General features: G+C 50.6%; 10 protein-coding genes across 26 annotated transcripts; 6 read left to right on the forward strand and 4 right to left on the reverse strand.

Moving 5' to 3' along the window:
* The first annotated feature begins 631 nt into the window (after positions 1–631).
* Positions 632–8,410, forward strand: LOC122385943 (nucleolar protein dao-5-like). The gene is made up of 4 exons (XM_043374650.1): positions 632–807; positions 4,920–6,912; positions 7,255–8,322; positions 8,391–8,410. The coding sequence occupies exons 2-4, from the start codon at positions 4,923–4,925 to the stop codon at positions 8,408–8,410; spliced, it is 3,078 nt and encodes a 1,025-aa protein (XP_043230585.1). The 5' UTR covers positions 632–807; positions 4,920–4,922.
* A 48-nt stretch (positions 8,411–8,458) lies between these two features.
* On the forward strand, positions 8,459–11,066 carry LOC122385953. Its single transcript, XM_043374678.1, has 2 exons — positions 8,459–8,701; positions 8,753–11,066. Exons 1-2 carry the CDS (start codon positions 8,478–8,480, stop codon positions 10,011–10,013), a joined length of 1,485 nt encoding a protein of 494 aa, XP_043230613.1. The 5' UTR covers positions 8,459–8,477; the 3' UTR covers positions 10,014–11,066.
* A 1,254-nt stretch (positions 11,067–12,320) lies between these two features.
* On the forward strand, positions 12,321–17,794 carry LOC122385944 (leucine-rich repeat-containing protein 49-like). Its single transcript, XM_043374651.1, has 9 exons — positions 12,321–12,343; positions 13,242–13,409; positions 13,690–13,947; positions 14,215–14,608; positions 14,739–14,870; positions 16,076–16,131; positions 16,315–16,757; positions 17,187–17,302; positions 17,594–17,794. The coding sequence occupies exons 1-9, from the start codon at positions 12,321–12,323 to the stop codon at positions 17,792–17,794; spliced, it is 1,791 nt and encodes a 596-aa protein (XP_043230586.1).
* A 417-nt stretch (positions 17,795–18,211) lies between these two features.
* On the reverse strand, positions 18,212–32,627 carry LOC122385946 (GPN-loop GTPase 2-like). Of its 11 annotated transcripts, none has more exons than XM_043374661.1 (10): positions 32,584–32,627; positions 26,711–26,826; positions 24,735–24,933; positions 23,942–24,086; positions 23,479–23,589; positions 22,813–22,991; positions 21,163–21,501; positions 20,746–20,860; positions 19,493–19,629; positions 18,212–19,162 (listed from the first exon to the last, which is right to left on the reverse strand). In XM_043374661.1, the coding sequence occupies exons 7-10, from the start codon at positions 21,499–21,501 to the stop codon at positions 18,839–18,841; spliced, it is 915 nt and encodes a 304-aa protein (XP_043230596.1). In that variant the 5' UTR covers positions 22,813–22,991; positions 23,479–23,589; positions 23,942–24,086; positions 24,735–24,933; positions 26,711–26,826; positions 32,584–32,627; the 3' UTR covers positions 18,212–18,838. The 11 variants fall into 11 exon arrangements, with proteins under 11 accessions (XP_043230596.1, XP_043230590.1, XP_043230595.1 ...); XM_043374655.1 differs by lacking the exon at positions 32,584–32,627 and adding an exon at positions 30,454–30,504; XM_043374660.1 differs by lacking the exon at positions 32,584–32,627 and adding an exon at positions 30,464–30,494.
* On the forward strand, positions 30,523–37,882 carry LOC122385948 (methyltransferase-like 26). Of its 5 annotated transcripts, none has more exons than XM_043374665.1 (2): positions 30,523–30,597; positions 36,580–37,882. In XM_043374665.1, exon 2 carries the CDS (start codon positions 36,595–36,597, stop codon positions 37,201–37,203), a length of 609 nt encoding a protein of 202 aa, XP_043230600.1. In that variant the 5' UTR covers positions 30,523–30,597; positions 36,580–36,594; the 3' UTR covers positions 37,204–37,882. The 5 variants fall into 5 exon arrangements, with proteins under 5 accessions (XP_043230600.1, XP_043230605.1, XP_043230601.1 ...); XM_043374670.1 differs by lacking the exon at positions 30,523–30,597 and adding an exon at positions 31,057–31,152; XM_043374666.1 differs by lacking the exon at positions 30,523–30,597 and adding an exon at positions 31,723–31,805.
* A 743-nt stretch (positions 37,883–38,625) lies between these two features.
* LOC122385937 (8-oxo-dGDP phosphatase NUDT18-like) lies at positions 38,626–45,206 on the forward strand. 2 transcript variants are annotated; one of them, XR_006257304.1, is made up of 8 exons: positions 38,626–38,760; positions 39,091–39,228; positions 40,732–40,861; positions 41,170–41,351; positions 41,966–42,197; positions 42,406–42,511; positions 42,934–43,835; positions 44,362–45,206. XR_006257304.1 is itself a non-coding variant. In XM_043374637.1 (7 exons), the coding sequence occupies exons 2-7, from the start codon at positions 39,132–39,134 to the stop codon at positions 43,174–43,176; spliced, it is 990 nt and encodes a 329-aa protein (XP_043230572.1). In that variant the 5' UTR covers positions 38,631–38,760; positions 39,091–39,131; the 3' UTR covers positions 43,177–45,206. The 2 variants fall into 2 exon arrangements, 1 of the variants encoding a protein (XP_043230572.1); XM_043374637.1 differs by having other exon boundaries at positions 38,631–38,760; positions 42,934–45,206.
* Positions 45,207–45,314: 108 nt separating this feature from the next.
* LOC122385935 (proteasomal ATPase-associated factor 1-like) lies at positions 45,315–49,672 on the reverse strand. The gene is made up of 7 exons (XM_043374636.1): positions 49,451–49,672; positions 48,533–48,570; positions 47,994–48,187; positions 47,516–47,611; positions 47,072–47,277; positions 46,685–46,824; positions 45,315–46,036 (listed from the first exon to the last, which is right to left on the reverse strand). The coding sequence occupies exons 1-7, from the start codon at positions 49,486–49,488 to the stop codon at positions 45,573–45,575; spliced, it is 1,176 nt and encodes a 391-aa protein (XP_043230571.1). The 5' UTR covers positions 49,489–49,672; the 3' UTR covers positions 45,315–45,572.
* Positions 49,673–49,989: 317 nt separating this feature from the next.
* Positions 49,990–62,049, forward strand: LOC122385934 (flocculation protein FLO11-like). The gene is made up of 7 exons (XM_043374635.1): positions 49,990–50,341; positions 50,804–50,944; positions 54,569–54,733; positions 58,261–60,262; positions 60,639–60,828; positions 61,041–61,386; positions 61,747–62,049. Exons 2-7 carry the CDS (start codon positions 50,815–50,817, stop codon positions 61,794–61,796), a joined length of 2,883 nt encoding a protein of 960 aa, XP_043230570.1. The 5' UTR covers positions 49,990–50,341; positions 50,804–50,814; the 3' UTR covers positions 61,797–62,049.
* A 10,689-nt stretch (positions 62,050–72,738) lies between these two features.
* LOC122385950 (nuclear receptor subfamily 2 group E member 1-like) lies at positions 72,739–85,311 on the reverse strand. Of its 2 annotated transcripts, XM_043374676.1 has the most exons (8): positions 85,218–85,311; positions 77,572–77,672; positions 76,256–76,391; positions 74,808–74,958; positions 74,690–74,762; positions 74,310–74,447; positions 73,722–73,965; positions 72,739–73,525 (listed from the first exon to the last, which is right to left on the reverse strand). In XM_043374676.1, exons 1-8 carry the CDS (start codon positions 85,258–85,260, stop codon positions 73,257–73,259), a joined length of 1,155 nt encoding a protein of 384 aa, XP_043230611.1. In that variant the 5' UTR covers positions 85,261–85,311; the 3' UTR covers positions 72,739–73,256. The 2 variants fall into 2 exon arrangements, with proteins under 2 accessions (XP_043230611.1, XP_043230610.1); XM_043374675.1 differs by having other exon boundaries at positions 74,690–74,958.
* Positions 85,312–97,621: 12,310 nt separating this feature from the next.
* On the reverse strand, positions 97,622–103,244 carry LOC122385903 (the record flags this gene model as incomplete). The annotated part of the gene is made up of 1 exon (XM_043374530.1): positions 97,622–103,244. A coding segment is annotated over one exon (5,223 nt), but the record flags the coding sequence as incomplete, so codon positions are not given.
* Positions 103,245–122,284: the final 19,040 nt, after the last annotated feature.

Raw genomic sequence — 122,284 nt, forward strand, 5'->3', positions numbered from 1 at the left:
CCATTATTTTGGCGATCAGACGAAGCCTTGGGGCACTTTTGACGCGCCCCGTCCTTTAAGGGACGATTAAGGGATGAGGGATAGGAGCCACAGGTCTGGAACCTTCGACTGAGGTTAGATATTGACCCGAGGAATCGATTGCGACCATTATTTTGGCGATCAGACGAAGCCTTGGGGCACTTTTGACGCGCCCCGTCCTTTAAGGGACGATTAAGGGATGAAGGAAGGGAGCTAGGGCAAAATAAATGTCATATTCGTGTTCCCCGTCCCGCAATTGACCTAATGGCACTTTATGAAGCGATTCTGAATCCGACGCTGTATTCGTTGCTGTTGCTGACGCTAGCTTCACGGACATTAAAGTTTTTGAGGAGCTCAGGAATTTGGACCAAGCGTTTTACTGCAAATGACGTAATTATTTATAACCTTACTTTTATTGCATCGATTTCTTTGAGTTGTACCACAACACCCCAATAATTATAATAAATAATAAATTTTAAATGAAAAACTATCCATATTTGGTATATAAAACAAACAAAATTAAATTGACACAATTTTTGAAAATGTCCAATCGTCTGAAACCATGCGGAGGCAATCGCGACTTATTTGGGTTATTGATCACTACAAACAAAATTCGAATTTCATTTCAATTTGATTTTGGTTTGGATTCCAATTCGGTTTGAATTTCGAGCGCGTGTTTCTCGTGGTAGTTTTGCAGTTTTGTGCATTTTCTTATGTGCAATTAGTGCCCTGATGTGCAAGATGGTGGATAAATGGAACAATGAAGTGAATGTAATTCAAATTGCTTAGGTGGGTATGTTGATGTTTGCACTTTGCACCATTTCAATTTGTTAACTGTTGGCAAAGAAATAAAAACAACTCAAAATAAGCAAGAAATGGAGCGGACTCATAGCTAAATTGGACCCATCTTATTTATCCCTGTGAAATGCTAATATGTGTCAAGATTGTGTTTGATCATTAATCGTTAGTCTTAAAGCAGGTGTCACACTTCAACTTGTTTTTTGCAACCAAGGAGAGGTGCTATAGGTACACAGAGATGCTTTCTTATCAAACCAACCCAAACCTAACCGAGCCTGATGGTTTATCTAGCCTTGACCTGACCTAACCTTACCTACCACCTACAAAACCTGCCACCTAGGTACCACCTAAAACTTAAACCTACCAGCCAACATCTAAAACCTACAATCCAACCTAAAGTGCCTCTCCTTGGTTGCAAAAACAAGTGTGATGCCTGTTTAACTTATACCCATTAATCAATATAATTCAGTAGGTACATTCTTACTAATGACAATTACTGATGTCTGGCAATGTAGTGAGGTAGGTACAGCCCACCGCTAAAGTAATGTAGGGTTTTACCAATCTCAATGGTTGGCTTTGACTGGCGATTGTTTAATGCGGAGTGATCGAAAAGAAGATGTCAATAGCTAAAGTTGCAGCTGCAAGGGTGACGATACATATAAGCTACATTCAAAGTTTCATTGTAGTCTGGCTAATCGTTCCTAAGCTTCAGAAGCAGAACATACCCATGACTGAAACCCCACATTACTTCTGCTGTGGACTGTACTTACCTACCCAGGCAACTACCTATTTAAACTACCTAACTACCTACCTATTTTAATCTCTTGGAAGTTTAGCTTTTGGGCACAATCATTCAAGAGCAGCTGATTCTAAGAACTCACTTGCTGGCTGTTGTCTCTTGATGTTCACCTTGGTTAAATATTGCACAAATAACCTTTTTCATAATTTGATCAAGTATTAATTTGCCCTTCATCAATAAACTAATTTCTTGATTATTGCATTTAAATTTTAAGTGATAATCCTTAACAATGGTAGACAAGACAATTTACATTACAACATAGGTACTTTCTCATCCTGCATCTTATCTAAGAGGAATTAGTTCAATCTGGCTTCCCAATAAGGACAGTGAAGTCGGTAATTTTAGGCAGCAAACTCACTCTTTATTCACAATAGTATGGTGTAGGAAGCCCTCTGGTCTACTGAATATTTAGATTCTGAATTGAAATATTAAGTATTCTAGTTTATATATTGCATGATTAAATTTGAATTCCTTGAACTGTGTCCCCAGTAAACATGCCGACGTCGGCCCGACGTCGGCCGACGTCGGGGTGACGTCGGCATCTCGGCATCGGCATGCCGACGTCGGCCCAATGTCGGTCCAACCTCGGCACGACGTCGGCTGGATGTCGGGTATGCCCGCATGTTCCGACGTCCAGCCGAGGTCCAGCCGACGTCGGGCCGACGTCGGACCGAGATCAATTGCTGAGGTCCAGCCGACGTCGGGGCGACGTCGGACCGACATCGGCCGCTGTTTTGACCGTTAAAATAATATAAAATGCATGTTTCACGTTTCATAAAGAGCTGCTGTATCCAAAATATCCTCAAGAAACTCAAATCTTCCTCTACGCCGCAACCCCCTGATCCGGACTGGACGGGAAACTTCATGCCATTTGGGATTGCCCGTAAGCCGAGCTCGCCCGTAGCGGGGTGCGATGAGTGCTTGGGGGCTGCTCGGCCTATCCTTTGGTCAGGCTCAGCCCCGGCAACTCACCAGGGTCGGGCCCCCGTCCCAGTTCATATAGAAAGGCCAGTCGGCAAGTGTCACTTTGCCAAAGTGCCACTTATCAAAGGGACACTTTGGGAAACGTTGGTGCAGGTGTGTAAGGGTGGCTATCTATAGTACTATTTGAGGTGGGTGCGTCTGTCCGTTACCGAGGTCCCGACTTGGCCGTGCTTTGCGTGGACTACAGGCCAGACCGTTGCACCTAGCGCGGTGAAATTTGCACAACTTATAGATCAAGGATGCGCGACGTGCCTTTGAGGGGTCTCAGCTCGATCGGGTCGATAGGGAGCGCGTGGCGCGTGCTCAAAAAGTGCAAATTCGCGTCATAGACTTTACATGTATAAATCGGCGTGCGAAATCGGGCGAAAACGGCCAAATTTGCCCGACACGGGTCCGGTCCCCGTGCAATATCTTGGTGACCAGGGGTCCGATCGGCACGGGGAAAACAGCATCGTGTAGATAATTGAATGGGCAATGGAATCGTGTGCGATACAGAGGATAGCACGCGCCACGTGCACCGGGGAGGGCACTTTTGTTGAATAATTGCGGTTTTTGGCGGATTTTGGAATTTATATTATTTTCAGGTGACCGTCAGACGGAGCGAGCCGAAAGAACGCCTATTAGCAATAAAAATGTACCGCCTCACATGGAAAAATTGTGAAAAGCTGATTGATCCAATTCAAGGTGGTACAAATCTTGGGAGAAAATTGTGTTTGTCAATGATGTGCCACTTTATTAATTACACGCGTTTTGCTGCATAACCTGATACCTTTGGCATTTGAATATGGTACCATTGGATAGAGCATTTAATTCTGTCCAATATTCACTCTTCATTTTTGCATGATGAGCAGCAGTATTCTTAAAGATGTAAATGTTCCAAACCATTACATTGTCATTTTTAGCGAAATTCATCGATGGCCATCAAAAGACTTCACGCCAGTTTTCGAATCATTCTAAAGTAGAACGCATGATAATACGACACGGGCACCTCGATGCGATGTATCTTTTTTGGTTTTATTACAGAATGCTTGGCCGTCAAAAAGCAATCGAACGAAATGGATACCAACCAAATCGACACAGACCAACCCAATACCCACGGGTCAAAACTAACCCTTCTTCGCGTTGCGGAGCACGCGGGTAACCCTAGTATGAATCCATTTGTGGGGTCGCCCTTTCCAATAAGTGTCACGTAACAGCAATGGGACTCTATATGAACTGGACCCAGGGTGCTCGCCAAGAAGACCAATGTCTCTATCCGATCATCCTTCCGGCTCTGAAATGGTCTTGTCAGACCGAAAGGGCATAACCCAACAAAACAAACTAAGTCCACTATCTGGCTGTGGGTGTAGTGGTTAGCGCACTAACCTCGCGTTCAAATGACACGGGGTTCGAATCCCATCGCCAGCTGATGATTTTGGCGCGTTGTCCCAGTAAACATGCCGACGTCGGCGACTGGGGGGCTCGAATCCCGCCGCCGGTCTTATATTTTTGGCGCGCTGTCCCAATAAACATGCCGACGTCGGCCCCGTCGGTCCAACGACAAACGATCTCGTCAACCTCGGCAGACGACCTCGGCCCGACGCCCCGACGTCGGCTGGACGTCGGTACATGCGGGCGTACCCGACGTCCAGCCGATGTCGGGCCGAGGTTGAACCGACTTCGGGCCGACATCGGCATGTTTACTGGGTCCTTTACCATGCATAATATAAATGAAATAACTGAAAAATGTCACATTTATTAAGGTCACTGTCAGTGCTTTCCATTGTTCTTTAACTGAAATTTTTTCATGAATCATGATGAGGTATCACTTGTCAGACATGTTTAAGTATTGAAAATGACCTTGGTAGCCCACTGCCAAGCCAAGTGGACCTTTTTTGTCTTATGCTTTTTATCTTTTTATGTAGAAGGGCCCAAGTAAAAGCATTAAAAGCAGTTCCTGCCATTTTGTGTTAGACATGGATTACTGCTAGGTATGGTGCCATTTGAGAAGGCAAAACTAAAAAGTGGACAGAATTAGATCAAGAACTGTCTTGAAATCGAAAATTGATTTCCCTCAACCAATATATACACTGAACAAATATATTTTCAACTCAGAAGTCTATTGTATTTAATTTTTACCTCTGTGGTGTGTGCCAAAAAATGTTTTATCAATGTATTGTTATCACCCCATACCATACTAACCAAATTACTGACCTGAAGTTCCCAAAAAGACATAGGAAAAGGCATTGGGGTTCTTTAGGTTGTGGGGTGAACTGGCTGATGTTTTGAAAGGGAAATGGTTTAGTTACACTCTACTCCAATGTCCTGTTCATGTTGGCAGGTGATGGACGGCGCGGACGGCGGGCCGCCTGCCGCTCCGTCTCTCGGAGACGGGCTGTCCAAGGCGGCCGAGCTGACCGCAGATGTCAACCAGAACGTGGTGGGCGAGCTGCGGCGGCTCCAGCTGGCGTTCTGCCGCCTGGCGCCGCGGCCCGGCGTGGAGGCCTTCTACCGGGACGGACTGGACTGCGACTTCTGGGCAGAGGAGCCGGCTCCGCCAGTTTCCGCCGACTCGAGTCCGTCTGCTCCGCCAGTTCCCGCCGACTCGAGTCCGTCTGCTCCGCCAGTTCCCGCCGACTCGAGTCCGTCTGCTCCGCCAGTTCCCGCCGACTCGAGTCCGTCTGCTCCGCCAGTTCCCGCCGACTCGAGTCCGTCTGCTCCGTCAGCTGCAGACGTCTCGAGTCCGTCTGCTCCGCCAGTTCCCGCCGACTCGAGTCCGTCTGTTCCGTCAGCTGCAGACGTCTCGAGTCCGTCTGCCCTGCCAGTTGCAGACGTCTCGAGTCCGGCTGTCCCGCCAGCTGACTCCGCCTACCCGGGTGAGCCGGCGCCGCGACAGCTGCCAGGCCAGAGCCGTCCCCCGGGCAGCAGCTCTAGTCCCGCCCGAGACACCGCCCGGCAGCCGGGCGATGGCTCGGGTGGGACGGCGGCGGCGCCGGACGCCGCTGACCTCACCGGGGACTGGCCGGCGGCACCGGCCGGTCCCAGTGAGGTGGTGGCCTCCGCCTCCGCGGGGCGTGCTGCAGCTGTCAGCGGCGGCGGCGCGGCGGCTGTGGCTGAAGCCGACACTCAGGGCGAGCCGTACTGGGGACGACATTACCGTCTGATCGCCGTGGAGCGCTGCGACCGGACGACGGACGACGACGATGATGACATAGAGGTGCTGTACGTGCGCAGTCCGCGCGAGCCGCTGCGGACTCCGAAGCCGGAGCCGGGCCTGTCGCTGGCGGTGGGCGCCATGGCGCCGCCGGACGCCGAGGGACGACGGCCGGGCGAGCTGACGCCGGAGCCAGGCACGCGGCGCGCCGTGGGCTGGGCCGGCGACAGCGACGGAGAGGTCCTCGACCTGAGTCCCGGCTCCTCGATCGACCGACTGAGCCTGCCGGAGCTCCGCACACCGGGCAACCATCTACAGCTGAAAGGCGACCCAGAGACCAAAGAAGCCGCTGCGAATGTGGCTGACTCAGGACAGGAAACCCGATCTCAACCGGCCACTTCTACCGCAGGCGAGTGGCATGATGGCCAGATCTCACAATCGGAAGATGGAGTGGCCAGCATTCATATCTGTGATCCGTTACCTCAGGAGGTCACCTTTAACCCCCTAAGCCTGGGGGTCGGTGACCAATCTCCGATTGAGGAGGGAGAAATCACTGATATCGCCTCCGATGGTGACTGCAGAACCACTGAGCCGACTTCCTCAGTCGGCAAGAAGCCCGCCGTCAAGACCATGGATGGAGACGACAGCAGTCAAGAGTCCATTCTGACAGGCGGGGCTTTGTCTTCTATCGACGAGCATGCCTTTGAGTATCTGCTCGGCAGTCAGGATTCGGACTCAAGCAGCCAAATGGCGTGCGCTAGCCAGTTGGATTTGTTGAAGGAGAGCTCCCAGTCAGGCAATGACTCGTCTGCGGGGTCGGCGGTCTGTGGCGCCGCCGTACCCGACTCTGCCTCGTCCTACCGCAGGGGCAGGGGCCGCAACAAGGGTATGCGGGGCCGCAACAAGGGTATGCGGGGCCGCGGCGGCGCTGGCCGCGGCGGCGCCAGTCGCGTTCCGCCCTCTCCTCTGGCCTCCTCTGACCAGTCGAGCCCCGGCTGCCGCAGAGGCCGACCCAGGAAGGCGGCCGCCACGCCTCTTGTCGAGAGGGTGATCAGTGGCGACCAGGAGGCGCCCGTGGTGCCGACCATCGCCGAGCGGTTGTTCCTGCGTAAGCGCACGCAGAAGGAGCGTCGCTCTCCGTCCCAGGAGCTGCCGGCGGGCTCGGCGGGGCGGCCGGCCAGTCCGGCGGGGCGGCCGGCCAGCCCGGCGGGGCGGTCGGCCAGTCCGGCGGGGCGGTCGGCCAGTCCGGCGGGGCGGCCGGCCGGTCCGGCGGGGCGGTCGGCCAGTCCGGCGGGGCGGCCGGCCAGCCCGGCACCGTCCGCGGCCGTGACGCCGTGCCGGGTGAAGGTCGAGATGCTCACACGAGACTCGGCCAAAAAGCTGTGTCGCCAACATGGTCTCAAGGTTGGTAAATCCGTAAAAAGGTGCCTAAAGCTACGCAAGATGATAAGTCGTGCTAAAGACCGTGTAAAGTCGCTGATGACGTCGAAGTTGACCCACTCGGAGCCCGGTGTCGCGGCAGATGGAGGGGAGCCTCCTGGTGAGAAAGCAGGTACATCCGAGAGCAAGACAAAGGTACCGGAAAACAAGACAAATGATTCCGAGCCAACAGTCAAGACACCTGAAGGAAAAGCAAAGGCGTTGAAAGATGAACTATTGCTGAAAGGTGAAAAACTGTTGGCCGAAATTAAGGTGACACCTGACGACGAGACTGACGCGTTGGAAGGAAAGACAAAGACGACAAAAGAGAAAAAGATTATTAGAGATACGAGAAAAACGTCAGATGGAAAAATAATATCGACTAAGAAGTTCGAGACGGAACAGAACATCTCTGTCCACAATGGCGATGGCGACGCCAAAATGAAGCCGCCAGGAGTCACTTCAACCCAAAAAGGTGACAAGGGCAAGGGGCAGAGCTCTGCTGCTGCCAAAGTGGAGCGTTCTTCATCATCCACCGCACTGAAACCTTCGTTCGGTGAGCAGCTTGCAGCGGCTGACCAGAGCGCAGATTCACGATCGAACAAAGCCACTAGAAAACGGATCGAGGCTCCGTCCCCTGAGGCCTCTGCGGCCTCCAAGCGGACCAAAGCAACGTCGCCAAAACTCCTCTCGAAGTCATCAAAATCTTCCAAACTGACGGATCATCTGAAGATCAGACCGCTGGACAAGAAGGATGGTGTACGGAATCTGAGGATCTCAATGTCGCGGTCGGGCAGGGACGGTCGGCAGGTGAAGCTGGCGGGAGGACGCGGCGGCAGCTCCAGGGAGCTGTCCGAGCTCTGTGACGACGAGCTGAGCGACGCTTCCACCACCGGAACCCCCAGCGCCGACGAGGCCGACAAGTCCACCGACATGATGTCCATCCTCAAACGGCTGACGGCGCGCACACTGCGCGGCGACTTCAAAATCCCCAAACGCCGTCTGGCGGACAAGCCCGCGGAGCCGGAACGACCGGCGTTTGAAAACTTCACCATCACTGTACCGGACAGCGGCGGCGGCGCCAGCTCTGAGGATTCGGCGGCGGCCGATCAACGTCCGCGCCAGCCGAGTCCGGCTCCGGCGGCGACCTCTGACGGGCCGGAGACCGACAGTCAGCCTCTGCTGCCTCCGCCGCCGCCTCCCCCACCCCTACCGGAGCTGCCGCCGTCGTTACCGGAGCTGCCGCCGCCTCCGCCTGAGCTGCCGGACTTGCCTCCTCCGCCGCCACCGGAAGAGCCAGTTCCGCCGCCGCCTCCACCACCGGAAATGCCACTTCCGCCGCCGCCGCCGCCTCTGATGCTGCCGCTGCCGCCACCGGTATTGCTGCATGAGTTGCCGCTGCGGCGACCGGTCGGAGAGGGCTGCAGCGACACGACAGTGCCCGTTTGGGAGCCGTGGCAAGACCCGCCCCCAGACCCGTGGCCAGTGACCGGGGCCGAGGCGTGTGTGTCGAGCACACGGTATCCTTCATCGACAGCCACGTCAGTGGGGTACTCAGGGACGTCAGCGCCGTACCCCGCGGCGTCAGCCACGTCAGTGGGTTACTCTGGGGCGTCAGCCACGTCAGTAGGGTACTCAGGGACGTCAGCGCCGTACCCCGCGGCGTCAGCCACGTCAGTGGGTTACTCTGGGGCGTCAGCCACGTCAATGGGGTACTCTGCGACTTCAGTCACCTCTATGAGACCGCCGGCGGCCGCCGCTCCTGCCAGCGACCGTCCGAATGCGACCATGGCGAGCCGTCTGGGACACCCGGCCGGGCCACCCAGCGGTCGACTCGACCACGGGTCGCGCGCCGGCACACCGGCAGTCTGGCTCCGAGAGCCGCAGGAGGCGGCGGCGGCCGCGTCCGGTCCCGAGAACGGCGCGCCGTCCACGAGCTCCCACGGCTCCGAGGAGCAGGACGAGCTCGTGGTGCTGGATGATGACGGGGAGGGCATTCCTGCAGAGCTGGAGGTGCTCAACTGCAGCGGCCTCGGCGAGGTGGTGCTCATCCCCGAGGACGTGGAGCCGCCCCCGCCGGCCGAGCGGCCCGCCTACGAGTTCCGCGAGTTTGTCAGCGACGACCCGGCCGAAAATGCCGACAACGGCGCCGCCGAGTGGGAGGTGATGCGCCGACTCTGCACGGACAGCGACCGGTACAAGTTCGTCCGGCAGCGCTGGCGCAACACCGAGATCCCCGACCCGCACCGGTGCCTGACGTACCACGGCTACCGGCGCCTGCTGGTGCGAGCCAACTTGCTGCGCATGGGTCTGGCGGGCGGCCGGTCCCGGGACCCGAGCCAGGCGCACCGTGGCCGCGGCCTGAAGCGCACCCTCTCCTCGACCAGCATCGACAGTCGGCCGGCCGGGAAGCGGCAGCGGCTGGCGGCCGGCTGTGCATTCGTAGCCGACTGGCTGCTGGAGCAGGGCCGCACGCTGCGCACGGCCGGCCGCGTGGTGCCCTCCCTGCAGGTGGCGCGCCGGCGCATGGAGCAGGAGGCGCTCCGGTTCTGCCGGCAGCTGGCCTTCAACATGCAGCTGACGCCGTCACAGCGCCAGTGGGAGATGGACATGCTGCACGAGCGGCAGCGGCGCGAGCTGCAGCTCGAGTTCGGGCCGCGCACGCGCCGCGCCGCCCACCGGCTCAACGCCGCTAAGGCCGAGACGGAGACGTTCTTCCGGTTCTACACGGGCCTGAACAACACGGACGCGGAGAACGCCTCGTGGCTGACGGAGCCGCAGCGCCGCGAGGTGCAGGAATTCGAGGAGTTTCTCGTCGGCCAGGACCGCGTGTACGGCGAGTGTCTCGACGAGGACTTTTGATATCGAGTCCGCTACTTTGTGTTCATATACTCGGCAGCTCCAGTGCCTGTGCTAATGAGGACGACATTCGTACTAGTCTTGCGAAAATGACAGGGAAAGTGGCCTTAAAACAAAGGAATGCGAGCTTGGTAAAGAATTGCTTACTTCTGTTGCAGCATGAATTGCAGTACGTTCGGTATTTTTTTCTCAGGTTAAGTGTAATGTACCAAACTAGGAGTGTACGAGTATGTGTACTGTAAGACAATGCACAAGCCAGTTCATCTATCATATGTATTTGAAATGCAGTTGCATTGCAGAGTGATTGCGCTGCTCAGTTGGCATTTGCCTCTGTATCCACATCCAGCGCAGCCTCTCACCACTCTCCCCGTAAACATCGGCGGATTGCCAGGACGATACTCACGGCTTATGACTCAGCCGAAGTGCCTGTGTTTGGAGTGTTTACTGGCCATTGTGATCCATGTTTCCATGCGTAACTGACGTCGCCCGATGGTGGAGCGACTGGTCTATGCCATGTTGCGGCGGTGTGCAGCGCTAAAAATGCGGTCGGACGCCAGCCTGACATCGGGCACACAGCGGAACGTGCCTTCTGACCCGCCGCAGGCTGTGTATATAGTGTACCTGTCTACTGAATCATCTAGTGTAACAGTCTACCGAATCGTCTAGCGTACCTGTAACCAAGTGCAAAGAAGCCGGAACCGAGAACGGAGCGGGGCTATTCGAGAGCTTACCGCTGTGATGGGTTAACCACCCGGCTGTGACTGCCGCGCCCCGAGCGGCGGCTGTGTGTGGGACGAGAGGTGCCGCCAGGGAGGGGCGGCGGCGATAGGCCCGCCCTGCCGCGGGGGCTAATGTTACGCGCGGGCGCTCAGCGTCACCGGCTGTCCGCCCGCGGAGCTGTGCGATGTGCACCGACCTGAAAAATGCCCGTCGTATTGAAACCGTGAGTTCCTACTGTACTTATGGCATTCCTAGTGTTGTGCAAAAGCCGCAGCGGTCTGAGGTCTGCGCGTTTGTGAGCCTTTATTATCCCAGCAATACATACATGTTTTCGAAGGCCGTTTTCCGATAACTAGAGCGCGTTTGTTCGGTGTTACGTAGAAACGAATCCAGAACAAAACTGTGGGTCATAAGATTATCGTTCCGTTTCCTGTATTTGTCACGGTCACGGTATCACGCATTACGCGATAATCAACATTCAGTCTCGCTTATCAGCATTTACAAACACCTTTTATCTAGTGTTGCGGTGGGACAAAGACACCGATAGTCTGCCCGGCCCGGGTCAGTCGTCGGTCTGGTCTGACGCCGCTGGTGACACAGGACGTTGAGCTGCGGCCGGTAGGGTCGGCGGTTTTCTCGTTTGGTCTGCGACCGATGTGAAGGTTTGGCTGGTCTGGAAACTGTGTGAAGATACGATTGCTCTGCCGTGGAGAACAGGTGCGGTTGGGACAACCACACTGGGATAGGTTGTCCGGCCTTGGGACATTTGACATGGGACTGACACAGATGGCGTGGATCACTGAATGTAGGGATCACCCGGCCTGCTCTGGGGCCAGTGAGGTTCCCATTCGTCTAGTCCGTCTGAGATTTGTACCCTGGTCTAGTTTTGGTCTGGTCTGGGAACGAAGGGATAGTCGGACCAAGTCTGGGATCGGCGACGGTAACGATCACCTTCTCTGGGACTAGCGGCCGGCGGGGGTACGGCTACTGACCGTCAGATCTAGTGTGAGGCCCGTAGGATTAGAACTCTGGGTAGCCGGGGTCTGGGACTGGTGAGGTAACCCTGATGCCGGTGGCGGGTTTCTTATAGTCTGGGATAGAAAGGGTTACGAGTCGGTTGGTCTGGGATGGGAGCGGTAGGAGTGCGAGTCGTTTGGTCTGGGACTGGTGGGGTTACGACTCGTTTGGTCCGGAGTAGTTACGAGTCGTTTGGTCTCGGATATATGGATTCTGGTTGGTCTCGGATCGGTAGGGTTACGACTTACGGGTCGTCTGGTCTGGTCTGGTATGTAATCGGTAGGGTTACGAGTCGTTTGGTCTGTAGTAATCGCGGTCTGACGGCGGAGGCCGGCGTTAATCGACCAAACTGTGGTCGGCCGACCTCTGCCGGCTCCGACTGTACTGTACGAGAGCCGGCACGGCCGGCCGCCGGCGGGCCTGTTAAATCGATGTGCCGCGCTGTCCGGAAGTGGCCCAGCGCCGCCGGCCGGCCCAGTCAGACGGGCCATGGTGACGGCCGGGACAGGAATGCGGCGGACGGCACCCAGGTCAGTCAGTGGGACAGGAGTGTGTGTGGACGGGTCAGTCAGCATGGCAGGAGCGACTGTGGACGGGTCAGTCGGCGTGACAAGAGCGTGTGTGGACGGGTGACAACTGACAGGTCAGTCAGCGTGACAGGAGCGTGTGTGGACAGCACCCAGGTCAGTCAGCATGACAGGAGCGAGTGTGGACGGGTCAGTCGGCGTGACAAGAGCGTGTGTTGACGGGTCAGTCAGCGTGTCAGGAGCGTGTGTGGACGGGTGACAACTGACAGATCAGTCAGCGTGACAGTAGCGTGTGTGAACGGCACCCATGTCAGTCGGTGGGACAGGAGCGTGTGTGGACGGGTGACAAATGACAGGTCAGTCACTAGTCAGCGTGACAGTAGCGTGTGTGGACACTGGACAGCACCCAGGTCAGTCAGCATGACAGGAGCGAGTGTGGACGGGTCAGTCAGTGGGACAGGAGCGTGTGTGGACGGGTCAGTCGGCGTGACAAGAGCGTGTGTTGACGGGTCAGTCGGCGTGACGGGAGCGTGTGTGGACACTGGACAACTGACAAGTCAGTCAGTGTGACAGGGGCGAGTGTGGACGGGTGACAAATGACAGGTCAGTCAGTGACCAGTGTGCCAGGTATGTCGTGACACAAGAGTGTCGGAAGGTCAGCCGTTGTGACAAGTGTGGACGGGTCAGCTGAGTCATGTAAGTGGGGCCAAAATTGACGGGCGACGAGCTATCTTCATCATACACATCTGTCTTACGACAGGTCAGCGCTGCCCAGAACCCTTTTGAGTATCGGATTTAGGTCCGCACATAGAAACGTTCTTTTCGAACCACTAAAGAACACATTGTACCGTCACACAGAGTCACATATCTACCACGTCGCACAGGCACATGCATGTATGGCATATGCATGGTAGCAGTGTTCACTTTCGTGTTAACCCGGGCACTGGTGCACTGCGTGGCCGGGCAGGCGGGGCGGCGGCGCCCGCGGCCGGCCCATCGCTCTGGTGGGAGCCGTGGACTCCAGCGAGACAGGCTCCTCGTCAGACGCCGCCGGCCAGCGGGGACCCGCTGACCAGCCGGACTCTGCTGCTGCCGCTGCCGAGAAACAGAAACGGATCAAAATCTCCTTCGATGGGTACGTCTGCCATAGCAGCTGAGGGAACCTGAGGGGAGGGACGGGGAGAGACTCGAGAGAGGGAGAGAGAGAGAGAGAGAGAGAGAGAGAGAGAGAGAGAGAGAGAGAGAGAGAGAGAGAGAGAGAGAGAGAGAGAGAGAGAGAGAGAGAGAGAGAGAGAGAGAGAGAGAGAGGGAGGGAGAAGAGAGAAAGCACGCTCACTAATCACTCACTCAACAAAAGTCGATGACGATATTCATGTCCGAGATGCGATGTCAATCAATGATCTCACCTGTAACAGGCTTACTGACCGTACTTCCCCGCTCCTCGGCCGTCCATTTCCCTCTGCGCTGCTCAGCCAGGGCCTATTCGCCTGGCCGGAGTCGGTGGACAAGGCGGTCAACCTGCTCACGCTGCAGAGCAACTTCATCAGCCGGCTGCCGGACGGTCTCTACCTGCCGGCACTGGTGCTGCTCGACCTCTACGATAACCAGCTGGAGAGACTCGGCGGCCTCCGGCACCTCGAGACGCTGCGCGTCCTCGTCGTCGCCAGAAATAGGTGAGTTACGGGCGCACCAGGGAGAGGGGAGGGGGAGCACCAACACACAGCATCGCTCGGTGCCAGCACACTGCACCGGGCGATACCCTAACACACAGCATTGGGCGAGCCGACACTCGTAACTGAAGTCTGAGAACAAACAATGACAATGAAACGACATTTTGCTTTGATTTTGGCCAATTTGTTTGCCAAATTTGAACTAGGAGTTGAGGGACTGCAAATTACTCCTATTTTGCAGCCCCTAAACGTCTCTTCTGTGGCCGGCAGGCTGCGCAAGATCGAGGGTCTGGAGCAGCTGGTGCACCTGGAGATTCTGGACCTTCACAGTAACTACATCACGCGCACCACCGGCCTGGAGACGCTCAGTCGGCTGCGCGTGCTGAACCTGGCCAACAACTGCGTGCGCACGGTGGGCGGCCTGGCCTCTCTGGGCAGCCTGCAGCAGCTGAACCTGCGCGGCAACTCACTGCGCCGGCTGGTCGGCCTCGAGCAGCTGCCGCGACTTGTCAAACTCAACCTGGCGCACAACGACATACGCAGGTCGGTGAAAGAACCGGACAGCAGGCACGTGATACAAAAATACAAGACACAGAAAGACCCCGGGCACCGGATAAAGACAAGGACACACAGACAGACCGACCCGGGGCATGGGAAAATGGCAGTCACCTGACACATGATGCAAACCGACAATGACAATGAACGTATAGTTGGTCACCTGTCTGTCGCACTGTTTGTCACTTGACTGGTGCACCATTTGCTTCTTTTCTGATGTGCTCTTCGTCAGGCCGGAGGACGTCGAGTGTCTGGTGAACTGCCACCAGCTGGAGGAGCTCTCGCTGAACAGCGCACCAGTAGCCGCCCACCCCGGCTACCACCCGCTCCTCTACCGACTGAAGCGGCTCAAACTGCTCGACGGGATGCACGTGAGTGGTGGGATACGGTACCTACGCCAAGTGGTGCCTCCCTGCTCTGATACCAGGCTGCCAACATAAGAGCTCCGCATGTCTGCTGACTTTCCATTCCCATTCTGATCATTGCAATTTCAAGATGAGCGATGCCAAAAACCTGTGGCTCTTCCTACCGTTGCCATTTAGCGGCCCGCTGCCGTGCGGCACAGTCTAGCCACCAGGCGCATACTACTCGTGCCATCTAGCGACCGTAACTGTAACTCGATGTCTTGCGGTACAGTCTAGAGCTTCAGGCGCCTATTACTAACGCCATCTAGCGACCGTGGCTGCAACTCGGTGTTTTGCGGTACAGTCTAACTTCAGGCGTCTATTACTAGTGCCACCTACATAGCTGCGATTTGGTGTTTTGCGGTACAGTCTAACCTCAGGCGCTTCATTAGTGCCATGTAGCGGCCGCAGCGGCAGCCCTGTGCCTTGCGTTGCAGCCTAATTTCCGGCGCCTTCTCTTGGAGTCATCTAGCGAAAGCAGATGTAGCTGTGCGCAGCGGAACTCGGGCGCACAATAAATGGACAAAGACAGGTGTTGCGGTAAAGCTGCGAAAGTATGCAGCGGATGCACTGTGCACACTGTGCAGGTAATATTGCATCTGGAAACAATTGGTGAAGCGCCGAGCACAACGGCATTAGCCATCACGAGCAGGACTCGGCGAGGGAATGGCAGTTGTGAACGTTGCAATGACCGGGGTGTCCCATCTCTAACCAAACAGGTGGAGCGGGGCCCTGAGGAGCCGGCAGTCGGGCCGGCCGGGGCGTCCGAGCCGGCGCCGTCGCTGGCCCGGACCGCCGTCGCTCCGGCCGGCCTACAGCGGAGCAGCACCGAGGGCTCGCTGAGGGGCGGCCGGCGGCCGGCGCGGCCCCGCTCGCTGGACCGGCCGGCCGGCGGCGCGGCGCCGATTGTGGCGCGCGGCCGCTCCCTGTCCGCGGTCCGTCCGAGCACCGAGCGGCCGGCGGCGGTCCGGCGCCCGGCGCGCGCCCGCCGCCCCTCCAGCCGCGCCGTCCGGCCGGCCCGGCTGCCGGACCTGGTGCCGGCCTGTGAGCGGTCCGTGAGCGCCAGCGCCAGCTCCGTCAGCTCGCTGAGCGAGGAGGCGGCAGCGGCGCCAGGCTGCCGCTGCGGCCGGCCGGCGCCGCTCGACTCGGCCGACACGCTGCGCACCGGCGAGACAGAGCTGGAGATCAAAGACGGCTGTCTGATCGTCTCCGGAGACCGGGCACTCAGGTGAGACATACACGAAATTTGACAAATTGGGCATATTATAGTTGGCAACAAGAGTTGGGAGTTTCTCGGTCTCTAATTCACCTATGGTTGGAAACTTTTGACGGGGTTCAGACAGGAGTTATGCCTAGGGTAGTGTCCACTGTCTAGTCTCAAATAACATCAGTGGTTTGCCTCCGTTTTCAGGCTGCTAGCCACCTGGGAGCCGCGGGACGCCGGTCAGGTGCGCTGTCTGGCCTTCAGCCGGCTCGAGTTTGACCAGCTGGCGCCGCTGCTGGTCACGCTGCGGGACCGGTTCCCGCAGGCGGCCGCGCTGCGGCTGGGCGCGGTGCGTCTCAGCACGCTGTCGCAGCTGAACGCCGTCAGCCGGCTGGGTGAGCTGCGTCAGCTGACGGTGGAGCCGGCCGGGAACCCGGTGACGCAGCAGCGCCTGTGGCGGCCGTACGCCGTCTACCGACTGCACCACCGCGGCCTGAGGCGGATCAACGACACGGCCGTCAGCGGCGAGGAGGCGGCCGCGGCCGCCGCTCAGTTCGGACCGCTCGGCCGACTCGCCTTCTGCTGCCTGCCAGAGAGCCGGCTGGTCGAGATCGCCGAGCGGCTCTGGTTCAGCGACGTCAAAACCAAAAGTGAGCAGGGGCAACCACCGGCCTGACAGCCCTGGCCACTCAAACCGTTGCTGATTCAGACCTCGTGTCCAAGTGCTTTTTCAAATAATGGTGCATACTGCTTAGCCTCTTCAATTTGCTCTACACTTCCAGCCTAGCACTCAAATTTGGAGGAAACCCAGCTGAGGACTGTTCTGCTCAACTTGCTCTGCGTAATCCAAGATCCCATGCCCATCATTATCATTCCACATTCCCACCACTGTCTGGTGACTTTCCACATCCCCTCTAGTCCAAAAAGCCTCAGCCCCAGCCATAGTCCCGGGCGCGCCCCACAGTTCACGCCGCACGCCCTCATAGCCGGAGTTCGTACAGCCTCCGCTGTGCATGTCTCCACTGCTCACAATCCCCTACAGCCGTTCGTCGGTGGCCATTGAACCGCTCTGTTGGCAGACGGTGACACCAGGCCGACCGTGGAGCAGGTCCGCAGCCGGCTGGCCGACCCTCGTCTCCAGGGCGTCATGGAGCGGGAGGCGCTGCTCTACAGCCCGCGGCGCACCGCCGGCCCGGTACGTCACAACGAACGGCCATGTCTCATTGCGTGCTATGTTGCATGCAGTACTCCTTCAAAGCAAGCTTTCTGAGCAGCCAGCAGAGTGCAGGACGGATTCCCAATTAGTTTTGTTGGCCTTTTTTTACTTTCTCTCTATGGAGCTGTTCCATTGGAACGCCAGTGGAGCAACGCCCTTCCCCTCCCACCAGCATGTGTGGCAGCGGGTCTCCGGTTCAACTCCTGGCCCAATCGGTCCGCTCTATCACTGCTGCATCACTATGACTTCCCGCCCCCTGTCCGCCGGCAGTGTTCGCCGCTGGAGGCCCCTCTGCGGGAGGCGCAGCGCTCGGTGGCGGCGCTGCGCACCTTCCACGGCCTGCTGCCCAGCCTGCTGCGCGAGCTGAGTGGCTCCGCGCACCAGCGGCGAGCCGGCTCGGCGGCGGCCGGCCACGAGACGCGCGCCCTGCTGGACCAGCTGGCCGCTTCCATCGACGGTCCCAGCTCGTGACGCTGAGCCAATCGGCGGGCCCGCCGTCCCAGCCCTGCCCTCAAACGGAGCGGGCGTTGCGTGCTCCAGCGATAACAGGCCAGCGCCCCGTCCCCTTAGGTGGCTCACGAGACCCGTCACCGGCCCATGCCGTGCTCCACGCCACACGCGCGGCCCTGAGGTGATTGGAAACCAACTGGGTCACTGCGACCGCCCCCTGATGTCATCGAGCGGGAGAGCTGCCGACTCCGCCCGCCGCCAGGCAGAGTTTGGGGTGAGGGGAGAGAGCGAGGGAGGGAAGGACGCCATAGACTGCCATCCAAACCAGCTGTGATCATCCTTGCAAATCTATGTCAATGAATTGAATACATGTATTTTACTTAAAGCTGAGTTTTGCTTGAAGATGCCGGCTGATCGTAACGAAAATTAAACAAAAAATGGCGAAATGATCAATGTATTTTGAGCACACCTGAACGTAACATCGCTGAGGATTTGCGGACTCCGGTAGTGAGATCCCATGTGTTTACAACGCCGACTGGTGGACGTAAGTATGCAGTACAAGAGCAAAACGTGTTGAGATAATTGCATCGATCACTTTTCACAAGGCGGGTTCCATGTTTAAAGAGCATACAAAACGGCGTCAAAGAATCACATTATCACCAATTCGTCTCCACCATCACAACAGCCCGTAATCGTGTCGTCTTTGACAGACAATGCAACACTGTAGTTAATCCACACGGCCTTCGTTACGAGATAACCCTAGCTGGCTGGTGGATCACCTTATCGACCTGACCTCAGCATCACTAGTCACTACCCGACCGACCGAGTATGATCGGCGGGTCCGGCACCCGGCACCCAGCACCACCGGCGGCCGGCCGGTGCCGTCACTCTGTCTCCATGTCTCTATCAGTCTCCTGGCAGCCGCCGGATGCAGTCTGTCAGCGTCTGCCGTCACTCTGCCTTCATGTCTCTGTCTCCCGGCGGCCATCACTCTGCCTCCATGTCTCTGTCTCACTGCGGCTGCCGTCACTCTGACTCCATGTCTCTGTCTCACTGCGGCTGCCATCACCCTGCCTCCATGTCCCCACCGGCCGGCACGTACTGCTCGGCGGCGGCGCCCACCACGTCGTCCTGAAACTCGGCGCCCACCGCGCACGCCAGCAGCGTCTGTATGGAGCGCTCCTCGCCGGCACCGAATACGTAGCCGTTGGCCTTGTCGACAGAGCGCAGCACACGCGCCATGGTCGCCTTGTCGGACACGTTGAGCGGCACGAACGACACGAGGCCGTAGTCCTCGACCAGGCCGGTCAGCTTGGCCGTCAGCCGGCGGTAGCGGCGTGTGAACGGGTCGTCGTCGAGCAGCTCGGCCAGCCGCTCCAGGTCCATCACCTGAAGAACACGCCGACCCGCGCCGAGTCAGGGATCGCCGGAGGAGCATGGGGGACAACGCCGGCCGCTCAGTCTGACTACAAATTTCCACAGCGGTGCGACGGAAGAAACAGCTTACTAAAGGCCGACACGCAGATAATAGCGCCAAACGACTCTCCTAATGGGTACATGGACCAAAAGACAAAACAAATTATCAGTAGAAAATAGCTTATCGCTGGATAAGGAACGAAAATTTTAAGCCACAATTCAAATATGCACTTAATGATTAATTCTTGCCGATGCCTGATAATAAAAACAGGGGAAGTATAGATCAAAATTGATTACCCTTACCTCCGTATAAAAATCCAGGCCGAAGTGCAGCTTCCCGAATTTCTCAGCCAAATCGATTTTCGACAATACGTTGATGTGCGGCAGAGCCAGGTGAAGCATCATGGCCAGGGTCGAAAGGAGCACCGAGACAAACTTCCCTGCACACAGCCGCATACACCGTCATCAGAACAATGGCAGAGCTGCCACATTACTTGGCTGGGCTAGACTGAGCCTGGCCGGCCAAGGCGTAATGACAGGATACATTCAGTTTCACCTGGCTGGGCTCCGTCGCACCCGTCCCATGGGTTACCGTTGTGGGAAAGCCCCTGGTCACGTGCATCCCACGCCCCGGGTCGCCGGTGCGTCACATTGCAGCCGACGGTAGGGCACAGTCAGTCGGTCAGGATCGACTGATTACAGGCCACTTTGAGCCGCCTGCCTCAGGCGGAGCGACGGTGAGACGGAGGGACGAGAGGCTATAGTGTAACCGTCCCATGTCATGTGACAATTAAGGTTTGGCCATATCGTTATAGTTTTATGCGTTAAGTTTGTCGTGTTCTCTTCACTCCAGCTATCGATTTCTCGACGAACTTTAGCAATAAATTGGTGGAATTCACATGACAAAAAAAAAAACGTCAGATAGGATCAGTAGGTACGCATTATCTAGCGACACACAGGCTGCCGTTAGAATACGCACTTACGTCTTAAATGGCCTTAGTAACACTTTCACATAATGCAGCATAGAAATATCTCGAAAAAATAACATCAAAATGCTCTAAAACGGTGCATTATAATCAGATCCCTAGAGTTCCGTAGCTAATATACAGGCGGTTACATCTAAATTCGAGTAAGTTATCTAAGTCAGCCCTCAAATTGTCTCTCCACCTATCTTACATGCCTGACAGAGTTGTTCTCGCATTGACTGTCAAAATGTCGTTCGAAATGTTGACGCCGAAATGTCGTTCATTGACTTCTGTAATCAAATATGCGCCCCCTTTGATATCGCCACCGATCGACCTGGATCGTTGCACTAATGAGAGTCCAGCCCTTTCGATGACCCCGTCCCCCGGGCCAGCGGAGCCGGGCGATCGACCTGGGTCGCTGCCGTAGTGTGAGTCTACCACCACCCTTCAACGATCCCCCTCGACCGATCTGGGTCGCTGCAGTAGTGCGAGTCCCACCCATGACCCCCTGGGCCAGCAGAGCCAGCCAACTGACCTGGGTCGCTGCAGTAGTGCGAGTCCACCCCCTTCCAATGAGTCCCCTCAACCGACCTGGGTCGCTGCAGTAGTGCGAGTCCACCAGGTTGACGGCCGTCAGACGGAAGTTGGCCTTCTCCAGCCGGCGGAGAATGCGCGGTACCGCCGCGTTGTGGGTGTACAGCTCCACCTGGCGGGCCAGTGGAACGGCGTCAATGCAGAGGCCGGTAACCTAGCGTTGCCATAGACCGAAGCCTTCAAGCATGGTTCTGAGGTAAACGATGCCCAGCGTTGGCAGCAGCCGCCCAAGTAGGTATCGTAGCACGCGTCCTGGCTTGACACCATGACCGTCGGCGCTACTGCCAGGATCACCGCTGTTGCTTAACACTGTCGTGACACAATCCTCCCTCTGACCCCAGTACATGGCTCTCGCTGACGCCGAAGCAGCTAAGATTATTACAAATCGCGCCCTGCCGCGAAGCTCCTACCCACCTGTCCGGGGAAGTCGAACAGGATGTACTTGTCTCCTAGGGCGGCGAGTCGCTGCAGCAGCCAGTCCATGTTCTTCTCCAGGTACTCGAGGCAGTAGAGCAGGGCGCCGTTGGGGCCCAGCCGCAGCTCGCGCATCACATCCTCCACGGTAACCAGCTCGGCCAGGTCGAGGTCGGCCGCGAACGGCAGCGTCTCGTTGGCCGGGTCCAGGTTGACGAGCGCCACGGGCCGACCGGTGCCGCGCAGCAGCTCGGCCATGCCGGCGCAGTAGGTAGTCTTCCCGGAGCCGGGCGGGCCGACCACCACCTGACCGAACCGCACCGGCGACACGGCCGCCATCTGCCGGGAACGCGGGGGTCAGGGAATGACACGGAGGCTACATGACAGATATGGGGCCTCACACGGCCGCCATCTGACGGGGACGTGGGGGTCAGGGATGCTAACACGGAGGCTACATGACAGGTATGGGGCCTCACACGGCCGACATCTGCCATGGACGCGGGGGTCAGGGATGCTGACACGGAGGCTACATGACAGGTATGGGGCCAGTGCTGGAAATGAGGCCGCTTTCTGGTCCCGGCATTTTATTCTCCGGGTGAGTTAGCCCCGTCTAGCGCTTAGCCTTTCGGGACCCTCTCAGAGCCGCGGTTGTTTTCGCCGCTCGGCCCATTCGAGATGCAAAGTTGATAGTCGCACGAAGTTTATTTGGGGCCTCTGAATATACGACTTCGAAATTAATCGATTCTACAAAACCTTTTACTTTCATCTATATGCATACATTTAACAGTAACTCCAGACTAGACTGGTTTGGCTGACCCTAAATAAGCTTCGTGTGACTATTAACTTTACATCTCGACTAGGGCGAGCGGCGAAAACAACCGCGACCCTGAGTGGGTCCCGAAAGGCTAAACGCTGGACGGGATTAACCCGCGAGGAGAATAAAACGCCGGGACCAGAAAGCGGCCTCATTTCCAGCACTGTATGGGGCCTCACACGGCCGACATCTGCCGGGGACGCGGGGTCAGGGCACTGAGGGGCTCAGCTGGCTACTGGGGCACTTAACACACCATAGTGGGACGCAGGCATCAGGGAACCGACACACTGTCTGAAGGGCTAAGAGGGAGGGCCTGACACAATGTTGAGGGGGACACGGCTCAGGGACCTGACGCACAACTGTCAGAGGCTCACGTGTAAACTGTAAGGCAAGACACACTACCGCAGGGGACTACCAGCTGGGCGTCTATAAGGGATGCATAACGGGCTGCCAGAGGTGCTGACGGCTGAAGAGCATAACGTACACTATTTGCCGCATAAGCTAAACACGTCATAGTCCGATCTATATATATTTAGATTATATAGGGAATTATATTAGGAATTATTTTTTATAATCCCCAACATTTCGCGGTGCATTATGATGCTTCATCCCTGGCTTGTTTTACCAGCCAGTGCATGTTCCAGATTCCGTGGCTTTTCAAAAAATAACTCCGTAAGGGACTGACCGGAGTAAACTAGTAAAAATTGCATTTTCTTTCTAAACTCCCCGGCGAAAAAGTGGTGTTGAAACTATCAACCATAACCTAAATAAGTTGAACGTTCCCCTCTTGGCTCTTCACTACACAAATGCGCGCTGGCGTCGTTCCCGGGTCGTACCTTGCTACCGACCAGTCTCCTGACTGTTCTCCTTCACCACGGGAACGATCTTCTTCAGCAGCGCCGGCGTGAGCTGCCGCAGCGCCAGTGTCACGATCAGCTGTTTGCGCGTGGCCAGCCGTTCGGCGAGGAAGCGGGCGGCGGCTCGGACCGACTCCGAGTCCTCTCCGAGTAGTACTCTGGGGAGCGAGGGTGGGAGTCAGACGACAAGGGCCACGCCCTCTACAGCGTCGGCGTCAGGGTAGCAGACAGATTCGGGTTCACGAACCCACAGCGTCATCAGGTCACTGGGACCAGTATTTGATAGCTGTGGCCTCAGACATTCGTAAATCAAGGCGCGTTAGTGCTGTCAGAGCCATACGGCAAGCCACACCAATCTAATATTGAGCGGTCACTCACCATTCACAGTCACAGTGGTAATAGGCCGGAACAGAATGGCACGCGAATCACACGGCACAAAACATTTGATAATGATCGCCAGCGGATAAAATGGCGGGGCCTTCAGTTGGTTTGTCAAACATCAGATAAAGAGAGGAAAGAAAACACTTTGAAACGTTAAAAAAACAATTACGTTTCACAGTTGTACAGCGTTGACATGCATACTAGAACCCGACGCAATGGTATGCTTTCAAATAAAAGAAGTACTTATTTTGCGTGAATAATTACCGTGTGTTGTAAATCTTGTTGGGGCCTTCCACGACCTTCGATGACTCGATCTCCACCTGAACGATAGTGCCCAGTTTCTGGTACTCGGTGATGCACAGAAAGTCCGTCTCGCTGGAAATTCGTTACAAACGTTGAAACAGACATTGACTGTACAACGCATACCACGCATGCGTTGCACTATGCGTAGCAGTGCACCTTACATATAAGCAAAATGTCTACTTCAGGCTCTATCAAACGCAAACACTACCGTAACGGGTGCTTTTTGCAATGAAGCCGAACTATTATTGCGATAAACGCACAATCGAGACCTTTACCATACAAAGACTGTTTCAGACAGACATTCAGACTGTTTCCAGTCTTCATGACAACATCATTTTACCAGGTAGATTGTGCAAAGTGCACAGGTACCGTTGTCAGCGTTGCTATCCCCCGTGCACCCGGCGGTGCCCCGCACCACACTCACCCAAACACAGCGGCGGCAAAGTCGATGTGCTGGCCGTCAACGAGCGCGGCGAACACCTTAGACGAGCACGGAGCGGATACGACAGGAGCGGATCGCACTGCGTCCCGATCCTCCAGCAGGGACATGGCGCGTTGGCACGCCGGACCTGAGGGCGGCGGCAGAGCACGTGACGTCAGTGTCACACGGGGCGGGCTCCAGGGCACTTCACAACACCCGCAGCGTTGTAAAACAGCGTTTTCTTTAGCGTTACCTTCCTAATCCACCTACCCAGGCGCTGTCCGACCTCGGTCAACATTAGCTGACCCGGCATACCGTCAGTTGGGCTCTCTAAAACCTGGTCATCCCGTCTCACAGCCCACTGACCTGGCCGTCCATCTCACAGCCCGGTGACCCGTCCGTCCTTTAAAAGTCCACTGACCTATTAGTCCGTCTCGCAGCCCACTGACTGAGCTCACAGTCCGTCTTACACCCCACCCGCCCGTCTCACAGCCCACTGACCTATCAGTCCATCTCGCAGCCCGCTGACCTGGCTCAGACTTGGCCGTCTGTCTCACAGCCCGGTGACCCGTCCGTCCTTTAAAAGTCCACTGACGTATTAGTCCGTCTCGCAGCCCACTGACTGAGCTCACAGTCCGTCTCACACCCCACCCGCCCGTCTCACAGCCCACTGACCTATCAGTCCATCTCGCAGCCCGCTGACCTGGCTCAGACCTGGCCGTCTGTCTCACAGCCCGGTGACCCGTCCGTCCTTTAAAAGTCTTTGACCTATTAGTCCGTCTCGCCGCCCACTGACCTGGCTCAGAGCTGACTGTCGCCGGCCGCCAGCCGGACTCGCATGCTGATCACGTCGCCGGTACGCAGCGTGGCGTGCTCGTGGTGTGCCAGCGGCGTGCGCAGCTCGGCCACGTGCAGGTGCAGTCCGTCTCGGTCGCAGGCCGCCAGACGACCATGCACCACGCCGCCCTCCTGCAGTCCGAACTCTGCCTCACGGCCTGCCCACAGCAGCGCCGGGCGCCAGTGACGGTGGTGAGCCCGGACACACACAAAACACCCACAAAACCAACGAGGGCGATCAGCTCAGCCACAAAACTGCCCATGAACTATATTATAGCTGCTGCTGCTTGTAGCTGCTGGGTAGCTTTACCGCTGCCATAAGCTGCTATATGGTTACAATAAACACATTTCCTTAAACACTTACTGTAGCACTCCAACACTGACACGCTGTGAATTTAAATAAAAATGATAAAAATAAGCTATAAGCCTATAAGGTGAAGCTGCTTAATGCTTTGTAATGACAGCAACATTGTATGACCTCAAACAGAAGAAGTGCTCATAGTCACATACAGGGTGTCCCAGAATTACCCGGACATTTATTTTCTGGCTAAAAGTACGACTGCGCTCGCTTCTAATGACATACAAGCATCATACTTTTATAAGATATCCCTTAGCTATCAAGATTGGGGACTGTGTGCTTTTGGTGGCCGGTAACGACTCGAATCAATTATTATCCAGAGTCAAGTAAGAGTAGTCCTTTTCCGTTTTCAGCTTAAGCCACTAATAGGCAACCATGGTGAATCAACTCCCGTTCTCAACTTTGTAAACGGACTTTCGGCATGGTTTTTGCTGGAGAGCTTCAGCAGCTCATCTGCAAGCAGTTAGGATTGAGCAAAGCGCAATTATATCAGCTAACGAAGCCAGAGAGAGCAAGAGATAAGCCTGATTGACAAGCTTGGGCTCGGCCAAAAAGGGCCATGCACCAGTTGTCAAACAAGTGGTTGCTTGTCATAGACAACAAACGTCACCGATCTAGCTAAAAACTAGCTAAACAATAGATCAGGATTATCTACAAAACATGAGTCTACTTTGCACCACTATCTTCGACAAAATTTTGGAATTTGGGGTCCTTCGCCAGAAAAATATGCGAAAACTACGGGAAAAGCAGCGCAAATCACTACAATTCATCCCAAAAACATAACATATACAACAAAACAGTATATTGAGGCACACTTTGTGGTCTAACGAAGGTATTATGTCATTTGAACCGCCCGAAAAAGGCTTGTGTGAATGTCAGATGGCTACAACTCCCCAACAGCAGAGACGGCCAGGCACCCGTCGAAAATCAAATTGTGAGACATTTTGAGCCACCGTGCACTCATTGGCTTGATATGATGGCCCAAAGACAACCGATAGCACAGGGTACTACTGCGGTAATATTCTACCAGTGCGAAAACTGGATGCCGTGAACCAAATTGCCATGAACGGGTTTGTTTTGGAAACCAAATCTATTGGAAGCCAAAGGTTGCGCAATGTTCAGACATGGAGCTTCTCCACTCCAGATGTAAAAAAACGCAGCAAAAGTGGCGTAGGCAGAAATTTTTGTTTTGGGGAATAATACCTTATGGCCTGGGAACACTTTGATGTCAAGTTTATCTTATATGATCGTATTATCCTCCGGCAAGAGGTCAAAGAAAACAGGCCTACACCCAGTTTCGGGAGACCCGTAAAACAACTGAGACCAGCAATGGCTGGCATTTTCCATCATTGTCGGCTGATCTTGTAACAAGCGTATCTATTGCATGTGCTATTTCACAGCCACCCTAGTTGACTATATAGGACGGTAAAAAGAAAAAAGCGCAATCATGTTTGCCTTATTTTATACGCTAATTAACAATGTCCGGGTAATTATGGGACACCCTGTAGGTATCGATTCTAAAGATTCGAAAAATATTTGTTTTGCACAGAAACATCCTGATCCCACAAAATACTAACCTTTCAGAGAAGATATGACCTCTAGGAATGATAGGCGAAGCTTAGCCCTTGCTTCTTGAACCAATGATTCACAATATGTGCTGTCTTGAGTCTTGTTCATCAGAAAAACAACAGACCTGTGATAAATGAGAATGCTGTAAGTATTAAGTGACATCACATGTTCAGTCCAGGAATGCAAACAGTGGGTGATAACCTAACCCTCACTTTTATGAGGGGAAGCAGATGCCTGATGCAGTGTTCACTGTTCAACATTGGATTTTGGTGAAGTGTTAATGAAGAAATCTGAAAGATATGACAGGAAGATATGACAGGATCTGAAAGAACAGGCTGTGAATGCATCAAATACCAAGTAATACAAGGCCGAATAACTTATGTAACCTGGCTGTTTGAATGCATGTACCATCTTTTTGAAGAAGACGATTTACCTGGCTGCGTCGAGAGCACATGCAAGCTCTTCGCTGATGATGCGTAACGAAGGTGTATGTCGGAGCCGGTACCGAGATTGGCCGCAGGAAGCTCCAGCAGCATTTGGACGCCCTGGCGGCCTGGTCTCGCAGGTGGAATCTTCCATTCAACCCATCCAAGTGTACAGTGCTTCACCTGAGCAGCCAAAACGTGCGGGCGGAGTACACAATCGAGGGCGCTGCATTGACGACTGTTGACATAGAAAGAGACCTGGGAGTCCAGATGGACAGACTACTTAAATTCAAGGAGCAGGCGGCGACCGCCGTTGGCAAGGCCAACAGAATCCTCGGCCTTATCAAGCACAGCTTCGTCCACATCGAATCCAGGACACTTCCCCTGCTGTACAAGACGATAATTCGCCCGCACCTCGAGTACTGCAACCAAGTCTCGGGCCCGTTCAACGCGGCCGACATGAGGCTGGTGGAGCGGGTCCAACGATGGGCTACGCGCTTTGTCCCTGAACGTCGGCAGCTGCCCTTCGAGAAACGGCTGAAGAGCCTGAAACTTCCCTCCCTCCAGCACCGCCGTCGACGTGGAGACATGATAACCATGTTCAACATCATGCATGGACGCTCCGACCTGGACAAGGACGACTTTTTCTCGCCCGCCCCGAGTACACGCCACCGACTGAAGGTCGCCAAAGCCAGCGGTCAGCCGCGTCCAGCGTAACCATTTTGCCACCCGGGTCGTGTCGGACTGGAACGCCCTACCAGAAGAAATTGTCTGCTCGCCATCGACAAATGTTTTTAAGAACCGACTGGACAAGCACTGGACAAACTATGCCTTCATCGCTCCACAATAGAGAAGACTGCTGATGCTACCCAAGCTCTCTATGACGGATCCACCAGGCAATCCTAGTGCCTTCAATGACCCCCAAATATCAGGCATCAGGCATGAAATAAGGCCACTTTTCTGATTTTGGGGATGAATTTTTTGTATCCATATACAAAAGGTCTGATCACCTAGATAACTGATTATAAAAAGCAAATCAGATGTTAGATTTTGACCTCCAGATTTCATATCTGAAAGTAGTTCATGCCATGCTGCAATCAAGTATCCTGTAATTCCTGTATCAAAGCACCTGCACTCCATATGCCATTAGCCATAGGTATTGAATGGACAAACTCCAAGGTTAAATGAAAACGCATTACAGATGTTATTCCATTGTGTTATGAAAGTGAGGTCACAAGAATAAACAGGAAAACACATTATATACACATATATGATACACATAATAATACACATGATACAAATAATAAATGACAAATCACATCAGACATACTAATGCGAACTGTATGGCAATGTAATGCCCCATGGCCCATGCCTGAAAAAGTACATAGCAATAAGCATTGCAATATCCTAGGAGAGATTACAGATTAACCCACGCCCTGATGGGGTCTGCCGAGCAACGCGGTCTGATGGGGGGGATTTTGCCCCCCCCCTAAGATCTCGAGAACCACGCAACATAGCGACAAGCGGCAAACGGCGTTGGATAGCCCCAACAGGGAACTACCTTGTGACCCAATTTCATTGACCTCGGTCTAACCAATGACGTCACAGGTCAGGTCAAAGGTCGAATTTTCACCGTTTATAGGCATTTCAAGAAATGCGTTGTAAAATCGAGTAAAATGCATTTCATTGAAAATCTTCGGTGGGAAAATGTTCGTCAAACACACATTTTGCTATTTGAGGTCACTGATACCAGGTCAGGTCACAACGGTCAGGTCAATGAGGGTCACAATATATAAATATCATGTGATGCATGTTTTATGGTCCATTTTATCTGCCCAATGAGATTATGTGGGACAGGCAGCCTTTGGAGTTTGGGGTCAGTTGAGATTATGTTTTGGTGAAGGTCAGGTCAAGGTCAGGTCAAGGTTAGGTCAAATTAGGTCAAATTTCAAAGTTGATATTTTTGCATAAAATGGGTATCGATTCCATGCACCTCGTCACGGGGAGTTCAATGGTGGTCTTTGTTTTGCGCTACGTGGTCTAGAATTGCTAAAAATTAAGTTAAAAAATTGCAGTCATCAATTTTGAAGGTTTTATCACTATAGCTTGGCAAAAAAATATCTATCTAAAATTTGTTATGTATATCGAAGAGCGCAGGGACTACCACATGTATTCCTTTTTTTATTCGAAAAAAATGGAAATTCTGTGAGTTTTTCTTTAAAAAATCGTCTTTTATTTTTGGGGGTGAAAGAGATAGCAGTTTTGTAGCGTTGTCTTTTCTCTACCAACGACAAAAAGAACTTTAAAATTGCTTGTTAATTGTAGATTTGGTGAGCGTTTCAAGATGTCATGTTTTTTGCTTATTTTTAGTCAACATGACCTCAGTTTGATGTCAATAACTCCTGACCCAAGGTGACCTGTGGCTCAAAATTTTGTGTGAAGGTGTCAAATTGATGCCCGAGAAGGTATTGAAAATTTGAAAAAGGTACTGAAAACGGCGGCACTGCACGCCACCGTTTTCTTGCTATTTAAGAAAATCCACAGGGAAGGCAAAATGGCCCCCCATCAGGGCGCGGGTTAAGACCACTTAACCTAAAATATTTGATTGGCTGTTGCCTGCAATGTACTCCTTAAAGTGACTATTTTGTTATCCCCAGTAAGTAAACAGTAAACACCAGGTTAGCTTGGGTTAGATCAAGTTAGGTAATAGGTTAGGCTCTAACTTCTGGCTTTCTACTTCTTAAGTCAGTCCTATTCAGACTAGATGGTATTTCTAACCATTCCTCTTGTTTTTTGCAAAGATTTAGGTAATGATTCATATTTCTTTTAAATGTCAAAATAATAAAATTCAGTGATTTTCACTTTTCAAATAGGCCTTAAGCCCAAACAGAACTTGCACAAGATTATTTTTTATCACTGGAAATGTCAGGAAGTGGGTATGTTTCCTCAATGGCAATTGGCAGTGCTGCAAGTAATGTTTTTCTAGTGTCATATTCTGATTCACTCATCCATCACTGCAGAGTGCAGTGTGCTGTGATATTAAGGGGGATTATAGCTTGGTGTTTTCATTTTTTTCAAACATTTCCGCCACATGTTAGTATAATAATTGGATTCAGGATGTCAAATAGTGTAAGAATATGCAAAATTTTTGTTTGAGAATGGATCACGCTCTTTATAAGCATTGCCGCTAAATCCTCACACTTGAAAGAATACCATAAAATTCATACATCAATCGAAAGAGGATTTCATTGCGAACATCTGACAATGGTACAAAAGCAAGTTAATTGAACAAAACTCGCCAAAAATCCTTAAGAGTAGGTACCGACACTGACACACTCGTTCATCCAGCCTACTGCGCCGTTTTCGCAAATATTCCTACTACAAACGTCTACTGACCTGCTGCCCCTCTGACCATCGCCGGCAAGATTTAATATGACGTCATTGATATTAGGTATCTCGGCTATCGGCAGGTAAATCAGATTAGTTAGGTAACTGTGTGATAGCTTACTACCTTCAAATTAGGAGTAACAGGTAGCTTCGGTTGGTTTTTGTTAGTATTAGGCCAAGTGAGATAAGTTTGGCTAGAAAATCAGAACATTCGTTCGTCTTTTTGTGGTTCTTTAATGACGTCAGTTTGTGAGTATCAAAAATATATATTCTATACTAGGTTTCTTTTGCTCACTGTTTATTTTATTAGCAATCTACCGATTTTGCCATATATGGAAACTGAGTGCCCACATATATCGGCATCTCATTGGTTGCGAGCCTAGACTTCGGAAGTTCCACCAATGAGAAGCCGAAAAACTGCAGCATGCTGATGAAAGAAAATTGCAAGCGAACAGCGTTCGGTGAATTATTTACAGCGCGGCATAATTCAATCATGGATGAAGTATTCCTGGATAGGACACTCCCTATTCCCCAACACTAGCGCCGGCGACCAAGCGGCCGCCCTGGTGGCGGAGCTCCGAAACATCGGCGGCGAGTGCGTCGGCGGCCGCCGCACCGGCTTGCGTGCTAAAAACGCGGTAATGGAGGGCGAAATTAGCGAACTTTAGCTCATAAGACACAATTTCAAACACTTTAAACATAATTTCTAGTCCTTTCTTATCATTATTATGGCTCCATTTAGTCACTATCACATACGGAATCATTACCTGATGCCCATAAACTAAGCCGGTATTCTTGACTTGCCGATGCAATTTATCATCAAATATCATCGTTCCTCGGCAGTCGAACAAGCTCCTATTGATGATTTAATACAAATATTAACTTATTTTCATGTTATCGCATAAAACTTAACTTTATTCCAACATTGGCTCTTCGGCTGTAATCACGAACCCTCACTTGTCAGCAGAATTTAAGCAACTTCTTAAATCAAAACTGGGAAAAGAATATATCCATGACATTCCTCAATACCTGTTCTACCTGGTTCACAAAAATTTTCATCAAAATCGGTTATAGGTAAGTAATAAACGACAAAAGTATACAAAAAGACACGCTCCGCCCATAGCCCGCAATGCTAAAATGACGCCAGCGCCCTCGCCGTCGGGAAATCCGCCGCCGTCGCCGGGTGGTCGGAAAATCGGCGGAGTGTCCGATCCAGGAATACCTAATCCATGATTCAATTTCAGTTTTTACAGAGTTCAAGTTAGGTGGGTGAAGTCCATCCAGTCCATCGGTATATTATGAATAAACGATGGTTCTTGTGGTGTTTGAACTTCTGAATCAGTTTGCAATGTTTCTGCTGTAATTTGGTCGTATGAGCCCTTCTTGAAGCATCTTGAATCTTGGTATTAGGTACCCAAGATTCTTACCAGTTCTCTATATACCGTGATTCTTACAGATATCAATATTACCTGGTTTTACCTGGGTATTACACCAGTGTACCTTGTACAAGATTAGCCATAGTTTTGAGCACGAGTTGTTGCCTGTTTCAAATCCTATAAGGAGTCGTAATCATAATAACGCTTGTAGGTACGTCATGTCCGATCTGGGTTTTCAGGGTTCTGATTTCGATTTTTGGTGAGCGTTCTGGTCTAGGGGTAAGTTACTTACCTCAGGATTCATTGATTCAGGTTCAATTCCCGGGCAATGCATGTGGCATTGCTGCTGCTTAGCTGCTTGGAACAGTATGGGAGCTTCAGTTAGCACCTTGTCCACTGGTGCTTAACCCAAATCAACTAACCAACCATTTCATTTTTGATATCAATATTTGTTTTTATTAAAGATGATTTATTTATGCATTTGGGGCAGTGCAGGTCAGGTCAATCAGAAAGCATCCTGCCAGCTATCCTTTGTAGGTGTAAACAGTTACTGACATCTTCATAGCATGTTTGCACCAAGACTCAAAATGTTCAAATATTTTACAAGCATGAAGCGTTAAAATGTCACCTGAGGGCTGAGGTCACCAAAGGTCAGTGACCTTGACCTCTTTTTCAAGTGACCTTGTCACCTACCATGGTGCAGGGAGCAAACATAATTTCCCATGTTAGCACATTTTTAATCACAGAAGTCTTGAAACATGCAGATATATTTTATATTATTACCTACAGCAAGGTAAGGCAAGGTTATTATGAGCACTGACATAAATGGCGATTCTGGCCTGACATGGTCTTGGGAAGCAGGTCACAGGCCAAAGGTCATTTGGGTGAGGTTATTGAAATTTTTAGGGCATGTGTAAAATTGATTAGGTCGAGTAATGGAAGCTTTGTCGCTATCCACAGCATTTCTTCTTGATTCATTCGCGAAAAAGCGCAGGGGCAGTCCATCCGCCACCGCCCCCGCCCCCGCCCCCGCCCCCTATAAGTGTGAGGGTTAATTATTCCGCCCGCTGTCGGGCCGATCCATGGCTAGAGGGGAGAGGGCTAATGTTCGCGTTCTCTGCCTAGTTCGACCAGGGGCGTAGGCAGGGGGGGGGGCCACTGGGCCATGACCCCCCCCCTTGGGCGCCGAAGGCGCCCTTTGCGATTGGAGGGCGCCGAAGGCGCCCTCCAATCGCAAATGCAATTGTGATATAATCGAATCGAAAAACAATCGCGACTGGAGGGCGCCCTCCAATCGCGAATGTGTTTACAGGGAAAATACGGATGGAGGGCGCCCTCGGAGGACGTCCATTCCAAATACGCCCTCCAAATACGGTTGGAGGGCTCCCTCGGGCGCCCTCCAACCACATTTGTAGGCTGTAGCTCTCTAAGCGTAACGGTGGTCGCCTATGTAAGCCGCTGTCCTGTAAATAAGCGCCCTCTCACCCGAAGGCGCCCTCCTGTAGGTCGCCACCCTGCTACACATTGCCGCCCTTCTGCTGATCGGCGTCCTCATAATTATTGGCGCTCTTCTACCTATTGCGCCATCATGTGAAATTTTGAAGGCCGCCTTTCTCCCTTTTGGCACCCTCTTGTTCAGTGCCGCCCTCCTACCTATTGGTTCCCTAGTCCTTCCTGTTGAATGCTAATCGGGGCCCTTCTCCTATTGGCGCCCTCGTGTTGATCGCCGCCCTCCTAACCACTGGCACCCTCCTGTTGATCACCGCCCTCCTATCTACTGGCACCTTCCTGTTGACCAGCGCCCTCCGCACAGACGCCGTCCTGTTCGTGTCATCCTCTTGAGCAAAGGCGCCCTCCTCACCATTGCCACCCCCATTTTAATCGTCACCCTTCCGCTCATTGGCGACTTGCAGTTGATGACCGCCCTCCCACCTATTGGCGACCTCTTGTTGATCGCCACCCTCCTATTGGTGCTCTCCTGTTCCTCGCCACCCTCTTTCCTGGTGGCGCCCTCCTGTTGATTGTTGATCGGGGCCCTCCTACCTATTGGTGCCCTCCTGTTGATCGCTGCCCTTCTATCCATTGGCGCCCTCCTGCTGCTCGCCAACTTCCTACCTATCGGTGCCCTACTGTCGAAACTCGGGATGTTGATCGGGGCTCTTCTACCTATTAGCGCCCTCCTGTGGATCGCAGCCCTTCTACCTATTGGCAACATCCGTTGATCGCTGCCCTCCTATCATTTATTTACTCCTTTGGCATGTTCTTCAACTTAGTCGTTCTATTGCACATAGTTGATGTCTTGCCTGTGAAAACTGCCACAAATGAACGTGCATTCAGCACAATGAATGAAGTACCTATACCTACCAAAACTATCTACGCTCTACGATGCATAAAACACGTCTTTGGTCTTAACGGATTGATCCTACTTTACGTGCATCATGGCATCTATATGTATTACGATTAAGTATTGTCAACAGGTTCGGCCGCAACAGCAGGCATCTGAAGTTTCGGTGATTGAAACTGGTTATGTGGGTACACTGTATGCACCTGTGAGAAGGCTATGAAGGCTGGTCTGAGGTAATTTGGATGATGTTTACGCATCTCGCGCTCCGGTATCAATCCGATACGGTGATCTGGTGCGTAGATATGCCACCGCCAATAAACTTTTATACATCGACACCCATGAGCCAAGCTTTCTATACAGTTTGTGTGGCAGCGGCCCGACCAAACCTTAGGTATTTTTATACCTTCAAATTTGGTAAAAGAGCGAGAGGAGCTTTGAACAGTGATCGTATAAAAGGCGTGCCTAAAAAGCGGAGGAAAAGGTTGTTTTCAAAAATTTCGCGCGCCTTCGGCGCAGCATTTCAAGACCACTTGACCTTTTGTGACCTGGAGTATAAAGAATACACACGATGCAAAATCAATGCAGCACGACCTATACGAGGTTACGCAAAAAAAAAACTGGTGGCATGGTAAAAAACGCCTCCCAACCCCCCCCCCCCCCGTTGAGTGATTTTTTATCTCGCGACCGTATGGCGCCCTCCTTGGGTGAGGTGGCGCCCTCCAAACCCTTGGCCCCCCCCTTCGCGATTTTCTAAATACGCCGCTGAGTTCGACGTCTGACAGAACAAACATTCAGTAGACGCTGAACTGAAGCCGAGATGCCGACACGTTTCATGCCGGCGCGATATCGCCTATCAGCTAATGTTTCTTGGGGAGTGCATTCTTAGCTTCTTGGGGGTTGGTGGGGGGGGGGGGGGTCTGCTCAAGGCAGTCTGCATTAGGGCGGTGGGAGCGGTCCACCGGTATTTTTCCTGGCGATAATTGATACGGGCGCCGGGCGTGGTTGGTAGGAGTTTTGAGGAATGAGGAGCTTACTTGGTCCTGGTGTGGTGGGTTGAACGGACGTTATTTATGACGAAGAAAGACTTGCGCAGATGTAGCTTATCTTATACAGAAATTTGCTTACGAAGATTCGCTGACGAACATTGCGTAGGGGAAGATTTGACGATAGATATTTGACGATACAGTGGATGACGCAATTTGTGTCCTATTCGATCCTAGGGACAAATCAATTTTAACCCTCGCCCGTAAACGGCGATCTGCCACCTTCGCCCATGCAGGGGGGGGGTTGGTGCGACCCCCCCCTTGGCGTTTGAAAACGGAGCGTCGTAGAGCTTAGCGGAAAAAACCAACGGATTGCTCTCAACGAGATCTCGCGATTGGTGGTATATTTTTTGGTCCTAGGTCAACATTTGACCTACTTTTGACCGGTCAAAGGTCAAATTTTCGGAAAAATAGACTTTTTTCAATTTTCCGCGGCGATTGCGGCAAAACGGTGGGAGATATCGACTTGAAACCTTCACTATCGTGTTCCTTGATCAATTCTCTATCGTTTGGTATGTATTTCGTTTCCCTAGCTCTAAAAATGGCGCGTTGGGAGCGCCGGAAGTCGGCAAGGTCACAGTCGGCGGCAGAAATTCGAAAAATCAAAATTTAAATTTTTGAAATCTGATTGTATTTTTGGATTTGGAAGGTCCATTTGCTCCCTATAGCAGCTAATATTGCTGCATATTCCCATTGAGGTGACAAGAATTAGCGAAATAGTGGTTCGGGCGCTTTTCAAAAATAGTACCGGACGCTGTTCCTCTTCTGACGTCATAGCTCCGTGACCTGACCTGACCCGGTCAAGTTTCTTATACCACATGATAGCCAATACTTGCCCCAACATGCATGGGAAGTTTCATCACGATCCATCAACCGATGTCCGTACCACTGGCAGGAAACCTCGGGCGTTGGCACTCAGTTTGTGAAAATCCGGCCGGAGGCTGTTCCCTTTGTGACGTCATAACTCCGTGACCTGACATGACCCGGTCAAATTTTTTTTATCAAAAGATGCGCAAGGTTTGCCCCATAAGGTACCCAAAATTTGGCGGCGCTGCGCGCCGCCGTTTTTGCACTATTTCCGAAAAACCTCAGGGGGGGGGTTGCACCAACCCCCCCCCCTACATGGGCGAGGGTTAAGGACCAAGAAATACTGAGGCTAAGGTGTGAGAGTGTAAATAAAGGCGGACAAAGCTTTGCGCGAAGAAGACATGTGAGACGTGGATCGGTTACGAGATTGTGGATGTCTGTGTTGTTGTGTGGGAGAATGTTTGACAATAACATATGGATGATGGTTTTCTCCAGGCTCATCTTACCATCATGTTGAACTATCCAGCTGCACAAAGGAACACGGTACCGATCCTGGAGGCTCTGCTCCAGCATGTGTCCCGCACGGCCACCGGTGTGGCGCTTGAGGTGAGCTCTGGCTCTGGGCAGCACGTGGCGGCGCTGGCACGCCAGTACCCTTCTCTGCAGTGGCAGCCTACTGAGCTGGAATCCCGCCTGCTGGACAGCATTGGCCAGCACACAGCCGGACTGCCGAATGTGCGGCCGGCACGTCTGCTGGACGCTGCCGGCGACTGGGCCACCCAGCTGCCCGACATGGAGGCCCACTCTCTGTCGCTTGTTGTCAACATCAACATGGTGCACATCGCGCCGTGGCGGTGCGCGCTGGGTCTGATGGCGGGTGCCGGTCGGCTGCTGCGGTCCGGGGCATTGCTGATCACCTACGGACCGTACGCCAAGGACGGTTTGCTCACGCCTCAGAGCAACGTTGAATTTGACGCTCACCTTCGGGCCAAGAACGCCGAGTTCGGTGTTCGCGACATCCGGGAGCTAGAGAAGGCTGCGGCGCCGCACGGCCTTCGTCTGCACGCGGAGATCGATATGCCCGCCAACAATAAGACGCTTGTTTGGAAAAAGGACTAGTTGGCAGCTCACAGCTGCCGCATCGGTCTACAGCTAGAGGAGCGTTCGTCAGTGGAAATGTTGACTTGACGCATGTAAACGTCCAGTCGTCCAGTCTGGGAATGCTGTAGAACTGTTGTATCAGGGACCAGTGAGGGGAGCAACGGTTTTAACGCATATTTTTAGCCCAGCCTGTGGTTGTTTCGTGTTTGGAGTTAATTTTGATATCAGATATGCCTCGATTAGTGATTTTATTGTTAACTTTCAGGGAGTATTTTATATGTAGGTATGCTGTAATGAATGAAAACCTCTGAACTATGCGCGCTCGTAATTGTGTGCTAACCAGGTTGTGTCAAGTACCTACCAATGCCCACTAATGTCTGATCAGCTGTAACCACACGCTCGCAACCTACCCCATGTAAGCTCAAATAACGAATGTCCGTTCCTTTTTTCTGTTTGGTCACTGAAACAGGTCTGTTGCATCGAAACGGTTGACCTTTTGCCAAACAGCATGCCCCACTCCATAGTCCAACATCCAACTTTTGCTTCTTCTGGATAATGGTCAAGCGGTGGGTGCGTGGTAGGAAATGGCTTCCGCCGCGGATGTCCGCCAAACTCACGTACCTATGCTGTTTCTTGTAGGTGGAGGAAGTGTGCCTTTGAACTCGCCCAATACAGTTTACTCACTTTACTGGTCACAGCTCGTCTTTGACGGGGTCGGCAGGGCGGAATCGCCGACGACGTACCACGACACAGGGCGTGATGCAAGACCGTATAAGCCTGATGGAGGCATAGATGGATCCAGAAAGGTAGTATACCTATTGGCGCTCCGATGCCAGTGTTTCCTTGACGTGGCTGGTTGAAAGGCCCTGTTTCACGACATGCTGCTGCATTACGCGACCAGGTATTGGCACTCAGTTTCCATGAAAGGGTAAGCAGTATCGCCAATTTTTGCTTACATTTTTATAGGAACCGAGCGCCAATACCTGGTAGCATCAGGCATCGTCATACGCTGAAACGGCAATTAGGGCACCATAGGTATGCGAAATTCGGCTGACAAAATATAATAGTTGCGTTTTAGTCTCGATTGTTCCGGTAGTTGCCAAGCTATATCAAAGCTGCAATAGGCGAAAACGAAGTTGACCTCTTGATGTCATTAAGTGACATCTCCATTCTTCGGAGTGGCGGAAAAAAATCGCAGACAGCGAATCCAATGGTGGCGATTCGTTTCGATCGGCATTCGGCCCCTTGGATGACTAGTTGAAGAGGGAACGATTCATTGACCTCTCAATTTCACAGAGGGTACCTGAAATAACCATATTCAAAATGAACCATAAAATCGCGTATGGTGGTGTGATTCAAGTCATCTTTGTTTCCGTCGGCGTAATAGCCCCAACAAAATTAGACGGATGCGAAGGCTGGCAGTAGAATAGCGAACTCCTCATGCCCCTGCGAGTCAATAACACATACCTTGAAACTTTCAGAAACGTAATCATGCATGCGGTGGATACGTAAATGAGTTTACGCAGGATTATATATTGACTTGTTGTAGCTCCACGTGTTAACGACCAATTCCTGGTAAGAGCAATATGAATAAAATATTTAAAAAGTTTGTGGAAAGCCTGCTAATGACTTCTTTCTCTGCGTTTCAAATGTCACAACCGCGTCATACGGCTCGCCTACCGCGCCTACCCACTCTAAGCGATTTATTCAACTACCTAAAGCTTGTTAGTGATTGATATTTACTGTAGATTGTTTTGCAGGATGGATTGGTGATAACAAAGACAAATTAGACAATAGGGACAGTTCATCTTGAGTCTTATAACAAAAGATGGTTGTTTGCGATGTGGCGTCGTACTGTCCCCATGTCAATGTTTTCACGCTCTGGCCTCCACCCACCTTTTGCAGATATCAAGGCTGTATAAGAGGGTAACCACTGTCTGTCAGCTATGGCTGAAGAAATGGTGCAGAAGCTGCTGGATGGTCAAGCACTAGATACAGAAGAGTTTTGTGATTTTTCCCTTGAAGACCAAAATGAAGCAACAGGTAGGTACTTTCAGGGTGTGTCTGTTTGCCAGATTTATGCTCCTTAGTATACCTCGCCTGTTCAACAGCTTCATCTTCCTTGACCCGGGCTTAACTAATCCTGCTTTCTTTGTCCTGAAACATGATTATCGAGTCTGTTGTTGATCTACAAATGTACCCTCTCTGAACATTCATGAATAAATTACATGAACAGGGAGAGATTGCAACAACATTTATAATACCCTGCAGTCAATCAATTTCACATCTTCTCTGGAAATGTCATGACCCTGACCCAAATGCCCTTTGACTAATGACCTTTTGCTTGAGTCTGATAAATGTTGGCACACATTGCTGTGTGCTTCCTGGCTTTTCTCATTTTTTGCCAACATCTCATTTTTTGACATATGAAGTGCTCTTTGTCTTGTATATTATGGTGGGTTTTATGGTACATAAAGCTCAGGTTTATGACAATGACCTAGGTCAAAGTCCTTTACCTTATATCACTTTGGTTGACTTCTTTTAAGCTTTATGAGTTATTGGTATTTTATTTTTAGTTGACTTCAAATTAAGCACCTATTTGAACATAGTTTTGGTGCCTATGCAACATGTGAGACTTGGTGTTGATTTACACCCACTGATAATGGCTGGAAGGATGCCCATGGGTTGATCTTACCTAACCTGACCCATCTTAATGACCCATTTGGGTCATTGACTTGCCCTGGAAGGTAAATTAATGACCTAGAACCTTTATGTAGATTGGCTATCATTGCCTTCCTTTTGTCATGGGCAGCCCACGTGTCATTGTTGTGATGCTCTAGCCCAATCAGGGGCCAGGGGCAGGGCCAGCCTAGGCATCCCTCCCCCTGTGTGTTAGGTGTTGCTAAAAGGCCAATACAATACAGTCGACTATTGGGGGTAAAACATGCCATGAGATCAGATTCATTCATCAATAGATCCAGGCTAGATTGAGTTAGCAAGTCAAGGCAGGCTGGAAAAAATGTCCTGACCTGAATATACATCTGTTTAACATTAGGTCAGGAGGTGATGTCAAGAGACCTCACGCAAATAAAATATAAGTTTTTTAACTTTGCTCATTAATGCTAGGTGGGGTGGTGAGGAACTGAGGTATAGGGGACACAGCGCAGTTTGCCACTATGTGGTTGACAAGGGCCACTGCCTCGATTTTCCATAATAACCATTGACATTGTTTTACTTGATTTATTGTTTCAGGCTACAGCTGATTACAATAAATTTTCATTTGATTCTCTCCACAATGCTGATTTTTTGCTGCTGATTATTGTAAAGCAAGTGATATTCTTAACAGAGGAGCAATATTTAGGTCTCTGAGAGTAGTTTGTGTTAAAAAAAATAGAGAGAATCTTGTTTGTTTTTATTTTAACCATTCAGCATGTCTCATAAATGTAAATGCCTGTCATTTTTATTTGTTTGCGAGACAAAATGTCATTTGTGCTTTGGACATGCTGGAATATGTTCACAACTTAACTCATTGTTTCCTTCTTACAGCCGCAAAGGGCGTCGCTCCATCATCACCTTCCTCATTTACCCCTGAATTAAAGAAGAACATCTGCTATGTCGTAGCTGCGGCCATTGTCAACGATAAGGGAGAGGTGCTGATGATTCAGGAAGCCAAAAGGTAAGCATACTTTTGCTTGAGCTTATTGTGCTAAAAAAAATCAACTGGACATGATGTTTCAGATAAGTGAAAGTGAGATTGTGTCCTGACTCCTGAATATAATCTCCTACATCAGTATCGTGGCTAACGTCTCGAAGCGTAATGAAAGTGTGCCGTGTAACGAACCACGTGGCTCTGTACCGTATACAGCTCGTGCGCCGGCCAGTGGTACCTGCCGGCTGCCGCGTAGTAACTCTGTACCGCATACCACAGCTCGTGCGCCGGCCAGAGGTACCTGCCGTGTAGTAACTCTGTACCGTATACCACAGCTCGTGCGCCGGCCAGTGGTACCTGCCGGCCGGCCGGATGGAGGCCGGAGAGACGATCGCCGAGGCGGCGCGTCGCGAGGTGCTCGAGGAGACGGGTCTGGAGCTGGAGCCGACCACCCTGCTGATGGTGGAGACGGCCGGCGGCGCCTGGTACCGCTTCGTTGTCACCGGCACCGTCACAGGCGAGTCGTGGACTAAACAGCACAGGCTAGACTCACGGGTTAAACGGTACAGGCGAGTTGTGGGTTCAACGGCACGGGCTAAGTCACGGGTTTAACGGTACAGGCTAGTCAGGGGTTTAACGGTACAGGCTAGTCACGGGTCAAACGGTACAGGCTAGTCACGGGTTTAACGGTACAGGCTAGTCACGGGTTTAACGGTGCGGTCTAGTCACGGGTTAAACGGTACAGGCTAGTCATGGAGATTAAGCATCACGGTCTGTCACAGAGGCCAGTCACAGTTCGGGTCACTGGTCAAACGTCACGGGCCAGTCGCAGGCTAAACGTTACAGATTACTGGTCAGGTCAGTTACAGGTCAGTGATCATGTGACCGATCAGCTGTTGTCACGGGTTGTTGTCGGTCCAGTGTTGTTTAGTGTTCTGTCTGAAGTGCTATGTTCTATGTAACGGTCAGTTATCTCATATCTGATTCGGTGAGAGGTTCAGACGTACCATTCAGTTATCTGATGCTTTATGGTCCAGTACCAATCTGTTATAATCTGTCTCGCTGTACGGTCACTGTGCTGTGTATCGCTGCGGCCGTGCCGTGGTGTGACCGCCGCCTCCTTACCCACAGGCGGTCGGCTGAAGACGCCGGCCGACGCCGACCCGGAGTCGCTGCAGGCCCAGTGGGTGGCCGACCTGAGCGCCTACGAACTGCGCGCCAGGGACATCGAGCCGCTGGTGGAGCTGGCGCGCGCGTACCATGCGCGCGGCGCGGCCGCCTGGCACCCGGAGCGGCTGCCGGCGGCGCGAGCCCACCGCCGCCTACTGCTCCGACTGGTCGTCTGCGTCCGAAAACGCGCCAAGTGAGGACGGGGGCGGGAGCGAATCGGGTACTGCTTGTACTACAGCTTTTTACACAGCGTGATATTGCTGGTTACCTGATTCTTACATAGTTTGTTGTTCCATGAATTGGAATGGACGTTCTTTTTTATATAGCGAGTTTTCTGAATGACACAATTACCTTGGTGACGTCTGAATGGCTTTGTTCACCGAGCGTTCTGTCTGTTTCAGTAACCGGGTCAGTGTCCTGATGTCGGAGAAGACGTCTCTACACCTGCCCACATGCGAAATATCGCCGCCCCGTAGCATCCACTCAACGCTCAAAAAGTATATGACGGTAAGTTGTTGTTGCTTCACTGACCGTTGGCTGTGCCGGGGGCCCGGGTGCCGTCAGTTGACCTGTGTCTCGTGCTCTCAGTGCTGATTTTTTTCAGCGTTGACGCACGCTCACAGCGCCGTTTGCTTTGAAACATGGCCTGTGCTGCGTCTTGTGAGGTATAGTCTGTATTGTGTCCCCGAGGTCTAACTTTGACTAGTATCATGCGCCGACGGCCGAGGGTACTGACCTTTGCTGTTTGCCATGGATATCAGTATGTGTGTGTGTGTTTTTTTTTTTTTTTTGCTGCTTGGTACGACTTACTCTGCTACCTCTTTTTGCCCCGTCGGTGTTCTGACCCGTGCGGTGTATCGTGTTTCGTGACATCTGATCCATGTCACACACCTTGGTCCTTGGTCTGACCCGCCCGTCTCATTCCGCAGGAGATGTTTGGCGCCGACCTGCCGCCGCACCGGCCGGCCGGCGTGCTCTCGGTCGAGTACAGCCACCAGCCCGACCAGCCGGCCGGCCTCTGCCTCACGCTGCTCGTGCCCGTCCGAAAACCGCTGGAGGAGGTGCACCTGATCGACAAGTACCAGTGGTGCGAGCTGAACCGCGAGCTGGGTCACGCGCTGCTCGACCGGCTCGGCAAAAATCAGCTGGTGTCGCTGAACGTCATCAGGTAAGGCGCGGCGGCCGGACGGCGGCGGCGGCGGCCGACCACCCGCACTGCCGGCCGGTGTCGGGCACCTGCACAGCGAACACACCGACTGGCACGTGACCGCCGCCGCTTCAACGGAGACTGCCGGACGCCGAGGAACGAGAGGTGCATGCTGCTGTGGTGGTTGTCTTCCAGCCTGGAGCACAGAGCACCGCTGCCGGCCCGGGGTCGGAGGTGGCGACGCCCCCGGCCCCGCGGCCTCTCGCCGGGCGCCCGCCGGTGGCTCAGGCCAGCCACCGATCGGCGGGCAGTGCAACAGATTGGTGGTAGCTCTGGCAAACACGGGCCGACGCAATTATATTCCCAGGTGTACAACGACTTGCGAGCTTGCTTTGGCTTTATTTACGAAGGGACGAGGTTTGAGACTGAAGTAGGGAATTTAAGGATATTCCGACCTGGGATAGTTAAATTATTTGTTTTAGCAAATGAAATAGAACAGATTGAAGCCGTATATTTTAAAAATGTCAACGTTGCCAGTAACGTTAATCGTTTACGTGTTTGTGAACCGTGACCAATTTGTGCGTTCCCTGCGGGCCAAATGGCATGACTGATGAAAACTGGCTTTAGGTGGTAGCTACTATGCACTCTTCTTTCATCAGACATAAGAAAAGATATATCCGTGTGTTAAGGCCGCCGTCCACTGCGACGGAATTCCGTCCGGAGTCCGTCCGGAATGTCGCCGCACGCTGGCCGCATCCGGTCCGGATGCGGTCCGGATGCGATCCGGATGCGGAGAGCTAATAAATGTTTCCTATCACTTATTACCAAATAAAATATTGCAAGTAACCAGCAGCGAATACTCTTGCCATTCTAAGGAAATAATTTTTACTTACTTCATGATGATCGAGTTCCAATTATTCGTACAATTCACAATGTTTGCCTCCGATACGGCCCCAAACCACGTCTGTTCCGGACGTTCCGGATGCGTTTTCCGCAGAAAAGTTCAACGCGTCGGACATCACTCTTCCGTCTCCGTAGCAACCGCATCCGAAACGCATGCGGAGAGCTGACGGAAAATCAACAGCTGATTGCCGTTCGGATGCGGTCCGGACGGAGCGCACACGATTTCCGTACGGACCGGATGCGCCCATAGGGTTCTGTGTTAAATTCCGTACGGACCGCACGCGTTCCGCACAGTGGACGGCGGCCTTTACAGTTACCACATACATATATCTATTTGGTGGATGATTATCTGCACTGCTGCTGGATTCAGCTCGCTTCGTCGTTGTATATTCGTTAGCCGACGGGTTTCAGTGGTAGCCGACCCAGTCTGTCTGCCTTACATGCCAGTAGGTTTTAGTGTCGGGATCGTCTGCCTGCTCAGTCGCTATGCACTCCGATGGGGTTTCATGCCCCCCAAGTGGCGGCCTGCACAGTGCCCACTTGTGTTGTTTCCTGCCAGTAGAGTACTGTGTCGTCGGCAGACTGTCCCGTCCGTGTATATTTGTTTGTCTGACGGCGATGTTAGTTTCCGGACTGAGACTGTCTGTTCGGTCCCTATTCGCACCATGTCTGCTGATGGGTTTCAGCGCCAGGGCCAGCGAATCGGTGGCGTGATGCTGGATCGGTCTCCAGCTCCGCGGTCGCCGTTCGTTCGTGGCCCGTATGGGATTCTGCCGCCGCTGCTCTCAGTGTACTCTCAGCACCGCTCACCAGCGGTGACGGCTGTACTGTCCGTCTCTGCCGCCCGCGAGTGTCCTGCTATCCCTGCGGTAATGTTGTTACGTTTCCGTCCATCTGCTGTGCTGCGCCCTTCGGCCCGTATGTATATGATTGTAAAGTGTATGCTGTATATTTCTGTGTGTGCGGGCCCGTGCCTTCTGCGGCGCGCGCTGGACGCTGGCCCGTCGCGTGGCGCCCGCGGTCGGGTCCCGCGCCGCCAGACGGCCCGTCGCCGCTCGCTCTTTGGTGGTAGGTGTCGCTACTAATTGGACGGTGTGCCGGCGGCCGGCCGTTTTCGCCTCGCTCAAGTCGCTAATATATTTTTACTTTCTATATGACTTTTGTTTTGATTGTGGGAATGGTGCATCCGCCCATGGTCCGGATGTTGGGTCACTGTCACTGAAAGACAGTGACCCAACACAACATCACTGAAAGACAAAACAAAGTAAGTTAATTCATTTATCACAAATTAATGACGAGCACAATGCGAGCAGGGTTAAACCCCCGAATCTGTCGGAGATAGTGACCTGCTCAGACGACCTGGAGGATGGGCACTGAGCGCACAACTGTGGGAGGCGGCAGTGGCACATCACGGCAATGCAGCGGAGGCGTGACCCCCATGCCCTGCGGACTTGTCTCTCTTCCCCGACCGGTTACACGCACAGTTGACGGAGACGCAGATTACGTTTCGTGGGCAGGTCACAGAGGCAGTTTGTAGCGGCGCACGCAGCAGTCCCGGCCGGCCGTGAACAGCTGCCGTCCGTTGTCGCTCAGACCGTACACGGGCTCACAGTCTGGTCCGCAGAGTACCACGGTGTGCGGAGGGTCCGCCCGGTCACCGTCCGGCGGCTCCTCGGTGTGCACGGTGCCGTCAGCGCGCGCCACCAGCAGCCGGCTGGAGACGGGCCGCAGCGCCATCACGGGCGAGCACGAGCGGCGGCCGGCACCCAGCTGTCGGCCGGAGCGCACCTCCAGCCAGCAGACGGAGCCGTCCCGGCAGCCGGCCGCCAGTCGGCCCGGCGCCGGGCAGCTGAGCGCCGTGACGGCGGCCGGCAGCTGCCAGCTGGTCAGCTGCCGTCGGCTGTGCGCGGCCACCAGCCGAACGCAGCCGTCCTCCGAGCCGACGGCCACCAGCCGGCCCTCCGTGCCCACCTCCCGCTCATCTGCCGAGGCACGAAGGGATACCGTCAACCAACTGAATGACATAGTCAGCTCCAGGACAGACAGAAGGACGCTGTCAGCTCCAGCAGCCGGACGGAGAGACGGAGGAACGCCACAGTCAATCCACGGAGGGACAGCGTGACATCGTCAACTCACGGGACACGGAGGGACGGAGACTGACCGTTAACCCACTAAGGGACGGAGGGGTGCCGTCATTTGTGGAGGGGCAGAGGAGCACCGTCAACCCTTTGAGGGGGAGGGAAACCCACAGGACAGTCGGACACTGGCATTTCAAGGATGAGACACAGACAACTCAGAGGTACGGAGGGACAGCCAACGGGCCGCAGTTGAGGTGGCCCGTTGGCAGTTCTTTCGCGACGTCAAAAAATCTAGCACGTTAGGCGGGTGCAACTAGACATAAACATTAAACAGCTTACAGGCGAACTATGACATCATGATATCCGAAGGGTGCACTACGGCTTCATGGCTTAGGCACCTGTTTCATCACATCGACATTAATTTGGGTTCAGTGGGCAGCTACCGACATCCGCAATCCCTCATCAGCAAGGCTAACCGCATCACTTTACGTTGGACCCCACGTCGGACCGTCCCGTTCTCCGGCTAGGCCGCATTGTAGCTGGGACACTCACTGGGCGGTTCGTCGCGCGATCCGGGGTCCAGGCCGTCGGGCAGGTCCGTCAGCAGCACGCAGTTGATCACAGAGTCGATCTCACACAAATCGGCCAGACACCGCTGCTCGCCGACGTCCCAGAGCTTACAGCGGCCGTCCCTGTCGGACCAGACCGCATGTCATACGCCAGAGTCAGAGGACCAGGCTCGCTTCACACGCAGAGAGCAACACGGGGCGAGATCAGCACACACTTGGACAGACTCGAATAGGAAGAGATGCTGAGACCGCTGACTAGACTATCTCACACAGGTCGAGGCGAGGGACACCAATTCCGTTCACACAGCAGAGTGCGGGAGCAGAGCAGCAGAGCAGAGTGGGCCAGCTGTCCCATGGTTCACTGACTGACCTGCCTGCCGAGATGATGTTCCTGCCGCGATCGACGATGGCCGTGGCCAGCACCGCGCCCGTGTGCCCGCGCAGAGTGGCCGCGCACTGGCCCGTCTCAGCCGACCAGATCTTGAGCTGCATGTCCGCGCCGCCGCTGAGTATCACGACCCCGGAGGGAAAGAACCGGCAGGTGTAGACCTCGCCCAGGTGTCCGGACAGCTCCCGCTGCCGGCGGGTACGGGGGTCAGAGATCAACGAGATCACCGACGGGAGGGGAGGAAACAGACCAGGAGATAACGGAAAGGTCAGGGGAGGTATTGAGACACCGGGGATGCCAGAAGACAGACCATGAAATACCGGAACAAGTTGAACTAAGTTGCACAATTGCACAACAGTCACGGATTGACCGTCAGTGATCAGTTTGTGATCAATACAGTCCTCTAACGGTTACTGGTTCACGTACCCGAACCTCTCCGGTGGCCGACTCCCACACACGCAGGGTCTCGTCAGCGGAGCAGGAGACGCCCAGACCGCTGGCCGACACATCCACACCGGTCACCTGAGGGTGTCAAATCCACACCGGTCACTAGAGGGTGTCACATCCACACCCGTCACCGAGGATGTCAAATCCACTCTCGTCGCCTAAGGGCATCATATACACCGGTCACCTGGGGGCACCACATATATACACCAGTCACCTGAGGTATCATCCAGTCCCCACAGGTCACCTAATGGTTTTGCATATCAGGCGACAGGGGGCACTGTATGTTGGCTGTCAGAAGGAGAAGCCAAATCGGCCGCCAGAGGACACCCTACGTCAGTAGATAGACGCCACGGCATGTCGGCTGTACGTCGACTAGTAGAGTCACAATACATCGGCAGCCGGTGATCTTTTGATGACATGAACATCACTGAACGGCCCTGACCCGTGCCCGACTCACGGCCTTGAAGTGCAGGGCGCGCAGCTCGGCGGCCGGCAGCAGGTGCCGGTACACGGCCGGGCTCGACTGGTGGCCCACCTCGAGCGCGTCGGCGCCGCAGCGGCGCGCCCAGAACCCGTCCGAGCCGTGCACGGCCGGCTCCTGGTCGGGCCCCGGCGGCGCCGCCTGCAGCCGGCCGTGCACGCTGGCCTCGCCTGCAAATTCGGCACACGCAGTACGCACTGTCAGTAACTTTGACAGCTGCTATTCCACAGACTGCAATGGCAATGCAACAACTGCTGTGCACCCAATGGTGCAGCAAAATTTTGCTGGTATTCCCTGTGAGTGGCATCCTGACTTAAAATCCTGGTTTCTTGTTTCACAATACCATTGCCAAAATAGCTTAAAAGTCTGATATTGTTGGTAGGTAGCATTTTCTACCATCCAGGCCCCACAATACCTTCATAGCAGTTCATGGTAAAATTGAAACTCCTTAGAACAGAGGTAATAGATACTGAAAAAGCAAATCATATCCTCCTTAACATTAACACATGACTTACCAGGCTGCTTCAGAGTAACCCAAGCTGTTTCACCATTTCTGAAAAACAAGTTGCTGGTCAGCTCAGCCTGCTGAGAAAAGGAGCAGGGTAACATGAGCATGTCTAGTTGGATTTACACAGCAAGCTCAGCTTTGCATGATGAAGACTAAAACTGCACACAAACAAAGCAACAACTAGTCTGTTCACAAAAAAATAACAGGGAGCAGTATTGTAATGCAAGCTTTGACCTTTCAGCTGTTCTTTGCAATTGAATGAAATGCAGGGAAGCTATTTCCACCAATTTGTGATATTTTAACTTGTGTACATATTAACACAAAAAGCCTTCCTCATACAGTGCGGTAATAGCAGCTTGCCATATGACCTAAGCCAGTATCAAGTAGGAAAGCAGGCATCTTTGGCAACCAATGAGAGGCACTATACTCAGAGATGCTTCTGTAGGCAGTAGGTTTGTAGGTTTGTAGGTTGTTTGTAGCCTGTAGGTGCTAGGTTATGGGTTATAGGTTAGGTTAGGTCAAGTTAGGTTTGTTTTGCTTTGGTTTGGGTAGGAGTAAGCATCTTCAGGTATAGCACCTCTCCTTGCTTGCAAAAACAAGTATGATGCCTGCTTTACTACTACCCCTAAAAAACCATAAAACCACATGATCGACATGTTTAATAGCATGACATGCTTGTGTACTAGTCTTGAAGGTTACTGGCTGTTGAAAAATGTTGACACAATCTAAATTTACTCTGAAATACATTTCAGAGTCCTTTACCTGTGCATGACAATTCCAACATATAAAAAGTCAATTAAGAATAATAGGGACTATAAAATTTTGGCACTCAATAGTTACTGCCCAAATTTCACAATTTAATTTGATATTTATTGCATCAATCAAATTCACTGTCCCAGCATTGTCATCTTTCTTAGGCACTGACCTGAAAGCATCATTCCAATTCTCCTGGAGCAGTATCATTTCAACCCAATTCGTTTCAGATAAGCGCGATGCTTGTAATGAAAAACTAAAAAGGTGAACGAACTTGATGTATTGTCGAGTTTGAGCAGTATTTACTTGCTAAATAGCCAGGGGCTTGCAAGAAAATCGCTCGAACAACTCATCACATCACTCTGCACAAATTCATCGTGCGTGCGCCATGCTTGGCATATTTTGTAGCGAATGCGTCAGGTATGTGTGTTTCTTACTGGCATTTTTTGGCAAATTGCTGCCATATTAAAACATTTTCGAGGAAAGAGGAACTGAGAGGAGATTAACTTTCTAATGATGCCTGTATTTATTGTATTTTCTTACCTTTTCTATCTTTTACCTTATTTTTGTGGTATTAGTAAGGTACTCTATTTTATTTAGAAACAAAAAATGAAGGAAAATTTCATGTCTGCTTGTATCAAGGGATTTGGTAGCCTAAATCTACTACCCAGCATACTTGCTTGCTTATGTTGCCATGGAGACAGGCCTACAACCGTAAACAAATGTGAGTCGATTGAAGGAACGATTTCAATTTGGTGCCGGTTCGGGTTGGAAAGCTGTGTGCAGTGCCCGTAAAATTAATTAACATGTCACGAGTTGACCATAGCTGTTGGCGTTGAATACTCCGTGGCTGGTAAGGAGGCGTGCAGCTGCTGATCAATTGACCGGTTGACTTGTTCACGTAACCTGTAGAACCGTTTCCATGGATGCCACCGTGGACCCGGACCTTAGCCGGAAGTTAATCGATTTATCCATCAACTAAAGCGACGCAGAATCGAGGAAATCTGTCGTTCCATGCAAGCTTCTACAGGCGCTCTCTGCCTGTGCGTCTGGATACAATGAGGTAGGTTAATCGGCATCAAAACAGAGTAGTTTGTATCTATTTTGTAAGTAGTTTCAGTTGTTTCAGTAGTTCAGTAGTTTCGTAAGTATTACAGTTGGGGCTGTTGGGGCTTGCTTGAACAGGATATGAGTGGACAGTCGCACATTGTGATTCTATTGCGACTTGCAATGAATACCCGGTTTTCGCAATTCGTAACCTGAACTTCTTTTGATAATTATCGCACGATATTCAATATTTTATCACTAAAACCTCCATTTCGTAATGCTTAGGTTAGTGTGCGTTATCTATCGGTTTCTTCCCCCAACATCATCCCCCCGACATTGCAGCGAATCGAGCGAACCGTTGCAAGGACAACGTATACCGAAAGCCCATGCCGAAATTATGTCGATATTTGCATTTCTTGGCGGCTGATTCGGTAGAAATGAACGTCTGTCGAACGCATTTTTTGCTCTGATCCGACAGGCTAGCCGGGCATGGCCAATGACGACGATTACGACTTCTCCGGCGTGTCACAGCCCGGCCCCTTCGACATCGAATCTGCCGTGCTCTCACAATGGAGGGCACAAAACGACGACGAAGAGGACGACGATTATTCCTATTTTTGTGAGCATTTTGTTACATCATATTGCTAAGCAGAGGCCTCTTGCACCAAAATCCTCTGGCACCAATCCTTTGATTCTCTTACACCTCACACCCTTAACCCGCGCACCGACGGGGGGGGGGCGGATATCCGCCCCCCCTGAGGTTTTTCGCGGATAGCGGAAAAACCGCGGCGCGTAGCGCCGCGAAATTTGGTATGACTATTCTCTCATCAATTTTACACATGGTGTGCAAGTTTGAACCTCCTAACTTTTAAGGTCAGGTCACCAGGTCACTTTGAATGACCCAACCTCAAGTCACTTTTTTGCAACTTTGTCACCGTGCCAGAGCTACAGTAGATGTCGGAGGCCTTTGAAAGTCGCAGGATGTTATTAGGTCATTAGAAGCTACAATTTGTATATCTCGGAATTTTGATGTCGGTGACCTAAGGTCAGGTCAATTTCGCGACCTCCCCATTATAAGTCAATGGGGGAAAAATCAACTCCCTGTTTTTACCACTAAAACGGGTCGGAATGGCCCCATATACCATACATGACTTCACATACGATCAACCTTCACTACCTTGAGGTCTGTTTTGCTGTTGGGCAGCTGTAAGGTCATGTGACGTCATCAAAGGTCACCAAAGGTTTTTTGCCAATAACTCCTTACAGGAACAAGATACAGCCGCGCGGATGGTCTCATTGTGTTCAGCTCGTCAAGACGCATCGAATGATATACATGATGACCTCGAGGTCACGTGACCTGAGGTCAACCTTTGACCTTGACCTTTCGAGGTCAACATATACATCATTCGATGCGGATTGACGAGAGGATCACGATGATGCCCTTAGTTTGTTCCTATCTTGACTACTTCGAAAGTTATTCGAGAAAAACCCTCTCCATATCTAGCGCCGCCATTTTGACTTTTTCGACCCCTGTGACGTCATCTTTGACCTGACCTGAAAATGACCTTTGTAAAAATTGTAGACCTTGTCCGTGCGTATCCGATGCCGTTTACCGCTTGTCGCTATCTTGCTTCGTTCTCGAGATCTCAGGGGGGGGGGGCGGTCATCCGCCCCCCCCCGTCGGTACTAAGTTGGCGCAGACCCCCGTCGGTGCGCGGGTTAAAGACTACCGTGACAGTTTCCCGATAAATTCTACCGGGCTTCTGTAGGATTACGTTATGAACTGGTGCAAAAGAATTTACCAGCGTAGGTTAGTTAATTGTGATTTTAGTCGATTCTTCCTACTCAAGCAGAGGCCTCGCGCACCAAAATACTAGGAAGTTCCTAGTATTTTGGGGCGCGAGGCCTCTGCTTGAGTTTCTCTTATGCCTACAGCTGCATCCACCCCGCTTTCACGTGCCTTTACACGGTCTTTGGAAATCGAGTAACGAAGACCATCTGCATTGATTTCCGTACTACTTGTATGAACTCAAGGTAGCTTGTTGCTAATAAATCATTAAAATGAAGGACAGGAAAGAATGAAAATATTGACAGCGACACAGGTTTTCCGTCACTTCTCCCCTTTCCACGGCAAGTTGAAGGGGAGCGTGGCCATTGTCTGATCTGTTTGTTATTACGCTCAGTGGGGTCAATCCACAGGGAAGGAGAAGGGCAATTATCCAGTCCCCGATTTTCTGAACTACCGAATTACTAAAACAAAACAGTTTATCGCGATAAATGAATTCAAACCCTTGCGGATGCCCCCTCGGTTTATCGGTGAATATCTAAAAACTAAGCGCCGTAGCGCCGCCAGTTTTTTGAACACATTTAATTATTTTTTCGCAGTGACTTCCTCAAACCAAGTCAGGTGAGGTCCTGTGTCACGGTAAGAGACCTCACTTATCACTACGATGGTCGATGAAAATTACATGTTCGTACTCGTTCTTACTCGTTACACCAATTGAAGATTGGTAATGGTATTATATGTAGGTGGTACTATCAACAATTTGATAATGGCGACATATTATATGAACTTACGTACAATGGCCTTGTGTACATCTTGGACTTTGTATGCCAATGTCATAAGATCAGGTAAATTTTGTGACATTTTTTATTATAGGTGAATGGAAGCAATGGAATGAAACGAAACTACGCTGTTTATGACGGATGTCATTTTTACACCAAAACATCGAGTTTTAGGTATAGGTTTTTATTGAAAACTGAATCGGGAAATTGCGCATTTGACCATTCAGAATACCTTTGAGGTCATGAATAGCTCACTACCAGTTCTTTTCAATGTGTTCTGAAGCTCCTTCAGCAGTCAGCTGCCTAACTAGATAACATTAAATGATGAAAATGCTACTGAAGGAGATAACATCATGTTATGCCGCTAGCACCTATACGGCTAGTGATACTCAATAAAGGCCGGGAGGATCAGAATCGTGAGGCTCTTTACTGATCAGTGATCACTCTCCTGGTCTCTCCGTTCACCCTAGTCGACTCAGATAGTGCCTCGGCGCAGTTCAGGCAGTGGAACGGGTCGACCAGCTGGACGGTCGTGGGATTTCAAACCGAGACAGCAACGATTAGCAGTCTGGTCAACCACTTCATTGAACAAGGGCCTAAGTCTGCCTGTCTGTCTGAGTCTTACTGGGTCAACCACTTTCGAATAAATACTCGCCAATTTATTCGTAGTCGTATTCGGTAACATCGGTAGAAATCATGCTTGGAATGCTGGTTCCATAATAGCCGTTTTCAGGACGGGCTATCCGGCGAATGCACCTGATTTGACCAAATCTGCACCTAATTTCTTTTATAGTAAATATCTTCATTTTATAAATTTAGTTCAGTGTTTTAATCGATGATTCTCTCTGATAATATGACAAAGCAGGCATATAAACAATTACTGCAACCCTAGCTGATAGCTGCTAAGAGACACACTGAACCTGATTTGACCAAATCTGCGCCTAATCTCAGATTAGTAATCTGTACCAGATGTGCACCAAATGTGTACCAGATGGCCGTCGTGAAAACGGCTAATAGCCGTTTTTACTACGGGTTATCTGGCGAGTGGCAAATGCACCAAACTTGACCAAAATCTGCACAAAACCTCTTTTTCAACTAATATCTTAATATTAGGAGTTTTTTTTTCCAATGTGTTAACCGAAAATAATGTCTGATAATGTGAAAAATCAGATTTCCCCCATCCCGATCCCCGATCGAAAAATCTCGATTTTCCCGACTTTTGAGTCATTGACTAACCTCAGAGGTCACCATTTGACCTATGACCTTGAAACCAGGTACCGTTGGCTTCGCCTCGTGACTATCTACACGATGTTTTTTTCCTCGAGGCTCTAGCTCAATTAGGGGCCAAACGCGAGGGGGGAGGGTCGCACCCCCCTTGTGCCGTCGAAGGACGCAAAATGGCCTGTGCCGGCGAGGGTTAAACTTACGCAGTTTCAATGGTAAACATAATTATCAGATATTTAAATTCAAAACGCCGTTTTATTTGATTAATTCGTATTTTGAGAAGATGCACCATGTAAATAGCTGTAACGGTGAGGTAACTGTGTGTGATAAATATTAAAAAGTACGTCCGTACTCGAGAGACACTCTTGATTTTTACATGAATTGACTGATTCTTCTTATGGTCAAGACGTGGTCTATTTCTGAATTACATGATTTGATCAATATGCTTTTTCAGGGCCGGACCAGCTCCCATATGACATCGAGGAAAAGCTGCGCGAAATCAACAAGGTTCACCAAGAAGACGAGACCCCCATAGAAAGCGACCGACCACGAAAGATAACGTTCAACTCGCGTGTGCAGATGCGGGCGATTTCAATGCGACGCATCCCGCCGCCAGCCGGTGAGCCCAGTATTGAGTGCGCACAGTGCGCTATGCAGCCAGCCGTGGTGTTCGTAGGAACTAGGAAGTGCAGTTCAAAAAAGTGTTCAGGTCGTTTATATCGGAAAAAAACTAGCTTTTAATTTTTGATCATTTTTTTATAAGTTAATAAGTTTTTTTATAGTTAGAAAGATAAAGACATTGAACAAGTTATCTCACTTACTCGTACACGAGATAAAACGTGCCTGCATGCCTCGGTATTGAAAACAGCATTTTGTTCTAAATATCCATTGAACTGGCCGCTTATTTCATAACAGCTTTATCTGTTCCCTGTCTTACTTTTTCATTGTCATCCATTTACTATGAAACTGTGTAACTTCCATGTGAGTCAGCATCTTTCTCAGCCTCGCTTCTTTTTCGGCGTGGGTACAATGAGCACCATGTCTTTGTTTACCGTACCGTGTATCACAGTAATCGCCTCCGGGTTCAACTTGTCTTTCAGCTTGACGAAGTCGCTGCTGACCTCGATCTCGGACAAGTCCACCAGGTTGACGCTGGCCTTGGGCAGGGCCCTGATCAGCGCCAGGGCGCCGACCGGCGTCACGGGGTTGTGTCCGATCCAGAGCTTCTCCAGCGTCTGGTTCTTGGTCAGGCCGAGGCCGATCGGCTTCATGTTGTTGTCGCTCAGCCGGTTGTGCGACACGTCCAGCTCGATGATGGCCGAGTTCTTCTTGAGCAGGTCGCGCAGGGCGACGGCCGTGTCGGGTCCGAGACTGTTCCAGGCCAGCTCCAGGCGGCGCAGTCGGGTGTTTTTGCGCAGCCCGAGCAGCAACTCCTTGGCCGACTTGGAGCGGAAGGTGTTCCAGGAGAGGTCGAGCGCCTCCAGGCCCTCGCTGTCGGCCAGCACGCCGCCCAACAGTTTGCCGCACTCGGACAGCTCGTTGTGCGCCAGGCTGAGCGAGCGCAGGTTCAGACTGATCTCTATGACGGCGGCCAGCGCCGGCGCGTCCGAGTCCAGCAGCCGGCAGTGAGACAGGTTCAGAGAGGTCAGCGTGTAGTTGTTGCTGAGCATCACCTGCAGGCTCTTCAGGCCCGGCCCGGTCAGGTTGTTGCGGCTGAGGTCGATGCTGCCGATGAAGCTGTTGTCGTTCATCATGGCCTGGATGTTGGGCAGCACGTTCTCCAGCAGTCGGTTCTGACTGAGATCCAGGCTGGTCGCCGTCGTGTTGTACGCCAGGGAGTGACACAGAGGCAGCATGTCCAGTCGCGCCAGCCCGTAACTCTGCATCCGCAAATCTTCCGCGTTAGTTTCGAGCGACCGCAAATACTGACTGATGGGCACAACGCCCAGCTGTTTGCATGCCAGCTCGTACGTTACTTTGGGATTCGATATTGCTGGTCGAGGAAACAGCTTCTCTCTGTCGGATAGATCGCTGTAGTCTGGCTCCGGAATGGGTTCCAGCAATAGAGACCTGAGTGGCACCTGTCCAAAGGCGTCAGCGATTTCCTGCGACTCTATTTCGACAGTTGGGTCGTCGGTGTCCTGGAGAGCCTGCGTCGTATCGGTATCGATTGTCTCATTTTCACTGTGTTTTGTCTCAAGTTCAGTGTGAGTTGTTTCAATTTCAGTGTGTGAACCGACCTCCGACTCAGAAACTTCACTAAGCTCTGTGTCGGCCTGGGATCCGCCATCGTTCCTCCCGTCAAATGAGATTCTTCGGGCGGCTGGGTCGGTCTCCGCCGTTTTACCAGAATCGCCATTTTCGTTCCTAATCGAAGCGTCTTGAACACTTTTAACTTTTGTGTTGCTCTGGGTAGGTTTTTGTTTGAGATCCGGGTTCGTCACTTGAATGTTTGGTAATTCCGATTCCTCGTGCACCGTTTCCATCGTTAGACTTTGCGGTCATGTGTTTATATTTATCTTTCACTGTTTTTTTTTTAACATTTATGACCTGCTACATGAAGCGTTTAGTATAAGTTTATTTGAATATTGACTTCAATTTTATCATTGTGCATCAGTTACGCCACATTTGTATTCATTGCATTGGTGCAATGCTCGCTCAGAAACCGAAAAGCGCAGACACGTGTGCTGGGTCACTGAAGAACCTCTGTTTTCGTTAGATCGGAGGCCTCTTGCACCAAACTACCTAGCTAGGTAAAATCGAAAAACCGGTTTCAGAATAAGCTAATCTAACGGTGGTAAATTTGTTTGCAATAGCTCAATACATAATCCTACATGTGCTTGCTAAATTTTGCACGCAAATTGTTACATTTGAGACTTGGACAGGAAGTTGGACTGGGTATACGATGCAAAATAATCCAAGCATTGGTGCAAGAGGATTTTGGTGCAAGAGGCCTCAGATCTAGGGACCATCAATGCCCAGTCACTCATCATATTCGATTTTCTTCATAGGTTCTCGGAAAGGCTTGGATGGTTCTCACTCGGTAAAATAGGCGTTTTGGGCATTTCCCTTTGAGTATGGTGAACACTGGGCCCAGTAGACAGGTTGCCTAACGGGCGTTAATTCGGGTGACCGCAATAAGCCATGAGAGACGCCGTGCGTAATACGTATTAAAGGGACCCTCCCACCTTCAAAAAAGTTTATGAATTGGCATGAAAGTGATGTCGCTCGGTTCAGAAAAAGCGAAAACGAATATCTACCAAATTTCACCGAAAAATATTCACCGGTTTTCAAGATATTAGACTTTTACTTTTGTTTACTTTTTGGGATCTCCGCTGTTCCTAGCGACTTTAGTTTATAAGCAATAGTTTGGCAGCTGAAAGTGCGGCACTTGTTGCGCGCAAAGCAGCATATACCACCGCGTGCTACAAAACGTTTTAGTCAAACATTTAAAAATCGTTAGATATCTGCGCTGACGTCACACATTCAGAGGGGTATTCCTATGCATTAGCCCCTCTGAATCAAAATGCTGCAATTTTGAAATTCAATATTTCCGATTTAAGGCATTTCTCGATGTTGTGAGTGCCGATACCGGTAATTGTGAGCCAGGGACCCCATTTTGGCTATCTCAACTCAAATCTAATGTTAAGGTGGGAGGGTCCCTTTAAAACGAAAACGCCTTGATTTGATTTCATCAATGTGGCGTAGCTGTCATATGTACTTACTATATAGAGGCCTTTTCAGCTTATACCAAAGTGATCGGCATGTGTCGACTTTGGTCTGTTGTGTGCGAAAATTTAGATTGTGTATTATTTGTATTTCAAACGATTGATGGCGGCCTTTAAAAAGGTACTCGAGCATTCAATGATGAACTATGTAGGCCTTATCCGACGCTACCTGATGAGCAAAGTCGTTAAATGCAGCAAATGTCCTTTTTGCTTTTTCGTGCTCTGTTCCTATCGACATGCCAATGTAAAACTGAAGATTTAAAACAAGTGATCGATCGAGAGACGATACGAGGGTGCCTTTCCCTTTAAACAGTGCTAGCTTTTAAATACATTCCTGTCCTGTCTGACTTATATGTAACTGCTTTGTTTTGACATTTGCAAATACCCGTGTTTACCCCATGACGTGTGCCCTTTTCAGAAAACACTAGTGACGAGCCGTTCGATTTGAGCAAGTACGATACTGATGAAAGTGTCGATGATGTGGAGACGTCGATCACGACGCCTCGCGAGTCGGCCAAGGCGGCCGTGACGGTGCCGCAGAGCCCGGCGCGACCGCTGCCGGTGCCGACGCCGTCCTCCTCGCGCGGCCCGGCCGCCGCCGCCGCCGGACCGGCCGCCCAGCAGCGGCAGCGCTTCGCCAACAAGACGGCTGTGTCGCGAGTCGGCCAGGGTCCGCCCAAGTCGGCCGGCGGCCTGGCCACCAGCGGTTTCACAGCCAAGGGAGAGTCCGGGTCGGCCGGCCCGGCCAGGCGGGGTTTTAGCGAGTCACAAAATTTCCAGTTGTCTGACGGCCTGGCCTCCGATAGGCTGTCTGTTCTGTCACTGACGGACGATGATGATGACTGCGTGGTCGGTGTGGTGAGCTCGGATACGGGATACAGTAGCGGTGGGACGCCAGCCGGGGACGCTCCGCCGCAGCGGCCAGAGTCCGCGGCAGGGCGGCAGCAGGCGCCGCCGGCCGCAACGAGCTGCGTAAAGGCAGCAACGAGCGTAGCACTGCCCAGCGTAACGGCCGGAGGTGCAGCGACCAAATCAGTGTCTGCATCAGCGCCCCAGCCAGTATCTCCACCGGCCGCAACGCCAACAACATGCACGGCGGCATCTGTGTCGGCACCGGTCTCCCGGCCAGTATCCCTCGCCGTCACTAGGCCGGCAGCGGCAGTGACCACAGCGTCCAGGTCGGCTACCACAGCTGTGTCTTCTGGTAAGGTGGCGGCTTCTGTGTCACCTCCCAGCACGGCATCGGTATCAACAACTTTGTCCCGGTCGGCGCCGTGCCTGGTGTCACCGTCTCAGCCTTCAGTGGCCACGGTGACTGCCTCGGTGTCTAAGAGTGTGCCGCACACGGAGTCAAATCCTGGGCCGGCGCCAGTCCGTGTATCGCCGGCGCCGGTCCGTGAATCGCCGCCGCCGGTCCACACGTCGCCGGCGCCGGTCCGTGTATCGCCGGCTCCGGCCCGTGTATCGCCGGCTCCGGCCCGTGTATCGCCGGCGCTGGCCCATGTATCGCCGGCGCCGGTCCGTGTGACGATGCCGTCGTCCCGCTCTGCGACCCAGAGCCGCGAGCCCTCTGCTGAACAGCCTTCGCGCCCGGCTGAGGAACCCGCGGATGACGACCTGCCCGAGACCATCAGGAAGATCTGGCCTCAGGTGGCCACCCCAACGGAAGCGTACCGGCCGTCTTGGAACGAACCCGCAAAGAAATCGCTAGCCAACGGCAAAACTCCTACTATGCATACCTCCAGCAGTCAAACCTCTAACCTGAACGAAAGTCCTAGTGGGAAAATGAGTGATGCTGCTCAAGTAAATGGCTGTGAGGACGATGAATCGAAGAAAACAACGAAAGCATGTGTGTGCAAGACTCGGACTGATAAGCTATGTCACTGTAAGGGCGATCCGTCTACACCCAGCTGTGGGACCTGTGGTGGTGTGAGGACGGCGCTGTCGAATGGCGGTAGATCCGAGGACAGCGCAGTGGACTCGATGACCGAGCCGACCAGCTCCAGCACAGACGGCTCGGTGGGCGGCGCCGCCGAGCCGAGCCGGTCGGCACCGGAGCAGTCGTACGCCGCCATACACCTGCCGGCGCAGGTGGACAGGCGCGCCGCCCAGCCGCCACAGCCGCCGCAGCCGCCGCCGCTGCGCAGGCACGACTTCACCATAACCAGGAGCCCCCAGTCTGCAGTGGGACGGCCGCGCCTGTCGCGCTCGTCGAGTGCCGGCCGTCCGGCCAGCAGTGCCGGCTGCCCGCCGCGGCCGCGCGCCTCAGCCAGCGCTGACCGTCCGGCGACCAGCGGCGCTCACCAGCGGCCGGCCGGCGGCTCACCTGACCGGGCCGCCGCTGCCCGACCCCGCTCCGCCCCAGTCAGAGGCACCGTGTCGGCACCGACCCTGCCGCGGCGCCAGCCGGCGGCGCAGAGGTCAGTGCATTCCGTTAACCCTTTCATAGCGTTTTCATGTTGAATTACGAGATGCGAGGAAAGGTGCAGTTTCTTTTGGGGGGGGGGGGGCTTTCCATGGTGTGATGATGCACATCCGCAAATGAACCACCATTCGTACTTGGCTAATAATGATTGACAATCTTTAACATATTTTCGGAACGTTTTCCGATAGGAACATTGTACGTTCCATATCTCCTCTGGGTATTTTGAATGGAATAATCTTCTAAACATTCTAGGAAAATGCTGGCGTTTCTCCGTATCACCGAAGGTCGATCCGTGTGACCAGTGGGCTGGGGGGTCGCCGCACGCCCCGGCCTGGGGCGGTTGTGACCGGCCGACCGCTGCATGTCGGCAGGACGGGCCGGCAGACGGCAGTACCGCCGGCCGGCACCAGCCCTCCGCCGCGCCGACGCCGAGCCCGCTCCCAGGATCCGACGCTCACCTTCCAGGAGTGGCTGCAGCAGCACGAGCGGGAGCGGGCCAAGGCCATCCAGGACAGGAAGAACAACGCCAGAAAACGCAAACAGGAGGCCAACATCAAACAGGTGCTTGTCTTCGTTAACTCATTCTACGTAGGCCCTCAGCCTTCGTGCTTAGCACTCGGACCTCCGTCAGTTTTGCAAACCACGCATTAAAATACTTTCTTCGCCAGTAATAAACGTCTTTATAGAATGATTCATGCATATTTCCATACACGCGAACTGTATTTGTCAATGTCTGCTCTAATTTTGATGCCTTGCTGGGTTTGTGTGTACAGGAGAAGGCACCGCAGGCGTTCCGCGTGTGGCTGCGTAAGAAGCGCCAGCAGCAGCTGATGGAGCAGCGCGTGCAGCAGCTGCGGCAGCACGAGATGCTGGCGGCGGCCGCCGCGGCGCCTCCGGGCCGCCACCAGCAGGACGCGTTCCGACAGTGGCTGGCTCGCAAACAGCGCGAGCGGCTGGCGGCGGGCCTGGGCCCGTCGCAGGCCACTCTGCGCTCCCTGTCGGCCCTGTACCGGGTGGGCCGCCCGCGCCCGCCCAGCGGCGCCCGGCCTCCGACCGCCCCCGCTGTCGCCGGCGACCGAGCCACGCCGCACACTCACCTACAGCACATCTACGGGCCGAGTGAGTGAGCCGACTACCTGCGCGGCCTGTCGGCGGCGTTGTAAATTGCACCACGGCGCGCCACCCATCCCCAAACGTAAAAAAATGTCCCGAACTCCCAGACGAATATCATTAGATGGTGCCCTATCCCGTTGTCACCTTTTCCAACACTCACGGTCTTCTTAGCTCGATACACTTATGTCGCGTATGTCTTGAACGTGCATTTATTTGAAAACGGTCGTAAATGACGTCCTCTGAGCGGAGTGTGACTAAGCTTTTCCCAATGGCAGGTTGTTGAGTTGGGTGGTGGTGGTGCATGTTGAGTGGTGAAGGCCGATATCGGTGCCGTTCTCTGACCGAACTGGGTCCGTTTTTCGGCAGACGTGGGGCGCGGCCACCGGTGCCGGCCGGCCTGTCTGCCCGGCACCTGAGGGCCGGCTGTGCTGCCGGCTGTGATCCTACCACCACGCGGCACCGCGCCTCTGGCTGCCCGCGCTGCCCCGACCGTGACCCATCTCTCGGACCCGGAGCACCCGCCGTCCAACGGTAAACCTATCCACCCGCGGCGGAACGAACCTGGCCGTGCCCGCCGCCGAGCGGTGCGCTGGGGAACAGACACAGCGGCTCTGTGTGACCACACGAATCGTGCAATCAAATACACCGGAGTGAACGATACCCGAAAAAGCTTTACAGAAACCGACTGAAATGCAGAATTAATGGATTGCTTTTGCTTATGAACAATAATCTACACCTTTTTAGGCGCAATTTCAAAAAGTTCAAGACCAAATTCAAAACGTTGACGTGCATTTCGAACCAAAACTTTTTGAATTTGGCCTTTAACTTTTTGAACTTTCGCCTAAAAAGGTGTAGATTGGGTCTATTTTATCAATTATGCCGTTTTGAATGGACGGATTGACACTAAATAGACAACTACGGGGAATCTGGCCTCGACGTCCAATATGGAAATTCCATAGAATCCAAAGTCAAGATTGTTTACCTAAGCCGGACACGCTCAGCTGACTCACTGCGGCTTTTCTAGAAACCGCAAACCCGAATTCGCCCAATTTATCTGGGAGTTTGATGATTTGCCAACTGAACAACGAAATGGACTCATGAAATATATGCGTCATTTCCACATGCTTATTATCTAAATACGTAAGTGCTAGTGTTAAACGGGAAACATGAGAGCAAAATTGGCCGGTATGATCCGTGTATTATGCGTTTCCAAGACGTTGCGGCATAGCTGAAAAACAATGTCATGAACTAGATGGCGACAATCATATTTTAGGGGAACCTAAAGCGGTGTGGACAATGTGTGTTGACAGTGGCCGTCGCTCGGCCTGTCGTTGGCTGGACGGGGGTCCTGGTAAATAGGTGAGACCCCTGCTGACAGAGCCCGAACAGCTCCCGTTCCGACGGTACTGGCATGGCCTCGGTGCCCCGCTGAGACCCACTGATACACCTGCGTGCGTCTCACAATGGATACTGGGCCATCAGACGACTCTCACTCCCCACTCTCGGGCCACGAACACGCAGCTCAGTTCATTGGGATGGGTGGACAATAAGGGATTTCAGGGGGTGCTCAGGCATCCTCTTACAGTGGAAAGACTCAAACAAAAGCAAAACCCTGAATAGTCAGAATATACAATGGCCTAAATGAAACCAATTGACCTAGTAATAAATCATATCCCTGTAGTTTTTACTACCCTATGTCCAACCCGTTAAGGACATGGGCTAGGAGTTAGGCCCGTATCTCTGTTAACCCGCGCCCCGTAGGGCTACCGGCGGACCCTACCACGTTTTTGTGAAGGTCAGGTCAAGGTCAGGTCAAATTAGGTCAAATTTCAAAGTTGATATTTCTGCATAAAATGGGTATCCATTCGATGCAGCTCGTCACGGGGAGTCTAATGGTGGTCTTCGTTTTGCTCTACGAGTTCTAGAATTGCCAAAAATTGAGTTTGAAAATTTGACGTCATCATTTTTGAACAGTTTTTTCGCTATAACTTGGCCAAAAAACGAGTTATCGATCTGAAATTTGGTATGTAGATAGAAGACGGTAGGCACTATCACATATATTCCGGTTTTTTCGAAACTCAAAAAACTTTTTGGATTTTTTGGCGAATATATCCAAAAAAATGCTTTTTTGATTTTGGGGGGTCAAAACTCAAAAATTTCAAAAATTCGAGATAGCAGTTTTGTAGCCCTGTCAATTCTACACCTTTTATGTCCTGATCATTTTCCTGTATCTTCAAAGCTGTAGTCCTGACAGGTCTTCTCGCGAAGGTCTTTTTTCGGTCGAAAATGACAGAACATGACGTCACTCTGACGTCATTTGTGGCCAACCTATCATAGCCTCTGGAAAAAATTTTTGGTCACAATGTGTAAAATTGATGCCCAGAGGGGTCCTGAAAGTTTGGTGGCGATATCTCCAGCCGTTTAGGAGATATCGACCGAAAAGGACAGGGGGGTCCGTTTCGGCCCCCCCCTACGGGGCGCGGGTTTTAAGCCGGGTTCACTTCGGCTTTCCGGCCCGGAAAAAAAAATCCGTCTGCCGGGCCGGTTTCAAAATGTTAAAATTGTCGCTAGAAGTTGAACAAGTATCGACGAGCGAATAAGTGGCATTCGACATATCTTTAAGATGCTGGCAAAAGTTCTTTTGTCTTGCGGTCATTCCCCGTTCTTTGATATTTAAATATTTCATTCAAGAATGAAATATTTTATATAGACGCTCTCTCTCTCTCTAAGAATGGGTCGGAAGAAATGTCACTCGTTTTCCTTTAGTCAGAACGTTTAAAGTTAAGAAGGTATATCGTTCCTAGTCCTACCAACTTTGCTTATCATAGCATCATAACATTTAGAAAATAGAGGAACCGTCCTTTCCTTTTTATTGTTGCGTACTAATAATGTTCTTGCGTGGGTGTTAAGGCCGTGTTACATTGCCGAATTTTGGCCACGATCCTGTCGCCGAATCACGTCGTGTAGGAAATCGGCGAACAGTTCGCCGACAGAGCCCGATTTACAGAAAACGGGTGGGGGGCCCCCCTAATCGTGCGCGGGTCGAAGCTGATCCATGATTCGGCGAACATCGCGAATGAATGGCGAATCTGTTGCGAATAGTCGGCGATACCTTGGCAACAAGTCGGCGCACGCAGCGACATCTCGGCGGCGACTCGGCGACTGTTTGGCGATCATGTTCGTTTATTATAAGTTCGGCGAACGGCCACGAAATTTTCATTTTTCATGAAATATTCGTGGCGGTCGTGACGAACCGTAAAAGTCGCGCGGTGGACAACGACTGGTCTGCGAAATGCCAAGACCGTGGAAGAAAGATCCCGAATCGGTCCGCGACATAGGATGACTTGTATATTCGTGCACATTCGTGTACCAAAATTCGGCAGTGTAACAAGGGCTTTAGCCCCCCCCCCCCGCCCGAAATAGGGTTAAAATGGATCTATGCATTCTTAGCCATGCTTGTTTGACTACATACACGTCCAAGCCCGTGAGGCACGGTCAAATGAAACCACTCTAGTAGTGATTGATGCAGCCAAAAGTACTTACTCAAAACATGCATTCGCACAAAACCATTGCAACCTGACCTGGGCTATCCCTGGTCTCGAGAAACTGCAGTTTTGAAACGATAGTGCCATCGTATTTTGCCATTGTAATGGACTCGGCGCTTGCTCTTTCTTCCAAACTTTTCGGGTCAGCTAGAACCTTACCCCTCCCGCTCTGGTGCTTCTATTTTGTACTGTTTGTATAAGCACATGTTCCGCTGAGTGTGGCTGGACGGACTCGTCCCTACGCGCCGCGCCGCGCTCCGCCGGAGGGGCCGCCGGCGACCGGACGCAGTGAGCGGCACATCCGTCTGCCGCGGCTGACCGGGCCGCCGGCTCTATACTGCCGACAATGGGCCGCACCGCCCGGCTATCTGCGCCGCTTTGGTGGTGAACTCAGGCCGGCATAATGTGCGCCCGGCCATGAATGGAGCCAGCCGTCCGTCCGTCATACAGCGCTTCCTCGCGACAAATCAGCGGCAAACAAACAAAGATGTTGCGAGCCCAATTAGCCGTGAAATGGTGCGTGATGGCTCGGCGCGGCCGACGGGACGGGCCGGACGGCTCGGCCGAGCGGCGGCGGCCAGCCAGCCTGGCTCCCCGCTCCTCCACCGGCCGGCCCGTGGGAACGACATGGCTAATTTGTCACAGGCATGTCACGGCCGGCTGACCCGGAATAACCTTAAACCCACGAGACCGGCCGGAGAAACACGCCGATAACATCAGCCGACAGCGCTTTAGCGTACCGCGGCTTCACTAGCTAAAAAAAGATACCAATTCTGCTTACCACTATAAGTTGTTGAAAACCATATCTATATACATTATCAATGATGACCCTGAAAGTGCAAACCCTTGGTTTTATTTTTATGTTTTCAGCACGGCCGATAAATGTGAAAACAATTTCAACTTAATGTCATTTGTTATGTTCCGAAGGAACTAATATTGTCCATTATGTTGCCTATTTAGAGCCCCATTCCAACATACCCAGATTGCTTTCTTTCTGTCCTTTTCTTTCGTGCTTCTTGTAATTTCATGTGGGATCCAAGTCGTACGTAAACCATATCAACTCTTACCCTGGCTAATGCCATATGCATTTATGAGTAATGCCTTTTTGAACATCAATATTTTGTAAAACATTGTTACGATTTGCTGACAATTTGTTCACTGATGCGCATTGTTGAATAACGCCACCAAATTTGCTGTTGAGTCGCGGCCGGGCGGTTGGATGGGGCGGCATAAGCCGCGATCGGCGGCGGCGGCGTCAGCGTCACAGCACCAATGGTGCCGCCATCATCAGCCGCCGCCTTGCCGCTATTTGCCACCTTACCCCGCCAAACACACAGCTTTATTCCGGCCGGCTATTAGCGGCCTGAATGGGCCTCATTTCATGGGTATCGGACGCGCCGAGCCGCTCAGCGTAATCCGCCGGCGGCCCGCCTGCGATTCCCTATCGCCGCAAACGCGCTCTCGGTCGCCGCCTATTTGTCGGCCTGATCCCGGTAAGAATGTCCGACTTTTGTCGCCGCTAATCCCCATTGTCGGGAAGTCCATTGGGCCTTTGTGGCCGGTTCATATTCGGCCGGTTTCAATGGGTGGCGCGGTGTCGGCGCTCCCCGCGGCGGGCGGACGGCGCCGAGAGGGGAGGGGAGGCGGCCCGCGACCCGCCAACTCGTCTGTCACCGGCCGGCGGCCAAATGGCTGCCTGCAGCTGGGCCCGTCTGCTGCCGGTGACGGCGCCGCAGCTGCTCACCGCGCCATCCAGCCGCCACGTACCGGCCCCCAACATCAGCCGGCAATGACAGACAACGCGCCGAGCAGCGAGCGCAGCCCATGGATCCGGCTAAAAGCATGCACCCACTTGGTGGAGACAAATTGATGAAAATCGTCTTCCGATCAGCGTAATGTTGAAACACCCTACGACCTACGTTCACCCCATGTGTTCATTTGCTAAATGATTCATAAAATATTTTGCTTTTGTAATGATCTTTGAGAAATAACTCGGTGTCAAACCGAGTTAAATGTTACATCAATTCAAGACTTAGAATCCATAGTAGGGTAGACCGGGGCAAGTCGCCCCGCCGAGGTAAAACGCCTCACCGATGTTTCTCGGAACTGGCAAGGTTCTCGGGAAACATCCTATTCCTCTCTTCTATAAAACGTGCACTATACGATCATTATATGAGCAGACTGGAAATAAATTGTGATGACTCTTTAGGGAGATATAGCCAAAAATGTGTTTTTGGAGTGATTTTTATGTTTTGTTGTCAGATTATGCATCATGGCGTTCTTTTATCGTCCACATCAGGTTAACGACTTTAATGTATTTTGAACAACTATTGTCTAACGCTTATAATGCCGGGTTGGTTCGTGTTAAATTATGTCTTCCTGGAGTGCAAGGCGTTGTTCTCTGACCGAACTACGTGATGGGGTAAAACGCCTCAGTAGGTCGCGGGGCAAAAAGCCCCATGGGGCGTTTTACCCCATGTGTTGTTCGGACTACCCACTTCCTAATGTTCGGTAGCTGGCGAACGGTATGTTTCTATGCATTTATATGTACTTTTCTCAGCAACTGGATGGCAAAGGAAGTATTTTGTTAACATTTGCATTGCAATAATTCATTATTTGGCCTTATGAGGCAGGTGAAAAACCTGCTCATACAATAGTGTCGTAGCTGAACACCTGATAGGATGGAAGGTGCTAACTTCAGTGCCATGCCTCCCAAGGTCTAACGGACCTTTCATATAAGATTTAGTCAACTAGCATGTTTAATCTTTAATCTAGAGTATGGGGCTTCTTGCCCCAGGCCGTGGGGCGTTTTGCCCTGGGGTTGGGGCAAAACGCCCTATTTGCAGTTGCTTCACAAACCACTTCCTAGCTGGGAGTCCGATCATAAGTGAATGAATTTGAGGGGTGGAATTTAAAGTAAAATGTCCAAAGAACGCATTGAGCACAAATTTGGCCTTCCAGGTTATGTGGGACAAAAGTTAGGGGAAGTTGGGGGAACGCCGAATACTTTTTTCTGACGCCCGTAGCACGCAAGGTAGACAACATAAGCTATTCTTGTTGGCGTCATTCGAGAGGCCAGTCTTTTGCCTTTCAAACATACCAGGCGCATTTTATGAATTATCATACCGATAAGCGCACAAACTAAAAATATCAAAGAAGTGACTTTTTCGGCGTTGCCCCGGACTGCGGGGAAAGCCGAAAATGGGAGAAATGATCTACGGGGAATGCTGACATTGATGTTTTGCCACTTTATCTCAAACTTTATCCAGAATTTATCAAAGCTGACACGCGTTTTAAGAGCTTGAGGACGCTTGGTGCACACTGGAAGTTATAATTGTGTGATATAATAAGAAAATGCCAGGTAAATAATTCCTTATAGGTAACAGGCCGTTGTGTCGGTTGAAAGTGTAATTTGTGTGACTAAAAATTCGCGTTGCTATTCTACAGCAGTAAAGTCCACGTAGCGTGCTTTAACGTGCGTAATTGCACGTTTTCGGCATTACCCCAGCCAGCCATACTTTCATTTGCAGGCCCATAACTTTTCAACGTGCCGTATAAATTTCAAATAGGCAGCACACTTATGCAAAGACATGCTGAAGATTACTTGACCGAATTGGCCAGACAAATGGTAGCATAATGAGTAAGAAATGTAGCTTCAAAGGCGCATGTAGTACAAGGAACGCGTACCTTGAAAACGCTCTTGGCGCCCTCACAGCCGAAGTATTCCGAATGACGACTCGTAACAAACATGCGATAATTGTAGTCACTTAAGCTTCAGAGCATCACTGACAGGTGGCATCCATGTCTTACGGTTTCCGAAATATCTCGAATTTCGGCTTTGCCCAAACTCCGGCATTGCCCCAACTTCCCCTATGTAGCAAACTAAATTATCTGGGGCGTCTTGCCCCAGGCTACCCTACATACGTTCACCAAATATTTCCGAGACATTCAGTCACTTTCAAAATAAGTATCGAGTTGATACTAAATTTGGAAGTGAATTATAAAGTCCGACTGCACGCCCCCCCCCCCCCCCCCCCCCCAGTACGAGGGCATTCACACCCAGGGACATGTGTCTTCTTCCTGAGTTGACATTTACATGCGTACCAGTACGGGGACCCGCAGTTGCTACTGTACAGCGACCCTGAGTAAATTGTCCCAGCACCCTCACAGGGAACAACGATAAGCTGTCAGAGGGCACGCACAGAAAACCTCAGCTGCTCTTGTACAGGGACCGGCAGTCGATATCAATGTTATCGGTTGTTTCTGGACAGGACAGACGGCTAGAGTTGGGGTTCGTGTACAGTAGCAACTGCGGGTCCCCGTACCTGGGGCATTCCACGATAGATCGTACCAGGCCCGTCACCCTCATCTCTCAAATTTGAATGAAAATTGGTACTAGGGGTAATCATAGGCTACAAAAACGCCTGTCAAAGTTTCAGACTTCTCAGATGAAAACTTTTTGAGCTACATTGCATAATATTTTATAAACTTCAGATTGTAAGGGTGAGTTTGATGAGCTATAACTCAAAAACGAGCTAAGCAAGCAACAAACGGTAAACAGCTTTGAACTAACGATGAATCAAAGATTAATACAACTTTTTCTTTAAATTTAAAAGAAAAGCTGTACATATTGAAAAAAAGTCGTAATACTTTTTTAAATTGTCTATAACGGCCCTTGGGACCAAAATTTTTGCCATCATTTTTATTTCTTCAAAATAAAGTTCAGGTCATTTAAAATCGACATGCAAAAAAATAGAAAGGTGTTCTTTCCATAAGTTCCTCATTCTAATGCATACAAAATGGGTTTCCGGGGGTCGGTACGACCCCAGCTCGCCGTTTCGCCTCTAATGGAGCTAGAACCTTGCGGAAAAACGAACATGTGCGCCGTTACAAGATGCATCGAATGATACCACATTTTAAGGTCTGGGGTCCATTGGTGACCCCTGAGGTCATTTCAAGTGACCCAAATTACGGGTCCGGTTTTTGGTAGATAACTTCGCAACAAATGGTCTCATAGCCCCGATTTTAGCATATTTGTGTTTGCCTAGCTCCGGCGCGTCGAATGGTATACTGTTTGTTCTGGTGAGGTCAGCTTAAGTCGCTGACCTCGGGTCAGCACACTGCCGTGTATATTTGGCTCCGCTCCCCGACCGGGCGGCCCAGCCGGCAGCCAGCCCCCGGGCATCACGTGACCGCCCCGAGTCCGCGGCAAAGCCAACCAGCGCGGCGCTGGACAAACAGCGCCGCCACAGAGATGGTTAACAGTCGGGTTAGGCCACGAAGCTGGGTGAATGAGATCATATTGCACATCATTCGATTCGCAAGGTCTTCCCGAGTCCATTGGTAGCTTTCCCGTCTCTCTAGCTCAATTTGATCGAGAGTTATTGACGAAAAACTCTTATGACCCTAGTGACGTACGAATGACGTCACGCAAGGTCAACAATGGAAACGTGAGGCAAAAATGACTTCAATTGGACTTTCAGTAACCAGTGATGTCACTAGGCAGCTTTACCACGCCATTTGTAGGCTCTCTTCCCGAAATCACAATTCGAGACCATTAGGTACGGTAACGCAAAATAAGTACATTTATAGAAAGAACACCTTCCTAATTTTTTTGCATACTACTTAATAATGATCCAAAAATGTTTTTAAGTAAATAAAAATTCAAAAAAATTTGGTCCCAAAGGCATAAAAATGCAAATGAAAGGAAACTCGATGTGTTATATATCAATTATCAAAAATAGTTTTTATTTCAAAATTTTAAAAATGCATATTATTCTTTGTTTCAATGCAAGTTCAATGCCGTATAGCATTTGGCATTTGGATTATCCGTCTTAGAGTTACAGCCCGCCAAACTTGGCGCTGCAACGCAAGATCCAAAACATGTTATACCTTATAACTCAAAAACTGCTCTTCGGATTAGTCTGAAATTGTCACAGGAGGATTCCGAGCCCCTGATTACCCCTTAGACCAATTATCGTTAAAATCCGAGAGATGAGGGTGTCAAATTGGAAAAAAGTGGTACGATCTATCGTGGAATGCCCCACCTGTAAAATTTTTGTTTATTTACTGATTTTAGTTTTTATTTATTGACTTTTTAACCTACTTTTGACTTGATCCTCGCCAGGGAGGTCATTGAGTGGCCTGATATAAAAGGTAGGTACATCGAGTAGGGGGGAGTAGGAGCGATTTTTGTGCTCCCTTTAGGCTTTCATGCCTCCTGGGGCACGTAGCGAGTACGTGCCCCAGGAGGGTCGTTTACCACTAAGGCCCTTAGTGGTAAACGACGTTCGAAAGGGCATACAAATTATGAAATTGATAGGTGCTTTGACCATTTCTATGGTCAGGTCAAAGTTCAGATCACCAAAGGTTAGGTCATCGAATGTCATTTGTTAGTTTCTCGATTTTGACGTCCTTCGACAAGATGACTCAACTCGTGAACGTAATTGCATTCAAAATCATCAAAAACAGCCTATAGCTTTATGAAGTCCATTCACCATTCTTCCTTAGATATTGCCTAACTATGCCTGTATCTTATATGTAGTTGACGCTTGTCTCCCAGAGGGGAAAAACGGTCAAAGTTGACGCATTTGATGAAATTGTTTTTCTGTAATAATTTTTGACAACACTGACAACAACACAACACGTCATTAATTTCATCAATTTTATTTTACCAGTAATTTAATTCTATCAGCGTCATCAATTTTAACAGGATTCTGTTTCTCTCGTCTATTTATATTGAAGTTTTATGTTGAAAGGTCAACTTGACAGTAAACTCAAACCTTAGGTCACCGATATAGAAAATTGGAGATGTGCTTCATACAACTTGTCATCCTTATCAACGTGTCGATCCTTTGGCGTTGCAAAGGCAATCGTTCAGTCGGTGACCGGTGTAGTTGGGGAAGCATTGAGATGCGGTCACTTGACATAGGCGGCGGAACGGGGAGGGCACCGGGGCACCGTGCCCCCTTTGATTTGGGCATTTGATACATTAGGCCTATGGGCGTTGCATGGAAAGAATGGGACCAAAAGTCGGCAGTGCCCCCCCCCCCTTAATTGAAGGTTTTCCGCCGCTACTGTCACTTGAGGTGACCGGATGGCGAATCCAGAAAGGCGGTCTTGGACGCTGTTGTGGGTGCATACTCCCAAAACAGTTTCTTCAAATTCCAAAGCTCGTCAGATTTTGAATTCTTCAACGCACTTCTGTGCAGTTTATAACAAACTCTCCCTGATAAAAATTGTTAAGTTTTCGTTTTATTCTCGAAAAAAAAAAAATCGATTTAGGGCGCTGTGGGGGAGGGTTTTGCCCCAAATACCCCCCCTGGATTCTCCAGTGCCTGACCTATGACCCGGAAGAAATCAATAAGACAGAACCAAGTGGTTTTACGAGTCTTTGGAACAGGGTCGCGCAGAACTCGTCTTTTATCCACAGACATAGTAAATGTTTATGCAATGTGCAGATGTGCTTATGTGAAGTTTACGTTTATATATGACCTGCTAACACAATACGCATTCACTGTTATATTTTCCGTGTTTAAAAATTGGTACGCTAACGCTAAAATGCATGATGCATTGCATATACATAGTGCCGTATGCATTCATATTGTTTTTATTACGTCCATGTTTTGACCGATAGTGTGCTTTGATATTCATTCATTCCAAACATTGGAACCTCCTGTTCGTACGAAATCAATCGGCTACAAAAGTATGACTTAGATCGTACCATTTATGTGGCGACCGATAGGCAACTTTTTAGACGGACACATTTGGCACTGTGTGATCTCTGATTACACGGAAACTCAAAGTACTTTTAAAGCATGTATTTTCCGCCGGTTCTGCACCCCAGTATGTTTGTGAAAGAGGTAAGTAAGTATTTACTCGTACATGGTAACAGGTTTCAGTGCACACAAAGACAAACTGTTCAGAGACGCTCTGCAGTCTGCACTATAAGTAGGTACTGACGCCGCTTTAGCTGACCTCCGCTGGGCCAGAACAGAAAGTGCGTAAACGCAAACACAACAGTTACAGTGGGGCACTACAACCCGAGTGGCGTCCTTTGCCAAGGATGCCCACGACTGTTCGAACTACAAATTAAACACGTTGCAAACACGCTACATATGCAAGCCGTCCTTAACAATTGTCCAGGTGATTATTAAAAATCAGCCGAGAACACGCACACGCATACGGCGCACCACCTACGCAATACAAAAACATAACGCACACCGACGCACATGCACACATATATCCGGACAAAAATACCAATAAAATAGTCTACAATATATTCCAAACAACCACCTATTTTTACCATCAGTCCTTTCACCGTTTCTAATTTCAGAGTTCGTTCTTTTTGAACATGTCGGTGATGAGCCTCTCGATGGGGATGTCTCGGATGGTTTTCTTGAAGAAGAGCTGCTCGATGAGCGCGGCGGGCACGTCCCGTAGTGTGGCGGTGACGAGCAGCAGCTTGGCCAGCCGGGTGGGCTGCGTGGGGTAGGCGGCTGCGCTATAGCGGGTCAGCGTGAGCTGCGCCTGGTCCTGCAGCACGCTCACGGCCGCCGCCTGCTGCAGCTCCCGCAACGGAGAGCCGCCGCGCGGGAACTCTGCAAATGCACGGGCAGAGAGACGCTATCAGATGGTTGCATCTGGGGGCCTGCCGTATACCTCAGCATAATGTGAGCATTATCGTCCGAAGCAAGAGCCGTTTTGATACAATCGGTCATTGCGTTCTCAACAAGAAAAGTAAAACACCAGGATGTAAGCAGCAGACTGCAAGCTATCCCGCTGGTGGTCACTGACCTGTTTTGAAGAGGACGATCCACTTGAGGCACATGTACTCGGTGGGGTCGACACGGAGGGCGCGCAGGCGAGCCACCACCTCTCTGAGCTGGCCGACCTCCTTGAGCAGAGGCAGCACGTGCTCGGCGGACTGGTGGACGGCGGCTCCGGCGAGCGCCAGCAGCGGCTCCACCTCCACGGGCAGCACGGTCTGCGCCAGGCTGAGCACAAACAGCTCCCGCCAGCTCTCCTGCAGCAGCACCACCTGCAAATACAGGGGACACGGGTCACCAACTGCAGATAGGAGACACGGGTCACTAGCTGTACTGACCGACGGGGGAGGGGGACACAGGTCACCAGCTGCACACAGGGTGACAAGGATCAGCACCTGCAGACAGAGGGACATGGGCTACTAACTGCATACTGGGGACACGGGTCACTAGCTGTGCCGACGGCGGACACAGGTCACTGTTCGACCTTCTCGTTCTCAAAGACAGGACACAACGAGCCAGCCATCTTCCCCACAGACCAGGTCACAGGTGCACGAACGGGGCACATAGGACAACCCACCATTCTGCAGCGAGTGAGAGCCGAGACTAGCCAACTGACCTGGTCCCGGTAGGGCAGCGCGGTGAAGGCCGGCAGGTGTTTGGACCAGTCCACGTTTCCGAACAGGATACGGGCGGCTGACTCGCAGAGCGTCTCCGGCGAGCTGACCAGCGGCAGCAGGAACTCGCCGCGACCGTACTGCAACAGCGACGGACCCATCTCGGTCAGAGCGGCGGATTGAATCCGGTCAGAGCGAAGGGCGTCACCGCGGTCAGAGCACTCGGTGGACACGCTAATAAAACACGAGGTAATTGGGCTAAATGAAGCGCTCATTGAAGTGGATGAAGTGGATGTGCTCAATGCACATTGAAGCACTCACTACATTTTCAATATCCGCTTTTCTGCAATGTGCTCTCAGCAGTGCGCCCTGCAGTGCTCACCTTTGGTATGGGCAGGTAGGGGAGCGCGGCGCTGGTGGGCGGCGCCGGCAGCGGCAGCGGCGGCTCGCCGGCCGGCTGGGGGCTGCTGGAGTTGGCCCGGCCGGCCGGCTCCCCGGCCCGCTCCGCCGCCGGACGGCTCAGCTCGGCCGCCGCTGACGAGGGCGGGGGCGGGGGCGGCGAGCAGCCCGGAGAGTGGCCGCCATCGCCGTACAGCAGCGACATCTGGCGCCGCAGCGTCGAGTTCCGCGGGCCCCGCTCGTGCTGAACCGCTGTGAAGACACCAGGGGATCGGCAAGGTCAAGAACACTCTCCTGTCATGCTCTTCCACATCGATAACCCTCCGCCTAATAAATTTGAACACAGTGCGTGCTTCCTTATGAATTAACAGTTTCTAGTTTCCTAGACGGATTTCGAGATTTCAGACAGCGGCAATGCCTAGTGTGACTTTCTCCGACTGTCTCGCTATGAAGCGCTGTGCGGCCCGGGGCGATGAAGTCCCGTTTCACGGCCCATTTGAACCGGTGGCCGCGCGATCGGACCGTGCCTCGGTGCGGCGCGGGCCGCGGATCACTCACGGTGACCGGCCCCGCTGCGCGCCCGTGTTGTCACATCCGCTTATCGCAATCGTCCATCTGGGGCGGCCGGCACAGGCTCGCTCGCCAGGTGAAAACACAGCGTGCTATTACATACAGCCGGGCGGCTAATCGGACGGCCCAGTCGCAGTACATCCGGCCGACCGATCCGCCGACGGCGCTCCGTGCTCGTCCTAGTCAGAGGTGACCTGTCGTCGACCAAGCCGCGGCAACAAAAACTTCGCCACAGAGGAGTGCGGAGGCAGCCGGCCCCGAAACTGGAGCCGCGTGCCTGCCGCCTGACTGAGCGCCGAGCTCCGAGCGACGGACGGAGCGCCGTCTGTGCCGGCACGACCGAGACCCCGAGCCGTGTCAGCGGCCCGTGCAGTGATTACTCAACGCGGCCGGAGACACGGGCCGCACCAAACACGTGTAAACCAGCGGTAGACAGGAGAGAGAGGGAGAGAGAGAGAGAGAGAGAGAGAGAGAGAGAGAGAGAGAGAGAGAGAGAGAGAGAGAGAGAGAGAGAGAGAGAGAGAGAGAGAGAGAGAGAGAGAGAGAGGCGCGGCGCTCGGCTCGTCCCAGACACTAGTGAGTAGTGGTGTCAATCGGAACTTGAATCTTCGGAATTCCGATCTTGTCCAATGTCCGATTCGGAATTCGGTTGGACAATGACAGCAGGCTTTGGACAACATTGGACATTCGCCTGCTACACCTCGACATTTTTATAAATGAGTAATCGTGGTTAACATTGATTGGCTATATTAGAAAGCTCAGCATTCGATATGATTAACATTTCCGAGCTGGTGACGCTTCATTAAAAGCAAATTAGATAACAGTGTTGAGTGTAAAGCATTGCGTAGGTGCCGGACATCTTTGGACAAATGGCTGGCTCGGACATTTTTGGACGGACAGTCGACGTAAGTATTGGACATTGGACGGACATTGGACATACGTTTTCTGAAATTGACACCACTACCAGACACCCACTCACCGTCTCGGTTCATGCCGGCCTGGATGCAGCGGCTGAGTCGGCAGGCGCGGCACTGGTTCCGGTGCGTCTTGTCCACCAGGCAGCCGCCGGCCTCCTTGGCCTTGCACACGTACTGCCGGTTCCGGCGGATCGAGCGCTGAAAACGGTCGTAGCTCGTCAGCGCACGGTATCGTAAAAACGTCAAACCGTTTTGTTGCTGTGGTCCTAATTGAAGGACAGTCACCATTGCCACGGAAATAGGCATGTCAACCTCTCAGGTTTGACGCACAATTGATTTGCATCGATAGTTAGTTATATAAGCATAAAATTGTGACCACTGGCGCTGAGCTGGGTGTAAAGTAAACGGGTGATAGGTACCGGTACCGAGTCACCAAATGCCATGGATGGAGACGCCACTGCGGTGTGTAATGTTGACGTATGTGCGGTGCGCCCCTGCCTTGCATTCTCCGTTGATTTGTACTGTCGCCATCGCCCTGCCCTCTCCGGTGATGTGCAGTGTAGGTAGTACACCCCTGCCCTGTCCGGGGTGCGGCGTTCTACCGCGCCCCTGCCCTCTCTGTGGTGCAGTGTACCGGAGTCGGAATTAGCTCACGTTCCTGAACGCTCGTCGGAGCGATGTCCGGGCCATTAGCATGATAAAAGGCGCCGGGCCGGCCGTCGTATCAGGCACCAGCCGCATGGGACAGCTCTCATCGCTCCGGCAACGGGCCGACCCGACGCTGTCACCACTACCTACATCACCCATCCCATCACCATGCTACATCTCAGGTAGCTTCGATAAGCGCTCAGTTATGACTTACGTTGAAATAATATGTCAGGAATCACCTTGAAGTAAATTAAAAACGCATTGATTACCTAAAACCGCAAACATTTTACGTTTAGATTAGGAAGTTTGTGAAAAAGGCATTCCAAAAGCATGGGAATTGGGATGAGTCATAAAACGTCGACTTTTGAACCTTAATCGGTCCTTCATCACAACCAGTAACAAGAGAGGAAAAGGCTGAGGCAGCCTCTGATTTCATTTGGGTTCAGGTGCTTCTCCGAATCCGTTCCCTCTGGCAGTTGACTCATTCTCATCAAGAAACGCAACTCCACGCTGTGAATTTCCAACGCATGACAGCACCCTGCATCATGTGATCCGCGCCACTCGAGTCGGCTCAGTCAGTGGCTGTAATTTGATAGTGCGGCGCCGGCCGCCGTCGGCCGGCGGCCGGTGACTTCAGCTCGGCACAGGACGGGAACACCAGCCGGGAGCACTGACCCAGCCAGCGCCGCGCGAGCTCGCTGGGACGCACTGCAGCGTCACTGCTTCTTACCTTGAAGAAGCCGGCGCAGCCGTCGCAGGCGAAGATGCCGTAGTGCTTGCCGGACGAGTGGTCCTGGCACACCTTACACGGGATGTCGTACAGAATGCGACCTGAAAAGGGATCAGAGAAAGCCGTCAATGAACCGCAGTCCGCAGTGAAACGTCAGTGAAACAGTTACTTGATTCCGTATGAGTAGGTGCTCCATTTTTGTCTTGTTTCCGTTTATCTTTTTCATTTCTATGACATTGTACGAGCAATGATGTCTGACGTTTCAGTCTGCTGCAATGAGACATTCAGATTGTGTCCTCCATTTTGTGACTGCCTGAGCCAGTTTCTACTGTCTCTCGGCCTACGCGCCTCCTCTCCAGCTCCAGGCCCGGCACCACCCGTTCAGTCCCGGCGCCGTGACCTGCGTGGGTGGCCGGCCCGATCGGCGGCCCGGTCGACGCTGCCGCCGGCACCGCTAACGCGCTCAGAAGGGTGGAAAATGGCCGCCGCGCCGCCGACACGTATGCAGATGCGGCCCGTCGGCGGGGCGGGCGATTTTCCGGTCGGCCGATGTTTGAATCAGCGATCGATTGGCAGCCAGCCGCTCAGCCGCTCGGCCGGCGAGCAGGGCCCACCAACAAAAACGCCCGCGCGCCGCCGCTCGGAGCGGCTCCAGTAACGCCGCTGCGGTCGGCGGCCCGAGCCCGAGCCGAGCTGCGGTCACACGGCTGGGACGGCACTGACTGCAGGCGGCTGGGACGGCACTGACTGCGGGGGCAGCCACGGCACTCAGCAGTTGCCGTATCGGGTCCTGCAGATTCAGCTACACTTCATAGATTCACTGACGGCATGTAATATCCGAGAATTAGCACCTATGCTGCAAACTGTCATGTCATATATTGTCATGCATTTCCAACAATTAGTGTTTCGATTTACACCAACCTCAACAACCGAACTTTTTCCTCATGAATGTTTTCAAACATTTTATGACACACAGATAACGTAGGTATTGGTGTTTTGAGACATTTCATCAATGCCTCTACCAGCTACCTAACTACCTACCTAAACCCAGAAATATCACGCACAGATCGGGACAAACATTTCAAACCACCGCCATTGTGTACGAGGCATCCGTTATCCGCGTGATGAGCGTGTTAACACCGGCTCCCCTGTTTGTTGCCAAATAGGGTGACAGCGCCCACCAGGCCCCGCGCCGGGCCGCCCGATCGATATTCACAAATAATGGAGTGCCCGGTTTCCATTAGCTCCGCTTAGCTCAATCATCTAATAGCAGTAATCAGCGCGGCTGGCATTCATCCAGTCCGTATAACGACTTCCTGATGTCGGCGAGATGTGATTTGACGAGCTGCGGCGCACCTGCGGCCTGTGTGCTGGTGGGGCGGCCGGGACAGGCTCGGCTCTCCGGCGCGGCGTTCTGTCGGGGCGGCCGGACTCGGCTCCATCCCCGGCAGTGTCGCCGGCCGACAGCCCCGCGGCGCGGCGTCCGTCCGGCCGTCAGCCGGGGACAATGTGTGTCGGATGCTCCCCTCCCGGTCCCCCGGCGCGGCCGGCGGCTCCCGCCTCTCAGCCATCGGACGTTCATCGTGTCACCTCCGGCCGGCGCCCGAGGCGGAGGGGAGGGGTGGCTGCTACTCGGGAGGGAGGGCAAGCTACTGGAGAGTTATGTATGACACATACTATAAACAAACCTGAACATGGGAGGCAGAACGATTCGGACAGGGGAGTGCAGTGCTATAGCTGCTTGTAGTTTGAAATAGAACATCAAATTTTTGTAACTCTAGATGAATATTTAAGAGGATTCTAGGTGTGATAATTTAAGAGTTCTCTTCAAGCCGTCAACAGTTTCCGGCTTCAACTTTTTTTTAAAGATAAAACCAAATGTAAAGCGTTGGCGTGTTCAGCACCTAAATGCTTATCGAATGATGTTCTTCATTCCTTGGCTTACCTACTGCTTTATTTCGCCGGCTGCTATTTGGCCCCCAGCTGGGAAATTTGAGCCGGGGCAGGCTCTCCACCCATGACCTTGTCTCTTCAGGTACCTAGATGTAAGTTAAGATGGATAGTAAAACACAAAAGCGTTTAAATAGACCGGATACCTCCAATTCTTTCAGAAACCGTATTGGGAAAAATTCCCATCGGGTTTAGCATTGCGTGATAATTGATATAGCATTAGCAAACCTTTACGTAGACGACCATAAAGTCAATGGCATTGAAATAATGGAATAGATTGGTACACACAGAAAAATATTGACACCGTTAGCGGTGTAATTGCACAGTACATATCTGAGCACTTGAGGAAAGTTAATTTAGCCCCTTCCCCGCTTAAATTACTCGCGCTTCTAAATGAACACCAGGAAGAAGGTAATAGAACACTGTTAGGAGGGTTGGGTGTTTTACTACATGTAGCAAAACACCCAACCCTCCTAACAGTGTTCTATTACCTTCTTCCTGGTGTTCATTTAGAAGCGCGAGTAATTTAAGCGGGGAAGGGACTAAATTAACTTTCCTCAAGTGCTCAGATATGTACTGTGCAATTACACCGCTAACGGTGTTAATATTTTTCTGTGTGTAGGTATTGATGATATAGGGGAAAGTGGGTGTATTGCGCCCTCCTAACCAATTGCGCCCACCTACATTCCCACGGATTCAATGGCATGTTTAGAATTTTGTGTTCGAAAACATTATTTTTACCACTGGATTGTTCATTTTATGGCCCAAACACTCCGATGAAGCCAATCAGCAAGGCTCATTACGCCATCAAAGATGGTATGGTGTTTTCTTAACTTTTTTGCAGTATTTTGAACCGTTGGCTATAAAAATTTACGATATTTGTGTAATTTTCAGAGTGATATTTAGAAAGAAAAACCCATTTTTCATTGTATATCACTGAAACCGTAAACTTCCTGCAACATCTTTATGATAACTTCTATGCTTTTATTAAAAAGTAGCTCAATTTTAATTGCGCCCATGGCAATTGCGCCAGGGGGGCGCAAATAGAATAATGGTGTAGCCATTGTATCACGACAGTATGAATGCATCATTAACTGATTGCAATAAAGAAGGAGTTGAATGTCAGGCAAGGGAGCAGCCCGCTGTTGTCAGTCCGCAAATTATCTCTATCGTCAAACTTATAATGCAGCTGCCATTTAGGCCACGACTTTTGGTGTAATTGACAAAATACGACATTTTCAACATGGACTCAGGCGTGAGAAGTGACAGCTATGATAAAAAAGTAAAAACTGGTGTCATTAAGTTGTCAAAACGATAAAAATTATTAATTTTGAGAGAACCGATTGAAAATTTAACTGTATAGGCGCATACGTTCACATATATCTAGTCAGTTACAGTAAACGTTTTCGTTGCACTTTTACAAGCGTACGGACACATGTAAAGTTATCTACCTGGGCAAAAAACATCGCAATTTATATCTACATTTATTATTCATCCAGCCTGAATATCATTATAAATGTTTAAGTAAGCCGCACAGACATTAGACTGCCCGGGTGTATGCATTCCGTCTCATTCACTTAGCCATGTTAAAGTATAGGGCGCAATTGGGTTCTAATTGCGCCATCCCCCTGGCGCAATTTACAGCAGTTGTTGGCAAATGCGCCCTTTTGCATGTTTTTGAAAAAGCAGCTGTCAGAAGCAAACGAAACATTCTTAATTGATCGGGAGGCTCTTAAATCGTAGCCAATGAGCTCCTCTTTGAAATGGTTACCAGTGCATGCTTATATCTCCAGCGGTTTTCTTGCAATTAGCGTTTTTCCTTAAGGTGACGCAATATCCCATAAACCACTTTATTTCGCCGGCTGCCATTTTGCCCCCAGCTGGGATTGGAAATTTGACGTAGCACGCCAGTACGCGGTAGGTATTGTGTGTTGGTGCTTCAGTAACTCCATTTAAGCGAAGTAACCACTTAGTTAGGCATTTGTGTGTAATGGCTGCAACATTTCTAGCAATTAGCATAGCGTGCAGCATCTTCAGCAGAAAAAAACATTACCTACAATAACATTTAAATATTCTTATATATCCTGGGCCTATGTACTTTTTTCTACGCATCCCAACCTTCAAAATGGCCTCAAAAAGTCAAAAGTTAAAAAACGCCTCATAATAATAATTCTACAAAAAGTTGTTAGGTAAATGGCCTCTTACGCCACGGGTGTTGTAAGACAATCCCCGCAGCATTAAGCAAATCGTTTTACTTCAAGTTTATTGTAAAATACAAAAGCTTTCGATGCATACAGTATCTTGATCACGGTCAATGAGGTGAATACTTATTCAGCGATCAAGATACCGTATGTATCGAAAGGTTTGCCTTTTACGATTAACTTGAGTTATTCCCTATGATCATTCTACATCTGTCATGGATTCGTTACAAACTCGTTTTAAGCCACATTAACACGACATACCAGTCCCGTAGCTCAGTCAGTAGAGCGTTGGACTCCGCGTGGTGAGAGCAGCGTACCCGGTTACAACAGTCCGGGTTCGAATTGCGACGGGCACTTGACGTTTATGGGCCTCCTGACAGGTATGACTGCGGTTGGTGGCAGGCCGTAGCCAGGCGAAGTCAGTGAGGGGACCGGCCGTGCGCGGCTTTGTGCGCACGTTAAACTTTGGACTCTTAAGTTCTGCCATAGAACCGGAATTGCGCGATCGGAGGGTAGAGGGCAGGGTCAACGCAACAAGCTTTGCTTAGCGGGGACTCTGTTCTTGTGAATCCTTCCAATGAAAATGTTCGGACCAGGGCACTAAAGAGTGTTCGGACTAAATTTATATAAAGAAAATGCCAACACAACCACGAGGTTTCGTCTTTCCAAAAGCGAAGTCGGATATGTTTCTTTAGCGGTCAGCACTACTGGCTGGCCGCTGCATTAATTCGTGCTGGCCGCATTGCCCGGTTTCATGCATAACGGCTGGCGGCTGCTGCCAGCTGTTCTTTGAGTGAACTGAACTCGGTCAAGTTAATACACCTATTTGCACTTATTTAATGTATAACATTTTAAGAGTCTTAATAAAAAACAACATTTCCGATGCTTCTAATAAGTCGGCTTCAATAGTAGGGGAGAGTGGGGTAAGATGCCCAGGGTGGGAAAGACGCCCCACCCCCTCTAGCGGCGATACAAAGACTCGAACCTGGAAATGAATGTTCTTAGCGTAAAGCGGAAGCCTGCCTTGTTAACTGCACAAAAATTTGCGGAGCTCAGTTGGGCAACGGCTGGCTGGTGATTGCATGTTCTTTATTTGCTGCTTTCAAAAAATATTTTGAGGTCAAAACATTGTAAATATAAAAGAAAGTAGATAATTTTTGCGTCCCTTGCTATAGTCGTGATACATTAACATGCGTGTACTGTGTCCCAAACAGTTTGTTTCAGGGTGTGGTTTTATGGCTAACAAATTGTACTGATTTAATGTTAATTCGGTACCTTGGGGTAAGATGCCCCCTGCCCTGATGGGGAAAGACGCCCCCCTAAATCCGTATGCTGGCCTTCAAGGAACCCGTCAAATCATTTATTACATACTTGTGTTGTGATGAGAGACAAAATCCGATCTGGGGACTATTGAGAGTCCAGTACGGTCGGGTGCTCCCCATGCCGGTCTCTCTGCACACACAGCGACTTTTTGGGCGGCATATGACTCTGAGAGCCCTCATGACGGCCTCTGTGGGCCCCATTATTGGCTCCAAGGCCCCTCACGACATCTTTTGAGGGCTCCCACGTTGGCTCCACGGGCCGTGCTGGCATCTGAGGTCCCCACGATGGGCTCGAGGTCCCTCAAGCATCATAAAGACCTATAAGGGCCCCACAGCGGTCTCCGAACGCCACCACGGAGGCTTGTTTGGCCGCGCTGAACTATGATGGCCCTAAAGATGGCCTCTGAAGTCCCTTACGACTACTTTTGAGGGCCCTTTCGATGACGTTTAGTGTCTATTGCAGGCTCGAAGGGACTACTGATTCGTTCAGGCGATTCACGTGCCCATTTATGTCACATACCTATAGTGCAGGGGGCATCTTCCCCAACGCCAGGGGCGTCTTTTCCACCCTGTGGGGTAAGATGCCCCCTTTCACTTCTTCAGGAAAATTCTTAATAGCATAAAAGCTATCATATTTCAGGCACGAAAGAGTGTTATTTTTTGAGAAAAATGACGTCGGCTTCCGTTGAAACTCCAAGTTTTTGCTTTCCGATCGTCATTTTCGAATAATATATGACAAAGTAAAACCCTGGGCATCTTTCCCCACTCTCCCCTAATGTGTAAGACGGTTCAACGCATAGCCTGGGTACCGGCGGCAGAAAAGGTCGCCCAGGGAGTAATTCTGACGACCAGCGAGACCGGGCCCGGGGCCAATTAAAATTCTGTCAAGTTTCAAGGTCGCAACATGCCGTCACTTAAGATATTTATAAGCGCCAAAAACAACGGCGTTTTATTTCGGCCGAACAGGAACTTTATACCAAGGAGTAGATAAAATAATTGGTGACGCTTCCCATCATTTTTTCTTAAATTGTCGCGGGGTGATATATAAGTAGAAGCTACTTCAACAAAAATGCCCCAAAATAAAAATTGAAAATAAAACTTTGAAATGAGCCTATGGCTAAAATTTTCGTCAGCTGGCTCTTCAACAGTTGTTCTGCCATTGAGCAGCCTTTACACGAAAAGCCAAATAGTTTAAGGCGGCAAAACATGCGTTGAGGCCTATTACCGACCCCGGGCGTCGTAAATGGATCTTTCAAACCTGTCAAGTAGATTGTATGGTACCTATGATCTGCATAATTACAAATTGGTAGCTAACTCATAAACGCAGACTGACAACCAATGAAGGGTCGTGGGCTGACGCCGTCCTGACCGAATCTTACCGTACTTGAGAACACCCAAAATTAAAAATGTCCATACCCCAAAAATGTCCTATATAATCGTGTGTCATCTTTCGACAGCCATTTAGATGCGTCTCATGCTGTTTTGCTACGCAATAGTTACATTGTATTTCTAGCTCAATTAAACTATTAGAAAGTTTAACGTCATCTTACGTATAATTTGCATAATGTCACCCTGTCCGAGTGAGTTCATGCCAACGTCATCGTGTAAACATTTTATTTTTACACCTAAATAGGTGGGTAGGCGTAGGGGAATATAGCGAGCACATTTTACCCTAGCTGTGTGCTTCATTAACGTAGTACCTACCTAATAAGAATAATTTCTTTTGTTGTCGTGGACTCAAATTAAAGGAAAAAACATTGCAGGAAGGATCTTATAATAATGTTGTCGTGTTTAAGTTCAGTAGGGATTGAATGCCAGAAAATACGAAGTGTCGCAGGTTGGCTATTTTACTTTGTAAATGTCGAACTTGAACCGAGTTCCAGCAACTAGCAAGGAGAGAACCATATTTTGACTGTCCCAGTACCTATACCTATCTATTGGATAACACCATGTTCTTTTAATTTAACATTTAAAAAGGCTTTGGCCTTTGAAGCATGGAGCACTTTACCAACTTAGGTCTTTCAACATTATTCTCTTATGAACAAGTCCCCTGACAATAAAAATCAATATACCTACCTACTTATTGCACGTCACAGTCCATGCACACAAAGTTCGCTCTGCACATCCAGCAACAAATGCCAAACGGCCGTCAGTCGGCGCCATTCTGACTTACTTGAGGGGCTGGTGGTCATCTTGCCGGCGACGCTGAGGTCCATGTCGTCGGTAGTCACCGGCCGCCTTTCTCACGTCAAATGACTCTCCAGCCGCCACCATCAATCACTGACTTCTGGCCGCCGGCCCGGCCTCTGATTGGTCGCCGCCGCGCAGGCCCCGCCCCCCGACTCGGAGGCGCCTCCCCGGCAGCCACGGCACAAAGCCGGTTTTCAGGTCAGCGAGAAGAAAAGAAAATGGCGTGGCCGCCGCCGCTCTCGTGTTACCAAAGAAGCCAGCGACGGGAGCGGCACTGACGGCTGAAAGGCGACCTTTGCCCCTCCCTCTCCCCGGAGATTCAGCGGCGACCGTTTGGTTCGTCCCCGCGCATGGGTGAAACTTTGACATCACCATTGGGGTCCCAAACGTCCAAGGGGGCCTCCATTTAGTGGGGGCCTCCAAGCAATTAGGGGCCTCCAATTGCGGAAGCGGTAATTTACGAGCCACGCCAGGGCCTCCTCTAAGAAATTTTCATTGGGGGACCAGAGGCTCAGAAGCCAAACATGGGGTACCCCCAAATCCAGTTTTCTCATCGGATTTAGGCCACTTATTTTTCGTCACAGCTCTGATGCCATGATTTTCTTTTTTAATATCGATAAAGAAATGGTAGGTCACCTGACCCTACTGGTGGATCCAGGCCAGCAGGGTGACATTGTATGTAAATATCCCCCGCGGCATCCGAAATCGACGAAAATTTCTGGCTTTTTCACTTTTGACAATAAAACACAATGCCTTTATAATAGAAAAAAAAATTAACGGCACAGCATTGCGCAAGGAATCTAGCCGTAAGCCGACCCCAGAAAGTGTGAGGGTTAACCTTCGCCGGCACCTGGGGGGAGGGTCGCCACCCCCAAGTTAGTTTTTCTGCTCTACACTTAACATTTTTAAAGCTAGAAACCTGATTTTCTTTGTATAGCTGCTTTTCTATCTTTTCTCAGCGTCCATTGAAAATTTCAAGCTTCTGCGGCATTTGGGTTTGGAGATATGACCTTGTTCTTCAGGTCATGTCATGTCCTAAATGACGAATACCCAATATCTTGCGATGGCTATGGGCCTTGTGAGCTTTTGACACGCTGATTTCGGCTTTTTTTTGCCAGTCTTACCTCCCACCTATCATTGAACATGTTGTTCTGCGATGTACAGATGTCAGAGTCAGGGTCAAGGTCAACCTAGGTCATCTAAAATTATTGCGCTTCAGGAATTTACTTTTCGTGAAGTTTCTTTGACTGTATGTTTAGTAAAAGCTTCTCACTTCATGATCAAGTGTAATAGGGACACACAAACCGATCTGTGCACACATCAGTACATACACAGACATACACAGACATACAAACACATATCATTGACCTTGACCTAACTTGACGTGAAATGACCACAGCCAGCAAATTAGTCGGATAGTGTGACAAAGAGCTGTTCTAGCTCGCTTGGCACTAATACGGCAGCGTCATCGGTATATGATGGGTTGGCCCGCTGCTTGTGTAGGTATCTTATTCGACATCACCACAATTTTTTCTTACAAGATTTTAAGCCTTGCGGTCAAGAGCAACAGATTCTTTGGGAAGTGACGAATCCAATGATACCAATTTTACCTCATCAGGTCAGTCATTGACCTTCCAGGTCAGGTCAAACTAAAGAATGTTGCTGTTTGGGGTCACCGTTGCCCGTTGGAATATCACGTGCGCTGCTCATCATGTACCGATGACGCTGCCGTATTGTGGTGCCAAGCCAGCTAGAACCTCTTTGTCACACTATCCGACTAGGTTTTTGCTGGCTGTGGTCATTTCAGGTCAAGTTAGCTCAAGGTCAATGACATGTGTTTGTATGTCTGTGTGTGTCTGTGTGTACGAGTATACTGATGTGTGCACCGACTGTGAATGTGTCCATATTACATGAGATCATGAACTGAGAAGCTTTTGCCAAAAATACAGTCAAAGAAACTTCACGAAAGTAAATTCAGCTTGCCTAAAACGCAATATTTTTAGACGACCTAGGTTGACCTTGATCCTGACCCTGGCATCTCTACATCATTGAACAACATGTTCCATGATAGGTGGGAGGTAAGACTGACAAAAAAGGCCGAAATCAAGGTGTCAAAAGCTCACAAGACCCAACGCCAACGCAAGATATTGGGTATTTGTCATTTGGGTTATGACATTACCTGAAGAATAAGGTCATATCTCCGAAACCAAAAACCACAGAAACTTGAAATTTTCAGTGGACGCTAAAAAAGGATAGAGCAGCAGCTATACGAAATATCCGACTTCTAGCAATCAAAATGTTTAGTGCAGAGCAGAAAAAACTACCTAGGTCGGGGTGGGGTGTGTGGCAACCACTGCCCCCCCCCCCCCCATGTGCGGACGAGGATTACCTAAGTAATTTGAATATCAGGAAAATAATTTATTAAATCAGGTATTCCAACAGAGTCCCGCTTTTTTATAGGTGACCTCCGATTTGTGTTGCATCTAAGTTACCCAGGGGGCCTCTTATTTGTAATTGTAGGTACAGTACAGAGAGCCTCCTACTTCGACTACTTGCACAGAGAGCCTCCTAGCGTACATACGGCTAAGCTTCTACAGGTCGAGCGCCGGTCTCTTGTACGTACAGAGAGCCTCCTACTGTTACAGAGGGCCTCCTGTTTGTCTAGGGGGCCTCCTATTGGTTAACGGCGCCTCCTATTTGTCCAAGCGGCCTCCTATTCGTCTATGGGACCTCCTATTTGTCCAGGAGGCCTCCTGTTTCTCCAGAAGGTCCCCTATTTATCCAGGGGGCTTCTATTTTCCAGGGGGCCTCCTCTTTATCTAGGGGGCCTCCTACGTGTTCAGGGGCCTCCTATTTGTCCAGGGGCCTCCTATTTATCCAGGGGTCTTTTATTCGACTAGGAGTCTCATATTTGTGCAGGGGCCTCCTATTTGTCCAAGGGTCTCCTACTTGTCCCGGGGCCTCCTTTTTTTTGAAGGGACTCCTTTTTGTTAAGGGAGCCTTCTATTTGTCCAGGGGGCCTCCTATTCGTACAGAGAGCCTCTAGCTCCTACTTGTCCATGGAGCCTCCTATTTGTTCAAGAGGTCCCCTATTTGTCCAGGGGGCCTCCTATTTGTCCAAGGGACCTGTTATTTTTCTAGGGGCCTCTTTGCCCAAGAGGCCTCCTATTTGTCCAGCGTGCCTCCTACATGTTCAGGGGGACTCCTATTTGTCCAAGGGGCCTCCTATTGGTTAAAGTAGCCTCTTATTTTCCAAGCGGCCTCCTATTTATCCAGAGGGCTCCTATTTTTAGGGGGCTTCCTCTTTATCCAGGGGGCCTCCTTGTTCAGGGGGCCTCTTAATTGTCCAGGGGCCTCCTTTTGTGAAAGGGGCCTCCTATTTGTCCAGGGGGCCTCCTTTTGTGAAAGGGGCCTCCTTTTTGTCTAGGTCTAGGACCTTCTATTTGTCCAGGGGGCCTCCTATTTTTGCAGGGGCCTCCTATTTGTACAGAGGGCCTCCTACTTGTCCATGGGGCCTCCTATTTGTCCAGGGGCCTCCTTTTGTGAAAGGGGCCTCCTGTTTGTCTAGGTCTAGGACCTCCTATTTGTCCAGGGGGCCTCCTATTTTTGCAGGGGGGCCTCCTATTTGTACAGAGGGCCTCCTACTTGTCCATGGGGCTTACTATTTGTCTAGGGGCCTCTTATTTGTCTAGGGCCTCCTATTTGTCCAGGAGGCCTCCTACTTGTCCAGAGAGCCTCCTATTTCTCCAGGGGACTTCCTGTTTTCCGGGGGCCTCCTACTTGTTCAGGGGGCCTCCTACTTGTTCAGGGGGCCTCCTACTTGTTCAGGGGGCCTCCTATTTGTCCAACAGGGCCTCCGATTTGTCCAAGGGGCCTCCTATTTAAACAGAGAACCTTTTATATGAATATCGGACCTCCGTTTGCAAAGAAGCTGATGCGTCTCGGGGGCCTCCACTATTGGGGTCCCAAAATGACAATTGGGGTCCCAAATGTTCGCATTGGGGTCCCACATGGGACCTCGAAAGTATACAAAGTTACACCCATGTCCCCGCGCCGTAGCGAGGGTCTCCGCAGTCCGCGGCGACGGGCGAACTATGGACTCGTCGGGAAACTATGGGCGTCTTGGAGCCCAGATGAGGGGGCGGGGGCCGTTGGCTCGAGCGGCAGCCGTTCAAAAAGAGACCATGGGGAGTTTGAGGTGACTGGCCACTGGCGGCAGGAGAGGAGAGGAGATGAGAGAAGAGAAGAGAGATTGAGGGAGAGAGAATAAGAAAGAAAGAAAGAAAGAAAGAAAGAAAGAAAGAAAGAAAGAAAGAAAGAAAGAAAGAAAGAAAGAGGAAAGTAGGGATGGAGGGAAAGAGAGAGAGAGAGAGAGAGAGAGAGAGAGAGAGAGAGAGAGAGAGAGAGAGAGAGAGAAAGAGAGAGAAGAGAGAGGGAGAGAGAGAGAGAGAGAGAGAGAGAGAGAGAGAGAGAGAGAGAGAGAGAGAGAGAGAGAGAGAGAGAGAGAGAGAGAGAGAGAGAGAGAGAGTCATAGAATAGGGTGAGAGTTTGCGTTCTGATTTAATAGCTGACGAACTCGGAACTGAATAATGGATGTACAGGTCTCGCGGGTTTTAGCGGTAGGTTTTGCACCTAGAAATTTAGTGTACTTCAGGCTATATCTTCGTCGTCTTAAGCTTTTAAGTGTTGAAGACGCGATCGACTTGTTGGGTAACAAGCTGGCCATGATCGTGTAAAATGGCTTCATCGTAGATCGATTAGTTTCTAAGATATAACCGGAAATGTAAAAATGCAAAACCTACCGCTTAATCTCGCGAGACCTGTACCTACTGAAGATCCGACAGAGACTGGGAATGGTTCGACATTGTTCATAGAGTTATAACAGAATGTAACTCCAAATTCCAAAAACTCGAAAACTTTTCCTCATAAAAATTGTTACGTTTTCATTTTATTCTCGATAAACCGCAAATTTTCGTCCATTCGGGCGCTGAGGGGGCATTTCCCCCTAAGAAGTAGGCCAACAAAACTAATTCATTTCATTTCCGATTCTAATTCCAACTCATTTCCCCACATGCCCCCTCCCCCCCCCCCCCCGCCTCCTGCCCGTCAGTGCTCTGTGCTGCCTATTATGAGTAGATACGTCTCTTGTCGAGTATCTACCCACAAAGTGCATCTCCCTCACACACTGATTTGACGTCACCATTACTTTTTTGTCCCGCACTAATGTATTTTGCTCATCTGCAAAAGCAGCTTGCATTTAAGTTGCACATGGATTTCGTGCTTACTCCAAGCTCACTACGAATATCAAGTTTCTGGTTTCTGCTCATTGTCTTGGGCAATGGGCAGCGTCAACCAGATGTGATTTCACGATTAGGGGAGAGCGGGGAGAGCTGGGTCGTGGGAGAAGTCGAAGTGGGACAGCTGCAAATCCCGGCCGACCGAGCAGAGAAACCTAGGTGTAGGGAGAGTGGAGAGAACTGGGACGCAGGAGAGTGGGACACTCGCAATAGGCATCTCAGGTGAGTGATTAATTTAGAAACAAACTTCGATTTTTGTGTGTGTAGTGTATAGGAGGTAGAATGGTTAGCCGTTTGTTTACATCGGTGACCTGACCTTGACGGATGACGTCAGCGGGTGTCTACCATTCTTCGCCAATATTAATCTTCCGAGGATTTTATCCTCTAAGACAGTTTGATATTAACCTTTAGACTCCCTTAGAGCCTAAAAAAGATAATTTACTGCACAGCAAAGTCTTAAAAATCGACAAAATCTTGACACCCCGTGACGTCATCTGTCTCCTGAGCCCTCCCTATGTGGCAGCATAGAACCGTAACCCCCTGGTATAGGCCAATCGTAACCCCCTTCTGCCAAGCATTGAACTATTTCCGCCAAGCCTTAGCCAAGCATGGTTTTTCGTAAACACTGATAGGACAACAGTTTTCGAATCTCTATAGTGAGTTTGTAGCTATCGGAAGCTCAATCCTACCCGCTGAGAGAGGGGCTGGCATCCCCCCCCCCCCCCTAACGTTAATTTTCGCGATAGCCCGAAACGCTTTGGAAACAGGCACGTAGCCAGGATTTCGCTCAGGGAGGGGCCACAGGTCGCGGCCTAGGGTCGTACCCCTCCAAAAAAGAAAACCTTTCGGATCTGCCCCACTTTTTTGGTGGTGTGGTGCAGCTATTTTTATTTATTTTTAACTTAATTTTCTTTTATTTTTCACCTTCGGGGGGGGGGTATGGCCCCGTGCCCCCTTGGGGGGCGTCCCGTTTGAAAAAGACCTGAAATTTCGCTAAATTTGACCTCAAAAGTCAAAGTTTTTGGCCTAAGTCTAATTTTCCTTTGCCCTGACCCGTGTAATTTGAGCTGACCGTTGTCAAAAAGGGTATGTATTTTGCCTAAGGTACATACCTATCAATTGACATGGCTGGGCCTGTCAAATAAGATGGTTCCAAAAGAACCGCTCTGCGGAAACTATTTCGAAGCTATTTACGAAATACTGGATCCCATCTTTTGCTTCGCTGGCCTGACCGCAGATGTCACCGGTTGGCGGTTTTACGTTTACCTGAGAAGTCTAGGGCTTGGCAAAATGTTACCTCCCATTCTCGACCGGATCGTATGAAAACAAAAGTAAAACGAAAGGCAAGGTTACGTGTTAGCTTTCGAGCGTCATGTAGCGGAATCGCAATAGGTAACCAGACCAGGTACAAAATTTATTGAAAATTCGAAAAAAGGAGGGAAGGAGGAAAGAAAAGGAGCGCTCCCGGCTCCTGCGAGCATTAATGTTTGAATGCAGTCATGATGATTAGCATCAGAAGCTTATATGGATGTACATTTTACAAGAGATCAGATATGGAGCCTTCTCAGCTCGTGGACACCATGGCAAGAATCTCACGGGAAGTGGCCATCAGATGGAATGCGCCCGCTGAACTCCGCTCTCCGCTCGGCGCTCACGGCTTTAGAATCCTTGAGAGCGAGGACAGGCATTTGAAGGGGCTGAGAGCCGACGACATCCAGCAAGGTAGCACAAATATTGTTCTCGAACTGCGGTGTTCGCCCCCGCTGCGACCTTGCTGTGATTTCTTTTATGAATGCTCCTCCTTTTTTTGTAAGTTGGCTCCCCCGCGGTTGTGTGGGACGGGCCCCCAGTGTTGGTTGACGCTCAATGGCCGCTCGGTGCCGGCCGCTGACAGCCCCCGATCGTATCGGGTCTCCTCGGTGCATCCTTCACTGCTGCCGAGCAGCTCGCCGAGAGGCCGCTGAATGTCCGCGCCGCTCGGGCTCAGCGGGCGGCCGGGCCAGGCGCCGCCCGGCCCCTGAAACTGGAGAGCTCTCTCGGCCCGGCCGTCTCCGTGCCGGCTTCCTGTCCTTTGGGCGCCCAGTAAGTCATCAGAGGGCGAGAGGCCGACCCCCGCCGGGCGCCGCGTCACGCCGCCGCCGGGCCACAATGGCCGACCGGCCGCCATTCACTGCGGCCAGTTCATTACATCCTGGCCGAGACGGCCGCGGCCGCGCCGCTCAATGCCGCCGAGGCCGGACACAAAGTGAGTGCCGCCCGGCTGTCACAGCGCCGCCCGGCCGGCTAATCGCCCCAAATCTCCGACAAATTGGCATTCCAACTTATCGGTCTGCTTTCTGTGCGCCGCCGCTGGGATGACAATCAACAGCGGCGGCGGCCGGGCACCTGGCCGGCCGGCCGGACCCCCATCGCACCGCGCTGACAAGCCGCCTGTACTTGGCACCCGAAAACACGAGTTTAATGGCGGCGCTTTGTCGGCGCGCCGCTGACTGGGCGGCCGGGCCCGGTTCCGGCGGCCAAGCATGCTCCGGCGCACCTGAAAAGAATATTTTCGACTGGCATTTCGCCTGAGAGGAGCGCCTGAAAGCGTTAAGTCGGGACTGAGAGGAGCCGCTCGTCCCGGGCAGAGCGGCGGCCTCCAAGGCTGGAGATATCAGTTGGCGGGTCGGTGCGGCGGCTGACCCGGGGTCTAGTTGACACGACTAACTTAGGAGTGAGTTCGGTGGCTTCTACTCCAAACAGACCTGGGCTAGGTCCCATCAAACGGCGACTGAACCGAGAAGGTGTGGCAGGCAGTCACCTGGCTCGGAGCCAGATGGAATTCGATGGCACTGTTCAGTGTGATTATTCTCATCTTTGAAGCAACTTCTGGCAGAAAAGTGAGTGAGGTAACATTAACCCACTGCTTAGTTTATAAACCAAACGCGCTCCACGCGCTCCACTGGCACGTCTGCAGCGCACGGGCTGGCTGCGCGATGGGACCAAAGCTCTGCGCGGTCTCTGCGGTCGGCACAAGATCCGCAGATCTCACCTGTGGTCTGCGACGCCTCCCGCCACCAGATGCCGATGGACCTTCAAGATCGACCTCTTCAGCCGCACCGACCGTGAGCTACCACCACACGTAGTGAACGCCATGTTTGAGGAGGTCCTGGCCGACACCAGCAGTGAGCTCCCACAGCCCCTCGTCGTCCTGGCCACTGACGGTTCTGTCACCACAAGCACCCCAAGATCGGGATGGGGGTGTGTGATGAGGGAGTCAGACGGCAGCCTGCAGACCCACCGTGGAGGCTGTAACCTTCGCCTCTCTAGCATGAGGGCTGAGCTGGAGGCCATCTTCCGCGGTCTGGATCTTGCCAGAAGCGCCCACCCTGATCTAGCCGCGTGCATCATCTGCACCGACTCTCAGTCTCTCCTGCGCAAACTAGAGAGCGGATCGGCTCCTCCGGAGTGGCACGACCTCCCTCAACAAGTCGTCTGGGTATACTGCCCAGGGCACGCCGGAGTCCAACTGAACGACAGAGCCGATCACCTGGCTGGCAGCGGTTCTGCTTCCGACTACCTGGAGCTCGGGACGCAGGACATCCAACTCATCATACGGGATCGACAGCTGAGCAGCCGCGACGACGGGTCGTGGGAGGAGAGGAGGATGAGCGAGAGAGGCCTGGAGCGGGGTTGGGCGGCGAAATCCACCTCCCGTGGCCGCGCTGCCCACACGATGTGCCAGCTGGCCACTGGTACTCTCTCCCGAGCGGCGCTGACCAGGGTGTTCCAGCTAGGAGGAGCAGAGGCTGCTTGGGGCCAACTATTGGGCCTCCGCCGGCTAACGACGCTGCCGCTCGACCAGTAAGACCAGTAAGTAAGCAAACAAGTTCATCGGTATCGATATGTCAGAAAAATGACTACGACTTCAAATAATAGGATCTTCATCTTACGGCACAAATCTACCTGCGTTCAATTTCCCATTAACCCTATTAGTGGCAGGCTCCTGGCTACCCCTATTAGTGGCAGGGGGGGGGGGCTGTTTACGACCCCCCCTGATATCTCGAGATCTAACGGGCCGATTTTCAAAATTCAAACGGCATTCGATTTCGCTCAACGTGATCTACATTTCTAAAAAATAAAAATTAAAAAATGTCAATAGGGGGTAGAGGGGGGTAAAAACGAGCAAATTGCAGATACATTTTAGACTGTTTATCACGGCCAGGTTTCTGAACCAATCTTAACGCAACTTTTGCCGATCGATAGAGAATGAACCAGGAATTCACATGGATCCTGAAAATATGCATTTTCAAAAATCATAGGCGGATGCAGATCATTGAGATTGGGGGTACACAAAAAGTATAGTAAATAAGGTTTTTGTTGGTACTGTTTCTAAAAAGGGTGGTAATGGTCTTGTTATGTTACAATTTTCTTATGAGAGAACGACTACAATTGTATTGGTCATGCATAGGCGGTGTCAGGGCACCTATGTTGGGAGGTAAAACATAACCCCTCTTTTTGGACGCCTGGATCCGCCTATTATAGCAAAAACGTGTCAAAAGAGGATGCACAATAACTTTGTATATGTTATCACATGATACCTTTCATTCACTGTTCGTAAAACTGGTGCATACAGTTATAATACATCAGCATCGTGATCTTCGCCCAAATGACTCGCTTCACGAATAGGACCCCCTAATTCCCAGTGCTCTGGAGCCGCCCCTGGTAAAGTTATGAACTTGAAATTTTCAGGGAATATGCCCAATTTAGTTTTAGGAAAAGTCAGAAAATTTCAGCATCGTAGCTTCAGCGGTTTCGGAGATATTCCCGAAAACTATTTCGTGAAAGTGAACGATTCTCTTTAAATCACCGGCCATGCTGTGGATTCTTCATCTCCCGTAACAATCCAGAGTCAAACCCGGTCAAACCCGGTCAGATGACTTTGTTAGATGCGGTAGGATTTAATGTCCACATCATGCTGTTTCTTCAATCGCAGCTCAATACGACAGTACGAATTGGTGGGGGTGTTGTCGGTGAAGATCAAACACCTTTCTTGGGCTTTTTGCGGCGATTCTGCTCGAGGGCATATCGCAAGTCGCAACTTCGTCAAAGTATGCCGTAGTGCGTGCTAATTATTATCCGACCATCATCAAGACAGTCGGTAATGACTATCCTACGCCAGATGCAGAACACCGATAGCATTGACCTTCCATATCGGCTTCTGCATCTTCGCCTTTTAAGAAGGAACAGCTGTGCTGTGCTTCAGCCTTCAACTTCTTGATCATCATTGTGTCTCTGGATAATACACATAAGGTAACCCAGCATTCGTCAAAAGTCACGAAACGATCGAAGAACTTTTCAATGTCCTAAAAAGGCCTAGTGTTCGTTTCGAAAGGACAAGACGCACTTTTTTCTTGAATGCTTGAATTCTCTAGGCATGCTGATACGCCTGAGTCACTTGTTTTGCCCTTGAAAACTATTGCACTGCTTGTTAATTCGTTAGTTCTTCCACATATCCGTTTCTGTGTTTCTGTATGGGGGAATTGTGGCTTGACACAGGGGAAAAGGATATCTAAAATTGTAAAATTTGCTCGGCGTATCACGGGTCGTGAGAGTGCGAATGTGGCATGGCGAAGAGACTTAGCCTTCGAACATGACATTGCTGCATTGAATATAATTCGTCAGTGTCTGCTTTTTCCGGAAATTACAACACCATTGATATCCTCGCTCTTTATAACTAGAAGATCTGACCGTGAGACAAGACAGTCGGAGAACCTAGATCTGGTTGCTCCGCGAACAGATTTTATGAAATATTCACTGTCATATCATGGCTCTAAATTGTGGAATAGTTTGCCCACTAGAATGAGGAATGCCTCAAAATTTGAACTGAAAAAGTACCTCCTAGCAAAAGCAAACACTGACAACTGATGACCACGTTTCACCCAATGTGTACGAATGTACTTGTATGCGCCCTGCAGTGGAATTGGCAATGTGTGCGGATGTGCTCGTATGTGCCCTGCAGTGTACCGTTAAACGTACCAATCATCATTGTTTACTGCATGAACAGACGTGTTGGAATTGGCAATGTTCCACTGTAGGTAACGCCCACCCGATGATCGTGGTTAGTGGAATAAACGATATAATAATAATAATGATAATAATAACAAAGTAAACACACGAACTTCTAAGCGGGCTGACTCTTTTATCGTCTGTATAGTTCTTCGCTGATAATATTTTGAGGTACTGTCAGCATTGAGACCTTTCTGTTCACAGTCAAGGGCGCACACAAGGGGGGAGGCACACGGGCCTATGCCCCCCCCCCATTCAAGTTAGGGGGCCCCTTATCCTTAGACCGCCGAAGACCGTGTAACAATGAGCTGAAATAATGATTGAAAAGACCGGGCGGGCCCATCTCGTTCTCCAGCAGGCCCATATGAGTCCATAAAATGCCCAGTAGCGCTGCCAGGGTGATTGTGGTGAAATTTCAATGGCCCCAAAAGGCCTCAAAGGGCCCACGGATGGCGTCACAGGATCCTCAGATGGTCTCGTAGGGCCCTCAGTTATCGTCAAATGACCGCCATCTGGTGTCAAAGGGCCGGAAAGAAGTCAGATGGCCTCAAAGGGCCCTCAGATGGCCCCAAAGGACCCTCAGATGGCCTCAAAGGGCCCTCAGCTAACGTCAAGCGGACTTCAGAAGGCCTTAAAGGGCGTCAACGGGCCCTGAGCTGGCGTCAGAGGGCCCAGAGCTCGCGTCAAACGGCCCTCTGAAGGCCTTCAAAGTTCAAGGGTCCTTAGCTGGTGTCAGAGGGCCCTCAGGCCTCAGCTGGCGTCAAACGGACCTCAGATGGCCTTAAAGGGCGTCAAAGGGCCCCCAGCTGATGTCCGAGGGCACTGAGCTGGCATCAAACTTAAAGGGCCCTTAGCTGGTTTCAGAGGGCCTCCAGTTGGTGTCAGAGGGCCCTCAGTTGACGTCTAATGGCCATCAGAAGGCCCCAAACGGTCCTCAGCTGGCGTCCAGCGGTCCTCAGCTGACGTCAAGAGGCCCTCAAAAAGCCTCAAAGGCCCCTCGGCTGCCCAAAGGGCCCTGTTTGCGCGGAGGACCATCGCTTTAAGTTACAGAAAGGTAAAGAAATAAATAGAAAATAGGCAAATTATATTCCACACTTACAAGAAAAAATAACGATATCGGTGACGAGTTCGCTGGACGGACGAGTTTTGCATCATACAGAAATGCAACTTATTATCGGATCACGATTAAAAGCTATTTTATCATTTTTAACACGTTTTTTTCACTCCTTTTTCGCCAACATCATTCACTCGATAAAAATAAAGCTCGTGATAATGTTTTCAGCACTGGCTGTCAGAGCACCTTCAAAATAATAAACTACGACATCTGAGCACTTTAAAATAAAGGAAATTAAGATCATTTAGCTAAGCAAATTCACTCGCGTTTCCAACATCGCCGGCCCTGATTTAGCCGTTGGGCTAAATCACCAGTTTGTGACGACCCCCTACAGGTCTAAGACGCACAGGCGCACAGCGGGCCGAGTTCTCTGTCCAGAAGCGGTCTTCACCTCGGCTGCTCTCACTCGACCATCCGCCCCTGGAATGGTGCGGATGATGCGGCCCAGAGGCCACACGCCTCGAGGAACGTTATCTTCAGCCAGGAGGACCAGATCTCCTGCTTTGATGTCCCGTCCTTCTTTCTTCCACTTGTGTCTGACAGTCAGGTTTGGGAGATATTCACTCCTCCATCGCTGCCAAAAGTGGTCCACTAGTCGTTGACCATGACGCCACCGCTTCCTAGAGGTGATATCGCGGTCGTGAAATACGCCTGGCGGGAGATTTGGAGAAGCCCGCCCTAAAAGAAAATGATTCGGCGTCAGAGCTTCGAAGTCCTCAGGGTCATCACTGACATGAGTGAGAGGACGACTGTTTAAGAGCGCTTCCACTTCAGTGAGGAAGGTGAGCAAAGCCTCGTCTGTGAGCGCTTGTCGCCCGATGATGATCTGAAGTGCGCGCTTTACAGATCGCACTAGCCTCTCCCAGGCTCCACCGAAATGAGGAGCAGCTGGAGGGCTGAAGCGCCATTCCACGTTCTGTTGCAGCATCTCGCTTGCTATCCGCGCCTGATTCCAGCTTTGGAGGCATCTTCTGAGTTCACGTTCAGCTCCTCTCATGGCAGTTCCGTTATCCGAGTAGATAACGCGAGGGCGTCCCCTTCTTGCCATCATGCGTCTCAGACACATGATGAGAGAGTCGGTGTCTATAGAATGCGACATTTCTAGATGCACAGCTCTTGTGCTGAGACAGGTAAATATGCAGCCATATCTCTTCTCCTCTCTTCCATCTTTCTTCACCAGGATTGGTCCGAAAAAGTCTAGTCCGACGGCCGCAAAGGTAGGACTGGTAGAGTCGACACGTGCTGAAGGTAGGTCGCTCATCAGAGGTGGCTGCGGAGTTGCTCGTGCTCGTGCGCAACCAGGACACTTGAAAGTGTAAGCTCTGACGGCGGCGCGTCCTTTCAGAATCCAGTGCGTCTGCCGTATTTGACTCAGTACGTGATTCGCACCGGCGTGGGCGAGAGTTCGATGCCGATCAGTCACAATCAATCTTGTTATCTCGTGTCTGGAGGGCAGGATCGCCTGATGCTGCGCTTCGTATGATACGACGGTCGCGTGGCGCAGTCGACCCCCAACACGGATTAAGCCGCTGCTGTCCATGAAGGGGTTGAGCGACAGAAGCTTGCTGTCACTAGCCATTTTCTCTCCTTTCTGTAGCGCGTTCACTTCTCTAGGGAATGCCTCTCTTTGTACATTCCGACACCAGTGGATTTCGGCCTCACGGAGCTCATCAGGTGTCAACGGCCCACCATTTCGCTCTGATTGTGCTCTCCGACTGTTGAACAGAAACCTGCGTAGCCAGGCCGTAACTCTTAACAGCCTGCGCCAGTCTGAAAATCGCGCTAGATCGATGACGTGCTCTTCACCTGTCGTCGAGATGCAGAGTCGAACTTCGCGGCGCTCTTCTGTATGCGCCGTGTTCTCTTCCTGGTTTGCAGGTTGTTCAATTGGCCACTCTGTCTCTGGACGGCTCAGAAACTCAGGACCGTGGATCCATCTGTCGTTGTCCAGTAGTTCCATCAGACCACACCCTCGGGAGCAGACGTCGGCGGGGTTGATGACTCCTGGTACGTGTCTCCAGGAGCGGCAGTCTGATTCATCTTGAATTTCAGCGATACGGTTCGCTACGAAGTTTTGATAGCGGCGACTTTCGTTTTTTATCCAGTGCAGGACGGTACGCGAATCCGACCAAAAGTGAGTTGAATGAATCTCGATGTCATGCTCTTGTTTGATGGAGACTGCAGCGCGTACAGCCATTACAGCCGCTTGTAGCTCTAGTCGTGGAACGCTGAGCTGGCGCAGGGGTGCCACACGATTCTTAGCCAGAACGAGAGCGCAGCTAATGTGGCCATCTTCATACGTGTACCGAAAGTATGCTACTACACCGAAAGCGACTTCGGATGCATCTCCAAAGATGTGAAGCTGGCAGTTCACTGGGGCACTGTGCCACTGTCTGTAGCAGCGCGGTACTCTGAAGTCGCTCAGCGTCTCTAGATCAGCTGTCCACTTCTCCCATGCATCCTTCAGCCTTTGCTCCTTGATTTCTTCATCCCAGCTGAAGCCAGCTTTCCATATACTCTGGAGAAGGCATTTTGCAGGAAGAACCCACGGGGCCAGCATGCCCAGAGGGTCAAAAACCGATGATACCCGACTCAGAATGTTCCTCTTTGTGGCCAGCTGGGTGAAGGCAGTGGCTTTGAAGGTGAGCATGTCAACTGTGGTGTCCCAATACACCCCCAGTGCGCGTTCCCACTTTTGGCCATCTTTGGTGAGGTCCACTGACATTGTGCTGTGATCCCTGCAGTCGATGCCCTTCATCACAGATGTAGATGAACTGGCCCATTTGGATAGGATAAATCCACCTTTGGCCAGTAGAGAGCTTAGCGACTTTTGCATCTCGCTGGCCTGATTTTCGTCTTCTAGTGAATCTAAGTAGTCATCAACGTAGAAGCGTTTGTGTACTGCCGCTGCAGCAGCAGGGTACTCTGTCTGGAAATCATCAGCGCATTTCCTGAGAACGAATGTCGCTGAGCAGGGCGAAGATGCAGCCCCGAAGATGAGCGCTTGCATCTGGTAGTGACTCGGTGGTTGTAGTCTGTCCATCCCTCGCCATAGAAAGCGCAGGGCAGGCTGATCAGACGGACGGACCCTCACCTGGTGAAACATTGCGTTAATATCGGCTGCCAGCGCGACGGGCCTTTGACGAAAGCGCATCAAAATGCCAACCAAGCTGTTGGTTAGATCGGGTCCAGTGAGCAGCTGCTCATTTAGAGAGGTGCCCCCGTGTCGCGCAGCAGCGTCGAACACGACACGGGTCTTGCCTGGTTTGTAAGCACTCTGCACTGCATGGTGAGGCAAGTACCATTCGCGCTCATGTTTCACTTCAAGCTCGTCACAGGTCAGTTTTTTCGCGTATCCTTTATCAATGTAGTCGGTCATCGTGGCACAATAGGCCTCAGCTAGCTCTTTGTCACGGTCCAGCTTCCTCTCCGTCGAATTCAGCCGGGACATAGCAGAAGAAAGGTTTCCATGCAGCTTTACATTCGGTGACTTCCACAGCAGGCCAGTCTCATACTGTTCGCCGGCCCGTTTTGTAGTGCCATTCAAAATGTCGAGGGCTGCTTCGTCTTCTTTCGAGCGATTTACGGCGTTGCTGTATTTAGTTCCGAACGAATCGGTTTTCCACCATTGCGTGACCATTTCATGCAGCTCTGAGTTTTCCACCAGTTTAATGTGGTTGACTTGTCGTGTGCTGTCGCTGTCGATGTACTCTTGTGGGAGCCTCCCGGTTGCTACCCATCCCAGCCGTGTCAGCACAGCCCACGGTGCACCGGGCGGGCCTTCTCGAACTTCACGAGGCACTATTAGATCGAGCTCATCGGATCCGAGAAGAATGTCTACGGCCCGTGAATCCACGCTGGGGAGGTCCAGGTCCATCAAATGGGCCCACTTCTGCTTCACAATCGGCCAGTTAACGGCCGGCCCGTCAACGTTCAGAACTGGGGTCGTTCTCGCGTTTCGAACATGGAAGTGTTGGCTCGAACCCTTTGGACTGAGGCTGAGCTCGACGTGCCGTGAGGAGTAGCTTTTGTTGTCTCTTACAGTGCCCAGTGTAAGGCTCTCGGTAGGACCCTGGAGGCCGAGCTCATCGGCAAGCTGCTCTCTGATCAGCGTAATTTGACTGCCCATATCTAGCATCACATTTACAGTGCGCCGGCCATTGGGTCCGTTTACCGTCAATGGCAGAATCTGTAGCACCACCTTGCTATGATCCTTCTCGGTCGTGGTGCCAACGAGATTAGGTCTTCCTGTTGCTTTCATGGTGACAGTCTCTGGCTGCTGAAACACTCGCGGCGCACCATGAAGCAGCGGGTGGTGCTGGCCGTGACAGTCAGGCGTGATAGTGCATCGCTGTTTCAGTGCACACTTCCGAGCCACGTGTCCTTCGCCGAGACAAATCCAGCACAGACCGAGTCGGCGCACGGCAGATGCTCTTTCGCTCAGCGAGAGCGCTGTAAACTCGGAGCAGTGCGGTACCGTGTGAAGGCCTTGGCACTGTTTGCACTTTACGGGCGCCTCTGTCTGATCTGGACGGGTCGCTCCTGTTACTGCTACCGTGCTGCGCCACTGATGCATTGCAGTGCTTCTGTGTGGCGGCCGTTTTGCGTTCGTAGCAGATTCGTGTCTTGGGTTTTTCTGGTGGCTACTGTGTAGCTGTCTGGCGGGAGGATCACTCACAAAACGACCCGCGTCCACAAAGCTGCGCAGCCATTCATTCAGTTCCGTGAGCGTGGGAACTAGCAGTTTTCTCTGCACGCAATATTCTCCCCAACGCCAGGCGACACCGCGGGGGAGTTTGTCGACCACTTGTTGTACATTTTGCGTCGCGGCTAAATCGGCGTCATACTGCATCGTCTGCAGCACGTTGACCGTGCAGTGTAACGTGCTTGACAGCGCTGCGAGTGCTGATACATCATCATCACTCCGCACCGGCGTAAATTCGAGCACTGCACGTATGTTCGCTCGCACGACGTGACTTGGATTTCCGAACTGACGCTCTAGTTCGTGTAGTGCTTCGGTATACAGCGTGCCATCGCATAAAAGACCACGAACTGCTTCCCGAGCTGTGCCTTTCAAGCTCGACTGGAGATGGACTAGACGTTCGGTGTCGGTGAGCGCAGGATTATTATGTACTAAGGCTTTGAAAAGCGCGCTCCATCTTGGCCATTCGAGAGGTGATCCGTCGTAAGTTTCAAGTTTAAGTGCTGGAAGCGTCGTGTTTCGGGGCTGCTGCACTGGAGGTCGCTCATTACGCTCATCGGCTATTGGGAGCTTAGCAACCCATCTTCCAGTTCGTTGCGTAGGACTATCCAGCAACGCATTTGGGCCTGAACAGGTGAGAGACGCCGGCTCTGACACTGTAGCGGTCGGCGGCTGGCGCTGCAGCTCTGGCCTATTGGTGTCCTTTCGTGATCTGGGAACACTTCGATGGCCATCATCAGTGCTGACGTTTTCTTCTTCTAACAATGCTAATTCGAGTTCGTCCTGTTCCGCTAGGTCGCGAGCGGCTTGTGCTTCGACAAGCGCAGTGGCGGCGGAAGGTATTCTAGGATAGGGGTGCAAACGATATTGAAGCGCCCCTTCCCGCTGGGTGCCCCTTACCATATACACGGTTGTAGTAACACAAACAGTGAAGAGACGTTTGACAATGTGTTGTACCTGTTAACCCGGCAGTTGCTGGGGTATTTCGCCACCCACCGTTTGCTGGGGGGGGGGGGCGTTAAACGCCCCCAGCCGATAACTCGAGAACCAATAGGCGCAGCGAAACGCACGAGGCGGCAAACGAAAGAGCGCGACGAGACGCTTCAGATGAGTACTTTAAAGTTGAATTTTGAGGTCACAGGTCGGGTCAAGGTCAGGTCAAACACCTGAAATCGGGCTTTCAGTAGCATGGACTTCAGGACTTCGCAATGGGCGCCTCTCGTCATAAACTCTGTCCAAACGGTGCACAATCCATCATATAAGGCCTACAAGAGTGTCAGCTCCATGTCGGGGTCAGTCAAGCATAGGTCAGGGTCAAGGTCAGGTCAACCGGGTAGGCACATATCCCCGAAAATCAAAACTGATATTCGCAGCCTGTGACACATGTTTTATAGGTAATTTGGGGCGTAGAACACGATGGTGACATTCATTTTGTCATATATGTACGTGTTTGGCTCAAAAAATTCAATTTAAGAAATGCATGTATCATGGTCGTGAAGTAGTCACGAAAAGTTGCCAAGATTCAGTTCAAGATTATGGAAAATGCGGAACGATAATCAATAATCGAAGATAGCCATTTGATTGATCATGGTATTGGCAGTCTAATGGCGTTTACGGCATGTCTGTATGTCTATTCTGTGATTTTATATGATTTTTTGAACATATGCCGTTTTTGGTCGAAAACTCAGAAATCATGACGTCACTAAAACCTCGATATCTCAAAAATTTTCCGACCGATTTTTTTGAAACTTTGTCACAATAAACTTCAATCAATTCCCTACAGGTACCCAAAATTTGGCGCGCCTGCGGCGCGCCGTTTTTATGCTATGGCCCGGCGAAAAAAGTGGGGGCGTTTAACGCCCCCCCCCAGCAACTCGCGGGTTAAAACGTTCAGAATTACAGTTTTTATGTAACGAGAAATAGTTGGTACATTCCATAGCGTAAATGTAACCTTCATAATGTTCGTTAAGAAACAACCTCATCACCATATCATAAGATTCTCCGAATAAGGCATATCGAAAAGAGTTCCACGGTTCAGTGAAATTAATGCCGCCCCAATCTCCGATAGGCGCCCCAGGTGATACATGTCGCCAATCAACACCAACGGGCGCCCCATTGAAATGAATACCGCCCTTCAACACTGGCAGACGCCCCAGTGGAATGAATGCCGCCCCACAATGCCGATGGCCGTCTCTGCACTGGAAAATCAGTTTCGCCCCTATACAGGCGCCCATAGAAGTTTGCAGAATGCTATTCCTGGTCATAATCATCTCCCCAGTAAAAAAACGCAAAATACGCCCTAGCACTAGGGGTGTAACCGCCCATACGGACAGTGCAATTTACAGGCCCCAATCTCGGACCTCCCTTAACATTCATATGTTGTAAACGGCAAACCGCCCCCGATAAATGTTACACAAACTAATTTCCTCTCGCATATCGGCCATCAGGCGCCCCTTTTTAATGTCGCATGGAGCCTGCAACGCTATAAGCCCTCATATGTTCGTGTTGGCATTCGGAGGCTATCGCCTTCAAAGACGTCTCCATACATGTTTCTTTTTCGTCCCACACACAGGCGCCCCTCTTTCGCATGTATGCGCCCCTCTTCCGCATGGCGCGCTTCTCGAGTGGCTGCGCCCTCCTAGCCTTTATCGCCTGGCAAGATTATATTCGACAGGGTCGGCAGCATCTGCCTTTGTTTCAGATAAGGATGCCCTCCACTCTTCAGCATATCAAAAGATGCTTTTCCCACGTCATTGCCACCCTCTTCGTGTCACAAGTGACTTTATCAGTTGCGGTGTCGCACTGCTCAGCTTTATGGCTGCCGCACCTCTTAACTTCCTGCCTTCTCTACAGATTTTCGAGGCGCCCCTTTCCATAGCTTTAGGGTGCAGCTGCCCCCCTTGCCCCCCTACTTCCGCCGCCACTGGACAAGCGCTTCAGTTTCGGCAAGCCGAGCTCGTTGCCGAGCCGCCTCGGCTTTGGCGGCTACAGCACGTTCTGCCTGGCTTGCCTTCAGCTTCGATAATTTCGCCTTTCTTCGGGCTTCATCGACTGAAAGGCTCGATGAAGTTTTCGAACTCGCGATAACACTCCTAGTCTTCAGTGAGGTCGGAGCGCTGCTCCTTGAGCTTCTACTCATTATTAAAATCTGATCAACGTTGAATCGAGAAAAAGGCGAGCATTGTGACGCTACGTTATCGTAACTTTACGTTAAATTGTTGTTTTCCATACACAAGTTACGTTGATCCGGCCCGGAGGACCATTGTTTGCGCGGAGGACCATCGCTTTAAGTTACAGAAAGGTAAAGAAATAAATAGAAAATAGGCAAATTATATTCCACACTTACAAGAAAAAATAACGATATCGGTGACGAGTTCGCTGGACGGACGAGTTTTGCATCATACAGAAATGCAACTTATTATCGGATCACGATTAAAAGCTATTTTATCATTTTTAACACGTTTTTTTCACTCCTTTTTCGCCAACATCATTCACTCGATAAAAATAAAGCTCGTGATAATGTTTTCAGCACTGGCTGTCAGAGCACCTTCAAAATAATAAACTACGACATCTGAGCACTTTAAAATAAAGGAAATTAAGATCATTTAGCTAAGCAAATTCACTCGCGTTTCCAACAGGCCCTAGTTAGAAGGCCTCAAAGGGAACTCAAGAGACGTTTAACGACCCTCAAGAAACGTCTATTTTGACGGTTCTTCTCCTGTGGGTTCCAAACCATTGACCTAAGGTCAAATTTGAGGACAATTGAGCCCGGAGACTTATGTCCGCGATCTTGTGAGGCCATTAGCGTCGCCACGGGGGGCAAGCGGGGCAGCTTGCCCCCCCCCCAACCTCGGACCGGGCACCCCCTGAGATCGATACAGATCCGATGAGAGTTTGGAGTCGGGAAAAAAATGGGGGTACCTTTCTGAGAATGCCTGTGAGGTCAGACTCGGTTGGAGCGTGCAGTTCAAACCAGAGTCAGAGTCGCAGTCGCCAAAATCTTCAAGACTCCGACTCCAGACTCGGAAATGTCAATACTGTGATTCATTTCATATTCCTAGTTGGTTCTTTATTACATGTTATAACTGATTTTAATAAGTTTTGGATTGCTGACGCATAATTTTCGAAGCGTGACACGAAATTTTCGGGGCCTTTCTCAACTCTTGTCAAATGTCTGCGACAAGCTCAAGCACCGTTCAAGTGCCACAGGGCTCATGAGCTTGCTTATCACACAGGCTTCTAAGGAGCTCCACTGAGCTCTAAGAGGCATTCAGAGGGCCCAAACCGGCCTCTGAGAGTCCCACTGGTGTCCATGTTCTCTGAGGGCCCATGCAGGGATTTTTGAGGACCTTATACATGCGTTGACCTCTGAAGGGCCACACGAATCTTTGAGGATGCCTTCGAAAATTTCTGAGAACCTTAACTGGCCTCTGATAGCTCAGCCGAACTTTTGAGGAGATAGACTTTGCTAGCCCCAGGCCGGCATCTGAGGGGTCACAACTCACGTGTCCCTCTGAGGGCCGCAACAAATGTTTCTTATGTCCCTAAATAGGGTCCTTAGGGATTTGACACAGACCCAGATGGTGCCTACGTTATCCGAGGGCTCCAGGCTCACCCTGGGCCCCGTCTCTTAGCGCCCGGCGCCCACACTGGCTTCTGAGGGCCCCACCTTGGGCTCGGAAAGCCCTAAAGCACCACATACCTACCAAGGCCTCCTCTAACATACCCACTGGGTGGGCAAATGCCTACCCAGTCACCACAATTGCCCACCCAGTGGCGTCGATTTGCCCACCCAGAAGCAAATGCAAAAATAAAGGTCCGGTCAGACGTCCGGTAGGAACTACCACTTCCGTTTCCCGGAAAAAAAAAAACTTGCTAGCAGCCAGTGCCCCAGCCCCCAATCACTGCAGTGCAGGTTATTTTTTTTTTACAATGGATGCATCTGAATGCAGGGGCGGTAGCAGACTTGGCGTTTGGGGGTGGGGGCAACTTGGCAACTTTGCCAACTCTCGGAGGGGGGGGGCGGTGCTAGCTTAAGGGGACCATGGCCATAGCGGCCTCAAAGGCCCGTATGGAACCCCAGAGGCCGATGTGGGCTCTCAGAGGCCAGTGCGTGACGCCTAAGGGTGTAAGCCATGGGTCCCCAGCCACACAACAAAATAGGGCCATCAGAGACCTTATAGGCTGATTGGGGACTAAATAGGGCCTCAATTTGGAGCCATCAGAGGTTAATGTGGGCCTCAAATGTCAGTGTGAGGCCCTTATAAGACTGACATTGGTCCTCAGAGACCGGCATCGATCCTTCAGAAGCCAGTACGGGGCCCTCAGAGGCACAAAAGGGTCAGTCTTGGATCTCAGAGGCAGAAAATGGGCCATCAGAAACCGGTGTGGGACCTTTAAAGGTCGGTTTGTGCCCTCAGAGGCCAGTTTAAGGCCCTCAGAGACCAGTACAGGGCCTGAAAATGGCAGTTTGAGGCCATCAGAGGCCGGCTTTAGCCTTTGAGGCTCTCAAAGGCTAATGCGGGTCCTTGAGGCAAGGATGGGACCCTCAGGGTCCCATCCACCCTAAAAGACAGGCTTGGGCTGGTGTTGGACCCCAGAGTCCAGAAAAGGCCAAGTTGAGCCCTCAGAGCCGATGCAGGTCCTTAACCCGGCAGTTGCTGGGGTATTTCGCCACCCACCGTTTGCTGGGGGGGGGGGGGGGGCGTTAAACGCCCTCAGCCGATAACTCGAGAACCAATATGCGCAGCGAAACGAACGAGGCGGCAAACGAAAGAACGCGACGAGACGCTTCAGATGAGTACTTTTAAGTTGAATTTTGAGGTCAGAGGTCGGGTCAAGGTCACGTCAAACACCTGAAATCAGACTTTCAGTAGCATGGACTTCGGGACTTCACAATGGGCGCCTCTCGTCATAAACTCTGTCAAAACGGTGCACAATCCATCATATAAGGCCTACAAGAGTGACAGCTCCATGTAGGGGTCAGTCAAGCATAGGTCAGGGTCAAGGTCAGGTCAACCGGGTAGGCACATATCCCCGAAAATCAAAACTGATATTCGCAGCCTGTGACACATGTTTTATGGGTAATTTGGGGCGTAGAACACGATGGTGACATTCATTTTATCATATGTGTACGTGTTTGGCTCAAAAAGTTCAATTTAAGAAATGCATGTAGCATGGTCGTGAAGTAGTCATGAGAAATTGCCAAGATTCAGTTCAAGATTTTGGAAAATGAGGAACGATAATCAATAATCGAAGATAGCCATTTGATTGTTCATGGTATTGTCAGTCTAATGGCGGCATGTCTGTATGTCTATTCTGTGATTTTTTATGATTTTTTGAACACATAGGGTGGAGACTTCCATTTCGCGTCTAGCTAGACGCGTCTAAGTCATAGACGCGTCTAGCTGAACGGCGGCTGTGTCTATCTGGCGACAGCTAAATTTAGACGCGTCTGGCTTGGAAGTCTCCGTCCAACAGTTAGACGCCAAGTTAGACGCCAACTTGGACGTCTGCTCAGTTAGACGCCAGTTGGACGCCAGTGGAAGTCTCCACCCATAAAGTTTTTGGTCGAAAACCAAGAAATCATGACGTCACTGAAACCTCGATATGTCAAAAATTTTCCAGACGATTTTTTTGAAATTTTGTCACAATAAACGTCAATCAATTCCCTACAGGTACCCAAAATTTGGCGCGCCTGCGGCGCGCCGTTTTTTTTTTTTTTTTTGCTATGGTCCAGCGAAAAAAGTGGGGGCGTTGAACGCCCCCCCCCAGCAACTCGGGGGTAACCCTCGCCCGTATAGGGGGGAGTCGAAAGGACCCACCTCGATTTTTTGCGAATAACTCGCGACCTGTGACCTCTTTTCCGTGACCATGTTTGGCCGAAATCGCGATTCGGCGTATCGGCTCGCGTTTGCAAGCTTTTCGTGATTTCAAACGTTCAAACATGTGATTTGATGTTGCTCCCATACACTGTAAACCAAATTGACAAGTCTTGTGTAATATAACCAATCATCTCTTGGTATGTTTACTAACTGATACTTTTTAAACAAGCCGTTGTCTGGTGCATTGCTTGTCAGGTGACGACTACGAGTCAATAGTTACTATGCACACCAACTTCTCAGCATCCAGACCAACTCTACATTTGTTTCAACGTTTGTTTCTTAACCAGTTTTGGAAACCTGTTGCCGCCTAACTTGTACTGGTCAGCTGGTCAGCATACACATGGTCAGCTGCGCCTGACGTCAGACTTGGCGGACCAATCAGTGGTCGCCGCCCGCCGTTAGCGGGCCCCGGCGCGGCGGTTTCAAACCAGCAGTTGTCGCGCGGCCGCCGTGCAGCCTGGAGCAGCGACGAGGGCTGTTCCAGCATTTGTGCAGTAAAAAGTGAAATATGTGAACTGTGGTTTTCGTGCTATGAGTGAGGCTCCCTCTGGCCTGCGGGACGCACTAATCGTGCCTATACCCGCGGTCGAGACGCCTCCCTTCCCCTGCGCGCGCAATGTAAGAGGGCCAGACCTGTGCAGTGTGCATGCACATGTGAGCAGATGTTTTGCGGTCGGTGTTTTTTTTTATATTTAAATACATTTATTTGCCTTTAATTCAACTCTTTGTATTTTTAACCTGAGGCCTCTTGCCAGATGCGCATACTTCTCAAAATCCTCTTGCACCAATGCTTGGATTATTTTGCATCGTGTACCCAATCCAAGACTCAAATGTGACAATTTGCCGGTTAAATTTACCAAGCACCTGTAGGATTATGTATTGAGCTATTGCAAACAAATTTACCACCGTTTGATAAGCTTATTCTGAAACCAGTTTTTCGATTTTACCTAGCTAGGTAGTTTGGTGCAAGAGGCCTCTGATGGACATATATGGGCTGTAAAAGCTAATCTGGTTGGCGATCATGATTTATTCGAATTATCAGCGTGATCGTGCAACTGCATGATTGTTATGCTTAATGTTCAGGAAATATTCGTCATACGGGCATGTTATACTTCTGGCTTGATGCGGTGCACAAAACCATGTTCTTCCACATACGCAGCAGTTCTTGCTTCAAAGACTTATATGCTGACGGTGCACGATAGGTATACCTACTGGGTATACCTACCTCATGCATTTACCACATCCATTCGAAAATAGGTATGCACTCGGAGTTGTCTCCAGTCAATAGTATTAATTACGTGACCGTAATAAATACTAATGATTCCAGAAACTTCCGAATGGATGTGGTGTATGCATTCATTGATTATATAACCCATCAGTTTTTCGTTTCTTGTCAGCGCAAGCCTTTGAGCAATAACTGATGCCAGTCATGGTTTTGTGCACCACTTGCAGCCAAAAAATAACCTGTCCGTATCGAAAATATTTCCTGATTCAGTATCGTGGCAATTGAAAACGAACGCAAATCGTAAGTTCTTAAGGTTATCAACGCAAACAAAGCGATTGTAAGGAAGAACAAGTTCGAACAGAGCGTTAGTACACTTACTTGTTGACAATTCGTAAGCTAGCAATGCCCAGTCAAAGGCTAGTTCATCAACAAACCAGGGGTTGGTGAACCGACAAGGAAACGACTATGCCTATCCAGAAGTTGGTAGGTCCACAAGGCCCAAACTAGTACTCAACAAGGTGACGCCTATGCGAATTGGAACCAAACTTGTAGACAAACTGTTAGTTTGTTGGCCAACAAGCCTGGGGTTGGTGAATCGACAAGGTATCGACAAGGTGACGCCTATGCGAATTGGAACCAAACTTGTAGACAAACCGTTAGTTTGTTGGCAAACAAGCCTGTGGTTGGTGAATCGACAAGGTATCGACAAGGTGACGCCTATGCGAATTGGAACCAAACTTGTAACAAGGAGCCAACTTGTAGATTTGGTTTACAGTGTACATAAGGGTGGGTGTCAAGGTCACCTGAAGGTCAGGTCACGTCACTGACCTTTGGTGACCTCGGGTGACCTCGGTTCACTTTTTCGAGTTTTTCATGTTCTAGGCTAGTTTTTTTAGCTGAATTCGAATTTAGCAACCATTTGAACATTTACGAAGTAGTTTTGGTGCCTTCGTAACATGTTACGAAGCTGTCAGAGGCGGTTGACACGTATTACGAATACACGTCACAACCCCTACCGGTTGACCTGACCTGACCTGACCCGACCTGATCTAAATGCTTAAAGACATCACATCTCTGATCAAAACTAACACGATATTCGTGATCAGCACCCCGGAAAACCACATAACAGCCACACTTTACGACTTTCTAACAGGTCCCGATTTTCCCGGTTTTCGGGTCATTGACCTGACCTGGAAGGTCACCCGATGACCTAGACATGTGCGGTCGCACAACGACTGCATCCTTCTCCAGGATGACCTGAACCGTATCTCAGATTGGGCCGAAACATGGAAACTGTCTCTTAATGCATCAAAGTGCAAAACCATGTCGGTCACGCTTAAACGAAACCCTGTGCGATATGTATACACCGTCGATGGAACAGTTTTAGAAAAAGTAGACACAATGCGCGACCTTGGTGTGCTTTTAGAGTTTAGACAGCAAACTGTCCTTCAACGCACACGTCGATTTCATCGTTTCTAAGGCTCGCCGTGCTTTGGGTGTGCTCATGCAATCGTTTCAGTTTTGTCATGGAAAGAATGGGCAGTTGAACGAAGGGGCCGTCATGGCCGCATACTTTGCTAACGTCCGTTCTGTCTCAGAATTTGGATCCCAGATCTGGTCAGGCGCGGCAAAAACACATCTGGACAGGATAGAGCGTGTACAACATAAGTTCCTGTTATGGCTTGTTCACCGCACTGCGAACAGAAGGATGTCATCTGACCTCTCATATGACGGACTGCTAGCGCTGTTTAAGCTGCCATCACTCACATCTCGCAGGCTACAGCATGACATTACTCTGTTATATAGTATTATTAAAAGCAGATGTGACTCCATGTACCTTTTAAGTTGTTTTTCCATTCGTGTGCCATCAAGAACTACTCGCTACCGGGCCAGCTTCTTCGAACCTGTCGCCAGGGTAAATTCAGTCAAGAACGGGATGTTTTGCCGACTGCCCCGACTTGCCAATGATTTTATAGCTCGATGTCCCCATGTTGACCTTTTTCATGACAGTAGGTCCGTGGTGATGAAAAGTGTGATCATGCGTGTGGTGTAATATCCTGTTTACGACTTGTATTTATTGTTTTATACGGATGACTTTGCCTTTTAGTGGGAGGCCTTATCCCGTTGGCAATATACTGAATAAACAAACAAACAAACAAACCTAGGACCTTAAAATTGGGTATCATCGGCTTCCTCTCGTAACGGGCAACACGCTCGTTTTTTCCGTGAAGCTCTAGCTTGATCAGGGGCCAAACGCGAGGGAAGGGGGATCGTGCCGCCGAAGGAGGCAATGGCCTGTGCCGGCGAGGGTTAAAATTGGGTATCATCGGCTTCCTCTCGTCACGGGCAGCACGCTTGTTTTTTTCCGCGAAGCTCTAGCTCGATCAGGGGCGAAACGGCAAGGGAGGTCCAACGCCCCCCCCCCCCTATACGAGTACCTACGTTCGCGGCTGGAAAAACACCAATACAGGGGATGGTTAAAGGCCGGCATCGGGTCTTCAGAATCCAGTGCGGGGCCCTCAGAGGCTAATATGGGCCTTTACAGGCCAGCATGGGGCCTCAGAGGTCAGTGTGGGACCCTCAAAGACCGGCATGGACCAGCAGGGTAGCGCGCTACAAGCCCAAGGATGTATTACAAGTAGATTAAGGTCAATAAAAGCCGTATTTAGATCAAGAGGACGCGTCAAGAGTAAGCTGACCATGCCTCCTAAAAAGAGGCAGCGAGCCTCACCTACCTATTCGATTTCTGGTTCAAGGAGCGATCATAGTAAGTTTAACTCTGCACTTTTGCAGTCTTCTTAAAATTTAAAATGTATGAAGACTAGAGATGTCAATCGGACACCAACTTTTTGGTATACCGATACCAAACTGATACCAACTTGGTATTTGGTATTTTGATCCTAATGTTGTTGGTATTTTGTTGGTATTACGAATCCGGCTAATGTATAAGAGGATACGAATTCGGTAAAAAGTTGGTATTTCCCTCATGTTCCCAAGTTGGTTTGGTTTCGGTATTTTTCATGGTTTTGGTTGGCATTTGGTTTGGTATCGGTATCCTGATTTTCCGTTATTGATATCACTAATGTAAACAATAGGCATACCTATAAGGTGAAATACACACGAAATACCATATCACACACAACAAACGTTAAACTATAAATGGCACAGTTGGTTGACTGTGAAAGTGACATAGGCCTTAACCCGCCCCCCCCCCCCCCAGTCGCAGGTGAAAATTGTTGCACCCCAAAACAAGTGACTGGATCTGCCCTTGGGCAGGGGAGCGGCGAAAAATTTTGCCCACCCAGTGAAAAATCCTTAGAGGAGGCCCTGATACCTACACGTGAATATTTGGGGTGACCCACGCCGATCTCCGGGATCCTAAGCAGGCTTTTGAGAATCCACATTCCACACTGATCATGAGTGGCCTGAAATGGCATGGAGGTCCCAAGCCTAGCTCTAAGGGATCCCTTGCCGCTATGCCGTGCGTAACTTTTGGTTCCGTTAAACATTTTTGTTCCCGTTTTCAGCGCTTCCCCTCACGCGAATAACGAGAAACTTTTTGTTCACACTCGAGTGAACAAAACACTTCCTCTCACTGGAGCAAAAATGAATTATTTCCGATTAACGCTTCCGACATTCACTCTCAGTCTCCGCCGAATGCCCAACTTAACTACAACCGGCGGCAGTGATAAGCCCTATGCAGTTCACGTAAAACCTCTGCATGCATGCGTGAATGGAGGTTTTAGCAGGGTGATGCGATTAAATGGAGCGTTTTTCACCTTTTTCTGGGTAATGATCATGAGCGACAAGTCTGCACAGGGGCCCTCTGCATTGCGTCGGCAATCGCAGCCTCTGTAATTCTACCGGTCGTTTTTGTCGAGAAATTTCAAAATTTCGATTTTTTTCTGTAAAAAATGACATGTCATAGCTAGAAGGAAAACTTTGTCACCATCGGATTCCTCGCACCATTGCGCGTCGAATGATATGTAAAACGAGTGAGTAGCGACTGGGGAAAGGCAAGATTTAACACAAAAGTAGATTTTGCCCCCCCCCCCCCCAACCGAAAATCTCTGGCGACGCCTATGTGTGAGGCATTAGATTGCGAGGTAAGAGAAAATGGTATAAAACGTCTAACAGGGAAAACTGGACCGTTTTTGACCTTGATGACCTGACATTTGATCTTACCTAAAAATGGCACTGCGGACTGCCTTCTAACCCCGCTCCCAGACGTGGATCTCAGCCAACTTTTTCATGGAAGGTGCACCGGAGGGCTTTATGGTCACATCCGATTATAAAAGCTAAGCAGATAGCAAGGCGCAGAAAATAGCAATCCATTGCTCTCAAATCTCAATAGCTTCCTCCAAGGTCCCCAGGTCATATTTTGTTCATGTCAACACTGAGGCATGGATGAGATAATAATGGATTGGTGTCTTCGCAGTTTTTTGCGACATTGAGCTCAGGCCTGCCATCTAGCGGGAGAATTGTCGTAAGTTAGGAGCAAGCCGAGTGAACGCCGCTGAATAGCATTGTGACACACGGGAGTGTGGTGTAGTAGCAGGCTTGTTGTGCTATTTTTCAAAAGGTTATGCCTTTATATGTCAGTAATAGCGAAGAAATTAATAGATTTATGTACAGGGTCAGTAATAACATAAGCAGTTCCATGTTATTTCCTCATTAAATCGTGAAACAGGGAGTTATTGGAGACTTCGCCAGCACGTGTCGTTTTCGCTATTTTTCACATGAGTCTTTACTTGGCCTAAATCCAACAAATTGTCCGATCAAAGAACAAAACGAACGTAAGTACTGTCTATAAGTCTAATAAAAAAGTTAAACGGAATTGCTAACGTCATTGCCGCTCAATATGTCATTCAAGACCCTCTATGAAAAGGACCCAAACAGTGCTGCGTAGTCGATGAAATTTCAGTGATTTTGGCTCCAACTCCGATTCCGGTATTCAAATATCGACTCCGACTCCTTCGGGCAGAACTGTCGATTCACACAGACTCCAACTCTGACTCCGACTCTGCAGCCCTGGTAAGTCTGTGGAGTCGATGACTTTTCGGTGACGTTCGACTCATACTCCGACTACAGCTTTTAAAAATCAACCGACTCCGAGTCGGAACAGAACCGCTGGCTCTGACCACAAATCCACAGCCGTGGCCTAAGATAGCCGCCTAAAACAACTTTGTTGTGTGATCTTCTTCGTACATTGTTATGTTATTTAAACAAGGAATGGAAAAGGGAGACGAAGCCTTCACAAACAGGGATCTCCTGTTGCGGATCAATCAGCTGCTGGAACAGAAAGGCATAAACACCACGCATCTCATTTCATCGTTTTCCTAATGACTGCACCAATGTAAGCACTGATCAATGCAGTGCGAGCATCGATGTGACATTTGTGTACCAAGTTTGAGTGTTATCCGCCCAGCCGTTATTGAGATATGGAAGCGGCACCCCGCACGTGCGCACGTGCAGTAGCACCCCCGTAGTGACACATGGAAATGCATTGGCCACTGGGTGCCTAACTATTGAAGAAGTTTTACTGTCATGGGCCCAGCCATTGCGGAGTTACTTTATGTGGAACAATTTCGACATCCCTAAGTTGGCACGTGGCACGTGCCGTAACATCAACTAAGATGAAGAAAATCGGGCGAAATTCGGAGAAGAAGGAATAAGCCTACCAAACATGTATGACATATTGTCAAACTGCTGTACCATTGTGAGTAAATGACCATGTAAAAGGTCGTGCAAGCCGATGGGACTGGGCGTTTCAATACAGACCGTTTTACGCATTTTATTTTCGTTATTACCTAAAGGCTGCTTGACGTTTATGGCTTTCAAGCATTTAAGACATTTTTTTGTCGTCTCAGGTCCAGTAAGATTACCTCCAACTCGTGGGAATATGCACTTCAAGCCAACTAACACACCACACCCACGTGTGTCATAATGCTGAGAGATGGCGTTCACTCGACCTGCTCCTAACTTACGATAATTCTCTCGCTAGATGGCAGGCCTGATCCCAATGTCGCGGATCCCAATGTTAATTTCCACGAGACACCAATCCAGTGTTATATCATCCATGACTGAGGTCAGCGGGTGTCATCAAAGTACAGCTTTGATAGAGCACCGCTCAACCGTCCATTTCTTTCGATTTGAGCATTTTTAACAAACTAGCATATGTGATATTTATTCACTTTCGATGATAACACAAAAGCAAATATTCTAAATAGCCAGACGTTTCGGCCTCAGGGTGCCTTCGTCAGTGACAATACCGAGATACTAATACATTAATAAATTAATGAATATAATCTTTTACACTTTCAAAATACACATGACCTGGACATTTTTCAACCATTCTGCACATGAGACTCGAGATTATAAAAAACTAAATATACATTTTTGACACGTTCAACTTTTAAAGCATGACCTTTCGATAAGATGATAATTGATATACTACACTTCTTTTTCTCTTATACAAACATACACAGTACAATTGTCGGGCATAACTGTTATCAGATGTCGTTCAGTCGTATATCCTTTCGAGATTCATTCTTAAATGTTTCATTTTTTCTTCTTTTTCTTCTCCTTTTCGCAGGGGCGCGGGAACTACTTTCCGACTGGGGGGGCACACCATAATAGAGATCAACCTAGGGTACCCCCAAATCTAGTTTTCTCACCGGTTTTAGGCCACTTATTTTTCACCCCTCGGCTTTTTCAACAAAAAAAGAAAACATTTGCAAAAAAAGTGTGGTATTCCGTCTCAAAGCTGTGGGGGCACCGCCCCCACGGTCCCAGAGTTGGGGGGGCAAGCTGCCCCCACTGCCCCCCCGGCTCCCGCGCCTATGCCTTTTCGTTTTCCTTTCTACGTTTTCTTAGTTTTCTTCAACGCCATTTTTGCTCCGGATTTCGCCCATGTAAAGAAGCCCGGCTTCTCATTCACTGTGTTTTCCAAAGAGATGTGAGCCGCTTCCAAAGCCTTTCGTATTGATTTGGACATTCCTTTTTCTATGACCTCAGCCTGGTTCCAGTTTGAGTTCGGTAAAGTTTCACATGTTTCGATGTGTAAGACCATTGCATTTGAACGATTGTGATTTCTTACGTCGCGCTTATGTTCTTTGAGTCTTGTTTCTAAACCTCTTCCAGTTTCTCCTATGTACGACTTATTGCAAGCTCCCGAGCAGGGAATTTTGTACACTACACTTTCTTCATTTGTTATTTCACGTTTTCGTCGAGTCATCAAGAAACTAGCATATTCAAGGCCATCTATAGAAGGTACAGTCACTCCCCCGCCGACCAATCAGAGACAGATCCTGAGTGACGTCACCCCTGATGCTCGCAAGGGGTGCTCCATTCCTTTACAACGTAAAAATGGCTAATTTCATTTGAAGATTGTTGGTGACACTCTACACACATCGCTCAACCATTGATGTCATTGGAAAGTCCAACTAATTTTCTAGCGATAAAAAAGAGCAGCAATATGCTAAGAAATGGATGTCCGTGAAGTTAGCGTCAGCAACAGCAACGAATACAGCGTCGGATTCAGAATCGCTTAAAAAACTCATATTAGGTCAATTGGGGGACGGGGAGCAAGAATATGACCTTTATTTGGCCCTAGCTCTTACCCCTTACCCCTTAATCGGCCCTTAAAGGAAGGGGCGCGTCAAAAGTGCCTCAAGGGTTCGTCTGATCGCCGAAATAAGGGTCGCAATCGATTCCTCGGGTCAATATCTAGCCGCAGCCTCGGGTTCCAGATGTGTGCAACTTACCCCTTACCCCTTAATCGGCCCTTAAAGGAAGGGGCGCGTCAAAAGTGCCTCAAGGGTTCGTCTGATCGCCAAAATAAGGGTCGCAATCGATTCCTCGGGTCAATATCTAGCCGCAGCCTCGGGTTCCAGATGTGTGCAACTTACCCCTTACCCCTTAATCGGCCCTTAAAGGAAGGGGCCCGTCAAAAGTGCCTCAAGGGTTCGTCTGATCGCCGAAATAAAGGTCGCAATCGATTCCTCGGGTCAATATCTAGCCGCAGCCTCGGGTTCCAGATGTGTGCAACTTACCCCTTACCCCTTAATCGACCCTTAAAGGAAGGGGCGCGTCAAAAGTGCCTCAAGGGTTCGTCTGATCGCCAAAATAAGGGTCGCAATCGATTCCTCGGGTCAATATCTAGCCGCAGCCTCGGGTTCCAGATGTGTGCAACTTACCCCTTACCCCTTAATCAGCCCTTAAAGGAAGGGGCGCGTCAAAAGTGCCTCAAGGGTTCGTCTGATCGCCAAAATAAGGGTCGCAATCGATTCCTCGGGTCAATATCTAGCCGCAGCCTCGGGTTCCAGATGTGTGCAACTTACCCCTTACCCCTTAATCGGCCCTTAAAGGAAGGGGCGCGTCAAAAGTGCCTCAAGGGTTCGTCTGATCGCCGAAATAAGGGTCGCAATCGATTCCTCGGGTCAATATCTAGCCGCAGCCTCGGGTTCCAGATGTGTGCAACTTACCCCTTACCCCTTAATCGGCCCTTAAAGGAAGGGGCGCGTCAAAAGTGCCTCAAGGGTTCGTCTGATCGCCAAAATAAGGGTCGCAATCGATTCCTCGGGTCAATATCTAGCCGCAGCCTCGGGTTCCAGATGTGTGCAACTTACCCCTTACCCCTTAATCGGCCCTTAAAGGAAGGGGCGCGTCAAAAGTGCCTCAAGGGTTCGTCTGATCGCCAAAATAAGGGTCGCAATCGATTCCTCGGGTCAATATCTAGCCGCAGCCTCGGGTTCCAGACATAAGCGTAGGAACCATGGGTGCAAGGGTGCAGCTGCACCCACAATATTTATCCAGTGGGTGCAGACAATGTATTCTGCACCCACAATAATCTGAACCAAAACCCCCTTTTTCATCAACAATACTTCCCATGCAGCACGGCAAATTCAGGATATGTTGCCTACTATCCATCTTTCGAAGCATTTGCTACTGTGATCAGTGATGGTCTTCAAAACTTACATTTGTGCTGAAAAAAGGGAAATGGAGCATGTGATTGAACACATACCGAACCGATGACCCACTGTCAAAAATTTTAGCCCGATATCTTCGAAAATGGCTAAGTTGGCAGCTTTTACTTTTTGCGGTAGTCAATATTGACAATACCAATTAGCCCTCGAATGTGTGCAGCGTTTTCCAGCTTCTAATGTGTAGGGGGAGGGGGAGGGGGTCGGTCGGACCCCCTGGCGTTCGGCCCCTGATCGAGCTAGAGCTTCGCGGAAAAACGAGGGTGTTGCCCGTGACGAGAGGAAGCCGATGATACCCAATTTTAAGGTCCTACTTAATTGGTTGACCTTCCAGGTAAGGTCAATATTCCTGAAAAGTCGGGAAAATCGGGACCTGCTAGAACTGCGTAAAAGTGAAGCTGTTATCGGGTTTTTCGGGGTGCTGATCACAAATATCTGATGTTAGTTTTGATCACAGATGATTTCTTCATGCATTTAGGCCAGATCGGGTCAGGTCAGGTCAGGTCAACCATTAGGCGTCCTACCGGCTATCCATAGTAGGTGTCAACTACCACTGACGGCGTCGTAGCATGTCACGAAAGCACTAAAACTACTTCGTAAACGTTCAAATGGATGCAAAATTCGAAATCAGCCCTATAAACTCCCTAGAAACATGTAAAACTCGAAAAAGTGAGCCGAGGTCATCAAAGGTCAGTGACCTGACCTGACCTTCAGGTTATCTTCACACCCACCGTGATGCATGGGAAAAACATCATTTCACATGTTTGGACGTCTACAATCACAAAAAGACTGGAAACCCGCGGATAATGTGAGCTGACATACGCCAAATCGCGATTCCGGCCGAACATGGTCTCGAGAATCAGGTCACAGGTCAAAGGTCTTTTGGGTCAGGGTCATGAAATTTTTAGAGTAGGTGTAAAACTGATCAACTCGAGGGTACTAAAAGTTTCGTCGCGATCGGCCGCTTTTTGCGCGAGTTATTTGCGAACAACCATGGGGGGGGGTTCATCCGACCCCCCTACACATGCGAGGGTCAATGCTTCCAAATGCACTTATCGGTTGGTACCTTTTCGACATGGTACACCCTCAAAGCTCGTAACGAGCCTTCGCTCGGGTGTGCCCCCCCCCCCCGCTTCACCGGCCATGGCTGGATTTCTGCACCCATGCACCCACAATGTTCCAGCCGTTCCTACGCCCATGGTTCCAGATGTGTGCAACTTACCCCTTACCCCTTAATCGGCCCTTAAAGCAACAGCATCGATTTATTAGCAACAGCATTATAATTTATGTTGTTGCGGCAACAGCATCGATTTATTGCTTATTTTGGAGTGAGGGATCCCCCGAAACACAAGATAAAATCTGGCTGCAAGAGGTTACTGAGTGTCATTAAAATGCGTGAGATGCATCTTAAAATCAACAAAAATTCAAAAAGATAAAGAAAGAAAGAAAAACAAGAAAGAGGAAACAAACGAAAATGGCGTAGGCAAACTTCGAAACAATTGAACACGAAACTATGAAATTGAAGTGCGAAAACGATCGAACGATAACGAAAACGAAACGAAAACGATCGAAGGAAGCGAAAGAAATTCGAACGAAGTGACGCCGATTCAAGCGATCGAGAATCGCTTCAGATGAATTCTACGTATAATTTGTGAGATGATCGCCAGTATAAATTAAGAGTTGAAATGTGTTTGGTGTTTGATTCGTATCGAACGCAACGCCATTTAGATCCTGTATGGCAATAGGGGAAGCCGGGGGAAGCCCGGCATAGTAAGCTCTTTTTGATTTTTATTACATACCATACGTGCTGTATAAAATGTTGACATCCTGCTAGCTAGCTAAGTTCATTGGCCGTGTTTTCCCAAAAATTCGGTTTCGTGGAATAAGTATAAGGTTGAGAAAATCGAGTTTCAAAAAAGTGTTGATTTTTCTGGGGTAAGCCCGGCATAGGGGTAACGCCGGCCACCTCCCCAGCGCTTTACAACGAGTTGATGAAACCATTATGTGTTTTCCAAATATTAACGGAAAGTGAAATATTAAGGTACTAATTAGCTCTGGACATCTTAGAGTTTATGTCACTACTGGTATTTAAGCTAGCGTCTACTACATATACAGTACAGGTCGATGAAAATCGTGATGCAAAATTGACAAAAAATGTGTATTTCAAAATTCCTTAAAATTTATTTTTCTTTTTACCTTAATGCATCATATTGCATATCATTCGACTCGGCTGATGAAGAAGAACACAACGACACCATTTTTGAAGCTCTAGCTTCATTGTCTGTCGCGTTATCTGCAAAAACGTAGTTTGACCCTAGTTGACCTTAAGTGACATGACTGGCTTTGTCTATGATAACATGTTTATTTTCGAAATTTATCTTTGATCTAGGTGTAAACCAAACATGCTCAGTACCTATTATCTCATGGAAAACAGTGGTTTAGTGGCCATGCTCTCGGTTGGGGGTAAGCTTGGCCACTCGCCCGGGGTTACCCCAATGTGCTAATTTTTATTTTAGAACAGCGATATTCGAAAAAATGTCATACTTAAGCCAGCCTGCCTCGTCACCCCTCAATACAAACACTTAAACGGTCCTTACATAACATTCGTATAAATATTAGTACTGTATGGTATAACATTAACAGTGCAACACATCTCACTTTTTAGCTAAAAACCCTTAAAATATCATTTTTGCGCTATAACTTTAACAATATGCATTTTTTGTCGGCCTTAACTTTTTTGCTCGCGTTACCTTAGCTGCCACGCTGAAAGGACAAACAGTTGAGCATTTTATTGTG

The sequence above is a fragment of the Amphibalanus amphitrite genome, unplaced genomic scaffold, assembly GCF_019059575.1.
Source record: "Amphibalanus amphitrite isolate SeventyFive unplaced genomic scaffold, NRLGWU_Aamphi_draft 000235F_arrow, whole genome shotgun sequence".
Lineage (NCBI taxonomy): Eukaryota > Metazoa > Arthropoda > Thecostraca > Balanomorpha > Balanidae > Amphibalanus > Amphibalanus amphitrite.

Coding starts and splice junctions, on each gene's coding strand:
- LOC122385937 (XM_043374637.1), top strand. CDS start 39,132: ATGGCTGAAGAAATGGTGCAGAAGCTGCTGGATGGTCAAGCACTAGAT. Junction 39,229..40,731: donor AGACCAAAATGAAGCAACAG/GTAGGTACTTTC, acceptor TCCTTCTTACAG/CCGCAAAGGGCGTCGCTCCA. Junction 42,512..42,933: donor CGCTCAAAAAGTATATGACG/GTAAGTTGTTGT, acceptor CTCATTCCGCAG/GAGATGTTTGGCGCCGACCT.
- LOC122385950 (XM_043374675.1), bottom strand. CDS start 85,260: ATGGACCTCAGCGTCGCCGGCAAGATGACCACCAGCCCCTCAA. Junction 74,959..76,255: donor GGCCGGCATGAACCGAGACG/GTGAGTGGGTGT, acceptor GTGTCTTCACAG/CGGTTCAGCACGAGCGGGGC. Junction 74,448..74,689: donor CCTACCTGCCCATACCAAAG/GTGAGCACTGCA, acceptor TCGCTGTTGCAG/TACGGTCGCGGCGAGTTCCT.
- LOC122385934 (XM_043374635.1), top strand. CDS start 50,815: ATGGCCAATGACGACGATTACGACTTCTCCGGCGTGTCACAGCCCGGC. Junction 60,263..60,638: donor CGCCAGCCGGCGGCGCAGAG/GTCAGTGCATTC, acceptor GCATGTCGGCAG/GACGGGCCGGCAGACGGCAG. Junction 60,829..61,040: donor AGGAGGCCAACATCAAACAG/GTGCTTGTCTTC, acceptor TTGTGTGTACAG/GAGAAGGCACCGCAGGCGTT.
- LOC122385948 (XM_043374665.1), top strand. CDS start 36,595: ATGTTGAACTATCCAGCTGCACAAAGGAACACGGTACCGATCCTGGAG.
- LOC122385953 (XM_043374678.1), top strand. CDS start 8,478: ATGCCACTTCCGCCGCCGCCGCCGCCTCTGATGCTGCCGCTGCCGCCA. Junction 8,702..8,752: donor TCGACAGCCACGTCAGTGGG/GTACTCAGGGAC, acceptor CACGTCAGTGGG/TTACTCTGGGGCGTCAGCCA.
- LOC122385935 (XM_043374636.1), bottom strand. CDS start 49,488: ATGATACTGCTCCAGGAGAATTGGAATGATGCTTTCAG. Junction 48,188..48,532: donor GGTTACTCTGAAGCAGCCTG/GTAAGTCATGTG, acceptor CCGAATTTGCAG/GCGAGGCCAGCGTGCACGGC. Junction 46,037..46,684: donor ATCGCGCGACGAACCGCCCA/GTGAGTGTCCCA, acceptor GTGCCTCGGCAG/ATGAGCGGGAGGTGGGCACG.
- LOC122385944 (XM_043374651.1), top strand. CDS start 12,321: ATGGCAGGAGCGACTGTGGACGG. Junction 14,871..16,075: donor AACTGCTCGACGGGATGCAC/GTGAGTGGTGGG, acceptor CGCACCGGCGAG/ACAGAGCTGGAGATCAAAGA. Junction 16,758..17,186: donor CAGCGACGTCAAAACCAAAA/GTGAGCAGGGGC, acceptor CTCTGTTGGCAG/ACGGTGACACCAGGCCGACC.
- LOC122385946 (XM_043374661.1), bottom strand. CDS start 21,501: ATGGCGGCCGTGTCGCCGGTGCGGTTCGGTCAGGTGGTGGTCGGCCCG. Junction 19,630..20,745: donor GCACTACTGCAGCGACCCAG/GTCGGTTGAGGG, acceptor GGCTGTGTGCAG/GGAAGTTTGTCTCGGTGCTC. Junction 19,163..19,492: donor GCCTGGATTTTTATACGGAG/GTAAGGGTAATC, acceptor CGTGTTCTTCAG/GTGATGGACCTGGAGCGGCT.
- LOC122385943 (XM_043374650.1), top strand. CDS start 4,923: ATGGACGGCGCGGACGGCGGGCCGCCTGCCGCTCCGTCTCTCGGAGAC. Junction 6,913..7,254: donor CTCGGCGGGGCGGCCGGCCA/GTCCGGCGGGGC, acceptor GTGTCGCGGCAG/ATGGAGGGGAGCCTCCTGGT. Junction 8,323..8,390: donor TGACGGGCCGGAGACCGACA/GTCAGCCTCTGC, acceptor TCGTTACCGGAG/CTGCCGCCGCCTCCGCCTGA.